The sequence below is a fragment of the Capricornis sumatraensis genome, chromosome 5 (assembly GCF_032405125.1).
Source record: "Capricornis sumatraensis isolate serow.1 chromosome 5, serow.2, whole genome shotgun sequence".
NCBI lineage: Eukaryota > Metazoa > Chordata > Mammalia > Artiodactyla > Bovidae > Capricornis > Capricornis sumatraensis.
The window spans coordinates 45,253,011-45,397,189 of record NC_091073.1 but is presented as its reverse complement, the minus strand read 5'-3'; the positions used below and the strand labels follow the sequence as shown (position 1 = coordinate 45,397,189).

Sequence of the window (144,179 nt, the reverse complement as noted above, 5' to 3'; positions counted from 1 at the left end):
GTTCATGTATTTCTGAAGCCTGGCTTGGAGATTTTTGAGCATTACTTTACTAGCATGTGAGATGAGTACAATTGTGTGGTAGTTTGAGCATTCTTTGGCATTGCCTTTCTTTGGGATTAGAATGAAAACTGACCTTTTCCAGTCCTGTGGCCACTGCCGAGTTTTCCATATTTGCTGGCATATTGAGTGCAGCACTTTCACAGCATCATCTTTCAGGATTTGAAACAGCTCAACTGGAATTCCATCACCTCCACTAGCTTTGTTTGTAGTGAGGCTTTCCAAGGCCCACTTGACTTCACATTCCAGGATGTCTGGCTCTAGATTAGTGATCACACCATCATGATTATCTGGGTCGTGAAGATCTTTTCTGTGCAGTTTTTCTGTGTATTCTTGCCACCTCTTCTAAATATCTTCTGCTTCTCTTAGGTCCACACCATTTCTGTCCTTTATCGAGCCCATCTTTGCATGAAATATTCCTTTGGTATCTCTAATTTTCTTGAAGAGATCTCTAGTCTTTCCCATTCTGTTCTTTTCCTCTATTTCTTTGCACTGATTGCTGAAGAATGCTTTCTTATCTCTTCCTGCTATTCTCTGGAACTCTGCATTCAGATGCTTATATCTTTCCTTTTCTCCTTTGCTTTTTGCCTCTCTTCTTGTCACAGCTATTTGTAAGGCCTCCCCAGACAGCCATTTTGCTTTTTGCATTTCTTTTTCATGGGGATGGTCTTGATCCCTGTCTCCTGTACAGTGTCACGAACCTCATTCCATAGTTCATCAGGCACTCTATCTATCAGATCTAGTCCCTTAAATCTATTTCTCACTTCCACTGTATAATCATAAGGGATTTGATTTAGGTCATACCTGAATGGTCTAGCGGTTTTCCCTACTTTCTTCAATTTGAGTCTGAATTTGCTAATAAGGAGTTCATGATCAGAGCCACAGTCAGCTCCTGGTCTTGCTTTTGTTGACTGTATAGAGCTTCTCCATCTTTGGCTGCAAAGAATATAATCAATCTGATTTTGGTGTTAACCATCTGGTGATGTCCATGTGTAGAGTCTTCTCGTGTGTTGTTGGAAGAGGGTGTTTGCTACGACCAGTGCATTTTCTTGGCAAAAGTCTATTAGTCTTTGCCCTGCTTCATTCTGCATTCCAAGGCCAAATTTGCCTGGTACTCCAGGTGTTTCTTGACTTCGTACTTTTGCATTCCAGTCCCCTATAATGAAAAGGACATCTTTTTTGGGTGTTAGTTCTAAAAGGCCTTGTAGGTCTTCATAGAACCGCTCAACTTCAGTTTCTTCAGTGTTACTGGTTGGGGCATAGACTTGGATAACTGTGATATTGAATGGTTTGCCTTGGAGATGAACAGAGATCATTTTGTCGTTTTTGAGATTGCATCCAAGTACTGAATTTCAGACTCTTTTGTTGACCATGATGGCTACTTCATTTCTTCTGAGGGATTCCTGCCCGCAGTAGTAGATATACTGGTCATCTGAGTTAAATTCACCCATTCCAGTCCATTTTAGTTCGCTGATTCCTAGTATGTCGACATTCACTCTTGCCATCTCTTGTTTGACCACTTCCAATTTGCCTTGATTCATGGACCTGACATTCCAGGTTCCTATGCAATATTGCTCTTTACAGCATCGGACCTTGCTTCTATCACCAGTCACATCCACAGCTGGGTATTGTTTTTGCTTTGGCTCCATCCCTTCATTCTTTCTGGAGTTATTTCTCCACTGATCTCCAGTAGCATATTGGGCACCTTCTGACCTGGGGAGTTCCTCTTTTGGTATCCTATCATTTTGCCTTTTCATACTGTTCTTGGGGTTCTCAAGGCAAGAATACTGAAGTGGTTTGCCATTCCCTTCTCCAGTGGACCACATACTGTCATGGAGAGTAATGGAATGCAAAATTTAGGATAATAATAATAGTAATATCAGGGCATGTAGTACAGATGTCTTGAATAGCATTCTATGTTATTACTATCCTGAGATACTTAAAATTTTCAAAGCAAGTAAGGGGTGTTAAAAATAGCAAAGCAAAACAAACAAACAAAAAAATGGCAAAGCAAAGAGAAATTATGAGACAAGATAAGGCAGAGATTAAATTCTGCTGGCCTATTTCATAAACCTTCCATATCACCACAGTCCCTACTGAATGCATATTTTAATCAAGCATTCAACTATTGATATTTCTGTGATCAGCAAACATACAGGCTTTCTTTTCTTTCTTCCCCATTTAAAAATTATTTCCTATTTGCTGAGTTGGCAGAACTTCAGGCACATTGATTGCCTTTCTATTTCTGTACATATACCACACCTTTAAGGGCCTCAGAATTTTTATTAACATTGTGTACTCTACCTAGAAGCCCTTTTTTCTCTTTTTCCACTTTTTCAAATCCTACTCATTTTTCAAAGCTTAATACCTGCTACCTCTGCATTTCCTCATCTCTCTCTGAGATCTCAAAGCAAATTGTTTATGCATATTTTATTATTTAATAACCAGCCATTACTTCTATAAAGCAGTTTTTCCAACCACTGATTTAAAATATTCAAGGATTAACAACAATAAAAATAGTAAATATGTGTTTAATTTCAACTTTAAAAATCAGTTTGAAATAAAACTGCTTAAAAGATGAAAAAAAATTTGAAGTCTTAAAGGCTGTCAAATGATATGCATTCAATTTATCAAAGATGAACACTGCCAGTTATAGGAAAAGCTTTATTCAGTTGTATACTACCATTATTCTTATTTTTAAAACTATTTTATAAAGCATTGACTAAAGATATTGAGAGAATTAAGGGTATTAAAAACCATAGGTGAAAGTAGAAGTAAAGAAACTTGTATATGTATAAATTTGTACCAACACCATCTTTATCAGATTTGAAAACTGCATTCAGGTATTTCACATTTCAATAAAGAAGAGAGAGTTGTGTCTAGAAATTCAAGGTCAGTATCCAAAAAGAATATATAGTGTCACATATATTAAATTTAATCTTTTGTTTTTTTGGTACAAAAGCAAGTCACATGCAAATAGTGTTATTGATGGAGAAGTGTTTTTAAAAAGTGGCCTCTAACCTTCTTTCTTCTCCCATCATTAAGAAATTAAACATTATAAATATTTGTAAAATGCACAGTTTAAAACTGCGAAATGCAAAATTCAAGTAACAGTGCAGGAAAGGATTTTTTGTCCATGTTTGCTGATAGAAAAATAGTTAAATTTCAAAACACTGTTCACCATGTATTTGGTAATGAAACAACACATTAAAATTTTAATTTACTCATTAACAAATTAAGCTTCTTATTAATTATCTGGAAGTAAAATTTCCTTGTTAGTAGAAAAAAAATCAAATCTATTTTTCTATATGGCTATATTAAAGAATATACAATCCTTAATAATTTCCTAATATAGTAAGAAATCTGACTCTACCTCATATTCTTAAAAATGAATACAATTTTAACATGACAGGCTGTAGGTATATAATTATTAAAATGGGTCACAGGTTTCAAAAGGTTCGGAAATGTTAGTTGATGAAAAACAATTTTATACTGAATATAATAAATTAGTATTTACATTCACTCAGAAATTTGTTGTATAAATAAATCAGTAGATGAATAAAGACATGAATTGAAAGGAGGAGGGGAGAGCAAAATTTGTTAGAAAAGAAACTAATTGTAAAACCAGACGGACCTGGTTTGAATTTTTAAAACTGCCACTTATTAGGTATAGGCCCTTAGGAAAGACATTCCACCAAAAGTCTTTGAGCACAAGTTAATTATAAAAATAATAGGTATGACAGTGTCACTAACATACCTACCTATGCAGCAGTCCTTCTGCAAAGTTTTCATACCATTCTCTACTTGCTCTACTAAGAGTGTAGTTTCAGCCTGCATGTAGTATACATGTGGTTTCAACCTGTGTTGAAATGTTCAGGAGAAAGATACAAATCTTAGAAGTTAGTATTTCTTCCCAGCTTTCTTCTGTGTAATCCTCATATATTCAAATTTAGTTGCATCTTTCACACTGAGTTTGCGAAATGGGATGTCAATATGGTAGGGTTTTTGGATTCTTTTGGTATATTTTTTTGTTCCATTAATTCACATTGTTTCCTATATCAAAGCAAATAACCAGAAAGCTATTTCTTAAAGACTTTTCATTCTCCACAGAAATTATTTCATGGAACTAAGGGTTGAATGTTAAATCTTAAAACACTTTGTTGTTGTTTCAGTCGCTAAATCGTGTCCAACTCTTGCAACCCCCATCTATGGACTGTAGCCAGCCAGGCTCCTCTGTTCATAGGATTTCCCAGGCAAGAATACTGGAACAGGTTGCCATTTCTTTCTCCAGGGGCTCTTCCTCACCATGGATCAAACCTGTGTCTCCTGCTTGGCAGGTGGATTCTCTACCACTGAGCCACCAGGGAAGCTCCCTTAAACATTTTAGTTGCAGGTTAATGCCATAAATAAATATATAAAAATAGTGTATTCAGCTAGCCTGCAAATATTTCTGGCATGCTTTCTGCGTGTTGGGTACTCTTCTAAGTAATGTGGAATACAGAAGTGAACAGGACAGTGAAAATCCCCTGGCCCCAAGGATTTTACATCTTCGTATGGTGTATGTTAAAGATTTTAAAAATACCAAACAAATATATGATAAAATAAGGTAGCATAATAAATGCAGTAGTGTGGAGTTACAAGATAGAATATGAAGAGAGATTGTTTCTTAAATACATTGGGCCCTAGAGAGAATATTTGAGCAGAGAAGCTGAATAAAGAGGGGAGCAGAGCCTGCACAAAAATACCTGGGAGAAGAGGGTTTTAGGTCAAGGGAAGGTCCAGAGGTGGGATGTAGTTTGGTGTGTTCTAGGAGGGCCAGTATGGTATGAACAGAGTGAATGAACTACAACATAGTAAGAGTTAAAGATAGAGGAGAGATTAACTGCTAGCCAGATGAGGTTTTTTAGATCCCCAATATTTGAAGACTATTTTCTACTTCTGAACCAGTTGTTAGAACTCTTTGAAGACACTGTCCATTTTAATGTCTATCTCTTTTAAAGATCCAATAATAAAGTTATCTTAAGCTTTGATTCATGAAGAAATCTGATGCCTGCTGAAGGACTGCTAAGTTTTCATTTATGAGAGTGTTTTAAAACATATCACGGTTCCCTTGTGGCTGCCAGGAGACACCAATCTTGGGCTTGCCTTGAGTGAACCAATGTTCCTCAGCTAAGGTTTTAGGCCAAATTCATCTCCCCTCCTTTATTTTTTCTCTTTGTTTGTTTCACATCTTCACTCATTTTCTGTTGTGTATTGTTGCTTCTAGAAATAGATATAATGAAATAAATCAATAAAACTACCAAATCTGTATATCAGAGATCTTTCTAAAACTATGATTCATATGAAATCCATTTATTAAATGATTGGTTAGTATATAGAAACAGTGGACTAGATTAAATGAATAAGCCCTGAATTCAATCAGAGATTACATATACTAAGTTTGATAAAACAAGATTTAAATTTACAGGGAAGTAAATCATATATAATAATATGGGAGGTCAGTTCAGGAAGAGGTTTTGTTGGCTAAAGGAGAATTGAATAAACCATAGAGAGAAGAGAGATTTGTTCATTGAATCTTAAAGGAAGACCACTGCTGAATATGGTAATACTTGTCCACTAAACAATATGGTAATACTTGTACAATAAACAATGACAATAAATGTTATCATTCACATTGTATATGTGATAATATTATATATAATGTAATATAAAATATATGTAGATATATAATGACAATTTTCTGATAATTTACATCAAAGTATTTTGAACAAGTGGTTCCTTTCATTTGTACAAATTAACCACATAGACCAATAGTAGCACTAACAGTAATTTTTAAACATGAAAGTATTCATTAATTTCAATTAAATAGTCTAGGATGAAGCACGAAAATGTTATATTTTTTAGAGTTTTTAATGTATGGACTATGCTAAGGATCATTTTAAGAGTGGCATTTATATAGACAATTGAAAATTCTAGATAGAGGAAATATTTAAAGCAGTGTAAAATGCAAGATAAAAATGCAGAGACCATTTCATTGAAGAATAGACTTCATGCAGGAACTGAAATAATAGTTAAAAATCTTCAGTGCTGGTCTAAGGAGTTTAAAGTCCATTCTGTCCTGTTAATCAGAGAAGGCAATGGCACCCCACTCCAGTACTCTTGCCTGGAAAATCCTATGGACAGAGGAGCCTGGTAGGCTGCGGTCCATGGGGTTGCGAAGAGTCAGACACACCTGAGTGACTTCACTTTCACTTTTCACTTTCGTGCATTGGAGAAGGAAATGGCAACCCACTCCAGTGTTCTTGCCTGGAGAATCCCAGGGACGGAGGAGCCTGGTGGGCTGCCGTCTATGGGGTCACACAGAGTAGGACACGACTGAAGCGACTTAGCAGCAGCAGTACTGTTAATGGAAATGGGTACTATTCATGTTTTATTTTAAATAAATAAACCATAAAATCAAATTTGTGTTTTAGAAAGATTACCCTAAAATTAGTGGGAAGCATGAATGAGAGGGGAGTAATTCTGCATGCAGGAAAACCAATTAGGGGACCATAGCAATGGTTAAAGGTAGGTGGTGATGGAAATCTGACTTAAGTAGAGGCAGTGAAATGAAAACATGGGAAACAAATGGAAAATCCATGACGAAGTTAGAGCTGTTAGGAATTGGAAGATGATTCAGTATAAGGGGACCAGTTTCAGGCTGGGTGGCAGGAGGTAGAGATGTAGAGATAGGGAAGCGGGGGCTGTGTTAAGGCAGCAGGGTAGAGATGTCCACGGAAGGTTGATGAACAGTTATATCACAGTGAGTCAGTCACAGCACAGTGTTTAAGGCCTTAAGGCCTGGAGTTATCTGAGCCCAAATCTGGCTACTTAGAGCATTGTCACTGTGAATTAAATTACTTAATTTTACTAAACATTCATTTAAACTTGTAAAATGGTAAATGTTAGTTTTATATCCAGAGTTTTAAAACAAATAAATGAGTTAATATATGTTACTAGTGTATAGAGAATTCTCAAAAATGCCAAGTAAATTTATTAGGGTAGAATTTAGGGTAAAAAATAGATTTGGGGATTAACTGTGCAGTAGCGATAAATTGAGCCCAGACAGTAGCATATATTGCCAAGAAAGAGAAGACATAGGAAGAAAAAAGAATGGATAGGACAGGAATATAGAAGACTCCTATATTTAGAATGCAGATAGAGCAAGGGCAACACAAACATGGGCAGGGAAAGGACAATCAAGAACATGGATATTTGATCTTTACATGAAAAATGTATGCACAGAGGAATCCTATTTGAAGTATGATCTAAAGTCTGGACATTTTAGTTCTAGAGCTTTGTTAGAACATTTTGATTAGCCTCAGTATCATCCTGCTTAATCTTCCCCTATCCTAAAGAAAACAGAGCTACAAGACACTAAATACTGTTTTGTACAATCACTCATCAAGAAAGTACATACGAATTGTCTGATTATCAGCTAATTATCATGTGATAACATCAAAACAAAAATTTATAAACAGATAATGCTACAACATGTTAGGTAATAATTATAACAAAGCTGTGTCTGATTTAAAAACCAGTGAGACATCTGCTTGGCTGCTACCATAATTGGCTACAAGCCTGTTGTTTTGTTGTGCTAGAAGGACTTTATGTCCTGTGGATATTATTTGCTCTTGGTCCAGGGGGACTCAAGTTTCCATTAGATTACAAGCTTCTATACACAGAGCCAGATGTGTGCAAGACACTTGAACAATTTCTAAGCCACTGAAAAATTTTTCCCTTTAATACTTTCCTTTTAAGGTTCATTCATTTTCCTTTGGACCTGTCTCCATGAGAATTTGTCATTTCCCTGTACTTCTAGTCTCTTAAGGTATCACTTAGTGTGTTGTGACTCTCCTTGCCACAGCCTTGCGGAAACTTTGTATGATGACCCAAACAAAAGAAGATACATTGCAATAAGCATTCACTCCTATTAACATTCTACCCAATTGCACAGTCACTCATCCATTTATATAATCTTTTATTCAAGAAATTTTCCAGAACCAGCTGAAATATGTCAATCATTGAGCTAGATGTTTTCTCATATGTTATCTGAAGAATAAAATGTTCATGTTAGGGGGTAGAATAATTCCTAGATAGCTTCAGTTTAAATAGTTTCTCAATTATTCTTCTTCCCTTTTCCTCATATACCATCACCACCAAAATCTGTTGATTTTACCTACGCATTTTACAAATCCATGTTTTTTCCTCCATTTATCATCCATTTTAGGATCTTATCATTAAAGTCAGTAATAATTGCTTTGCTGGTTTCCCCACATCTATCCTTACCTCTCTTTAATCCATTAATAATGAAACTATCAGAGAGCTTGTTCTTAAATGTAATTCAGATTCACCCATGTGTCTCTCTTGATTAAAATTTTTCAAAGGCTTCTCATTGTTCTTAGAATAAATCACTACAAATCCTTGTAACATTCCACTCTCCCACAACCCTTCTGTCTTGTCTCATATTACTCTTCCTTAACCTCTCTCAGCCAGTCACAGTGGTCTTCCACTGTGCTCCTTCCTGTCTGTGCCGCTTCCTTATAGTGGTGGATCCTTACCTTTGAATGCTTTCTTAATTTTTTGCCATTTAAAAGCAATTCATTTTTAGATATTTGTGTGCGTGCTCTATATTATATGTGTATATATATACATACATATATGTACACATATATCATATATTTAGGTGTAGTAGAACTAAATGGTAAATAAAGCACTCTCAAGAATCTTATTGTTTAGTGAAGGCAGACAGGTACTATTTAAGACATCTCGATAATATACATATTATATAGGGAAGAGTATATACAAAAATTTTAGGGAAAACTCTCTGACCTCTCACCTTCAGTTCAGTTCAGTTGCTCAGTTGTGTCTGACTCTTTGCAGCCCCATGAACTGCAGCATGCCAGGCCTCCCTGCCTATCACCAACTCCTGGAGTTCACCCAAACCCATGTCCATCGAGTCGTTGATGCCATCCAGCCATCTCATCCTCTGTCATCCCCTTCTCCTCCTGCCCCCAATCCCTCCCAGCATCAGAGTCTTTTCCAATGAGTCAACCCTTCGCATGAGGTGGCCAAAGTACTGGAGTTTCAGAATCAGCATCAGTCCTTCCAAAGAACACCCAGGACTGATCTCATTTAGAATGGACTGGTTGGATCTCCTTGCAGTCCAAGAGACTCTCAAGAGTCTTCTCCAACACCACAGTTCTTCAGTGCTCAGCTCTCTTCCAGTCCAACTCTCACATCCATACATGACCACTGGAAAAACCATAGCCTTGACTAGACGGACCTTTGTTGGCAAAGTAATGTCTCTGCTTTTTAATACACTATCTAGGTTGGTCATAACTTTCCTTCTAAGGAGTAAGCATCTTCTAATTTCATGGCTGCAGTCACCATCTGCAGTGATTTTGGAGCCCAAAAGGATAAAAGTCTGACACTGTTTCTACTGTTTCCCCATCTATTTCCCATGAAGTGATGGGACCTCTTACCTTATCACAGTGTAAATTCCTTCAAAAATTATCCTCTTTGATCACAGTTTATGACAGTACATAAATGGGGCTTTCGTGTTGCTTCAGATGGTAAAGAATCTGCCTGCAGTGCAGGAGACCCAGTTTCAATCCCTGGGTTGGGAAGATCCCTAGGAAAATGCAGTGGCTACCCACTCCAGTACTCTTGCCTGGAGAATTTCAAGGACAGACAAGCCTTGCATTGACTGAATTCCATGGACAGAGGGCTCAGTCTTTGGGGTTGCTAAGAGTCAGATATGACTGAGTGACTAACACTTATATACATACACAACATCCGCATATATCCATTTATACCTACATACACATATAAAGAAATGCATACAATATATAGATGTATACCCATATGCATTTATATATATACATAAATATGTTAATATAAACAAATACATACAATGTGTGTGTGTATATATATGCACACTGTCTATACATTTAAATGTATATGTATATTAGGGAAACGTCTCTGACCTTTCAGCCTAGCTTATCACAATAAAACTTTCCTTCATTATTTATCCTACTTCATTATAATATGATTTATTAAATAGTGCTTATCTCCCTTCACAAAATAAGAAGACATTAAGAGCACAGCTTTGGCCTTTTATTCACCATTTTTCCCACAGGAGTAGGAGAATACCATACACAATACCAAAACACATTTCAGTGTGTTTTGCTATTGGATGGGTAAGTGATTAAACAAAAACCCATCAACCTTAAAAGGAAAGAATATTGCTTTGGAGCTATAATACTTGGTTGCAAATTATCGATAAGGCTTTTACAACTAATGAGGATGACTCTGGAAGGCAGAAAGCAAAATAAATACACAGTCGAGCAATAATTTTAGGCCTCCAAGATTTAAGAGCACTGCTCCATTAGATTATTTTTAGTAGTAGAGATTTCCACCAATCCTCATTACTTTTGAATAACAAACACATAGCCAGCACTCACCTCTGACATCAACTTTGTGAGGAAATGGTGGTAAAATCTTTACCTCAAGCTGATGTTTGGAATAAAGACATTTCACACATGTATAGATTTGAGGAGAGCAAGTTAAGCAGAGAAGATTAATATTGACTTGTCCCCAGCTTTCCTGTAGGAAAATGCTCCTTATGAAGAATGTCTGAGTGAAATTATTTATTCCACGCTAACATGGGAAAACAGACAAAAAAGCCTGGAAAGAAGGGTGTGTTACTGGAATCGATGACAAATTAGTCCCCCAAATGTCTTTCAGGTACTAAATATACACGTTAAGCAAGCTGATAATAATTCAAGGATGTTTTTCAAATGTGCTTTCCCTAAAAATTTAGTAAGGTTCACATGTTTAAGTATCTTGGTGAATATTCTCATTGTTTTTAAGTGTGTACAGGGGTTTAAGCCAACATTTCCTGATAAGGCCACAAACTATTCCTTCCCTGTTATGTTACAGAGTCAAGGATTCAAGAACAGATTACTGTTAACACTTATACAGTGAATAGGAATATAAACAAAGGGGCGAATCTTTGATTTAAAATTTGAATTTTTCTGAAGGGGATTTTTGAAAACGCATCATATTATTATTTGAAAAGGCCTAAACCTATTCAGCAGGACATAGAACTTAGGGGTGAAGCACTAAGAAGGGTGACTTAGTCAGTGCCGCTAATAATACTTGATGAAGCACCTTGGATGGTGCTGGTCAGATAGAGAAGAGGGATCTGAAAAGATGACCCTCTGAGGGCATCAGGAAACCAGATTTTGAGGGGTGGGATAGAAATTGGGAAGGACAGAAATATGAGTGTGACTACTGCTGCCACTGTATCCATGACGCTAATGCATATGGACAGATTAATTTGACTGCTGTTCTGAGAAAAACATTTTCACGTAGAAATTGGACATTTCACAATAATGTCTTGTGAAGAACATGCTACTAACAGCTGGCAACAGCTGCTGTTAGTGGCTGGGTTGTTGGTTCAACTTTAATTCCTTACAGCTTATGGCACTTGTGTGACACAATCCAGGAGAGGTTTTGATTTTGCCTAGTTTAATACTTACAAGGAAACAGTTTGGGGTGCAAAAGACCTAGGTTTAAGTAATATCCTGTGATGAAATATTTAATTCTGGAGATAACTGCTTAAGAATGAAAATTCTCTGGTTGAAGAGGGTCAGAGGTCTTGTCTGAGTTACCCCAGAGCCTAATCATTTTGTACCTCAGTCCATCACTATTTTCCCTCTCCCTCAACACTCACCGTTCAGAAGTCAGTGTCACCAGGGAGTGAAAAGTTCAATGATAATGCAAATATAATTCGTAGCAAGGATATTCCACATTCCCTATTCTTATTTATAAGGCCTAATCCATATTCAAAGATAATGGGTGCTTAGGGTATGGGCATTCTCTGATACTTATTGTGATTCATAGAAGATATATGTGATCCTGAGTTCACTGAATTTGTAGTTTGTCTTCTGACTTCTTTGATAAAACATTTTGTTTAACAGATTCCTAGTTCAAGTAAAAGAAAAACGTTTTATACACATAGAACCTTTTTTCCTATAAAGAAATGTGTCACCTTCTATGACAGATGAGAATCTGACCTTCTCATGCCAGAATCTCTCTGGTATTGACCACCTGACCTTGCCAGGTGACTCTGTGTCACCTGGATGTCACGTCTTTGTGGTAGGTATCCATCTCAGACAGCCAAACATGGTATTAATGGCTGAGAAGTGGCCATCGGACTGGCCCTCCAGGCTTTGGTAGGTCAAATTTCGCTTATGCAAACTGACAAGGACAATTCAAAGAAAAGTTAATGCAAGAGATGAGAGATATCTCTGGCTAGGGTTGTGCTGTACTTACAGATCGTCTATCTTTTCCTTGTATTAAGGACAATGCTTCTGGGGAGACTTTCTAGTGTCATAGCAATACTCCACAGGGACCACTTCTGTACTTTCCCTAACTTTGTTTGCAATAAATTAAAACAGTTTTGGAATTACTTATAGGTTGATTACTTTGACACAGATAATGTGTGGATGAAATATTTTTAACCTGTAACTATATTTTAGGGTGGGAAAGAAACATGCTTTCAGTCAAAATTGGGTGTTAGACTCTCATATGAACCACTTATTAGCCACATGTCCATTGTCAGTATTTATCCTTTTGAGTCAGGTTTCTTTCCTGTAAATATTTGGACCTAAAAATATTAACTTGATTTGAAAGGATGTTTCAGGGTTAACAAAAGAGAATGATATTATACGATATGTACTTAGCAAAGTGCCAAGCATGTAGACAGTGCTCAGTGCACAGCATCTATTAAATAAAATACTAGATATTAAAATACTAGTTTTGGTCATTTGAAAAAAGTCATTCTCCTGCCTGGATTGACAGGTAATACTGGTTATAGTTCAGCTTCATTTAGAAAGTGGTAACTCCAAAAGCCATCGTTTTTCTCTAGTGCCATTCTGTAAAGACTGTATTAACTGAAAATAATTAATACCGCAAAATCTCAGGAAAGCAGCATGACTTTTCTAGTTTCTTTATCCACTTTGTTTTGATATAGTATTATAGATTCTTAATAAATAATATGAATCCCAGGAAGGGACTTATTGTTAGAAATCTTGCAATTATAGCTTCAGAGTCATATCTTTAATCAGATTGAGGGTAGATCCTTATTCTTATGCTTAACAACAGTACTAAGCACAATTCGGTTTAAATCTATCACGTGATACAACTATACCAAAAGATTAACTTAAGCCAAAGTACCTTGGCACTATGACACTTTCCACATCATTAAATGAGGCAAACCAAAAAGGACCAAATTACTACTTAATTTGGAGAAAAACATACTAGAAAGTTTACCAAATACATATTTACATTTCAATGACTCACTTGGAAAACTTCCTGACAAAAGTTTGTAAATAAATATTTAATATTCATTACTGTTTTCTTTCAACTTAAAAGAAATTCAAACCTGTATCTATACTATGACAACAAATGCTAAACATAGACAGAAGCAAATTGATTGTATATGATTGATCTGAATTCCTGTGCTTCATAAGCAAAGGAATTATCTGTTAAGGCGTAACAGGTTTTAACAGGAAAAGGATTAAGGGTTTTATTTTCCTCAATGGAGGGGCAAAATGAGCAAGATTTTTCAAGTTAACATTCACTTCATCTGGCTCAGGTGTCAGGGATCTATATTTATCTCGGTTTAGGCATCTGAAGTGCTGGAAGTCTCAGGATGTCAATGGCTTCACATGTCAGGATAACCTTAACGACAGACGAATGGTCAAGACCCTGAGCCTCATTTCTGAGTTCTCAGCTGTGGAAATCACGTGTTTATTTTCTGCATCTCCTCCTACAACAGTCACTCTGAAGCCAGTTTTAAGATCCTACATCTGGGCAAGCAAGCTTCTCTGAAAGTTGGTGAGCACAGTTATTTTTGTTTAGGGGTGTGGCTATAAATGTCTTTGTAGTTGATGGACTATCATCAAGTAAACATTAACACTTGTTATTTCAAACTCCTTAAGAAGCTAAATACTAACTGGTGTAATAATTTAGTTTATGATATTGTTTAAACAGAGTTATAAGCTTTTAACTAAATGGACAGACTTTTAACACAAAGTTGTCATTTCCACTAGTCTCTCAACTGATCCTATGAAATTTCCATTTATACATTCTCATATCTTTTATTTTCAAAGTATCAGAAAACTTAAACTAAGTATTTTTAAAAGTACAATTTTGGTGGAACTTTTTCTTCCTTAAGATTCTTAAGTTGATCTGTCATGTCCTGTTCTTAAACTGATTTCTTATTTTCTTAACTTTCGTATGCCTTGTTTTAAAAATGTTACTCTTTTGAAAAGGATGCTCTCAAATTCCAAGCAGTTCAATTTTCTGCTTACAAGTTGAAAAAACATGTTTTTAATGAGATTAGAAGTTGAATGACCTTTGTTCATGGGACCTAAAAATGTTTTTTGGTGTTTTGTCAAGACTGACAAGTATATTTAAGAAATAATCTAAAAGACTCAATCCTCTTAACAAACTCTTAGAAGAAAAAAATATTTCCATAAATAAAATTATTGATCACTAGTGATCATAGAAATTATACTGACTGTTGGCACCAGATATCTGATGGAAGGGAATTTTGTTTCATGGCAAAGTTTTTGTTCTATGGTGTGTTTCATACTATGGCTATATAAGACCAGGAAACAACAAAGAATGATAGAGGATGACTTATTCAGACAGGAAACTTAAGGGTATGCTTAGAGACAAATAAGTATATAATGATATACTTCTTTAGAGACAACTGCTGATACCAAAAAAGCAGTTCCATCTGACTATGCTATGTTACAAAGTCTGAGAATGAAATGAACAGGCTTCTTTACCTTTAAAATAAGTCACCTTCCATAATTCTTTGGAGAATGGTCTCTTGGAGCCGTGCTGAATTCAGGGGAAAGCACTCTGGACTAATACGTTTTAAAGTATTAACTTCTGTTCACTTCCTATGCAAGAACTCAGGTAAGATCTGGATCAGATGAAGAGAAACAAGCAATCTGTCCTGTTCTCAGGTATACCTGACTAAGTAAAAGAAGGAGGGTTTGTGGGACAATATATGAGACTTCTGCAATCCTGGCAAGGGGAAAGGAGAAATACTTTCAGAGGATGTACAATACGAACTGTAATTATTTGGAATTTGATCCTTTTGTAAAGGACAATGATGACTTTGCAATGAATTATTCTGAGAGTTACAGAAAGAAAGCAAACACCTGAGAATAATAAAAAGATTTTCACCTGGGGAAAAATGGTAAGCTCCCGAACTCAGAAGAATCATTGTTAGGCAAAAGAGGAAAAACAAAGAAGGAAAAAAGGCTTTAAAATGCTAACAAACGGGTGGCAAAGACCATATAAGACGGCAGAGTGGACCAATCAAATGAAAGAATATGTTTTTCTTGAAATGAAGAAATACATAATAATGTACTGCCCTTGAAGTGATTAGGACTAATTTTGCTTTTAGCATAGATTGTTGGTTGAGATCACTAGCTAAGGAATTTAATATTCTTAGTATTTACAAACTAAACTTCACAGTCGAATTTTTTAAGGAAAAATTCACAACATTTTAAAATGAAAAAGAAATTTTGGATGAGAAGTGTTTTTAATTGGTCAGTTGTTTATACATTGTCGATTGCTCTTTGGATGAAAATTGAAAAGCATGCCTTCACTCTAGTACCACCTAAAAGCAGAGATCTGGAGTGGTGAGCAGGGAGGTGCTGGTGGCGGAGTGATGCTGTTTCCACACCAGGTTCCCGGAATCTGAAATCATGCCTAATCCAAAATGATTCTTTCAATCACAAACAATGAATTGTTTGTCAGGAAAAGGAAATAGTGTAAACTAGGGTAAGTGTGCCGGGAATATAAAAAGAAATGCAGTTTAGTAAATAGTTTTACTGTTTCGTGTGTTGCATGTTGAAGTCTACATATTGACTAAGCCTCTGGAGACTTTCTCTCCATTACTGTGTTCTCATGCGTACTAATATCCCTCCCTTTTGATTTAGGTGAAATGAAATGGGAGAAATTTGGGAAAATTAATTAAAATTAACCCATTACATTTCTCTCTGGCAGGTAATAAGTATGCCATTCGTTCCACGATGCACTTTCTAGTCATTTCTTTGTGGATCAGGGCAAGGTGAATTGAGTTTTGTGTCTACTGACAAATTTCGTCTTCTGGAGAATAAATAACACTATTAAATTGGGGCTTGGTATTACATTGTTAAATAGTTTCAGATGTTCTGAAATATATCCAGAGACCTTTGTCACACACGGCCATCTCAAGGAGGAAATGAGAGAAAATTGGCAAACGTTCTGGAGGTGACATAGCAGACAGCTTGGCTGCCTTCATCGACGACTCCACAGTGAGCACACATAGAAGAGCATTGTGCATCCCTCAGTGCTTGTGAACTTTAACAGTGGAGTGAGGACAGTTTTAAAAGTGATGAGTTTGATCTCAGTGTTGTTTTCTCTTATTAAATCTTCCAAACTTCAATCTTACATTCCTCCCATCTTGATTTTCCCAAATTTCTCCCATTTCATTTCACCTAAATCAAAAGGGAGGGATATTAGTACGCATGAGAACACAGTCTAATTGAAATTCATTTGGAGGTTCACGTCATTCTATGTAGAACTTCATTATTACTCTATTTGAAATGTAACAGATGCTGTTATAAGGGGTCTTTCTTGTATCTCACTCTAGGAAGCTTTGGAAATAAACAAATAAAAGGTTATTCAGTACAGTGGTCCCATCTCATGGACCCTAAATACAGTATTTTCTCAGAGTAGGCATACACTTTAGTAAGTGGCATCTTTCCTACAAGTATTCTAACTTTGCTGCTAAGCCATTTCAATCATGTTCAACTCTGTGTGACCTCATAGACGGCAGCCCACCAGGCTTCCCTGTCCCTGGGATTCTCCAGGCAACAACACTGGAGTGGGTTGCTATTTCCTTCTCCAATGCATGAAAGTGAAAAGTGAAAGTGAAGTCACTCAGTCGTGTCCGACTCTTCGTGACACCATGGACTGCAGCCTACTAGGCTCCTCCATCCATGTGATTTTCCAGGCAAGAGTACTGGAGTGGGGTGCCATTGCCTTCTCTGATTCTTACTTTGATGGGACCCTAACACAACATAAACCTATTTTGGTTGAATACATAATAGAGTCATCTTCTTTCAGATAAACTTATTTCTCGATGCATTTGTTGAAAAATATTTGAGTACTTACTCTATGTCAGACATTGTTGTAAGCTACAGAAAACATTATTAGATACCTTATTGTGCTGAACACTGACAAGGATCCAGGATCTTTTTATTTTCAGGTGGTGGTTCTAAATTTTGTTTCTATGGAATGAAACCTTTTGATGAAAGTGAAAAAAGAAAACCTTAAGTTAGTAAATGATGAAGACACAAGTTGAATTCTGTGGGTACTTTGCCACCACTGCACACAAACAGACCCCGTAAGGGCCTATCCATCTCCTGAAGAAAATAGGCCAAACAAGTGACTTAAAAATAATATGATATTTACAGGAGGAAGAGAAGGAAGATACCAGAGTGAGCATCTTGCTGTTGCCGTTATAAATGCATAATTGACTCTTAAAATTCTAGTAACTAACATATATAACACATGGAAATACCTCCAAAACATAATAACTGTACTGTGTGCTCTAAGGCTTGTTGTTGTTATTGCTCAGTTGCTCAGTTGTGTCTGACTCTTTGTGACCCCACGAACTGTAGCATGCCAGGCTTCCCTGTCCTTCACTATCTCCTGAATTTGCTCAAACTCATATCCATGAGTTTGAGACATTCAACCATGTCATCCTTTGTTGCCTCCTTATCCTCCTGTCCTCAATCTTTCCAAGCATCAGGGTTTTTTGCAATGAGTCGGCTCTTTGTATCAGGTGGCCCAAGTATTGGAGCTTCAGCATCAGCATCAGTCCTTCCAGTGAGTATTCAGGGTTGATAACCTTTAGGACTGACTGGTTTGATCTCCTTGCTATTCAAGAAACTCTCAAGAATCTTCTCCAGCACTACAGTTGAAAAGCATCAATTCTTTGGTGCTCAGCCTTCTTTATGGTCCAACTCTCACATCCATACATGACTACTGGAAAAACCATAGTTTTGACTAAATGGATCTTTGTCAGAAAAGTGACATCTCTGCTTTTTAGTACACTGGCTAGATTTGTCATAGCTTTTCTTCCAAGAAGCAAGCACCTTTTAATTTCATGGTTGCAGTCCACAGTGTTTTTGGAGCCCAAGAAAATAAAGTCTGTCAATGTTTCCATTTTTCCCCATCTATTTGCCATGAAGTGATGGGACTGGACGCTATGATCTTGGCTTTCTGAATGTTGAGTTTTAAGCCAGCTTTTTCTCTCTATTTTGCCTTCATCAAGAGGCACTTTAATTTCTCCTCAGTCCCTGCCATTAGGGTGGTGTCCTCTGCATATCTGAGGATATGATATTGATTATTGATATTGATATGATTATTGATATTTCTCCTGACAATCTTGATTCCAGCTTGTGCTTCATCCGGCCCAACATTTCTCATGATGTACTCTGAATATAAGTTAAATAAGTAGGGTGACGATATACAGTCTTGATGTACTCATTTCCCAATTTGGGACAAGTCCATTGTTCCATGTCTGGTTCTAACTGTTGCTTCTTGACTGACCTACAGGTTTCTCAGGAGGCAAGTAAGACGGTCTAGTATTCCCATCTCTTTCAGAATTTTCCAGTTTGTTGTGACCCACATAGTCAGGGATTTAGTGTAATCAATGAAGCAAATGTAAATGATTTTCTGGAATTCCTTTGCTTTTTCTATGATTCAACAGATGTTGGCAATTTGATCTCTGGTTCCTCTGCATTGTCTAAATACAACTTGTACATTTGGAAGTTCTCGGTTCACATACTGTTGAAGTCTAGCTTGAAGGATTTTGAGCATTACCTTGCTAGCATGTGAAATGAGTACAACTGTGTGGTAGTTTGAACATTCTTTGGCATTGCCTTTCTTTGGGGTTGGAATGAAAACTGACCTTTTCCAGTCCTGTGGCCACTGCTGAGTTTTCCAAATTTGCTGGCATATTGAGTGCAGCACTTTCACAGCATCATCTTTTAGGATTTTTAAATAGTTCAACTAGAATTGCATCACCTCCACTAGTTTTGTTCATAGTGATGCTTCCTAAGGCCCACTTGACTTCACACTGCAGGATGTCTGGCTCTAGGTGAGTGAGCATACCATCATGGTTTTCTGGGTCATTAAGACCTTTTTTGTATAGTTCTTCTGTATATTCTTACCACTTCTTCTTAATCTCTTTTGCTTCTGTTAGGCCCTTCCTGTTTCTTTCCTTTATTATGCCCATCTTTGCATGAAATGTTCCCTTGACATCTCTAATTTTCTGGAAGAGATCTCTAGTCTTTCCTAGTCTATTGTTTTTCTCTATTTATTTTCATTGTTCACTTAAGAAGGCTTTCTTATATCCCCTTTGGAGAGATAATCTTTGAAACATTTGGAGTTCCAAAGCTATTCTTTGGAATTCTCCATCAACTGTGTATATTTTTCCCTTTCTCCTTTACCTCTCACTCCTCTTCTCGTCTCAGCTATTTATCTCAGCTATCTTATTTCAGACAACCTTTTGCTTTCTTGCATTTCTTTTTCTGGGGGAATAGTTTTGGTCACTGCCTCTGTATAGTGTTATGAATCTCTGTCCATAGTTCTTTAGGCACTCCATCTATCAGATCTAATTCCTTGAATCTATTCATCATCTCCACTGTAAAATCATAAGGGATTTGATTTAGGTCATACCCAAATGGCCTAGTGTTTTTTGTTACTTTATTCAATTTAAGCCTGAATTTTGTGATGAGAAACTGATGTTCTGAGTCACAGTCAGCTCCAGGTCTTGTTTTCACTACCTATATAGAACTTTTCCATCTTCAGCTACAAATGATATAATCAGTATGATTTTGGTATTGACCATCTGGTGATGTCTGCATGTAGATTCATCTCTTGTGTTGCTGGAAGAGGTGTTTGCTATGATCAGCGCATTGTCTTGGCAAAACTCTGTTAGCCTTTGTCCTGCCTCTTTTTTGTACTACAAGGCCAGACTTGCCTGTTACTCCAGGTATCTCTTGACTTTCTACTTTTGCATTCCAGTCCCCCATGATGAAAAGGACATCTTTTGTTCGTGTTAGTTCTAGAAGGCCTTGTAGGTCTTTATAGCTTCTTTGGCATCAGTGGTTGGGGCGTAGACTTGGATTACTGTGATGTTGAATGGTTTGCCTTGGAAACAAACGAAGATCATTCTGTCACTTTTGAGTCTGCACCTAATTACTGCATTTCAGACTCTGTTGTTGATGTCTACTCCATTTCTTCTAAGGAATTCTTGCCCACAGTAGATATAATGGTCACCTGAATTAATTTTGCCCATTCCCATTCATTTTAGCTTAGCTTCCTAAATTTACTTCTGATTGAAGTGTTTTTGTCTGCAGTGGGGGACAAATGTAATCTAAATTGTAGTTGGGTCTCTTGGCGGAAAGACTCTAGTTTGCATGGAAACATCTAGTTTTTATGAGCCCAGTCTTTAAGAGCTGCTTGGTCAAAAGTTACATCCAAGCAGACACGTAGACAGGGAATTCCAATGCATTACCTTGAGCTGTGATAAGGCCAGTGCTCAGAGGTACCAGCTCTGTTCTTTGATAAAAGGTGTCTGTTTACAGACCTTTGCTGTTATGTGGAGTCTGCACTTCTTGCTGGGCTGTGAACTCCATGAAGGCTGGGTTTCATTTGCAACTTAGTATCAGCAATATCCAGTGCTAGATACACAGTAGGCACTTAATAAACAGATAGTGCCTATTTATTCAAAAATAGGTGTAAATTTTTTATAACCCAAAAGGTTCACCTTCCAATGAGGTCTAAATTAGGATCTTAAGAATTTTTAGTCATGTAAAACAATTTAAAATCTTTTATCTCCATTTCTTATGCTTAGCACTTTATTTTTATTTATTTATTTTTTAATTTTTATTTTTACTTTATTTTACTTTACAATACTGTATTGGTTTTGCCATACATTGACATGAATCCACCACGGGTGTACATGCGTTCCCAAACATGAACCCCCCTCCCACCTCCCTCCCCATAACATCTCTCTGGGTCATCCACGTGCACCAGCCCCAAGCATGCTGTAGCACTTTAAAAAAAAATATCCAACTTGACATAAATCTCCACCATAAAGTAATACATAGATGTGTGCAGTTTTGTGAGTGAGAAATCCTCAGGAAAGCAGTTTCATGGAATATTACCATCACCAGTACCACCCTCACCTTTCTCAGCACGTCTGTTTTATTTTATTTTTTTAACTCTCTCTCTCTCTCTGTAGGGTGGATCATCTATTAAAATTATAAAATTTAACAGAAATATTCTGTTTCATGCTACGCTAAGTATGCAAATTCATAGACACTGATAATTTCTCAATGAACCAAATCCGTGACGCTCATTCATCTCACCTAATGCCATGAAAACCTTATCATTTTTCCCATTCTACGTGCAGAGCTTAGATATGTTTGCTTCTGCGTTCCGTCACCTAGGTGTCTACAGTATATCTACCAAGTGTTTAGATAAAGCCAGAGAAAAACTCAGTCGTTCCACTCTGGGTCCAATGGGCATTTTTAAGATTTGCTAACAGGGAAAGTACAGGTTTTGATTTCTCCACTTCTTACTTCACGGGAAACCGTAGCATAGTAGATGTTCTTTGTTAGCCTAATCACACATACCTCCAAAACCCTCCCTTGAGGTGGATGTAATGGCCACAGCAAGTGGAGAGACATAGACATCATTCTCTATTTTCTTTCTCAATTCATTGGTCAGAGTTGCATCCTGACCTCATTGAGAGTTTGTCTCCTGTTATCCAAACTTCTTTGTTTCACATACTATAGTTCAGTTATAGCAGTTCAGCAACATTCTATGTTTTACTGGATGAAGTCAGGAAAACCAGGATTAGGCAAGGAAAAAAAGCAAATTCTAATATTAGGGGGCAAACAGAAAGGAAGCTTACCATGATGATTCCCTCCCTCTTCTCTACCTCATTAATATTCCTCCTGTGTGTGAAAGATGCCATTTTGTTTTCTTCCTCACATCTCCCACGCAGAACTCTGTACATAGTGACAGCAGGAGCATTTGTGAAGCCGAAATCCTGTAGAATAAATAAAAGCAATTGAAACCATCTGAATGGGCTTTTGTGAGAAGAAAACTTGTTTAATAATAATTTACCATGGCAGAGCAGCAGCTATGAAGTTTAGCTTTTTCCCTCTGGTTTAAGACTAAAAGTCACCTTTCAGCAGGTCTTCCAATGTTCACATTTGTTCACAACAGAAGCTGCAGACATTGGAAGTGAGAATAGTTCTTGGCACAGTCTTAAAGCATGATTCACTAATTTTTTTTTTTTAACAAGTGAGGACTCTGAGGCCCAAAGAAAGTGAAGTGAGCTTTCGCGTCTGGGCCTAGCCTTTGGATTGCCCTTTCTGCAGTTTTTCTAGGCTCCTCCTTCCATTCAACACCAACATCTATTTTCTTATGGTTTCAAACTATAACCTAGCTATTGAAGAGACCCAAATCTTTTCACCACCCCAATCTCTTCCCTGATTATTAGACTCATCCATTTATGTGCCTACTGCTCAAGTTCTAGACATGGATGCATTACTCGTGAGTAGAAAGTGTCTAATCTCTCAACACATTATCTTGTTACTGTGCTTTGATTCATGAGGTGCATTTTATGCTCAAAATTGTAAACAAATACGATTGAGTTTTGTTTCCTACTCTGCTTGAGTATCTTCTAAAGTTCAGTAAAACATGCATATATATGTACTCTGCAAACACTTTTAAACTAACAGGCTGGATTAAATTATAATAGCTAATTATAACCTACTGGTATGTTCAGGGCACTCATAATAATTATGAAAAATGCCTAGTATTTAATGAGAGGTACTGGGAATCACTGGTTGAGATACTCTCTGTAGCTGGATTGAAAAGATCTGAAACCTGGAATCTGCCACTTTCCAGCTCTGTGAGCTTGGGGAGCATATTAAACCTCTTTGTATCTCTGCTTTGTCTGTTAAATAAGATTAATATAAGTACTGCCTTTATGGACCAGTTGCTCAAAATAAGCAAGTGACTATGTAAAATACGCAAGTGCCTTGCACATAAGTTCTGAAGAAGGGTTAACTACCGTTATTTAATTCTCACAATAGTTTTAAATAGGCAGTGTTACCCTCATATAGGTACGAGTAAACATGCTCATAGAGATTAAGATATTTCCCCGGGTCCTGCAGTTAGTGAGAATGCTAGATAGAGCTATCCTGTCCCACCCCACTCAGTTCAGTCACTCAGTCATGTCCGACTGTTTGCGACCCCATGAATTGCAGCACGCCAAGCCTCCCTGTCCATCACCAACTCCTGGAGTTCACTCAAACTCACGTCCCTCAAGTTAGTGATGCCATCCAGCCATCCCATCCTCTGTCGTCCTCTTCTCCTCCTGCCCCCAACCCTCCCTGCATCAGAGTCTTTTCTAATGAGTCAACTCTTTGCATGAGGTGGCCAAAGTATTGGAGTTTCAGCTTCAGCATCAGTCCTTCCAAAGAACACCCAGGACTGATCTCCTTCAGAATGGACTGGTTGGATCTCCTTGCAGTCCAAGCGACTCTCAAGAGTCTTCTCCAACACCACAGCTCAAAAGCATCAATTCTTTGGTGCTCAGCGTTCTTCACAGTCCAACTCTCACATCCATACATGACTACTGGAAAAACCATAGCCTTGACTAGACGGACCTTTGTTGGCAAAATAATGTCTCTGCTTTTGATTATGCTATCTAGGTTGGTCATAAATTTTCTTCCAAGGAGTAAGCGTCTTTTAATTTCATGGCTGCAGTCACCATCTGCAGTGATTTGGGAGCCCCAGAAAATAAAGTCTGACACTGTTTCCCCATCTATTTCCCATGAAGTGATGGGACCAGATGCCATGATCTTTGTTTTCTGAATGTTGAGCTTTAAGCCAACTTTTTCACTCTCCTCTTTCACTTTCATCAAGAGACTCTTTAGTTCCTCTTCACTTTCTGCCATAAGGGTGGTGTCATCTGCATATCTGAAGTTATTGATATTTCTCCTGGCAATCTTAATTCCAGCTTGTGCTTCTTCCAGCCCAGCGTTTCTTATGATGTACTCTGCATATAAGTTAAATAAGCAGGGTGACAATATACAACCTTGACACACTCCTTTTCCTATTTGAAACCAGTCTGTTGTTCCATGTCGAGTTCTAACTGTTGCTTCCTGACCTACATATAGGTTTCTCAAGAGGCAGGTCAAGTGGTCTGGTATTCCCATCTCTTTCAGAATTTCCACAGTTTATTGTGATCCACACAGTCAAAGGCTTTGGCATAGTCAATAAAGCAGAAATAGATGTTTTTCTGGAACTCTCTTCCTTTTTCCATGATCCAGTGGATGTTGGCAATTTGATCTCTGGTTCCTATGCCTTTTCTAAAACCAGCTTGGACATCTGGAAGTTCACGGTTCACGTACTGCTGAAGTCTGGCTTGGAGAATTTTAAGCATTACTTTACTGGTGTGTGAGATGAGTGCAATTGTGCAGTAGTTTGAGCATTCTTTGGCATTGCCTTTCTTTGGCATTGGAATGAAAACTGACCTTTTCCAGTCCTGTGGCCACTGCTGAGTTTTCCAAATTTGCTGGCATATTGAGTGTAGCACTTTCATAGCATCATCTTTCAGGATTTGAAATAGCTCCACTGGAATTCCATTACTTCCACTAGCTTTGTTTGTAGTGAGGCTTTCTAAGGCCCACTTGACTTCACATTCCAGGATGTCTGGCTCTAGGTGAGTGATCACACCATCATGATTATCTGGGTTATGAAGATCTTTTTTTTACAGTTCTTCTGTGTATTCTTGCCACCTCTTCTTAATACCTTCTGCTTCTGTTAGGTCCAGACCATTTCTGTCTTTTATCGAGCCTATCTTTGCATGAAATCTTCCCTTGGTATCTCTAATTTTCTTGAAGAGATCTCTAGTCTTTCCCATTCTGTTCCTGTACTCTATTTCTTTGCATTGATCACTGAGGAAGGCTTTCTTATCTCCTCTTGCTATTCTTTGGAACTCTGAATTCAGATGCTTATAACTTTCCTTTTCTCCTTTGCTTTTTGCTTCTCCATTCTTTCTTTTTATATTGTTGCTCTGAGTCTAAAACCTAGGAATCATTTTGTTTTTTAACCCCTCTACTTAGCTCATTACTAACCAAGTCTTGGCTGTTTACACTACCTTCTAAAATCCCTGAGTGACTCTATTGCATTCAAGAGAAGTTTCTGAGAGAATGAATTCCTAGGTATTCAGGCAAAACCCTCAGCCTGGTATATTATGCATTACATTAGGGCTTCATGATGTCATTTGTGCCCACCTCTCCAGTGTCCTTTCTTTTCCAAAAGTCGTACATTGTACCAAAGCCTTACCAAAGTGTATTCCCCTGTTGTACAATTTCTTGGGCATCTGCAGTTTAGGGGCATGCCTCTAATCCCTTTGCTGTCTCCCCCTTCCTTTCCTGGACCCTGTGTACTATATGCAGTAAGCTATCACTTCTTCCACCAGCAGTCCTTTCACTTTCTTACATGACCCACCATTTTTCTTCCCATCTAGGTGTAGGAGTCACAGTAAATCAATATTATAATGGTCTGTTTACAAAGCTGTCTTCCTAGGGATGCTGTGGGCTACCTGCATGAAAATACCAGGTTTTTGTTCTGTTGATTCCCTTATTTCATCCCAATTGTTAGTCCAGGCTAAGAATGCTTAAGGAATTTATTTTATTTTACTGTTTCAGTGGCTACAGGTTAATGAAACATTTACTAGTGTAAATGGAAGAATAAAAGCATAAACAGATGAGAAGCAAAGTTCACGATTCAAACTATTATAGAAAAGTAGCTTCAAAAGTAATCTAATATTTTTTAAAAATGCAAAAAGCTTGATAGGGGAAATGATCCAATATGAGAACCAGTAAAAATCATTGCAAAAAGAATGGAGCTAGAATTTGTGTCTCTTTGGGTTGTGATCCAGTAGTGAAGGAGCCAGACTAGAAGAAGTTGGTTCAAGTTGCAGGCGTGACTGCTTGGGAAGTGCTTGCCACGTAGGCAAGAGGTTGAGGACAAGGTAAGATTAGGTGAGGACATATACTATCATGGGTAAGCCAAGTTCAAAGTCTTACGTAGTTTTAAATTCTCCCTTCTTTTGGAAAATAAGGACTACTAAGTGAGTGCTGGAAACTACAGAGTATGAAGTATTATCTCATAGCACTAGGCTCAGTTTTAATAGTTGTTTAAATCAAACGAGATTTCACACACTAGACCTCAAAATATTGGCATGCATGAGAGTAACTAAGAATGCTTGATGCTTAGGCCATGCTTAGGCCATTCTCTTGCTCTCTGAACATCCCTTGCTCAACCACTCCCTGCCCACCTACACCCTACTCACATCCTACCTACCTTCCTTGTTAATCACTCAATCTAATCAATAAATGCCTACAAACTTGTCCCTGGCCCCAACTACGGATTCTTCCAATCTTTCTCTTCCTTTCCTTTGCTGCTTTTTTATTTTTGTTTTTTTGGCTTTACCACATTGTGTTAGTTTCTGCTGTACAAGGAACTGAATCAGTTATATGTATACATATATCCCCTCCCTTTTGGACTGTCCTCTGCCCCACCCCCATCCCACCCATCTAAGTCATCACAGTCCAGGAGCTGAATAAAATAGATAGCTAGTGGGCACTGCTGTCCTAATCTTCTGATCAGAACATCTCCACCAAGACAGCTTATCAAAGGGGAATGAGGGATGCACTCCTCTATTGGTTTCTCTGGTAACTGATGACTCAACCTGATGTCAACTGCTAACTTCCCTCTCCACATCCTCTGGCCCCCTGCCAGCAGACTGCTACCATGTCTTGCCCACTGTCTGCCCCACATGGTGGAGTGTCAATTCAGGAACTTGCTCCTGACATGTAAGATCCCCCATTCATTACACCACTGATGTGTCTGCCACTGACTTTGAGCTCTTTATTCAGTCTTATGGCTGGGCAAGCACAGAGCGTGCAGCCCAAGTGTAGCCGTAATGCCTGCTTCTAAGCAATTCATTGTTATATGTCATATTGTTGTTATAATTTTATAACTGTCTTCATCATCATTGTCATTGTTACTCTTATTTTTTACATTTGTACCCTGATCTTCCCATCTTGCTGATTATCTAACATTTTAATCCCTTCTAAATATACACTTTGTCTTAATCTCTTCTAAATTATGAAAATTCACCTACAACTATCTTGATAACCCTTTACTGGGAGGGTTATTAGTTTCCTAGTGATATTTAGCTTTTCTTGTGTGCTCCTCTTTCCATGGGATTTCCCAGGCAAGAATATTGGAGTAGGGTTGCCATTTCCTTCTCCAGGGGGTCTTCCCAGCCCAGGGATCAAACTCACATCTCCTGCTTGGCAGGCAGGTTTTTACAGCTGAGCTACCAGGGAAGCCATGGTTTTTATAGATATAATACATGTATAAGAAGAGTATATTTTCAACATAGTGGCTAAGACTTGGTATTCAGTCTTAAAATTTTCTTCTCATAACCCTTTCTTCTTTCTAGCTGTGAAACAGGGTTATAAGACTCTTTGGTGTTTCAGGGTTCTTCAGCTCATGATCTGCCTCTCCTGTGCCCTGAATCATGTTCTTCATCTCAGTGGGATATTTCACTCCAAACTTGAAACAGTAGCTTTAGCCTCAGAACCTTTGTCTAGTGTCATTTTGCACACCCCATAATCATCTCTCCTGTTCCTCATCACTGTGTCATCTACTAATGTTCCTTCTGTGAAGTTCTATTTGTTGTTGTTGTTTTAGCTGCTAAGTTGTGTCCAGCTCTTTGCGATCCCATGGACTGTATGCCTGCCAGGCTCCTCTGTCCATTGTATTTCCCAGGCAAGCGTATTGGAGTGGGTTGCCGTTTCCTTTTCCACGGGATCTTCCCTGCTCAGGGACTGAAACCACATCTTCTGCATTGGCAGGTGGACTCTTTACTGTTGAGCCACCAGGGAAGCCTGATGTTCTATTTACTCTTCTCCTAAATTCTGGGAAATTATATAACCAAATGCATCAGAACCACCTGATAACACAGGCATGAGGAGTCAAACTTTTTAGCTGCCTCATTACTGTCCTTGCCCTTAAGCCGGAGACTACCAAGAAGACACCTGTAGTTGAAAAAGTTGAGTTCATTACCTATTGCAAAGAGGAAAAAGTACCATGGGGTCAGAAGGCCTTAAAAAGAACCTCTTATAAAATCTGAACTTTGGTTGAATGATCTGGGGAGAGAGTTTAAGGAAGTAGAGCATTACTCTGAATTGAATGTTGTCAGGAAGCAGGGTAATTTTACAATCTGGTGCCTTAAAAAGTCTTATTTAGGAAGAGGGAAGATAAGCCTGTCTTGGTAATGCAGCAGCAGTGACCCAGATTAGCTGGGAAAGGGGGACATGTGATGCCTGTGGCTTAGACAGGGTTTATAAGAGGTCTGTATTCAGACATAATTACAGAGCATTTTGTTTTGTCTTGATTCTTCATGATCATAGAGTGTCCTTGCCTAAAGCTAATGTTCTGTGAAACTGCATACCACAGCCAGGTGTGAGAGCCAGGGCAGTGTCCAGAAACAACAAGACCTAAGTGATAGCAGCGGCCCAGGTCCTGGATGTCAGGGGCTGTTTTCTCTCTCATGAAAAAATTCTTTGCTACTTCAGTAATTAAACTTGCTTCCATGAAATCCACTTTCCTCTACTTTGGTGATAAGATTCTAACAGTTCTTTGTAATTTCCTCCCTAAGCCCTACGGTATGCTCAACCCATGGTGTGTTTTAATACAAAATTTCATTCCTCTTAAGCTAGCAATATGATGATGATCAATAAGGACCACAAAAGTAGCTAGATTTATGTATAATAACTACAAAGGGCACAGATTGTTTAGGGAACTGATTATTTTTTGTACTTATACCATAAACACTAATTTTTTGTGTAAATATAAACCATTGGCATATAGGAAATAAATGGAATAAAATTTTAATTTTATTTAGTGGAAGTTACTTGTGAGGACTTTAAAGGGTCTTTCCACTTACTATATAGAAAAGAGTTTAATAATCAGAGACTGGAATTTTGGAGTTGGGAATTATGATGAATCAAATTATCTCTGGAGATATATACTTGGCTAAACATATAAATGTGGTTAAAACCTTACTACTTAGACATTCTAGATGCCTACTAAAAAAAGTGAGATAATCTTTTTCTTTTACATAATGGACTGTCATTATCATAAGTTTTACTTAAAGAACACCTAATTAAGTGATTTAAGTTCATGATTGAATAATCTTTAAGTAATGTATGGTTTTAAATGAGTAGAAACTGGCAAATGTCCCATGCTAATAATTTGCTTTGTAACTTGTTACAGATATGTAGAGAAAGTGTTGTGGGTGGAAGGCTCTGAAGAGAGGAGATAAGGTTATATAAATCAGGCCTATTCTATAAGTCACACATGAAAAAATATCTTCCACAATGTAATATTTAATGTATTTGTAATATTGCTAAATATAACAATTTTTTTGACTTATATGATCTTTAAACATGAGTTATTTAATAGGCTCAAGATTACCAATTTCATATGTAAGATAAGTTTCTTTATCTTTGAGTTTTTTGATTGGTTTTAGAATAGAATAAAAGCAATAAAGAAGAAATAGTTACTTATTTTCCAACTCTGCTTTATTTATCATATGGTCTTATTAGTAAGGATAAGATGTTTTGATTGAACTTCATAACATTTGGCCTTTATTTACCCTTGAAGATATGATCTAAACCAAGAAAGATGCTCATTTTTCATTGTCTCTTTATGGTTTACTCTTTTGTATGATTCTATTTCATCTTTCCTGTTTTCAAGTAAAATGTGTAGCTATGTTTTATGTGAACCAGAAATAATAATTTACAACAGGAAATGGAAATTAAAAAGTTAAAATTCAAGTTAAATATTTAACTTTTAATTAGACAATAAGGCTTAAATCATTTTAAAGACTATAGATACTTGTCATGGGCATAGAGCTGGGTCTGTTCACTCTTAGTACAATCGAAGGCAGCACTTTGGATCCTTAAATCTGAATGGTTCAATAATTAAATTACAGAAGATTCCTGATAACTGATTTAAGTCTTTGTTAACAGTAATAAGTGAGAATACAATAAATATCCTTGGCTACTTGGGAATTTAGTCTATTCTTGGAGTCTATTTTATGCGGGGCCAAATTAGTATAATGTGCTTTTGGATATGTGTGTTCTTTAATATTACTGTCTAGAAGTTTACTACAGATGAACTTATCTAACTGCTTTTTGTCAAAAGAAGTATTTTGAGTGCCCATTCAAGCAGTAGGTACATATCTGAAATGAAAAGGATTCAAGCCAATCAATTTTCTTACCTGAAATATTCCTGCACAAGGTGTGCTTCTGCAAACTCTTTAACACATCACAGATGGTCTCAAAACTGTTGTTGTGACTGATGCCAGAATAAAAAGGTAGCTTTCTTATTCTTGTTTACATATATTCCTTTCTTCTTGGAGCATATCAGGCTTGGAGGCAAACAGTGGCAATGGTTTTCAACTGCAAAACCTATCCAGATGATTTCTTCCAGAGTCTCCTTTTTCCCCCACTGTCAGGCTTAGATTCTCCTCTTTTCCATCCTATCCTTTTTGAACTGTCATAATGCATTTACATTTTATACATCTACTGGCCAAACGAGAAAGATTACATGTTCAACAAAAAGCAGGCTCATATAGTCATTTTTTCCCATTGTTTCTTTCCAACAAGGTCCAGTTATTGACTCTAGACTAAGTAAACCAAAGGATCGACGTTTCCTGCTTACTCTCCCATGGCGGTTTGCAGTGGACCTCTCCATCTCGTGATCTTTGTTCCTCACCCTCATCCCCACATCTCTTCCCCAACTCCCATGAGGCTGAGCATGGCCCTAAGTCCAGCACCCTCAGCCTGGAATGTGAAGTGGGGAAAGTGAGAAATGAGGAGATTAAATACTTCCTAATAAAGCTCAACATTCAGAAAACAAAGATCATGGCATCCGGTCCAATCACTTCATGGGAAATAGATGGGGAAACGGTGTCAGACTTTATTTTTGGGGGCTCCAAAATCACTGCAGATGGTGACTGCAGCCATGAAATTAAAAGACGCTTACTTCTTGGAAGGAACGTTATGACCAACCTAGATAGCATATTCAAAAGCAGAGACGTTACTTTGCCAACTTAAGTCCGTCTAGTCAAGGCTATGGTTTTTCCAGTAGTCATATATGGATGTGAGAGTTGGACTGTGAAGAAAGCTGAGCACCAAAGACTTGATGCTTTTGGATTGTGGTGTTGGAGAAGACTCTTGAGAGTCCCTTGGACTGCAAGGAGATCCAACCAGTCCATTCTGAAGGTGATCAGCCCTGGGATTTATTTGGAAGGAATGATGCTAAACCTGAAACTCCAGTACTTTGGCCACCTCATGCGAAGTGTTGACTCATTGGAAAAGACTCTGATGCTGGGAGGGATTGGGGGCAGGAGGAGAAGGGGGTGACACAGTATGAGATGGCTGGATGGCATCACTGACTCGATGGACGTGAGTCTGAGTGAACTCCGGGAGTTGGTGATGGACAGGGAGGCCTGGCGTGCTGCGATTCATGGGGCCGCAAAGAGTCGGACACGACTGAGCAACTGAACTGAACTGAGTATTAATATCAGCTGAAGTCTGTGCAGGCTCTAGTTATCTGCTCTGCTATTTGTAGAGCAAATCGTATGTCACTTCAGCCTGAGCCAATATAAAAGAGTGTCAAGTCCCTCAGTTCCTTTGACCTTCAGTGTATTGTCTCTGCTTTTACCAGGACTGTTACTTCAGTTCTTACCCAGTTTTCATTACTTCTCTTTCTACCCTGCTGTTATGCTCCAGAGCACCATCAAAAAGATAAAAAGATTAACCAGAATCTCTCACCCACTCATGATGATGGCTGTAAGGGCATGCTTTCGTTTTACGACCCTCTTTGCCACAGCTGCTGCCATGAACTGCACCATTTCCCCACTAATCCAAAGTCTGTCGGGAAAAAAGTCCACCTTCTCTTCATTAGACTGAACACAAGTCTTAGTGCAGAGCTATCTATCTTCCCAGTATTTGCTTAATTTTCTATGTGGATTCTCATCCCAACTTACTGCTTTTAACTTGGCCCTTTAAAAGTGAAAACACTTATCCCATCCCTTTCCCTATTTACAGCTACTTAACAGTTCTATTCTGCTTCCAGAAGAACGTTCAATCTCCTTGAAATATTATACAAGGAGCTTCAACATCTGGCCTTCACCCCTTCTTCTCACTTTTTCTCTTCCCTTAAAAATCAATTTTTGTTATTTTACAAATATATCACTCACTCCTATCTTGAATTTGTGCTATACAGCAGCTTCCCACCAGTCATCCACTTTACACATGGTCGTATTACATGTCAATACTACTCTCTCAGTTCTTCCCACTCTCCTCTTCCTCTCCGGTGTCCACGTGCCCATGCTCTATGTCTACTCTTGCCGTGAAGATAGGTTTATCTGTTCCATTTTTCTAACTTCCACATCAGTTCAGTTCAGTTGCTCAGGTGTGTCTGACTCTTTGCGACCCCATGAGTCGCAGCACGCCAGGCCTCCCTGTCCATCACCATATCCCGGAGTTCACTCATATACATGTCCATCGAGTTGGTGATGCCATCCAGCCATCTCATCCTCTGTCGTCCCCTTCTCCTCCTGCCCCCAATCCCTCCCTGCATCAGGGTCTTTTCCAATGAGTCAACTCTTCGCATAAGGTGGCCAAGGTATTGGAGTTTCAGCTTCAGCATCAGTCCTTCCAGTGAACACCCAGGACTGATCTCCTTCAGAATGGACTGGTTGGATCTCCTTGCAGTCCAAGGGACTCTCAAGAGTCTTCTCCAATACCACAGTTCAAAAGCATCAATTCTTCGGCACTCAGCTTTCTTCACAGTCCAACTCTCACATCCATACATGACCACTGGAAAAACCATAGCCTTGACTAGACGGACCTTTGTTGGCAAAGTGATGTCTCTGCTTTTGAATATGCTATCTAGATTGGTCATAACTTTCCTTCTAAGGAGTAAGCATCTTTTAATTTCATGGCTGCAGTCACCATCTGCAGTGATTTTGGAGCCCAAAAAAATAAAGTCTGACACTGTTTCCACTGTTTCCCCATTTATTTCCCATGAAGTGATGGGACCAGATGCCATGATCTTCGTTTTCTGAATGTTGAGTTTTAAGCCAACTTTTCACTCTCCTCTTTCACTTTCATTAAGAGGCTTTTTAGTTCCTCTTCACTTTCTGCCATAAAAGTGGTGTCATCTGCATATCTGAGGTTATTGATATTTCTCCCAGCAATCTTGATTTCAGCTTGTGATTCCTCCAGCCCAGCATTTCTCATGATGTACTCTGCACATAAGTTAAATAGCTGGGTGACAATATACAGGCTTTATGCACTCCTTTTCCTATTTGAAACCAGTCTGTTGTTCCATGTCCAGTTCTAACTGTTGCTTCCTGACCTGCATGTCAGTTTCTCAAGAGGCAGGTCAGGTGGTCTGGTATTCCCATCTCTCTCAGAATTTTCCACAGTTTATTGTGATCCACACAGTTGAAGGCTTTGGCATAGTCAATAAAGCAGAAATAGATGTTTTTCTGGAACTCTTGCTTTTTCCATGATCCAGTGGATGTTGGCAATTTGATCTCTGGTTCCTATGCCTTTTCTAAAACCAGCTTGAACATCTGGAAGTTCACGGTTCACGTATTGCTAAAGCCTGGCTTGGAGAATTTTGAGCATTACTTTACTAATATATGAGATGAGTGCAATGTGCGCTAGTTTGTACATTCTTTGGCAATGCCTTTCTTTGGGATTTGAATGAAAACTGACCATATATATGCACTAATTCCACATATATGCATTAATATACAATATTTGTTTTTCCCTTTCTGACTTACTTCACTCTGAATTACAGTCTCTAGGTCCATCCACATCTCTATAAATGACCCAATTCCATTCTTTTTTACGGCTGAGTAATATTCCATTGTATATCTGTACCACATCTTCTTTATCCATTTCTCTGTTGATGGGCATTTAGGTTGCTTCCATGCCCTGGCTGCTGTAAATAGTGTTGCAATGAATACTGTGGTACATGTGTCTTTTGGAATTATGGTTTTGTTTGGGTATATGTCCAGAAGTGGGATTGCTGGGTCATATGGTAGATTTATTCCTAGTATTTTGAGAAATTTCTCTACTGTTCTCCATAGTGGCTCTATCAATCTACAATCTCATCAACAATGCAAGAGGGGTCCCCTTTTTCCACACCCTCTATAACATTTATCATTTACAAATTTTGCGATGACGGCCAATCTGATTGGTATGAGGTCATACCTCATTGTAGTTTTGATTTGTATTTCTCTAATATTTAGTAATGTTGAGCATCTTTTCATGTGCCTCTTGAGCATCTGTATATCGTCATTGGATAAATATCTGTCTGCTTAGGACTTCTGCCCCCAGCTGTTTTTTTTTTTTTTAGGTTGTTTGTATTTTTTATATTGAGTTGTATGAGCTGCTTTAATGGGAACACGTGTACACCCGTGGCGGATTCATGTTGATGTATGACAAAACCAATACAGTATTGTAAAGTAAAATAAAAAAAAAATTAGGTCCCATCTGCTTATTTTTGTTTTTATTTTCATTTCTCTAGGAGGTGGATCAAAAAGGATCTTGCTGCAATTTGTGGCAAAGAGTATTCTGCCTATGATTTTCTCTAAGAGTTGTATAGTCTGGCCTTACCTTCAGGTCTTTAATCCATCTTGAGTTTATTTTTATGTATTTTTATTTTTATTAATTTATTTATTGTATCATTATTATTTATGTAGTTTATTTTTAGGAAGTGTTCTAATTTCATTATTTTTTCATGTAGCTGTCCAGTTTTCTCAGCATGACATATTGAAGAGGCTGTCTATTCTCCATTCTACCTTCTTGCCTCCTTTGTCAAAGGCAACCACAGGTGTGTGGGTTTATATCTTGGCTTCATATCCAGTTCTGTTGACCTAAAAAGTAATTTCTAACATCACATTTCTGCTTCTTAGCTAAAATGAGGCAGTCGTTCCAGATGATCTATAAGGGATGTTCGAATGTTAAGTTTATTTGATCATCTATTGTGTGAATCTATGCTTCTGTTAACTTCTTCTTTAGTATACTATTGCACTGAAGTTTCCCAAATATTTTTTTAAGTATTGACAAATGACCATAATTGCAACAGGAGAAATTATTCTAGATTTACAGAGTAGGTGACTGCAAGCTAGTAAGCAACTGGCTATAATATCTTGGTCAAATTCTAAACAAAGAATTACAATTTTTGTGTTGATTTTCTGATTGTAGAATTATACAGCAAATGTTTGTAAAGATTTCAATAAAATTTTCAGGCTAGACAGAAATGATACAAGTAGAATGGTTACTGAAATTTCTACACAAATCTCCTACTAGAAAAATGAACTTAACAACTATTCATGCCCAAAAATACCTTCACAGAAGCTCAGAATTCCAAGTAAGGGATGATAGTACCTGGGTCAAGGAGGTACTGTATTTTGAAGAGATTTTAAAAGATACACAATGGATAGCCTCAAACTTTTTAAAGCAGGAAATAAAACTTTATCCTGAGAAGATAGGTTTCCAGGGAAATACTTAGGAAAATGAAGATGCCACAGCAAAAAATCCAAGAGAGCGAAGGCAAGAGTCACAAGATAGGAAAAAAGTAAAGGACTGCTTAACACAGCACAATTCATTTACAGTCTTGTTTTTAAAATGTATATAGATATCAAATGAATGTTTGTTTGTTTTTTAAAAGACCAAATGGTATTTTAAAACTTAAAATAGACAATTGCCTTATTTTCTCCACCCTGTCCCATTCCCCATGTTAAATTTTACAATACTGAACTATTTATAGATGACATACTTAAAGTGTTCTTGATTTAAAAAAAAAAAAACCACAAAAATCTGTTTTTTAAATACAATTTCTTCCTGTAGAAGAGAAGGATCTAACTTTTATGTATTAAATACAATACCGCTCGATCCATCACATCTATATACATACTTCTCATCTTCCACCTAATAATGTAGTTATTTTTCTAATATTATTGACTGTGTAAATCATTATTATAAAATTTCTGAGCAGCAGAGCCAAGAAATAAACAATGAGTGCTTTCTTTCTGGTGCAATTTATGTTTTCCTGGTGATAATTGCATCCTTAAATCCTCTGTCCTCCTGGTCCAATATTAACTGGTTTTTGTTTTTTTCCCCTTGACTTGTGACATAATTCTTACTGTGAAACTTCCCTTCTGCTGTTCCTGGAAATTCCCTATGCCTCTCATTTGTTGTATTAGCTATTTCCTTAATTCCCTGTCTTCTTTTACTTCCTTGTTTCAGTAAAATTTATATTCTGAGATTTCTTGGGCTCCTTAAAAAACAAAAAAAGAGAAGTAAAATTTAGGACTGTGTGTATATTAAAATGTCTATATCCTCTTTCTAATTTTTGGACATTTTTGAAGAGATTGTTATTTGACTTGTAAATCCCCAGTGCTGCTGTCTGTTGTCTCTTTGGTTTGTATGTGACATTACTCTCAAGCCCGCCAGAGGTTTTTAAGAATTTCTCTTTATTCTTGGTACCTGTGATGGGAAAACAGGCAGCTAGGTCATAGCCTGTGGCCCTTTATATCCACTCTGCTGTAGATGGGTGACTTTCTGCACTCGGGGGGTTTAATGTCCTTTGATTCTGGAAAATATTCATCATTCTATCCTATTTCCGCTTGTCTGGTTGTGTTTTCCCTGGAAACCCCACTGTGTGGTTGTTGGCTCTATCCTACAGCTAGCTGCGCTAATGCTGCTCCCGTGGCTCCTCTGTACTCACATATGCCAAACGCTTGCTCCACTGTGTTACTTCTACTATCACGGTTTTCTTTTTTCAGATTGCTGCCTTCTATTTCTGTGGATTTTAGGATTTCATGGTTTTCTTTTTAAAGTGAGTCTTTCCTATTTATTTTTTAAAATTATGATTAGAATTTTTACATGTAACTTTTATATTAATTTTTAAATTTTTGGCTGTGCTGGGTCTTCATTTCTGCGCAGGCTTTTCTCCAGTTGTGGTGAGTGCGGACTACTCTCTCTTTGTGGCCGGTTCTTTTGTTGCCACGCATAGGCTCTAGGTGCGTGGGGTTCAGTAATTAGGGCCCCCAGGCTCTAGAGCACAGGCTTGGTAGTTGTGATGCGCAGGCGTAGTTGCTCCGCGGCATGTGGTTATCTTCCTGGACCAGGCATTGAATCATGTCTTCTGCGTTGGCTGGTGGATTCTTTACCACTGAGTCACCAGGAAAGCCCCATGGTTTTTTGTTTTACTAGTTTCATGATACAAAATTGTCTCTTAGTTGTCTGATGATAGTAATCACAAAAATATTTTGTGTTTTTTATTCCCTTTTCTTGTATTCAACCTTATTGTTTACTGTATTTAACTTTTTTCATGGACGTCAGAAGTATTCCTCAAATGTCTAGTGATTATCCATTTATATTTAAGATTAAGGCAAAATGAATACAGATTTCATTCTAGAGTTGCACTGTCCAATATGGTAGCCACTAGCCCCAAGTGACTATTGAGAACTTGAAACGTAGTTAATCCAGATTGAAATGTGTTCTAAGAGTAAAGTAAAAACCAGGCTTTTAACACTTTGTGCCCCTGCAAAAAAATCTCATTAATAATTTATGTTGATTTAAATGATAGTATTTATGATGTCAGTTCAGTTCAGTTCAGTCGCTCAGTCGTGTCCGACTCTTTGCGACCCCTTGAATCGCAGCACGCCAGGCCTCCCTGTCCATCACCAACTCCTGGAGTTCACTCAGACTCGCGTCCATTGAGTCAGTGATGCCATCCAGCCATCTCATCCTCTGTTGCCCCCTTGTTCTTCTTCCCCCAGTCCCTCCCAAAATCAAAGTCTTTTCCAATGAGTCAACTCTTCACATGAGGTGGCCAAAGTACTGGAGTTTCAGCTTTAGCATCATTCCTTCCAAAGAAATCCCAGGGTTGATCTCCTTCAGAATGGACTGGTTGGATCTCCTTGCAGTCCAAGGGACTCTCAAGAGTCTTCTCCAACACCACAGTTCAAAAGCATCAATTCTTCGGCGCTCAGCCTTCTTCACAGTCCAACTCTCACATCCATACATGACTACTGGAAAAACTATAGCCTTGACTAGACAGACCTTAGTTGGCAAAGTAATGTCTCTGCTTTTCAATATGCTATCTAGGTTGCTCATAACTTTTCTTCCAAGGAATATGATGTTGTAGTAAGTAATATATAATATTAAAAGTAATATTGCCTATTTACTTACATTTTCAGTGTGGCTACTGGATATTTTAAAGGGATATTTAGCATGAGGCTTCTGTCATACTTGCACCAGACAGTACTACTCTGGATTGAGCAGAAGGTCCTGACCATTTCACTTTGCTCCCTGACCACCTCCCCACTTCAGCTAATAAGTAGTGTCAAGTGTTTTCTCTTGTGCCACTTTCCGTAGAAAGGAATCCTATAATATTTTGCTTGATAGAGTTCTGGAATTGGTAGGGGAAGAGAAATCAGTGTGTGGGCTTAAACTTATTTAGACATGGATCTCCCTCATACCCCTAGCTGGGCTTCCTTGTCTTAGGTCCAGAAATCTCTTACTCCATGTCTCAAAATAGGAAACACCTGATCTTCTGACAGATGAAGAGGAGGGAGAGTGAGCAGGCTGTGTAAAGTATATGGAGAGAAGATTTAGGTTTGGGACTTCCTGAGATATTCAATCAAGTCAAGACTCTGCTTTCCATGCACCCCATGGTCCTATGTGGACTTATACAGTAGATTCTTTTTGCTTCTGCTCTAGGTGTACATGTTTAGAATCTGACATGCAGGATGTTTGAACAATTAACATTAGTCCATTATGCTTTCCATATGTTGACTGGTTTCTTGTCTTCACTCATCTAAATCTTTGAGCTGAACATGTGTGTTCCTATTTTTATAAATTCTACCTACAACTTTCATTTTAATGAGATTTCAGATGTAAGTGAAAATGTATTCCACCTGCCATGTTTAACCTGAGGTCATAATTTTAAATCTTAATATCTTGCTATTCCCTTCTATATTTTTTGTCAGATTAGATTCAGGTACTTAAGTCTCCTATAACCTGCTCTAGTATGTCCATTGCTCTGTAGATAGGAACCTTTATGGCAAGCCAGGTTTAGCTTGTGCACATGCCTTTTTCCAACCATACCAATTACATTTCTAAATGATTTATGTGATTTATCTAATTTTATTTTCCATGAATCCCACTTCCTTCTACTTTTTCACATTTAACTCATCTTCTAGGGAAGATTAAGGATGTCAGAGTTCTATGAACATATTCGTAGAAATTCAGTCCCCACTGATCTCTTTCTTAGCTAAACTTCTATCATGTGTGTGTTTCCCACAATTTATAGTTTTTTATACTATGATAAATTATACTTTGAGGTATTAATCCACATGGTTTTATTCTGCCCACTTCATTCTCTTTTCTAACTGCAAGATATTAAGCCGCAAATTGAGGGAGAATTTTTAGTGGACACAAGGAACTGACATTTGGTTACTATTCAGTCTTACTAAAGACTAGGAAAATAGTTGTGCCCTAAGCATGGATAACGGAGAAGGAAATGGCACCCCACTCCAGTACTCTTGCCTGGAAAATCCCATGGACGGAGGAGCCTGATAGGCTGCAGTCCATGGGGTCACTGAGGTGCGGACATGACTGAGAGACTTCACTTTCACTTTTCACTTTCATGCATTGGAGAAGGAAATGGCAACCCACTCCAGTGTTCTTGCCTGGAGAATCCCAGGGACAGCAGAGCCTGGTGGGCTGCTGTCTCTGGGGTCGCACAGAGTCGGACACGACTGAAGTGACTTAGCAGCAGCAAGCACGGATAAAAGGGAAACACAGACTTTAGACATGACCGAATCCCAGAGAGCTGCTGTGATCCGTTCTGCAGCAGACGCACTCCTAAAGGCAAGTTTTCTTCTCCCTTTCAACTCTCAAGATGGAGGACCTCAGAACACACGTGTTGTCAGAGAGAACGAGCCTCAGAAAACACTGCCTCAGAGACTACGGCAGTGGAGTATCCGGGGCTGTGTGTGGTACATAGGCTGCTGTTCAGAAGCAGATTCATGGAGCCCCTTGGACCCTGACACTGAGCTCAAGGCCCCTGAAGGTTAAGCAAGTTAGTTGAGAAAAAGAAAGGTACCACCTGCAAAGTGCTCAAGGCCAGAACAAGGGAAAGTGATAGCCACAAATTTAGAGGGCATGCTCTATGTTCTCATCTCCTTCTCTGAAAATAGCCTGTACTGAGGAAAATGTAACAAGAGTTTTAAAGTTGAAATGACTGAGGGACAGCAAAAATGAAATTTCTTAAAAAGTGACTAAATATGCTGTATCAGACAGAATGGAGGTTTGAGATAAAATGAAATTTAGTGCAACAAAATTTTGTTTTTGCACACCTGAGTCTGTGATTGTAAAACTCATTTCCATTTCAGTAATATACAGTATACAGCCATTCCCAAAGTTTCTTTCTCACAAAAAACAAACGAAAAAGAAAACCTTTTCCAGGTAACCATGATTATTTTTCTTTGTTTTAGATTAATTTTATATTTCACATTCCCTTTGTCAGGTTAAACAGTTTTGTTTCCCAGAGTGATAGAAAGTTGGACTTAATTTTTATTTTGAACTTTGATTTTGAAAACTTAACATGTAATATTTTCTCCCTTTAAAGAATTATACCATCTAGGGGACAGGAGATGGTCTTGATTTTGAGTTGATTGTATATACATACACATGTATATGCAATTTAAGCAAATAATTGTATTATCAAGATGGTATGACAGCCCAATACTTAAAAATGGCTGCTTTAGAGAAGAGCTAGAATTTTGGAAGCTGATGGTTATTTCCTAATATTTATTGTTTGACAAGTAAAGTTCCCCCCGTATTCTGACCTACTTTTCTTGGAGCATTCTGTTACTTGCAGACAAAAGTGTCCTAAGTTATACAACCATAGCTTGGCATTCTTTGACCTTGAGCAGTTTACTTGACCTCTCAAATCCTTTTGCCTCTCAGTCCTTTGGTACTTTTCAGTTCAGTTCAGTCACTCAGTCATGTCCGACTCTTTGAGACCCCATGGACTGCATGGTACTTGTCATGTCAGGAAACGAACAATTCTTACTTCAAATTATGGTTATGAAGATTAATTTAGATAATACATATAGAGTCCTTAGAAAGGTGTTTGCCTATAGTAAGTGTCCTCGATGTTAGCCATTTGTATTACATGACACACTTTGGGCTTTTCAAAAAAATGTGCTTCTGATAAGTTTTATTGCCGGGGTCCAGCCCCGGTGGATCCAGGGTAATTTGAAGGTGGGGACGGAATCGGCGTCCTGGAAAAAACTTATTTAATTACAGATATATAGAGAGATTAGAAACAGATAGTGTAGTAGGAGAATTAGTGGAGAAAAGAGGCTGAATAACTGGTTTACATGGAATACCAATCACCACCTACGTAGGCCACAGGCGTCTTTCCATTCTCCCAAAGGACAGGAGGCACTGAGGCCTCCCTGGTCCGATCTCAGAAGCTCAGGCAGAATTAGCAGGCTTGGTGAGTACCCACATTTCAGATGGGAATTCAGCCAGGAAAGCAGGGAGCAAGAAAGAAATGACATGGGGGAATCAGTCTTTCCAGAAACTGATCCGATTTCTTTATTTTTCAGGTTTGTTTATATACCTTTTTGTTATACATAGGGATGAATACAGAGTCACGCGGGGGTCAGCAGACCTGACCCTTGTCACAATCAGGTGCTTCATATAAAATTATACAAAGGTCTTATGAGTTTCATCATCTTCTGGCCATGAGGTCTGCTGACATTTTATGGCCCTTTCTGGTACCAGTCAGTTAACCAGAAAACTTATTTTTTCAGGGGTGATTTTTTCTTAAATCAGGCACCACCCTCCAAATAAAGTTGCATTCCTATAGGGTGAGGGTGTAGTGAGTTACAACCAAGAAAGGAATTTACTTAACCTAAGGTTTAACATGATTAATCTTAAAGGTTAATACTTATTTCTCCTATATGCTAGTTATATTCATTATAAGGGCAGGAATATGGAGATTTAGCAGCAAATATTGGCTCAACAAATGTAAACCCTTCACTAATGTTCCCCTTAAGATCTATTTTGTCTTAAGATAGTGATAAAGTTACATTTTTGCATAGCAAGGACACAGTGATTTATAACAAAGTACAGTGGTCTATTACAAAAGAGAAAATTCATTAACTCAGAAAGTCTTGTATTGCTAACATCAAAAAACTACTATATTTCCTTTTCTATATTCCAAATACATTGATTAATATATTCCCAGGTGCCTAAGGATATGGAGGCCTGATGGCAATCATTGACTCATCAATGAAAAAAGCCCTATGCTAATATTCCAAACTCTCTGTGCTGTTTATGGTTGAGAGGTTGTCACACAAGCTAGTCTGTCAGCAGAGAGGTTTGACCTGAGACATCCTTGTCACACCCAGGGCAGGGAATTAGCAGTAATTATTGGCAGGACAAATGAAGAAAAAACCCTTCACCAATATAATTCCTAATCAACCCACTAATACTATACTAATGATTTTCTAACTTCTCAAAAGAGTCTGTATTTAGAAAGTTTTAAAACATCCCATGCCTCTCACAGTTGGGAGGCTGTAAACAATCACACGCGGCTGGAGGAGCCTGATCAGGCAGGCCAGAGAGTCACGCCCAGGAATTTTTATTAACTTGGAGCTGCAAGTTAACTCCTTCTCCGAGAGAAATGGTTATGCGGGAGAGCTCCCCGTAAAGTACTCTGGTTTGGGGGGTAGATGCTCGGGAACAGGGGGTTTCCTGAGGCTTGATCACGCCTTTGCGTATGCCAAGCTTCCTTCCTCATGACCTTTGCCATGGGCGGAGTTCCTCACGCTGGCCCCCAACATTTTATCAATTCACATATTAAACACCAAGTGGTTTTCCAAGGAATAAAACATGGTGATGTGATTATTTTAAAAGTTAGTCAACACACAACAAGAATTTGTCTGCTGCCCTCCATAAGATTCTAGAGATCAGTTCAGTGCAGTCGCTCAGTCGTGTCCGACTCTTTGCGACCCCATGAATCGCAGCACGCCAAGTTCAATGACTTTTAAAAGCACTCACCGTAGGTATACATATATCCCCTCTCTTTTTTGATATCCTTCCCATTTAGGTCACCACAGAAAACTGAGTATAGAGTTCCCTGTGCTGTACAGTAGGGCCTCATTACTTATCTATTTTATACATGATATTTGGAGCTCCTTTCTATCTGCTAGATTGGATGCTGCCAGATTCAAAATGATTTTTGCTCAAATAAGCTCAATATTTAAAAAATATAAAAGTACTCATCAAAAATAGCTTTGGTCACAGATAGTTAGTCTAAAGGAGGACAGGACATTAGACACCATTTAGGTGGTATTTTCAATTAGACCTAAATAATTATTTGGCCTGTAATCTCATTTTACAAGGTTTCCCATATACCTGAATGTTTATTCGTGGTTTTAAACATGGAAGCTCTGTGAATTTTAGGGCAAGAAGAGTCCAATCCCTGTCTCCAAGGACTTTGGGAGTTACCTATTGGATAGAGGAGAGCAAGACTCTGCTTTTCAATTTTATTTTCTCAACACCAAAAACATTTTGTAATGGGGTATAGCCAATTAACAATGTTGTGAAATTTCAGGTGAGCAGTGAAGGGACTCGGCCATATATATTCATGTATCCATTCTCCCTGGAGAAGGAAATGGCAACCCACTCCAGTGTTTTTACCTGGAGAATCCCATGGATAGAGGAGCCTGACAGGCTACAGTCCATGGGGTCACAAAGAGTCAAACACAACTAAATGACTGAGCACATCCATTCTTCCCCAAACCCCACTCCCATCCAGGCTAGCACATAACATTGAACACAAGCTTCATGCGCTATGCAATAGGTTTTTGTTGGTTATCCATTTTAAACACAGCAGTGTGTACATGACCTTCTCAAAGTCCTTAACTATCCCTTCCCCCCAGCAACTGCAAATTCATTTTCTAAGTCTGTGAAGAATCTGCTTCTTATTACTTAAATTCAGTTGAGCAACAGAGAAGAGGGAAGGAGTCCAGGACACACTGCCAGACAGAGGCCAGAGGGAGGGTTACACAGAGAAAGAACGTGCTGCCCTTATACTGCCTCTGGGTCTGGTAAGGTTAGTACAGCTTAGAATTGAATATGATCAGAAAGCATTATAACTGGCTGGCACCAGTAGAGTAGATTTTAAAATGAAAGACCTGAGATTGTGAAGAAGAAAAACTTTTTTCACAGAGATAGCATCTTTATTACCATTATCAATGATACCAGTAATTACAACTAGTTGTTTTAATGAGTGCATATATTTAATCTTATTTGATCACCATGGCATTACAAGATAAATATTGTTATCATCCTCATCTTTTAGAGGAGGAAACTGAAAAACAGAGAAGTCAAGCAACAGGTCCAAGACTATTCAGGATACTCACTATCAACCCAACCACTTGTCTCCACAATCTGCAATCTTACCACTCACTTTCTGTCCCAAAGTTCCTCTGCAGAACCCAGACTATCAATGTGTGTCCCAGAGCACATGAAAAAAAGAAAAGACCCAACCAACCCTCAAGGATCCTGTCCCGTCTGGCCAGAGCCAATTGATCAACAGACATCAAGTCAAGCAAGCTTTTACAAGAGAAACCGCCTTTGTGGACAATTGCTATATTGGGGCTTCACAAGAAGTCAATAGTTATCAACTTATTTGCTTGCCAGACCCAGAGCAGTCTGAATTCCCTTTTTTCCTGCAGCCCAAAGGACTACCCCTTTCCCCATCTCCAGTCTCTCTCTCTTTCTTTCCTGTACTCTATCCTTCATTTTTCCTGTTTACAAAGATAAAAAATACAGGTCACAAAAGGTTATGTGTGTGTGCTAAGTCGCTTCACTAGTGTCTGACTCTGTGCAGCCCCATGAACTGTAGCCTGCCAGGCTCCTCTGTCCATGGGATTCTCCGGGCAAGAGTACTGGAGTGGGTTGCCATTTTCTACTCCAGGGAATCTTTCCAACCCAGGAATTGAACCCCTGTCTCTTATGTCTCCTGCATTGACAGGCAGGTTCTTTACCACCAGTGCCACTTGGGAAGCCCTACCAAAGATTGTAAGATAATTTAAGTTGTAGGCTTAACCTTTCAAGTCAGATATACCACCTATATACTCCCTTTTGCCTTTTCTTAGAAATTTTTACTTGTCCTTCTAATTTAATTCAGCACTTCCCCAACTGTCTTTATGAAACACTGTCTCAGTAGATGTTAATAAAGATATCCTAGGGTGACACATGGTCAAATAAGTTTGGGAAATAAGGCATACCAGGACCTTTTGTTGGAGCTGTGTTATGAGAATAGTAAGACTGAGAAATCATGAAGTAAGGAAACTGTTGAATATGACTTTTAATTTAAATATTCTGGGTCCTCTTATGTACTAGGCTCAGTTTTGTTTTTTTGTTTTTTTGTATTGGAGTATGAAAAATCTTTTAAAGTGAGAGGAACAAAAGAGATGAGAGGAAAATCCATATTTCTAAAAAGTCAACTTCTATGACATAGTACTATAATATAGACTATTCATATTTTAAGAATGCTTTATGGTAAAAATAATTGAACCAAGAAAGTTTTATTTCAAAATATTTTTCCTCTGTGCTTTCAAATGGAAATAAATTCTCCCCATGTTTATTACTTTTTAAAAATACAACTGCATTATTGTGTCTGTCTTATTATGAGTTAGCATTTATACAACCTTAGGTTTCTTATTTCCTTAGCCTTGAATATAAGTGTTTGCTTTCTCTATCCCCTAACATTCCCGTTAAGATGATATGCTTTACCTGTAGTAAGAGACATTTGTTGTTGTTCAGTTGCTAAGTCATGTCTAACTCTGAAACCCCATGAACTGCAGCATGCCAGGCCTTTCTGTCCTTCACTATCTACCTGAGTTTGCCTAAACTCGTCTATTGAATCAGTGATGCCATCCAACCATCTTATCCTCTGTCATCCCCTTCTCCTCCTGCCCTCAATCTTTCCCAGAATCAGGGTTTTTTACAGTGAATTGGCTCTTTGTATCAGGTGGCCAAAGCACTGGAGCTTCAGTTTTAGCATCAGTCCTTCCAATTAATATTCAGGGTTGATACCCTTTATGATTGACTAGGTTGATCTCTTTGCTGTCCAAGGGACTCTCAAGAGTCTTCTCTAACACCACAGTTTGAAAGCATCAGTTCATTGGCACTCAGCCTTCTTTATGGTCCAACTCTCACATCCATACCTGACTACTGAAAAAACTATAACTTTGACTACACGGACCTATGTTGGTAAAGCAATATTCCTGCATTTTAATACACTGTCTAGGTTTGTCACAGGTTTTTAATCCAAGGAGCAAGCATCTTTTAATTTCACGGCTGCAGTCACCATCTGGAGTGATTTTGGAGTCCAAGAAAATAAAATCTATCACTGTTTCCACTTTTTCCTCATCAATTTGATGTGATGTGACCAAATGCCATGATCTTAGTTTTTAAAAAGTTGAGTTTTAAGCCAGCTTTTTCACTCACCTTTTCCACATTCATCAAGAGGCTCTTTAGTTCCTCTTCACTTTCTGCCATTAGAGTGGTATCATCTGCATATCTGAGGTTGTTGATATTCTCCTGGCAGTCTTGATTCGAGCTTGTGATTTATCCAGCCCAGCATTTCTCATGATGTACTGTGCATGTATGTTAAATAAGCAGGGTGACAATATACAGCCTTGACGTACTCCTTTCCCAATTTTGAACCAGTTCATTGTTCCATGTCCAGTACTAACTGTTGTTTCTTGTCCTGCATACAGGTTTCTCAGGAGGCAGGTAGGGTGGTCAGGTATTCCCATCCTTTTAAGAATTTTCCACACTTCGTTGTCATCCACACAGTCAAAGACTTTAGTCATAATGAAGCTGATGTTTTTTTTGAATTCCCTTACTTTTTCTGTGATTCATCAGATGTTTGCAATTTGATCTCTGGTTCCTCTGCCTCTTCTAAACCCAGCTTGTACATCTGGAAGTTCTTTTTTCATACTGCTGAAGCCAAGCTTGAAGGATTTTGAGCATAATCTTGCTAGCATGTGAAAAGATGCAATTATACAGTAATTTGAACATTCTTTGGCATTGCCTTTCTTTGGAACTGGAGTAAAAACTGAACTTTTCCAGTCCTGTGGTCACTGCTGAGTTCTGCAGATTTGCTGGTATATTGAGTGCAGCACTTTAATAGCATCATCCTTTAGGATTTGAAATAGTTCAGCTGGAATGCTATCACCTTCTCTAGCTTTGTTTGTAGTGATTCTTCTTAAGGCCCACTCAACTTCACACTCTAGGATGTATGTATGGCTCTAGGTGAGTGACCACACCATTGTGATTATCTGGTTCATTAGAAACGTTTTTGTACAGTTCTTCTGTATATTCTTACCACCTCTTCTTAATCTCTTCTGCTTCTGTTAGGTCCTTGCTGTTTCTATCCTTTGTGCCCATCTGTTCATGAAATGTTCCCTTGGATCTGGTAAGAGACACAGAAATATACTAATATATTTTTAAAATTTATATTCCTTATGCAGCAGGAAATCTGTATCTTAAAAACTTGCCCCTTGATACTTAGTCTAATATTCATTTTAAAAATCATTGAAATCCTTCCAAAGATATATATATACACATATATATCTTATAAACTTAAATAAATTTAAATGAGCTTTCTAAAATCTATACAGGCACCAAATAGTAACATAACAAAACACTTGTAAAAGGCATCCAGTATGGTTTTCTTTTCTCAATATTAAGTAAAAATTTTTGTGCTTTGAAGCAGAATTTTTAGTTCTTGTGCAATAGAAGTTGTAACTTTTGGCAGTTTAAATAAAAATTATTTTAAATTCTAAGGTGAAACTACATATTGTTCCCTAACAGTGCCTAGAAAAAGTGGACACTCAATTAATTTGAAATCAATTTCTTTAATCTTATATGTTTTTTGCCACAGCAGCTTTTCATATTTTCTTCATTGAAGCCACTATCTTCTGGCAGAAACTGCCATATCTTATGAAAGATGGAGAAATATTCTCTGCCTTTATGTTAGACAACATGTTCTTTGTGTTAGTCAGTACTTGGTAACTGGTCTCTGACTCATGCTTGAGGAAGAAGCTACAAGGTTAGGTTCTCTGTGAAGTTTCCCCTTCTAAAAGCTACCCTGTCTGTAGGTTTCCCACGGTACCATAAACCTTTCATTAGACCATCTATTGTATGATTTCATAATAATTTTTCTATGTGTCTGCCATTCCATGAAGCTAGAGTTTTATTTTCATAATTTCTGGACCCAGGAATATCTGGTGGCAAGAAGGAATAGTTTCTTAAGTAATTCTGTGAACCAATGAGTTTTTAACTATAATTTGTATATGAAAACGAATAATTCTGAAACATCAGAGTAGCATAGCACAATGCATCTGCTGAGAGATTTATACTGACACAAGGTTAGGATTTAGATAAGGGCAAAAACTGCCTTTCATGATCATGCATCCTTATGTCTTCTGACTAATCTTTGATATTACTTGTCACCTGGATGCATAAACCTCAGGTGATACATTTCATACAAATGCTGGAAATGTTAGCATTTATCTAATTTTTCTAATTTTCTCTGTCAGTTGTCTCCTCTGTAGGAATGTAGGCTAACCATACCTAATTACAGAATTTTCTATAGATTTAAATAATAACATGGAAGTATTCAGCCTGACAACTGATCCATAATAATATGTCAACACATACTTGTCCTCCCCCTTATCCTGTCCCAGAACTTTTCAAGTTGTCTTTATAAGGAGGAATAAATAGTATTGTTTTTATATTTAATAATTTTATTTAGATAATTTTAAAAGCATATTTAAAATAAAATTTAAAAAGGCAAGAGCACTGGAACCAGAATAATTTAGAAAAAACTAACCTCACTCTAGTAACGGGGTACAGTATATGGGAATCAAAGAGGTATAAACTTTTCCAATTACCCAGGAAATTAATATTAAATTGACTAGCACTTCTGAAAGTATAAGGACATACAAACAATATTAAAGTAATACACTAGCAAATATCAGGCCAGATCCTGGGAGAAGATATGTGAAAAGAGGTGAAATATACAAAATAAAAATAAACAAAAAGAAACATCAGGAGAAAAAGAGAGCGATATTTTAGCTGAGAGGCTTTGTTTTTTTAACTACTCTTAGGGCAATGTAAGACGAGCATTTCCTCAGATCCCTGAAACTTTCTGTTAAATGATCAAGATTAGATGATTCTTAAAATTTTTTCACATTTTGTAAGATAAAGTCACAAGCAAGAGAGAAAAAATGTGTCATACATGGAAGTGGGTGAAAGGTCTTTGAACTAAGAGTCACAGCTATTTATAACTGAGTAAATGTGGATGTCTCGTGAGCCCAGAGCCTTGTGGTTGTCTACTCTAGAATCTTCATGTGTAACTGTCCCCTGTGTCTAAGCTACATCTCTGGAAGATGAGCTCCTTAAGGTAAGTGCTGCTAAACTATCCAAGCCAATTTGGGCACACACTGTTACTGGGTTATCTTGGTAAATATTGGTAGTTTTCAATAAATAACAGTGGGGAGAGCTACAGATCTTTCTCAAAACAGGTACAAAGAAAGCCCTCGCAGTACTGGCTTCTAACAGAAGCAGGGAAGTAGCAGTTAAGTAGCAAGGTTCCCCAACCTGTTCCATGGGATTTGTGAAGTACCCACTCTCTGTCCTTTTAAGTGTCCCAGTAGTTCTTGCCTGGAAGTTTCATCAGGGGCACACACAACATGCTAACTATAGAATTCAGCTAACTATCCAATCCCAGTCAGGCCGCCAGGAATGCCCTGAAATCAAGAGCTAGACAATGAACTTGGTGGGTTTTTATAGCCTGTGATATAAGGATAGTTAGCCAGTAATTTTTCTGGTCAGTTCATAAATCTCTGAAGCCATTAATTTCACCAGTGAAAACCTCTCTGTTATATTTATTGTGAAAATTTCCAGAGTTTAGGAGAAAAGACAACTAAAATACATATTTTGATTATATGCTAAGTAAACAGTTCTAGAATGCATATTTTCAACTAGGTTAGCTGTCCACTTAGATTAAAAGTATTCAATACTTCATAATTGCATTTTATTTGCAAAGTTTTAAAGTACATTACAAAAAATCTCACTGGAAGGATCAGGCTTTCTTCTTCTTGATGACAGGATTCTAAGAACACAGTAGACACGTAACAGATTTTCATTAAGTATGTGTGTGGGTGTGTATATGAGGATATATGTCATTAACTTTAATCCTTAGAGAATTAATGCCTTAAGTACTATCAAGAAAATCATATATTTTTATCTAATTTAGCATATACTGTAATGGCTTGATTTGCTTTTAGAATATATTTATCTTAGTTTCTTCATTCTTATGAGTTGCATATATAATAGCATAGTCACCAAACATTGCTAATCTTACATGAAAAAAGAATGTCATAACTAGCATAAACTTGAGCTTGTCCATTTTGCAAAGCCCTGCCCAAGGCTGCTATCATCTCCAGCTTTCCACAAACTAGAATATTCACTGATGCCTTGTTTCTTATCCTGAAGGCCAGTGTGCAATGTTGTTATGTGGTTCCTGTGAAGACTATAAAGTCCTAAACAGAGACAAAGGATGAAGACAGTCAAGGGAATTGCTATAAGCAAATAAGTAGGGATATCTCTGGAGAGGGAGTTGCTTCTGTGTTCCTTTAAGCATCACAGAGTAATTGTTTCTTTTTTAAGGAAAGAACCAGGAGAAGAGAAGCTTATTTTCAAGCTAGAGAGCTTGGCAAACACAAGCTGCAGGGTTTACTTTGGTTTAGGAATCCCACTGCCTCACTGGAGTGTCAATCAAAATCCCACAGCCATTCTTGGATACTTGGAGGTGGGGCTGAGTGATGTACAGCAGTGATTTGACCCAGCACTTGAGGCAGACACGACAAGAGTCATCAGTGTTAATTTCGTTGTCCTCCAACCAGCATTCTGAAAGTGCGTTGACACTGGTGGCCTTGCACTTTTTCATCGGACTTCCAACTGGTAATTACACCTATATTATCACTGTGAAGTTATCTAACCTAACAAAGTAGGACTCAAAACCAGTGCCTGTAATACTAAAGTCTCTTACTTTGATCTGATTTTTGCATTGTTCTTGTCCAGTTTAAGTTGTATGTGCATTTTTCCTCTTGTCCTAATGAATAGAGTATTCGAGATAGTATAGATATTAAGGAAGCCTGTCCCAAGCTTTTAGATAAGACATTGTGTCTAAAAGAAAACAGAAGGAGTTGGTCAGGTTTTGTAATTTTGCTATGATGTTATCAGTAATAACTAAATATTAGATAAGAGGACATTCAAAAATATTTGAAATTGTCTAAACCTTCCAACACATCTATGCTTGTATACATGCTGCAATATTGCTAGTAGAGCAATATATTAAAAGATCAAAAGCTATCTTTTATTCTAAAGAAAATACATGCCCAGGAAGACTTAAATTATAGATGACCACTTTTACCTGAAGAGGCATTTATAATGAATATTATTGTATAGGTTTGGGACTCTCATATTAAGATTGTAAGGCAGAGCAGTTGTTCTTTTCAGTCTTGGAGAAAGAATCTATCCTCCCCCGTGGACAGGGAAGCCTGGTGTGCTGCAGTCCATGGGGGTAGCAAAGAGTCGGACATGACTTGGACACTGAACACCACCAACCAGCAGAGGTCACAGGCACTTTGTACTGGGACATTCCTGGAATGGATCTAGTCTACTAAGGTTTACTGTGACTTGCTAGACAGGTGACTTTGGAATTTTATTTTATACTCAAGTTAGGGAAACTCAGTCATCATACTGTACACCTGACTTGGGCTACTGAATCTTTAATGCAATAGCTAACAGGATATAAGCAGTAACATTTTAAAATTTGCCATTAAATTAAAGCCAATTTTCTCTTTGCAAATAATTGTCACGATGTTTTTCATGGCAAGAACAAGCTACATAAAATGACAACGGGAGGCAGAGAAAACCAGGTATAAGAATTAGGTAAAATTTTCTAGATTCCAGACTTAATCATTTTATTGGTCACATGTAATCATTTCTATTAATGACATTTTATTTCAGCCTATATTATGATACAGTGTTTTGTAAGGACAGACAGCATTGGCCTAACTTAATTTTATTTCATTGTGATTATCTTAAATAGCTGGAAACTGTAAATTAAAATTGGATGCAACGGTTTGCCTCAGAGTACTGTGTCAAGACAGCAGACTCAAGGAAGTGTTTAACATAGAAAAGGACAGGAAATGTTAATAAAAGATTATTCAAGGGACAATTCACAACTCAGCTTGCATCTTAGATGGATACAATTCTAATTGACATTTTGGTAGTTAATATTGTTACATAAGTATTCCAGACAACCCATAATTAAATATTTTGAATTAAACTCACAAATAACTGCAGACTTACAATTATGTATGTTACCTAAATATAAATGATTACAAAATAAAAAAACTGAGATGCATGCTTTATAGTAATGCTACTAAACAGATATATTTAATATATATATAAAGTTAAGGACTTTATGAATGCCAGCATTATGTAAATCACTTTGGAGGGTTGGATTATGTGTTGAATCTTGTTTATTCACTCAACACACATTTGTTTGCCCACAACAAACTAGGTATTGATCATTTCCCGTTCCCAATTTCATCTACTTAACACTTTGGGTAATCAATTAATTCTCTAGTATGAACATCATTATTTAATAAATTAAATCTATCAATACAGGGGACGTTGTATAAAGGTCACTGCTCTACTGGATAATTGGGGAAACTTCCACTGAGATTGGTACCACAGTTTCTCAGATTTTTCCCTTAAGGATGATGAAAGATCAGTGGACTCCTAAGTATCTCAAGTCTGTGGAGTCTTAGGTTGCTTAGAAACCCAGTGACTACGGGCTTGCTATAGCAACCCAACTTATCAGGGAATGCAAAACTAACTTACCTGGCATTTTGCCAAATCTCCATATTTTTCTAGTATGAATATTCCAATCACATGACTGTTTATTATTCACACAATCAAGCTAAATAATACTACAGTTTACCAAATTTTGAAAAGAATAACTTACAATAGCTAGCAAATATAAGAACATTAAGCGTAAGCTCACTATGTAATTTTAGTTACTTGAAATTTGTTATGTCACCTAGTTATTATCCCATTGCCTACATTTGATTATATATATGTAAGATTTGCACTAAATTAGAAGCATGGGAAAGTTAGGCTAGTACAGTGTATAATCTATGTGATAATAAAAAGGCTCTATAAATGACTTCTTTAATATTTATAAATCCATAAATTTATCCATACATTTATATGAAGTGCATTTTAATGATATTCTTATTTTGCATTATAAACCCCCTTTTCACATATAAATATATTTCTTTAAAATTATTTACCACATTCTCTTTAAAATCTTAAGCCTTAAGTAATATGCTGTGTAATTTGTATACACAAATGTATTAGAAAATTAATTTATTTGAAAAGCACATTTTTCCAATAATGGAAAAGATGGGAATGTAATCTCATCGTCAGTCTAAATATTTGCTCTTTGTAGTATATTTTTAACTATTTGCCCCCTTTGATTTAAGGCATGTTTTGTGATTTTAATAGTATCTGCAGTTTACCAGTTTTTTACATTGTTGTTCAGCAACAGCGATCTTCTCTGTACCTCTTCATATGTAGGAACTGTATTTTTCTTATCTCCTGTTGATTTCAACTCTCATGTTTATCACAGCCAATAGCACAGGTAGACCCAGCAGCCTCTCCTGAGACTAGAGTCCTATAAGGTTTTAGTTACTGTCCTTTTCTCCTGGGTTTTGGCATTTATGCATTTTGTTGATATTTAATAAGAGTTTGTCATATTAAAAATTCTCTTGAGGAGAATAAAAGAGTCAGTGTGACTTAGGTTTTTATGGGATAAGGATGCATTTGCTGCTATTTTCAATTTTTCTTTACACTTTATTTCTACAGAATTGTGCAACTGATAAAATTTTTGACCCCTCTAGTATATCAGTTTAACTGGGTAGTGCCGATGTTAATGATGATATATCTCATCTCACAGATGGAAACAAGTAGGAAGACAAAAATTGGGCTATTTTAGTTAAATTAATTGTCATCAGAACAGAAAAGCCAGTTCTCAGAGGTCCTTGTTTAAGGGTCCAATGATTGGGCTACCCTGGCACCCTCAACAGAGGTGCATTTGTGCAATCGGATATTTTTTAACAAAATAAGTGAACAGTCCAGTACAAATGGACTAAATAACCCAAAGGGATCAAACTATTAGCAAGGGATCACACGTTAGCTTATAAATAGATAGTAGATTGGCATGTAAAATTAGATGGTAGAGTATAATACTCAGGAGACTTAGAATTTTTGATTGGCAAAAAACCTAATACAAGGAATGATCTATATTTAATCATTATTTTTGGCCTATGATTGAATTATTTTCATAAATTTTTGAAATCTTCACTTTAATCAATATGTCTGTTCCTGGCAGTGAAGATATAAACATAATTGGCACATTTGACCATTTAAAATATTTGAGAAAAGCTTATCGTGTAGTGGTATATTGTTTGTCCTTGTACTGCAGTTACTCAATACATATCTGTGGAACAATAGAAGTAAGCCCTCCTTGAGAATAAATATTTTTCAGTGTGGAAGAACCTGACTGTTTAATAATTCAGATAACTAGTCCTTTTAAATTCTATGTTGGATATCTTGGAAAAGTAAATATATTCTGCCAAAGTATTTAACATACCCATGTCTCTTTAATGTATGTTGTGACACTTGTAGTATAGGTTTTTCAGTATTTATTTGATGAGTATCTGAATACCTATTATGTGTAAGCAACTATTTTAAAATCTGGCATATAAAAGTAAATGTTCCCAACACAGTTCTCAGTGAATATATTATAGAGAGTTCCACTGTGACCTCTCCCTTGGAAGTCATAAATGAGTATATAATGAACTGAGCTTTTTTGTTATACTTTGTATGAGTAGGACACTAAAGCATTCTGGAGATATAAAGATGAATAAATATAGTCACGTGGCTTTTTGTATGTGCTTAATATTAAGATCTCTGCTTGTTGCACATGGTATACAAAACCATGTTGTAGGGACTGTTTATTTCCTTTTTTTTAGGGACCTATTGATTAAACCACATTTCTTGATGATAGTTAATGAGGAGAAATTTGGTTAGATGTTTAGTTATTTAAAATGTTTGTGATCTACAGTTCACAATTTACATAGAATCTCAGGATATAAGTTTGAGTGTTTTCAACTCAAACCATTGTATCAATTCAGGGATTTAGGGTACAGCTTAACTAAAAAACTTCAGAGTTAGCACTCTGTAGGCACAGTTAGATCAAACTGTTGGTTCTTTTGAACTTATTTGCTCTTGCCTGTTATTTGGGTGTTGGCTTTCAAGCTAGTTTCCTTGAAGTTCTAAGATGGTTCCTGGCAGCATTCGTACATGTTTCCTTATTACAAATAAATAGGAAGATGGGGAGAGATAATAGTGAAAAGATCATTCCCACCCATACTGAACAAAAGAGCAAAGCTTTTGTGAGTCCTGAGATGTATGTTTTTATAACACTGAAGTGCTTATAACGCTTTCAGTTCAGTTCAGTTCAGTCGCTCAGTCGTGTCCGACCCTGCAACCCCATGAATCACAGCACGCCAGGCCTCCCTGTCCATCACCATCTCCCGGAGTTCACTCAGACTAACGTCCATCGAGTCAGTGATGCCATCCAGCCATCTCATCCTCTGTTGTCCCCTTCTCCTCCTGTCCCCAAACCCTCCCAGCATCAGAGTATAATGCTTTAACTTACAACAATTAAATAGGGATTTAATAAAAAATATTAAATAGAACATTGACATTTTTAGAGGCAATATCATGTTCAGTTCAGTCACTCAGTCATGTCCAACTCTTTGTGACCACATGGAAATATCATGTTAGTACCATGACAATACATGTTTTATAAAACAAAATATGGAGGAAACTTTTGAATCTTTTCTTCTGTATTCAGTGTTGTGAGTCATCTCCGAAAACAAAGTCAGTTGCTCATGGTTTCTAGAACATCAGTTACTTCTAACTACGTAGGATATACTAATGATATGCAGAGTACATCATGAGAAACGCTGGACTGGAGGAATCACAAGCTGGAATCAAGATTGCCGGGAGAAATATCAATCACCTCAGATATGCAGATGACACCACCCTTATGGCAGAAAGTGAAGAGGAACTGAAAAGTCTCTTGATGAAAGTAAAAGAAGAGAGTGAAAAAGTTGGCTTAAAGCTCAACATTCAGAAAACGAAGATCATGGCATCTGGTCCCATCACTTCATGGGAAATAGACGGGGAAACAGTGGAAACAGTGTCAGACTTTATTTTTTTGGGCTCCAAAATCACTGCAGATGGTGATTGCAGCCATGAAATTAAAAGACACTTACTCCTTGGAAGAAAAGTTATGACCAACCTAGATAGCATATTCAAAAGCAGAGACATTACTTTGCCGACTAAGGTCCGTCTAGTCAAGGCTATGGTTTTTCCAGTGGTCATGTATGGATGTGAGAGTTGGACTGTGAAGAAGGCTGAGCACCGAAGAATTGATGCTTTTGAACTGTGGTGTTGGAGAAGACTCTTGAGAGTCCCTTGGACTGCAAGGAGATCCAACCAGTTCATTCTGACGGAGATCAACCCTGGGCTTTCTTTGGAAGGAATAATGCTAGAGCTGAAACTCCAGTACTTTGGCCACCTCATGCAAAGAGTTGTCTCATTGGAAAAGACTTTGATTTTGGGAGGGATTGGGGCAGGAGGAGAAGGGGACAACCGAGGATGAGATGGCTGGATGGCATCACTGACTCGATGGACGCGAGTCTGAGTGAATTCCAGGAGATGGTGATGGACAGGGAGGCCTGGAGTGCTGCGATTCAGTGTCGCAAAGAGTGTCACAAAGAGTCAGACACGACTGAGTGACTGAACTGAACTGAATGATCTGTTAGGCTAGGATAAGTTCTTGAAGAAACATTATGATCTTCCTTTCCTCTGGGAAATTCTTAAACATGTGGAAATATCCCTTAAAGGTTATGATTTAATCAAAAGGCTGAATTTAGTTATATTTAATCATTATGTTTCATCTTTACAACTGAAGCCAGTTCCCTAAAACATATCTCAACACATATGCATTGGAATTTTTAAAAAACTATGTTGTCTATTTTCAATTTTAATTTTAATCACTTGATATTGGATGAAGATTGTCTGAAAGGATGATATTTTCAATGGTGGAATCGTTTATCACAAAAAGAAAAGGTTTCCCTGTAATTAGTTTGCACCAAAACACTTACAAAGAAAATCACTACAGTATTTTTTTCCCTAACCTACGTGACATGGCAAACGAGCCAGAGAAATTTCAGTAAATAGCACAAATTTAGTTTGATCTTCTATTTTGTTTTAATCTTTATTTTGTTTCAGAGCTTAAAGAATTTAAATGTTTTCTACTATACAGGATGGTAAGGTGTGTGTGCACAATCAGGTCTGACTCTTTGCGACCCCATGGACTGTAGCCTGCCAGGCTCCTCTGTCCATGGAATTTCCCAGGCAGGAAAACTGGAGTGGGTTGCCATTTCCTACTCCAACAGGATGGTAATATGAGATTAAAAGAATAAATGGCAGAATATGGTTCAGTCATAACCAAAATATTTTTGGTAATATATGGAAATCTGTGATTGTGTACTGAACTACCACTGGAGGGTGGATGTTTTTCACAGCAAAACTACCAGTTAAGTGGGTAATGTGAACATATCAATAAAAGGTGTGAAGGGCCAAATGAATTTATGGTTTCTGGTAATTTAGGAATAGCTGTGATTTTATAATTGTAGTAAGTTAATTTGCATGCAATTCCAAATTTACATACCTAAAACCACACTGAATTTTGAAAAACTATTGGATAAAAAATGAGATGTCAAATAAAAATCAACTAGGATAGATAAACGCAAGGTAACCAAGGAAGAAAAAAAGGAAAACAATGAAAACTGGGAAGCTTGTGGAGGAGAGAAATCTATCCTGAAACATAAAAATAGTATTGGGGGACAGGCTTCTTTATAACATGGGAAATATTTAGTGGCTTTTAATTTTGAGTTGCATGAAATGGTATGGTTTCCATGGGCTTATTTCACCTCCAAATATTACTTTAATGTAATCCTCTTTTCTACAACCTACTGTGATTATCCAGTTTTCCCTGAGGGGTTGCAGAAAATGAGAGGAAAAACAGGCCTGCAGCAGTCTTGGAACCTGTCCAGAAAATGTTTTTAGTCCTTGGACTACTTGAAGGACTGTGTTCCAAACCTTGTATACACAGATTGGAAAACAATGATATTCAGAGTGAATACACTGGGATTAGGAATTTTCTGTGTGTCATTAACAAAAGGAATATTACAGAATACACTGAAACACATTGGGATACCATAGGATCTTGATTAACATTTTTACCTTTATCCATGAACAGGAGGTATTGTGGAGTAGCAGAGTTTGCTTACTAAATACCACGACTGAATGTCCTGAAAGCCAAGAAAACAGTTGTTAGAACAATCTCTGAGGCTACATGTACCAAGCAGTGCAGAACTAGCAGGGCCAGTAGAGTCATTTGAGGGTGACATTCCACAGCAATTCAGATTCCGTAACTTGCTGTTTACTTAAATCACAACCTCCTAACAAAGTGAAGTTCGGGGATCTGTTAAGAGGATGCACAATTTGAGTCCTTGGTTGCCTTTTGGAGAACACTGAGGATGACAGACCCTTTCATAAAGACAAGGCTGATGTTACCTAAACCTACTTAAGAATTGGAAGATTTCTTTCTACTTAACCTAAGGTAAATTCCTTTATCCAAGCCATTGTCAATGCCCCCTAATGTGAAGCAAACTTTAATGTGGTTACTAACATGTGAGTGCTAAAATGAAGTTTAATAGGTAAGTTGAACTTCTCTTTTCCTTAAAATTTACTAAATTTTGTGCAGATACTAAAGAGAAAGTGTTACTATACTCCTGAGTACTTGTCATTTGCTTCATTTAAGCAGCTAACCAAATGTGTCACGGAGAAACATGCAGGACAATTGCAGGGTTCTGCTAATTTAGAATTCTGAATTTTTATGAAATCTACCTTATGCATTAAACAGTACTAGTCTTCCATTTTTATTCTGTTTAGGTTTTCATGTTTATGATTTACAGAACACAGTCATGAAAATAAGATATATAGAAAGAATTTTAAAGATTTATAACATTTCCAGGAAAACATTTGCTTCCAGAAGTTTTACTACATAGATAGATATACACTCTATATTTGGGTGTGCATATATGTTACAAGAATTGGTTTGTTTCTACAAGCTATTATATGAGGCTTTGTTCAAAATGAAAAATACAATTAGAGTAAGATGTTCCAACTTTGAATACTTATGGATTCTTCGAAATCTTAATACATTTCAAGTTCTCCGAAGAAGTTTATTTGAGAAGTAGCACTCTAATCCAAACTCCTTGGCCTCTTGAAAGACAGAAAACTCAGGCTTGACCACAAGCAGATCTGCTCCTTAAGTCTCTGAGAACAAATCTGGGGAAATGATGATTTGATTTGACTGTGATGGCCTTCCCTGGTGGCTCAGATGGTAAAGAATCTGCCTGCAATTCTGGAGACCTGGGTTGGGGAGATCCTCTGGAGAAGGGAATGGCCACCCACTTCAGTATTCTTGCCTGGAGAATCCCATGGTGGAGGAGTCTGGCAGGCTACAGTCTAGGGGTCACAAAGAGTTAGACATGACTGAGCGACTAACATTTTCACTTTAGGGTTTGATAGACTGTTTTTTTGTTTTTGTTTTTGTTTTTTTACCTTGACCATTTTATTTTATTTTTTTAAATTTTTTTAAATTTTAAAGTCTTTAATTCTTACATGTGTTTCCAAACATGAACCCCCCTCCCACCTCCCTCCCCATAACATCTCAGTGGGTCATCCCCATGCACCAGCCCCAAGCATGCTGTATCCTGCGTCAGACATAGACTGGCGATTCAATTCTTACATGATAGTATACATGATAGAATGATAGACTGTTTCATACTGCTGTGCCCCTCGAATGCAAGGTTTGTACCAAATGTTTTTTAAAAGTGTCAGGGGAGAAGGATCAAACTTTTCCATTTCAAGCAAACAGAAAAAGAAAGGCATTAGGAATGTACTATTTCCTATGTGGTGATTTCTAAAATTATTATTATATGACATGCTTCTTAGAAAGTATTTTCTCAGCTTTAAAAAGGAATTTGATTATGCTTCCCTGTCCCTGGAAAATGTGTGTGTGCGTGTGCGCGCATGTGTGTATGCATGTATATGAGTTTAACTCTTTCAGGAATCTGACACCCAAGTGTTGTATATCTCCAAATTTAACAGATTATCAGTTGGCACAGACAACAAAATTGTGAAAAAGATGGACTAGAGTATGGTTGTCTCGTTTTTAGTAAATGGAACAGAATTATTGTTCTCATTATCCATCTGATTTCTTTCCTGGTTTTAAACATTCATCATGCTCTTTAAGTTTTTTTTTTTTTCTGCTGGTAGTTAAAAAGAGTGAAAAACATCCTTTAGCATTTTAAAGCATATCATTTTGATCAAGCCATCAACCAATGTGAATGTGTAAATTGATTCTCTAACTCTTCTTAAAATTATTTTATTTCCTTTTTAAGACCCTACAGGGACCATTTATAACGTAGATGACATGTCTCAAAAGAAAACTTTGTTGTACCCTCAATTCAAAGAATTAAGTATTTCTGCCCCTTGAAATTACAAATTAATTGCTCACATAACTTTTTCAATCTTTTTTGACATTGTTTAACTAACTAAATCCTATATTTTGTTATTGATTATTGATTTTCCCCCTACTGTTTCATAACACCAAGCTTTGAAGCCAAGCTATCCTCTTACTTGAAGATTTCTGTTGTTCCCTCCTAATTATTTCCCTTCCACTGTATGAACACAAATTGTACTGACAACTATGCAAATCTTAACACTTTCTTAAGTTTCTTAGTATTGTTTAAATGTTGACATTTCTCCACCTCCTCAGAGAGTTAAGTCAGCTTTGCAAACAGTTCAGATAAAGATTAGATCTGCCAACATTTTTAGGCCTGTGGAATTTACATATTTATATGGCCCTGCCCATATAAGATCTATCCAGATATAGAGAGGTGTTCTCTCTTTATACACGGCTCCTACCATGGCTTCTAGGAAACACAGGGGAAAGTTTGCATCATGAATGCAGTAGGTTTGTCAATACTTTGATCGTGTGCTTTGATTCATTAGATGATGTAGCTTAAGGCTAAACTTTAATGACCCAGATATTCTGCATTATCCTTAATGTAGTCCTTTGAAATTTTCCTTTAAAAGCGGTATTAAAAACTTCCATTTTAATCTCTTAAGCTTTCACTGGCATTATCATGTCTATGTCTTATGCATGTACTAGTCTCTTTAAATTATGTACATATGTATTTCATTCCGGTATGTGAAGCCCCACCTCATCATATAAAACAGATAGAACCTGTCATTGGTTTAATACTTCCATAATGACCAGGGCAGCATTTGGAAAAATAGATATCTATTTATGTAGCACACATAATCATGTGTGCTATACATGTACATAAATATGTGTGTGTGTAAATCTCCATGGTTAGTTAGCACACATAATCATGTGTGCTATACATGTACATAAATATGTGTGTGTGTAAATCTCCATGATTAGTTATCCCAAGGATTAAAGTGATAAATCAAATTTTGCCTTATGGTTTTACACTGGTAACTAAAGTTTTAAGATACTTTACAGTGTATCTGTGCAGTATTATGTGTTATAGGTCTTCAGAATGAATTTTATTTTTTGAGTTAATTTCAAAATAATTCTGTTAACTGTTAATTACAGAATACTTTCACTGTTCATTCCTTGTTTATTGTACTTAATATCATTTTCTTATATTAGGCTATTTAAAATTGTTATTCAGCTTGAACAAATGTGCTAAAAAGGATATGTAAATTAGGTATTGATCAAGAACTCATATATATATATATATATATATATATATATATACACACATACACATTTTTCTTTCGGAAAGACTATAGACTCTTAGTCAGTCTATATGGGTTTTTATTATTATGGCACATAGTAGCTGTGTGACCTCAACTAGTTGTCTAAAAACATAGCAAGGTTGTATGACAGGTCAATAAGATAACTTATATGAGACACTTATTTCAACAACTGGCAGATAAGCCCTCAATACATGTTAACTCTGTTATTGCATCATCATCATAATTTATAGGTCTTTGCTTAACCATACAATCTAGAATTTTAATGCACATGATACTAAAATTCTTTTCATTTGCTGAAGTGTTAAAAATAAAAGAGGGTCAATTAAAAGTTTTTATCTACTACATAGAATCTCTAGAAAGCTTTACAAATCTGTCGTGTGGCTTGTCAGCTTGAGGCTGTAGGTAGGTTCTGTAGTTACTCTCTTTGACAAGACAGGAAATGAGAACTATGACTGTGGGCTGCTCATTCACAAAACCTATGATTGTTATTATTATTAATAGGGCTGTGGTCAGAACTTGGGCCATGCCATGCAATTCCTCTTCTACTATGCTTCCATTGTATGCTTCTCAGATATGTTGCAATATTTATAATTACTCAATGTACTTCACTCTTTTACTTCACAAGTGTTATATGCCGTGAATTAGCTAATCTAGAAACATATTCTAAAGGATTTTTGAAACCATAGAAATGCTAGAATAAAGTTTATTATTTTTCCTATTTTTGGAGAAAGCATTTCAAAGCATGACATAATACTTAAAAGGGAATTACTGTGAAAGTTAATGGCATAAAAATGGAAATTTTCAGTAACTTAAAAATTCAATAAAGTTTAGTCAAAAAACTTTTTTAAAAAAATTGTCAAATGTCAGAAGACTGGTTATTTCCTTATTAGCTAATAAGGAAAAGATATCACAAATGTTTAAAAATAGAAATGCTAATATGCTTTAGACAATTGGTGAAACTTCACTCAAATATTTAACAATAAAATAAGTACTTATAAACGGAGTTTAGTATGAGCCAGTGTGACCAATGTATGAAGATGGGCCTTTTCACACGTTGCTGTATACATGCATGAACAGAAATCGGGTAAAACTCCCCTTGCCAAAACAAGTACATACTTCTCACCCAGAAATTTCACTTTCTGCCATTTACTAGTGTCCTAGCACAGTAAACAAAATTAGATATGTACATAAATTTTTAGCATTGCTTTTGTAAGCTCAAAGAACAAATTGGTTAGCCAAAAATCTGTTCAGGTTTTTCCATTATGTGTGTATGTTCAGTCATGTCCAACTCTTTGCAACCCCATGGACTGTAGCCTGCCAGGCGCCTCTGTCCATGGGATTCTCCACGCAAGAACACCGGAGTGGGTTGCTATTTCCTCCTCCAGGGGACCTTTCTGACACAGGGATTGAATCCATGTCTCCGATGTCTCCTATAGTGGCAGGCAGATTCTTTACTCTGAGCCACCAGGGAAGAAAGGTGTAACAGAATGGAAAAAGAAAAATCAAAAGTTCTATTACATATGATATTGGTCATTTAAAAGAAAATGGTACATTTTTAGGACTATTTTTTCCAATAATTGAGAAAGAAAAAAGAGAGTTAACACTATCAATTATATGAAAATATCTCCAAGTCCCTTGATATTAAAGAGACATGTTGTAGAAAGTGTGATTCAGCATATGGTTTAGTCCATATATGTATGTATGTATGTGTGTGTGTGTGTGTGTGTGCGTGTGCGTGTGTGTATGTTTTAAACTTTTAAGTTTTTACTTAGGAAATAAGTAAAATGATGACTGTATGCTGTATGTTTATACTTATAAGTTTATAACATACATAAGTATATACATATAAGTTTATATATATATAAGTACATTTAAAATTTATAAAATTCCTAGGTGGTAGTGACATACCTAACATTGGGCACTTCTGAGGAATAAAATTGATGCTTGAATGAGACTTCTCATTTTACACCTTTTTATAATATTCAATATTTTTTACTTGTCCATATTACCTTAATGAATTCCCTAAAATAAAAATTTGCTTAATAGAAAACGATCACCATACCAATTATTTATTAAACAAATACTATATATGTCAAGAACTGCACTGAGTTCGTCACATTACTACTCTCACCTTTGCAACAATTCTGAGAGGGGGCTATTTCCACTATGACTTACAGAGGCAAGGTAGTAGCAACAAGTCACACACTCTAGCAAGGGATGAACTCCAAATTCTGAGTTAGGTCCATTTACTTCCATAGCATATGCCCTTCATCTCAAAGCACTGTATATCTGTGGTATGAACAAACAGTATAATAACCTCTTATTTCTGGCCATTCTCATTTCTTTCAAAAATATTATTGTGGTTATGACAATCATGTGCATCCAGTCATTCAACTGATTACCAGCTATGAGCCTGCTCTGTGCTCCTGGGGCTTCAGCAGTGCAATAAACAGACAAGGGTCTCATTCCATGGAGTCAACATTCTAGCAAATGCAGAGAAAGAACCAAAAAAAAAAAAAAAAGAAGCCAAATGCTTGTCTGATGGTGCTGTGTGATCTCCAGTAATCAAAGCAGAAGGGAGAAAGGGACAATGACTTGAGGGGAAGGGAAGCACTTCGTTGCCTCACAGTCAGGCCCCTGTCAAGTGCTGCACACAATCCACCTCAGTTAGTCCTTATTATGATCTCTTAGTTTTCTCCATTTTTTGATTAAGAAAGTAAGAATAAATTGTTAGTTAACTCCTAATCCCCAGTCAATATAGCTAGTGGTAGTACACTGCAAGTCACTGTAGTCTGTTTGATTCCAAATTCTAAGTGATCTTCCAGGTAAAAAGTTTGCAAAGCACTGTGCCTAAGCTTACTTAGCATACTGACAGTTTGAGCTTTCATTCTGCTACATCTGTTCTAGTGGACTTACAGAAGGTAATGTATATGCTCATATAAAAATATCCCTTAAAAATACTGCATATACATAATCTTTTAAAAATGAAAACCCCAACATGCATTACTGAGAAATGGGTGCAGCAGTTTCCTGCCTTGTTGTTCAAGGTGAACATTTTGCTCAAAATACAGACATATGATTGCAGCTTTTACTTGGCTCTGGGTTTCCTGTGTTTTCCTGTATCAGGAACTGTTGTGCACAGTATTAAAACAGTTAACAGCTGCCTCTGGGAATGCAAATTTGATTCTTTGGGCTGCTCATGGGAAAGTGTGACATTTTCCTCTCCAAAGACAAAGAATTTAGATGTCATTAGACTACTGATGAAATAGTAATCCAAGTAAATTCAGTGTCAGCTTAAGTATCAATTTTACAGGTATTTCTTCTGAAATATCTTACTCTAACAATGTTCATTTTTTATATAATTTAATTATCCTTTCAGTGCATTTACGATAGGCTGTTTAAAATAGCATCTGAACTTCTGTGTTGGTGGGCTATTTCTGAATTGTCACACTGGAGGGTATTTGTGTACGTGTGTACTTGTGTATATTTGTGAGAATTAAGGCTGAGAAGGAAATGTTATCAAAGCAGCTTAAATACAATAAAATAGATATTCAATATCAAAATAATTATTAAACTAGCCTTTATATTACCTTTTTATTAGTATAACAAAGATAAAATGTCACAGTGATAAGGGAATCATCTTTTTAAATTATCTAAAATCTTTAAATTATTCTTTCTAAAAAGCATAAATCATAGTGAGATTACACAAGGCCATTTCTACTTTATCCTAATTAAGTGATATTTGGAAAAACAATCCCAATATAACTAAAGACTTCTATAACATTAATTATTAAATAAATTTGTCTATAAAAATATCCTGGAAAAAGAAAGCAATGCTCAAGGTAAAATATTGCTTTGGGTTCCTTTCCAGTTGTATTGCACAGCTAGCAAATGAGAGAATACAACACATGCCTAGAAGCAATAGCACAAACAGCCCAGTGAGGACTGGTTTAAATATGATCTAATGAAGTAAATGTATTTCTGCCTGTTATTGTTATGCTGTTGTCTTTCAAGGCTGAGTTAGAGGCATTTATTCATCTGGTCTGACAGATAACAGTTTAACCTGAAGATTTTTATTTTCCCTGTAGGATTCTGAGAATTTCTTTCTAAGAGTGGGATTTTAACATGTGGGTCTTTTCTCCCCAAAAGCTTAAGGTCTTCTTTTTTGATGAAATTTTAAAATAATGCCTTTCTTTTAAAAGTAACTTCATTATATACTTTTACTATTTAGGATGGCTTTTGATATGAAATTTTATTTAAATATTATTTAAAATTGTCTTTTTATCTAAAGAGATCTAAGAGAAATATAACTTCTTGGTTTTCATAGAGGATTTTGCTCTGCTCATGAAATTTCTGTAAGACTAACAGAAAATAATAAATAGTGAAGAGCTTCCAGTTAGAAGAGTAGGCTATTTCCTTTTTTAAAGTCTTTTTGTCATCCCTGTTGATTGACGAAGTCCAACTGTTTTTAAAATCATTAGACTTGACACACTTTGAATAAATGAAGCATAGAAAGTACATTTTATTTAAACTTCATGAAGTAGGTTTTTCAAGCAGGAAAGTGAAAGAAGCAGGTAATTCTTCCCAATTTACATTTTCCACCCCCAGGCCCGGTTTATCATCTGGAATAATGACTGTATATGAAAGGCCGCTCAGCAAGCTAGCTCCTTTTGTCTCTCTGGCCTCTGACTTACTTGGATGGGAAAATGGCCAAAAGAAGGAAAAAAAAAAAAAGACAGCAGAAGATCTCAGATATAGGTAATAGGTCTGCGCTACAATATAAAAACAGACCCTCAAGACCTATCACACCCCTCCCACACACTCTAAGTGGGAAGTGTGGGGTTTCCTTTTTTTTTTTTCAAACTCCTTTTAGAACAAACACTCATTGGGATCTGACTGACGTTGCCTTTCTCTCTCTTTTTTTTTTTAAAGTATATTTAAACTCACATACTTTTTATAATGAGGATTTCAGTGTAGGGTTTTCTGCAGGATACCATTTGGTCCTACTAAGAACTGACTGTTCAAATGTTGGAACATTTGATCGGAAAATACTTCTTAGTCTTTTTAAAGGTAAGTCATACTGATTTTTTTTTAAATTTCTGTCTCGTAAATGACAGGAGATGACACTATTATATACACACCCTTAAAGTTAAAGAACAGCAGCAGTAAGCAGGAACTGTTTTTTGAAATCATTAGGCTTTTCCTAAAAGCTAGGTTTGTGTTGTTTCCAAAGTTATCAACCTTACCTATTATGTTTAAGAAATATTAAAACTTTGTCTAATAATCAGTGTCATGTTGCTTCTTGGTGTTTAAAACCTTATGTTTATGCATAAACAGTTTTTGTTAAAATGATGTACTATCCAATTTTGTTACTTTAGAACTTTTATTGTCTTCTCAGGGTAATTGTGCATGGTTTTATGAATGAAAATCAACATAAATAAAAATCAGTAGGATTAGTTCTTAAAAGTCACTTGACACACTTATGCCAACATGCTTTCTAATATGCAATTCTTCAGTACTTATTATTTTAGAGAGTCTTTGGTTTATTTAATCTTCTATTTTTTAATGTCACAATTTTTTGGTGAACCTGACTTTGTCTACATGAACAGCAGTGTATATTTTGGATATATTCCTCTTCAGCATTTAAAAAAAAATTCATTCTCACTGAATTTTACTTGCTGCTGGGAATGGTAAATTATATTAATTCCAAATCATTTTGATTTATATAACTGTATAAATTATATAAAACTTGGTAATAGAATTTTTTAAAAATTGAAGTTTTTGTGATTTTAGAAAACTTATAAGTTAGGAAACTAATAAGTTAGGAAACTAATAAGTTAGGAAACTAATAAGTTTAGGAAACTTATTACAAATAGCAGCAAATTATTTTCTTGAATGATAATACTAATAAATGACAAATCATTCTGGAGAAATTAAAAGCTATAAATTAATTATAGTAAGTGAACTCATACATAACTGTAAATGGCATAAATTCACTATAGTAAATTTCAAACAGTTTCTAGAATTGTCAAGTAACATATTGAAAAATGTTTTTAAAATCTATGCATGTACTTCAGTTCTTTAGTGTGTAGTTTTAAAGCAGTTTAAAAAAATGCTCTTAATATTCAGTCAAAAAATAACCAAAATAATATTTTTCAAAAATTTTGTTATATAGAAGAGTCCAGTGGTCCACTGGATTTCATGAGAGAAAAAAAATACACAGAAATTTGTTTCATTTACCAGAATCACTACAAGAACAGAACAATAAATTTAATACACAAACATCAGATAGAAGTTAAACTGAGAGGAATAAAACTATAATTAGAGAGGTACTAGACAGAATGCACTGAAAATTTTGGAATTTATCTTGGGAGTTATAGTTGCTACACTATAGGCAAAAAATCTTGTGGATTCTTTCTTCCTGAAAGAACTGATTCTGTAACTATTTTCTGATTTAATTACAAGGCATTTTTTAATTCAGTGGCCCAAGTCATGGTTGAAAGTTTTGAGAAATTATTCTAACCTAGGAGTTGATTTTTCATTTGCATAATATTCTAAACCCCTGTATACCTAAGAATAAGCCATCTCATCAGATTTTATTGTAATCTAAGAGTTTTGGAAATGATCATTTATTATTTATGAAAAAGACACATTTACTAGAATTTTAAAAAATACTTGGCCAATTCACAATAATATTTTACTGTTGTTACAGTTCAATATATTTCATAATATTGCAAATAAAATAACAGGTGCTATGATAGGAAATTTTATTCCTTCTCACTGAATTTTACTTGACATTTATAACCATATATAAGATTCTGATGCTGGGAGGGATTGGGGGCAGGAGGAGAAGGGGACAACAGAGGATGAGACGGCTGGATGGCATCACGGACTCGATGGACGTGAGTCTGAGTGAACTCTGGGAGATGGTGATGGACAGGGAGGCTGGCACGCTGTGATTCATGGGGTCGCCAAGAGTCAGACATGACTGAGCAACTGAACTGAACTGAGAGATGTATATATACCCATTTGAGAGAAAACTGAGCCACAGAGAAACTATGTTAGCCTGCAAAGCAAACCTAAATTACTTGAATTCAAAGCCCAGAATAATAACTATTGAAAATCTTATAGTATCTTCCCATTCATAGGAAGAGTTGGGTTGGGGAAAAAGAAACAATAGTGTTTCTATCAGGATTCAAAAATCAAGAATGGTTCTAGATAATTCTATTTAAACTGATAAGACTCTGAGAGAATCATTTCAAATCTATAGTAATCTCTATAATCAAGTACTCTATTTTTTTAAATTTCTTTTTTTTTTAATTTTAAAATCTTTAATTCTTACATGTGTTCCCAAACATGAACCCCCCTCCCACCTCCCTTCCCATAACATCTCTGTGGGTCATATCAAGTACTCTAAAACCTACTCCAAAAGATTGGTGTGTTTCTAGAAGAACATTTAATGTGATAATGAAGTCAATGTAATTATTGTTTTAATTATTTTAAGATTACCACAAAAGTAAAAGTTGTTATATTTGAAAGGCATAATTTAGTGAAGTGTGTTATATTATGATATCTATACATTTTCTATTGTATATATTTACCTCCATATATTCTGATAGGATGGAAATGCCCATATACATTAAAAAAGATTATGGTAACTTCAATAAGAGAAGATGATGAGGATTTCTGAATCTAATTTAAACATTTACCACAGAGCCCTAGGGTTCTGCGGGGATGACTCAGAGCCCAAATGAGATGTGACTAGAAGGGGAAAGGGCCACAGTTGCTGCCCACTTTGATCAGAATAGATATTCTTTTAACTACCTTCAAATGTTGGGATTGCATTAAAATAAGTACGATTTAATCTAGTGACCTTAGGTATTCACTTGATGAAACACAACCAGATTTAAATAACTGATTTAACCAGCTTGATATGAATCTGCATCTTACTCATGTCTAGGGAATCATGGCTTTGAAAACACACTTAGATATCATGTAAGGTAAGAGTGTGAAAAGGAAGTTAATTTGGAAAGCTAATTTTCATATTCAACCTGTCATTGAATTAATCGCCCACAAACTCCAAACCTGGGTTTTGTGGGCAAATACTGTATTCAGTGAGGAAAAGGCCATGTATTAAAAGAATTACTTGTGTGTCCAGTAGAAAACAGAGATGTGATCTGGTTTCCTATTCTGAAGACAAGCAGAAGGAAGGCTTATGGATAGAATAGGAAATTTGGGATATTCACTCATGAGTCAGAAAATGTCATCTAGGTCCTGCATTCATTCATAGCCCAAGTATGTAATATGAAACTGTTTTAAAGTTTCATAGTTCATATCCCAGGAAACCATACCTCTTGGCCATGCCTTTTTCTGGGTGGAGTTTCCAAGGAAACACAGCTCTATACACACATGAAAATAATCACAAATTCTCTAGGAAGTTTCTCTATTATTCTGACCTACTTCTGGGGACACTTCTTAAAGCTCAGTCTCAGTTCCGACCACCAGGTTTCCAACATAATGGAAAGGCATAACACTCATAAGTTCATCTAGAAACACACTGTTGACTTGACAGCAAGAAAATAAACAGCCCACATGTAGTTACGTTCACAAACTCCACAAAAAGAGTAGGATTTATGGTCTGTGAACTGACAGGACACAGTGAAGAAAGGTATGGGATTAGTGGGATCTTACAATGTCTTTATTTTCTCGTCTTTCTTCTTGTAAGTCTCAAAAATAAGTTTTCTTTCCTGTATATGTGAATTTTTTGTTTTCTAAATTGAAGTACTTTAAGCAAGCAGCTTACTCCTTGGAAGGAAAGCTATGACCAACCTAGATAGCATATTGAAAAGCAGAGACATTACTTTGCCAATAAAGGTCCACCTAGTCAAGGCTATGATTATCCAGTGGTCATGTATGGATGTGAGAGTTGGACTGTGAAGAAAGCTGAACGCCGAAGAATTGATGCTTTTGGACTGTGGTGTTGGAGAAGACTCTTGAGAGTCCCTTGGACTGCAAGGAGATCCAACCAGTCCATTCTAAAGGAGATCAGTCCTGGGTGTTCATTGGAAAGACTGATGCTAAAGCTGAAACTCTAATACTTTGGCCATCTCATGCAAAGAGTTGACTCATTGGAAAAGACTCTGATGCTGGGAGGGATTGGGGGCAGGAGGAGAACGGGATGACAGAGGATGAGATGGCTGGATGGCATCACTGACTTGATGGACATGGGTTTGGGTGAACTCTGGGATTTGGTGATGGACAGGGAGACCTGGCATGCTGCAGTTCATGGGGTCACAAAGAGTCGGACATGACTGAGTAACTGAACTGAATTGGACTGAAGCAAGCAGTACATTATTTCTAATAAAGAAATAAGGGTAAAGAATAAAATTTAACCTAAAATTAGCAAAAAAAAAAAATTATTATGAAAGAATCTGTATGATTAAGAAAACCAAGTGTGCAAAATGCAAATCTTATCTGCTCTAAATAGCTACATTTGAGAGAATAGTGGAGACAAACTACACTTTATACAGCTGTTGTTGAGTGCAGCATGCTGGGTAACCTGAACTTTTCTCATGTATTCAGTGCATGTCCTATTTAATTTGTTGGTTCCTCCTTTGCTTCAGGTGAATAAAACTACAGTGGCGTGTATGCTCGGTCGCTAAGTCCTGTCTGACTCTTTGCAACAACCCCATGTACTTACTGTAGCCCGCTAGGCTCCTCTGTCCAATGGGATTTTCCAGGCAAGAATATTGGAGTAGGTTGCCATTTCCTTCTCCATGGAATCTTCATGACCCTGGGATTAAATCCACACCTCCTGCATTGGCAGGCAGATTCTTTACTACTGCGCCTCCTGGGGAAGCACAAATTACAGCTGACCCTTGGACACAACAGGTTTGAACTTTGTCAGTGCACTTTTATGGAGTATCTTTTCAATAAATACTACAGTACAACCTGATCCCATATATGCAGTTGGTTGGATACCATAGGTAAGCTGATGGTGTAGTTATATGTGGATTTTCCACTGCCTGCATTGTCCATAACCCCTCTGTGTTCAAGGGTCAGCCTGTATTTGTAATTTTGTAGTATGAAGCATAAGCTTGAAGTATGATTATAATAACAACACTTATGGTAACAAGGCACAGAAGCATGATAAACCCAAGACCCTCAGTGGGTGCCTGAACCTAGAGATAGCACCAAACCCCAAGTAGTCCCCTTCATCCAAGATTTTACTTTCTACAGATTCAGTTAGCTTCAGTTGACCACTTTTGACTGTGGATAAGTGAAACCATGGAAAGCAAAGCCATTGATAAAGAAGGATTACATTTATATAAAATATCTTGCCTATTTTTAGAGAAAAAAAATCTTGCATCAAGATAACGAAATAAGCTGGGCAAAAAGTTCATAAAGTCAATCTCTTTCTGTCAAAAATATCAGTATATGTATGCAGAATGTGAGTCACACTACTATCTTTGCTTAGATATCATCCAGACCAGTGTTATACTAGTAACTGTCCAAGCATGCAATTTAGCAGAATAAATCATTGACACTTCTGTTTTCTGATGAAGACTCAACAGCGCTGGGCTGTGTGCACTATCTCACTTCAGTTTTAAGTTCAAAACAGACAGAGTCTAGGCAGTACCCAGGTCTGCCAATAACTTGACATCTCTGGGCGCAGGGTCCTTGGATGGTATAATAATGCACTTTCATGTTTAGAGAGGAAGGTGCTAAAGAACACATTGGTTCATCCAGCAGATTTTTGGGGACTTTTTGCCCCTTGGGACTCTTCACTATAGCCCATGGGACTGCTTAAATAAAGGATAATGATTCTGGGAAAGGTCAGACAGATTCTCAACTAGGTGAAGGTATGGAATCTGGGAACAGACAAATAATACACACCTATATCCATTTCAGAAATAAAAGATTTGTAATTTTAAAATCATTTTATATTCCATGTGACAGAACTGCAAAGGACATTAATATTGAATAATTTTGTGGCATTTATGTAGACAATATCTTTCCAAAGAGATGATTTGAGTTGTATTCCTGATGTTATATAAACAAAACTAGAATTTGACCCTTGGGGTTTCCTATCCAATTTTTTAATAAACTGCAATCCACAGGTTCTACAGAGATGCTCCTCAAGCATCCTAAACATGGGACAAGATAGTGCTAGGTGGGACACAGGCGACCTAGTTAGGAATCAGGGTCTCGGTGGTCCCACAAATGCTGTAATCTAAGTCACTTGGCTTGGTCTTCCATGTAAGGATTTGAGTGAAGAATCAGTCCAGCTGCTTAAATGAAAAAATGGGGGTCTCATCTTATAATCTTACTTTACACATGAAGAAATTGAGGAACAGAGCAATTAAATAGCTTGCCCATGGTCATCTGGCAAGAAAGTGGCCAATCGCACTTTGGTTTCATCTCGAGTCTCCCACCCTTAATTACAGCAGTTTGGAACCCTGCATTTTGATGTCTACCTCAAATATAACTTACAGATGAGAACTGGGGAATGGCCTATAAGATGGGCATTCAGTAAAATAGTACTTGATAAGCTCCCCTGAATATGGTCACTTACATACAGTACAGCACACTTGAATGCTATTCACAAGTAGAAGAGAGATTCTACTTGAGAATATCTAGTCATTATTATCAAGTTTAAATAATTTATTCCACTGTATTATGACAATCCTAGCCAAAGCCATAGGAGGGAGCATGTTATTCCTCATCCTCTGTGTTAAATCATTTCAGTCATGACCAATGTGACCCTATGGACTGTAGCCTGCCAGGCTCCTCTGTCCATGGAATTCTCCAGTCTAGAATACTGGAGTGGGTGGCCATTCCCTTTTCTAGGGGATCTTCCTGACCCAGGAAACTAACCTGTGTCTCTTACATCTCCTGCACTGGCAGGCGAATTCTACCCCCAAGCAATTAATAAAGGAAGGAAAGCTATGCCAAACTTAGTGTACTGAAAAGCAAAGACATCACTTTTCCTACAAAGGTCTGTATAGCCAAAGCTATGGTTTTTATAGTAGTCATGTACAGATGTGACAGTTGAACCATAAAGAAGGTCGAATGCCAACAAATTGATGCTTTCAAACTAGGGGGCTGGGGAAGACTCTTGAGAGTCTCTTGGACTACAAGGAGATCAAACCAGTCAATCCCAAAGGAAATCCACCCTGAATATTCATTGGAAGGACTGGTTTAAGCTCCAATACTTTGGCCACCTGATGTGACGAGCTGACTAATTAGAAAAGACGTTGATGCTGGGAAAGACTGAAGGCAACAGGAGAAAGGGGTAGCAGAGGATTAGATAGTTTGATAGCATCATGGACTCAATGGATATGAATTTGAGCAAACTCCAGGAGATAGTGGAGGATAGTGGAGCCTGGCGTGCTGCAGCCTATGGGTTGCTAAGAGTTGCTAATGACTTAGCAACTAAACAACAACAACTCAACTTGCTCAGAGACATAAAATTCCACGGGAAAAGTAAACCACTTGTTTAGGCTTGTGTGTTCTGTTTACATTGGGAAAAAAATGTGACATTAATGACTATTCAAACTTCTTAGCCACCAGGACCTCAGTGTGAATCAGTTTGTTCACCCTGATTTACAGTGGATCAACCTAGGTATTTGGTATAAGAGAATGGAAATTCTGAAGAATGAAAAAAGTTTATAAGATTTGCCTTTTTCCATTTTGAGGGAAAGTCTTATTCCTTTATTTTAATAACATTATTCTTAACATTTTCTTAGCTATGCAATTAATAATTTTAAAAAATTAAATGCTTACTCAAGTGGAAAGAAATACTAATAAAACCATCAGAATGGTACTGTAACCACAACCAAGCTACAGAGGGAAAAATCTGAAACCATAACGAAGTATGATTTTTACTATTATCCTTACAAGACTGACAAAAATATTGTGTGTCCCTCCAATCTGTTGCAATTTTTGTCTTCCTTGGGCAAGGGCATTCTGAATTAGGGAGTATTTGTTTACAAGCTACAAAGCACATTCTGTTTATCAATGTCAGGTCAACTCTAGTACAGATTTCCTACTGCAATCAAAACTGCTTAAATAGTATGTTTTAGGTATTTGAATAATAAAGTCTTGTTACCATAGGATCTGCTTATTATGCTAGGAATTTTTTTCCAAAGATAAGACTAAGTGAAATACATATTGACACGATCGAGTTGATTTTAACAGGATTTTTAAGAATCAGTTTATTGTTGTTGTTTAGTCTCTAAGTGTGTCTGATTCTTTTGCAACCTCATGAACTGTAGCCCACCAGGCTCCTCTGTCCATGGGATTTCCCAGGCAAAAATACCAGAGTGGATTGCCACTTGCTTCTCCAAGGGATCATCCCAACCCAGGGATTCAACCCACATCTCCTGTATTGGCAGCCAGATTCTTTACCACTGAGTCACCAGGGAAGCCCTATGAATCAGCTCCCTACAACGAAAGGAACACTATTGCTCTTGAATATGTTAAAATATATGTATTTGAGGCTAGTAAGAAAGCAATACCTATTACAGAATCTAGATATACTCTACCTTACATATTTTCTTCAAGTTCTGTTTACCTTTAGACGATATAAAAATCAGTTATTAAAAAGAAGTGAAAATATTATGTAAAATATTTCAACGTTTTCAACACAGTTGATAAGAAAGAATTCAAGCATGAACTCAATATCCATGAGAATGGAAATTTCTTTTAACAGTGATTATAATTTTGGTGATATTAGAGAGTAGTGTAGTGTTAATTTTCTGACAATGTATTTCCCTAATTTACTCATGTTTTTTGTTTTAACAGATAGGCTACCAGTGATTAGAAGAACTGACTCCTAAGACTCATCAGATCATTTCCTGTAAAAACTGTATCTTTCTAATTGTGAAAAAGGTAAAGAAGACATTTGTTATCATTCTTGTTTAGAATTTAGATGGAATAGACTCCAGTCAACCCACATTCAGTTTGCAGAACACCAGGATCAGTTCAGTTCAGTCACATCCGACTCTTTGTGACTCCATGAACCACAGCATGCCAGGCCTCCCTATCCATCATCAACTCCCGGAGTCTACCCAAACTCACATCCATTGAATCAGTGATGCCATCCAACCATCCCATCCTCTGTCATCCCCTTCTCCTGTCCTCAATCTTTCCCAGCATTAGGGTCTTTTCAAATGAGCCAGCTCTTCCACATCAGGTGGCCAAAGTATTGGAGTTTCAGCTTCAGAATTACTCCTTCCAATGAACACCCAGGACTGATCTCCTTTAGGATAGACTGGTTGGATCTCCTGGCAGTCCAAGGGACTCTAAAGAGTCTTCTCCAACACCACAGTTCAAAAGCATCAATTCTTCAGTGCTCAGCTTTCTCTATAGTCCAACTCTCACATCCATACATAACCACTGGTAAAACCATAGCCTTGACTAGATGGACCTTTGTTAACAAAGTAATGTCTCTGCTTTTTAATATGCTGTCTAGGTTGGTCATAACTTTCCTTCCAAGGAGTAAGTGTCTTTTAATTTCATGACTGCAATCACCATCTGCAGTGGTTTTGAAGTCCAAAAAATTAAGTCAGTCACTGTTTCCACTGTTTCTCCACCTATTTCCCATGAAGTGATGGGACCAAATGCCATGATCTTTTCCGAATATTGAGCTATAAGCCAACTTTTTCACTCTCCTCTTTCACTTTCATCAAGAGGCTTTTTAGTTCTTCACTTTCTGCTATAAGGGTGGTGTTATCTGCATATCTGAGGTTACTGATATTTCTCCTGGAAATCTTGATTCTAGCTTGTACTTCTTCCAGCCCAGTGTTTCTCATGATGTACTCTGCATAGAAGTTAAATAAGCAGGGGGACAATATACAGCCTTGATGTACTCCTTTTCCTATTTGGAACCAGTCTGTTGTTCCCCAGGTAGTACTGTATAAATGGCTGTGTTTAGGTGGAAAAGCCAGATAGAGGGCAAAAATGTCCATAAGTGTCCCAGGCTGACAGGTAGGCAGAGGGCAAGAGTACATATACACATTCTCCATAGATAAGATTTCAGTATGTTAATTATCCACAGGAAAAAAAAAAGAGGAGGATTTTGAGGAATTGCTCTATGTGATGATATTTATTGTTTCTACCACTGGTAGGTAGTCAAATTAAAAAAAAAAAATACAAGACCTAGAAAGTTTTCTAAAAAAAAAAGTCTGTTTATACCTGGCAAAATGATCTGTTTCAGTTGCATGTTCTCCTTGTACTTTGATCTTTTTGTACTGATATTTATGCTTCTGTTTTATGGTCTCCTTCTAACGAAAGAAGCAGACCTCTTGGCAACCACCTTCATCAGACCTGGGAGTTTGAAAGAAGCAGGTGCTGAACGTCAGTTTTTCCTTGAACAAGAAAAATGGGGTGCAATAGAAACTGTGGGCTCATCGCTGGTGCTGTCATTGGTGCAGTCCTGGCTGTGTTTGGAGGGATTCTAATGCCAGTTGGAGACATGCTCATTGAGAAGACAATTAAAAAGGTACGTGGTATCGAGAATATTTCTTTTCATCCTGATTCAGTCTACCTTGATTTGTGTTTGGCTTAGGGTTTCTGTTTTATATTTCATTATAACCAGCAATTTAACACGAAGGTGATTTTGAGCAACTGAAACTCTACATGATAGAGAAATAATCAAAGTATGATGTATACTCTATATGAATGTGCTGTCATCTTAAGTCTAAATATTTTAATTTCTGATAAAAACTATTATAGGTATGCACATAAGTATAAATAATTCCATTTAATTATGTCCAAAGAGTATGCTGATATGCTTTTCATATGCTTTTGAATGAGAAATGAGTGTTATTTTGTGAGGGTACATTTATAAAAGTAGTTGCACTTTGGTTACAGTTGATTAAAGTAAAATTATATATAACTTAATACTGTGTTTAATATTGATTTAGGAATATTTGGTAAAACTGGTAAAATTTATTTTTGTTTGGTAAACTGTTCTATATGTGTGTAATATTAATAATATGATTCTTATAAACATTTCCTACCGATGAAGGTTGATAAGGGATTTTTACAAAATACTTTCAGAAATGTTATGCAGAACATATCCTAGTACATACATGTATGTATATGTGTGTGTGCCTATATATATATGTATACAAACAAGTTCACTGTAGATTAACTAAAAATAAAGTGACTTAATACACAGGCTTTGTACAACAAACTAGAATCTGTCTCTCATCGTAGTTCCTTCTAATTCAGCTTTATACGCACCAACTTTAATTGATAAAGAAAAGGAAGACTAGGGTAAGGAGATGTAGGTCTTCTGGAACCCTAAACCAGGGGTAGCAAATTCAAATAACTTCAGGGTTTGGAGACAAGGCTTAAAAAAAGCTACCAAGAACAATATATAAACAAGACAATGACTACTGTGAAGTTAAAAGTGTCTGGCCTACTGAGAGGCATGTATGTTTATTTTTAAAATACAATGCTGGCCAAATAAACTTATCTGAGTGCTAGCCTCAGCTGTCATCCTGGTTCAGATGCCAGTGGTCTGGATGTCAGTAAGCACACTGTACAGAGGAGATCAACAAGAACTGAATCATAAAATGGGCTAGACTACCAACTCATACGGGGGTTTCTGTTCCTGTCAAGACCTTTATCTGTCTCATCCATTCACCCATGTTTGACATCCTGCTCTTACTAGGAGTTTAAATAATTACAATTATTTTTCACTAAAGCACTGCCTGACTTAATATGAAGATTTAATTTCAAATCTAGTTACCCAGGACAAGAAGTTACTATTTTCCAAAGCTTTTTTGGTTTGTTTTTGTTCAGCTAAATGCTTAGTCTGTAAATTTAAGAATTTTTCTGACTGTACTATTATAGCTATTGTCGTAGCACAACAGATTAAGAAATAGGACATTTTTGGTACAGTTTCTGTACTTGTATGCTATATTTGCTTAATAACCACACAGGCATTTCTATCTTTTCTCTTGCTAACTGACAGCAAAAAGTTTAACTTCATGAATTTAACTGGAAATATTATACATTAAATACCATCTCCTTCCTTGGAATTCCCAGTTTTCTTGATATTATTTTAATATAGCTCAATAGAGACAGACAGGAGATGGTGAGGTATAGAGTGTCTAATGTGTTAGAGAGAACTGCTATTGTCCTGTATCCTTTCTGCTCTATAAACTCACTTCCCTTCTGTATCTGTGGAGTGAGAACAGGATAAATTTTGACACACAGACTATAACTTTTCTTTTTTAATCTTAAGAAGAGAAAAGCCACAATAATCTTCCAGTATACAGCATCTTAGACGAAGATTCTTAGACTAAGATTTTTTTAATTCATACTTGATAATCAGTAGCAAACAGTGATCATCTATTGTTTCTTATTATTCAACAATATTATACATACAGAGTCTCTGTGTCATGAGAGGCACTAACATCTATTTTAATTTTTAATATTTATCTCTAAGTTCATATGGCTAATCTTGAGGAAATAAGAGTTTTGAGACATCAAAAATTTGTATAGAGGCTAAGAGAGAATCAATATTTATCTCAAGAAATATAAATTTTAACTGGGAAAAACCATATTGTAAAAAAACTAGAGACTTGTGAAACTGTGTAATTGAATTCTAAAGCATACACTATTTAGAAAGAGAACTTTCGTAGAGTATTCAATAAATTCAGGAAGAAGGTGAGACTTGAGTTGGATTTTGAAGTATAAAATTTTGATAGCCCAAAGAGAGTTCCAATAAAAGTGTCAAGGGACTGCTTAATGCTATGGAAAAAAGTTGTGGAAATGCAACTAAATATTGTGACAATAGAAGGAAAAATATATTTTTTTTAATGTGTCAAAACAAAGAAATAACAGCAAAGATGATTGGAAAGATAATAACATGGGGTAAAATTTAGGAAACTTTTGAGCATCAGGCAGAAGACTATTTAAGTAGTGACATGACAGGCAATAGTAGTGTATATTTACCTGTAGTTGTTAGATATAACAGAATCTGCATTTAGAGACTGGTAGCAAATATATGAAGAAAGAAATGGCAATACTATATACTAGTAAGTTATATGCCACACATACTAATATATTATACTATATACTAAATAAATAAGGCATTTTTTAGTCCTACTAAGAGCTTCATATATACTAATTCATTTAATCTTCACAAATATCAATGAGAAGGTACTACCATCACAAGACCTTAAATCAACCTGACAACTTACCCAGCCAAAAGGAACATGAGTTAGTTTCTAAACCTAGGCAATCTTAAGGCAGAGATGAGATGATTATTCATTTTGCACTCTCTAATTCTACAATAGAAAGTGTTGGATAGTGAGGAGACCAAAAACAGGAAATGTTATGTAAGACATGACCACTCTCAAGGAGAATTTAGCACTCACTTTTAAACAGATCTTCGCACAGTTTGCACATAACAAAAGGCTCTCTGGTCTAGTGTGATGTAGTATGTAGGACCGATGGGTGATGGAATGCAATGGACAGAGGAACTAAATAAATAGGGGGAGAGAGGAGTAAAAGTTTCAAACCACAAGATGTCCAGTTGTGTTCTTGATACAAATATGTATACCTTAGACGAATAAAGCACAGAGGTTTTATAAGTGATTTGAAAAGAACATCAGTGTATATTTCAAAGGGAAGGTTCAGAGATTTGTTCATTATTATAGAGAATACAGATAAAACTAAACAATAGATATGTTTAAGGAGAGTTTGAATATAGAGACAAAAGCGCAGAGAAATTACTACGGGATTTATGCATTCAGAGGTAAGTAGGAAGACAACAGAAAACAGAAAAATTATTTTATATGAAGCAATGAAAACAATAGACTGTAATTTTTTTTAGAAGTTATTATGAAGTCAGTTTTTAAGGAAAAAGTAAAATTATCTCAAGCAGATGAAAATTAAGGAAATAGTAGTTAGAACATAGTCACTAATAACTTTAAAATTCTATTTTCAGTAGTGCCAAGTAATAAAGTGGGATAAAATAAAGAAATAGAGTGTTTTCCCTTCTTATTTTTGAAATGAGGGTTACCTGCAATCTTTGGGTCATACTGTAACCCAGCTCAATATTCACAGACTAAGACATCATCTCTAAAACATCACTTTTCAGTCTTTTGGCTAAGATTAAGTGGCTTAGATGGTAAAGCATCTGCCTGCAATGCAGGAGACCTGGGTTCAATCCCTGGGTCAGGAAGATCCCCTGGAGAAGGAAATGGCAACCCACTCCAGTACTCTTGCCTGGAAAATCCCATGGTCAGAGGAACATGATAAGTTACAGTCCATGGGTCACAAAGAGGTGGACACAACTAAACAACTTCACTTTTCAAGACATCATCAGAAGCCCTTCAGTGGTCAGGAGCTGTGTAGTATAGTTAAGACAGCCTACTTTTGTGCTCAGATTTTCATATAGTGGTGTTGACCTTGCTTGTTTTAATTATGTAAAGCTGTTGTGACTTTTTCTTCATTTAAATAAAACTGTTTCTTTTAAATTTAGTTTACAAAATTATTTTAGATATGAGATTAGCATATGTATCTGTTTGGCATACGTGTAGATGTCAAATCTTTGAACTATGTGTAAGCACAGACAGTTAAGTGTCTCGCCCCTGCCTCAAGACCACTTAGGTTAATACTGCTATTTTACAAACACACATATATATATGTTGTACTACCAGACAGTTTTTCTCTACAATTAAAACTCATTGCATGTAACTTGCATTATTTAATGGACTAACAGCAAATTGGCAAAGTTATTACCTATATATAATCACCATTAAAAAAATAAAGTGCTTAATTTAAAAAGATAAGAAAACCATCTCATCATGTTCTCTAGAGTTGGGACTCTGATACTTTCTGGTTCTCAAAGATGACACCTGATACCAATATCTGAAATGGCGTAAAATAGTCAATACATTTTACCATTATATTTCTTTATTCACTATTTCCAAAGGAAATTTTGTAGGGTTTTTATGCATTATAGATAATTATGCATTATGTAGGGTTGTATGCATTATAGCTGAATGCTTTTATACCAGTGTTTCAGATCATGATTCCTAGTAGAACTGAGTGGGACCTGCAGATTTACGCAATCTCGCTAGATAGACTAAAAGTCAATGGCATGAGCTGCCATGAATGTGGAAAGCAGAAATTATCAAAGGACTTCAGAAAAAGGTCAAAGTTCTGGCACCACTCACAAAGGATAATTTATCACCTGACACTATAAAATACCACTTGATTAATATTGCTGAATATTATATAATAATAACCATGGAACATCAAGACAGAAAATCAAGATATCTTTTTCAATTAAAAGACTAATGTTCAATCATACCATCATTCAATTACACAATTTCCTTTCCCTATTCTTGAAAAGAATGATCTTCTTGTAGCCAAAAAATGCTTCCAGATAAAATAAACATAAATGATGATTATTTTGACTTATTAAAATGACTATAATTTCAATATTTGATAGTAAATTTTATACACATATATATTAATTTCATGGTATATGCTTAGACTATTTCTAGATATGATAAAATAATTTTTACCTTATTATAGTATCTAAAAGCTCAAAAAAGTACCAGAGGTATATAGGTTATTAAAGATAGTAGAACTTGCTTTAATTTAATAATAATTATGAGAACACGAAATAATCTAAAATAAACTCTAAATTTAAATAGTAGTAAAACATGGATTAAACATGTATTTGCATATTAACTCCAATAATAAAATCACTTTAAAATGTTTTAAGAAACAGCTGGTCAGTGTAATTTTCTTCCTCCAGCCCAATTTAATATCAACATAGTATACTTTTCATGCCAAAGAAAAACTCTCCCATTTTAGGTTCTTATATAAACACTTGGAGGCTGATTTCCTGAGTTTCAGAAACATATTACATCTAATCAATTTCACCACTTGTTATTCTGAGGTTTAAGTGATGACTTGATAATAACCTGAGACCAAAATCACTTTTTGATTATTAGCACAACTGGCACTGATATTCTAATCCTCTCTTTCTCTCAGCATGTATACACATAGGAGGAAATGTTTTGATCATAGGAAGACTGCTTGTAACTGGTTCTAAACAGAACAAATTGTGGTAGTGAGTGAAGAAGAAAAAGACTCTTTTCAGTATGTTTCTGCTGTTTAGGAAAGTTTTGATTTCACTGGATGGAGAATAAATATAGAAATGATCAAATAGCAGAAGTGTCACAGGATTTTACATGAGCTATTGCCACATGACTGGTTCAGACAGGAATGCTATGAATGAAATAATTAATATAATTATACCATATTCCACCTATATTGACTTTCAGAAATATTAATTTCATATCATTCAACCTCATATTATTTCCAATATTATTATTATCCCTATTTTACAAATAAGGAAGCTGAGGTACAAGAAATCAAATAGCCTGCCCAAGTTTAAATGGTTAGCATATGATCAAACTGGGAATCAAACTCATAGCATCTATTTCATTGTTAACCACTTCACTCTAGGCTTCCCAGGAGGCTCAAACAGTAAAGAATCTGCCTGCAATGCATGAGACCCAGGATCAGGAAGACCCCCTAATCAGACCCTGATCAGGATCCTGACCCCTAGATCAGGAAGATCCCCTGAAGAAGGGAATGGCAACCCACTCTTATATTCTTCCCTGGAGAATTCCATAGACAAAAGCTCCTGATGGGCTACAATCCATCCAGTCACAAAGAGTCAGACATGACTGAGCGATTAACACTTTCACTTTTCACTCTAGGCTTTGAGTAAAGAAGCCAATATACTTAGGTTGGCAGTAGGGTAAGGAAATCTACTCATAGATTAAAATCTGCTTTATATGATTCCATCTTTCAGTACTCTGTAAGAACTTTGAGAAATGGGACAATATTATTTTCTGCGAATGTATTCTATATAGTTCATTCACAGGAACATATTTAGACTAAAGTTGCCCATCATGTGGATGAATATTGCTTTCCCATAACAGCAATAATCAAGTGACCACAGGACTAGATTACAGTCCCAGATATCTGCCTTCAAATTAATGTAGCAAAACAGAACTTTCAAAGTAAATAGCTTTCAACTCAGCTGAAGACTGTGCCACACTAGAGTCATTAAGCTGAAATCCAGGGCTAAATAGTCTGAATGCTTAAAGTCAGGGATAGATACTGATGTATGTATCAGCCAAGGGAGAGATCTTCAATTATATTACTTTTTTTTTTGTACATATAATTTCATCTTTCTATTTCAAATTTACTGAAAGGTCCACAAAATAGGCCAGACAGTCCAAAGTCAATTTAAAATCATGGCCTTTTAAAGTCACAAAGAACTTAAGCTTCTTTTTAAGAGGACCTTATGATATATTTAGTCTTGATAGTCAAAGAGGTCTATACAAATTTCTAGTACCTAGGTAGTCTTAGGATCAGAAGAAATTCATTCCTATTCTGACTGATTCAATATTTTTCTCTGTCTCTGTACAAATTGTGGTTTTATAAAAACCAAACAAGATTGGCGTGAAATGCCGGATTCACCATTATCTACTACCAAATTATTGTGCCACATTGAATCAGACATCTGTTTTTCTAGGACCCACTTCCACTACTAAAAAAAAATGGATGGTGTTAGATGACCCTAACTCTAAAGCTAGAAGTTCAATGCACTCATTTCAATTCTTTGTGTTTCAACTTCCCAATTTTAAAAAAGTTATCTCCAGATTGACAAGTAAGACAAAGTAACTCATGGCCCTTAGAAGAAAGACACGATATAGTTACAATGTTTTTTTATATAAAATGCACAAGCGTTAGAGTCAGGGAGATTTCTGTCCCACCAAGTACATTATTGAAATATGTGTCTGGAGAGGTAATGATAAACAATTGATATTATACTAGTCCTTAAGAGTCTGCAGTGTAAAAGTAATAATGTTCATGTGTATATGTTCATGTGTGTTCTCCTCTCATATGTCTCTTGAAATGGGTAAATGAAAATAGTTTACAACTTCCGTGTAGACTTCAGCTTCAAAACCCTCATCATTTACAGTAAACACCTTTACATTTAGAATAGCCATAATACTTATCTATACATAATTTTGTCTTGATTTGGGTTCGCTATGGAATTAAGATTTTTTAGGAGTAATAAAACAATCTTCAAGGACAATTTCTTGTTAAAAGTACTAAGGTCTCACACTGCTTTAACAGTTGCGATGTACCCAGTGTAAAAGGATTGTGACAGCACAGGATTTTGTAATGACATTTTAGTTGATGCCCTGTTCTCCTCTAAGGAATTCTCTTTTTCTTTCCATTAAGCAATAAGTCAAGTATCCTGAAGACTGCTAATTCACTTTGACTTCTACCAACTAAGTGCAGAGGTGACAGGAACAAAAAATAGTAACACGGTGTGAAAGAGGACTAGCATAAGGGTCAGAGATTAGGATCTTCATCGTGATTCTGCCACTAGGCATTTGGCTCAGTGACCCTTGGGCCAGATACCTGGTTTCTCAGAGTGTCAGCATGCTCTCCTAGTAAATGTTCACTGTCCTTTTCTGATCCATCATTCTATGAATTGATGCTTCCTGTTGAACTAAACAAACAGGTGAGATTGTTCTTGTGGTTTTTTTCAGGCTTATTTTCTGTGAAATGCTTTCCTTCCTCTTCCTCTAACAGTAAAAGGGTAAACTGGAGCTTTCCACCTGAGTATGTATTCTTTCCAAGGTAGTTAATTGGAAACATTGCCTGCCACAAAGTCACCTTTGTCTCCATTACCTCCATAGTCTTCTTGTTCAGAGAGTAAAAGCCTTGGAAGGAACCTGGGAGAGCATCTATGATAACTCCCTCACATTACAGATAATAAAATTGACCTTAAAGGGTTTGGTGACTCTCTATTCTGTCTCAGCTCCTAAACTATTAATAGATACTTATGTATCCATACTAATAATACCTAAACTAGTAGATACTTCTAATGTTGGATTTTCTGATTTCACAAAAAAAAGAAAAAAAAACTTCCATATTTCTTCTTTTATTTTAAAGTATTAACATAATAATAATGAATTAGACTACTGTAATCTTGAAAACAGGTACTAATAGGTTTCTGCAAATGTACTGAGAGGAAAGCCTCATTGATCAGGGTTTTGAATGGGAGAAATCAAAGCTGTGTTTTTTTTAACAAATGTTAACCGATTTTCACCTGAAGTATCCAAATTCTGAAGAAAATGAGAAAACTTCTAATTCCACTAGATTTTTCTGTTTTTCCGTTTTGCCTCTTCAGTCTGACTCATTGAGGGTACATTAGAAATTAATATTCAACCTGATAAGAACTTTTTTGAAATGCTTTAATCTTGCTTAATAAATTGTTACAAATTGTTGCAATATTGAAATAGGGTCACTCTAAAGCTTGCCAATGGTTGGCCTTACAATCACCAGACATGTTTGCAATATTACACACTGATTTTCCTTGTAAGAGGCTGACTGAAAGAGATTGCTACCATAATGTGTTGAAAACATTTCTGTTGCAAGCATGTGGCAGGTTGCAAAGGTTTTCATGAGCAGGATACTTGAGCTTGATCTTTCACTGACTAACGAAAAAGTTTCAGCTCCCAACAGGTGCCCATATTGGCTACAAAAAAATAACCCAAACATTTTCTTTTTCATAGGAAGTTGTCCTTGAAGATGGCACAATTGCTTTTACAAACTGGGTTAAAACAGGCACAGATGTTTACAGACAGTTTTGGATATTTGATGTGCAGAATCCAGACGAAGTGGCACTTAATAGCAGCAAAATTAAAGTTAAGCAAAGAGGTCCTTACACGTACAGGTGAGTCCCCAAAATACGTGGCACTCTTTCCTTGAACACAGGTATTTCTGAAAAAGCTTCCACTTGACAAATGTCACTGTATTGAAATGTACTTATTATTTTCTTACCATTTATATGGAAATATTTTGTTTCTGCCCACATAAAATCCTAATATAAGGATTTAATGATTATTAAAGAACAAGTTTATTATGAATTTACCAGCATCAGTTAACTACCCTACATTTAACAAGTCACCTGTGTTTTACACTTGTGGCATATATGTTTCAAAAACTCTGAAATATGCATCTAAATAGAAAAAATATATCAAAATTTTAAAAAATGAGTATTTCAAAATCTTAAAATTGAAAAGTGTAGGTACATGAGTAGTTCTCAAAGTATGGCTCCTGGACCAGCAACATCAGCATCACCTGGGAACTAGGCAGAAATGCAAATTCTCAAGCCCTACCCCTAGACCAAGTGAATCAGAGACCCTTGGTTTGAGCCTGGTAAGAGATTTATAGCTCAGCTGGTAAAGAATCTGCCTGCAATGCGGGAGACCTGGGTTCGATCCCTGGGTTGGGAAGATCCCCTGGAGAAGGGAAAGGCTACCCACTCCAGTATTCTGGCCTGGAGAATTCCATGGACTGTATAGTCTACAGGGTCGCAGAGAGTTGGACATGACTGAGCGACTTTCACTCACTCGAATGAGTTTTACAAATACTCTGGGTGATTGCAGTACATAGTCAGTTTTGCTAAACTTCTATGTAAGTAAAATACCTGCTTAGGATTTCTATTCAAACTGTTTTCCAGGTCTTAAGAGTGTATTTATGCAGCAGCTTCATTCTTATATTTACTCCAGTACAAAGACTGAATAAAAAATACTTTTATCTACATGCCTTAACAGTTTAACACATTTTGAATAGAATCTAAGATCCATCAGATGTAGGGGGAAATAATTAGCCAGAACTTTTCATTTTGTAAATTTAAAAATCAGACTGACGCCAGGTAAGTGAAATAGTTTGTCCATGATGCTAAAATCCTGGAAACTGATAACTCCTAGTTATTGGTGTACATTTTCCCCCTATCAAAATTATAGATTGAAGTGCTAAAAACACTAACCTTAGCTAGGTATTAGGACATTTATAGACCCCATATGGGAACAGAATTAAGTCCTATTGTATCATTTGTTATATAAATATGATTTTTCAAGGATAATTACAACTAGTTATAGACAATAATCAAGTATTACCACAAAACCTCGTTTGTAAAGATTTCTAATTCATAGTTTTACTTTCTTACTTGTTTTAGGTAGTCTATAATCATGTAATTTCTTTCCTCTCCATGCATTAATTTATTTCTATGTCAGCCACTCATGCTCAAAGATAATGAAGTAAAAGTAGCTGGGAGGGTGATGCCTGCTGCTGTAACATAATATATAAGCTGTAGAGCACCATGGTACTATTCCAGCCTAGCAATTATCCCCATTTCCATTTCCTGTCTTCAGACATATGTCTATGACTATTCACAACTTGGTCATAGAAGTCTTGGTTTTCATTGTTACAGAAAATAATCTTACTTTCAGAAATATTAAAAAAATTTTTTTTCAGAGTCTGATACTTCTTATATCACTATCAAAAGCCAGATATAATAAGATATCTGAATATCTTATTCCAAAAAAACGTGTACTCTGAAAGTCTAGAACTCGCGTATGACCTAATACAATCTAAGTATAACTGACTAAACTTGTGTCATACCTCAGTTGTTGAAGAATCCGCCTGCAGTGCCAGAGTCCGCCTGCAGTGCAGGAGACCTGGGTTCGATTCCTGAGTTGGGAAGATCCCCTGGAGAAGGAAATGGCAACCCACTCTAGTATTCTTGCCTGGGAAACCCCATGGACAGAGGAGCCTGGTGGGCTACAGTCCATGAGTTCTCAAGAGCCAGACATGACTTCGTGACTAAGCCACCAAACCATAACTGATTAAAAATCATACCCTGAGAGAACGGAATGCATGTGATAAGAGACAATAGGTGGCATTTAAGATCTGTCTCATCACAGGTTTTGCTTAATTTTTTTGCTTGCTTGGGGGCGGGGTATGTTTTTACTTTTAAGGGTATTCATTGTGGAATGTAAAAAACAAACGTAATATAGAATCCTGTCCCAGTCCTGCTCTGATAGGTGATAAGATATATATATTATTCTCGGAGGCTAAAACCTTCATTCTCTAAGGGATAAAAATGGAGTGGATTAGATATAATTCGTTTACTTGGAGAAGCAATGAGGTGAGGGTTGGAGAAGTTGGATTTTCAGCTAAAGTATGTAAACAAACTCGAATTTATATAACAATTCTAAAGGAATCTCATGATGTTTTATGATTTTGACAAAGGAATCCTTACTGTCTACCTAGATGCCTTAAATAATGGGAAAAACAATGGTTACCTTTCAGAAAAAGTTAATAGTTTGAGAGTCTTCCATGTGTTGAGGTGAATTTACTTCCTATCAATTACACCCTGAATTCAGTTGAAATTGGAAGTGGAAGAGGATGTCCCTCCTCAACAGAATCACACAGGTTTATTTGCCTTTTAGCTGCTGAAGTGAGCTTGATGAAACTTTGACAGGGTGGGACATGAGTCAAAGCATGAAACTTCCTGGATTGAGATGTTAATTATGTATACCATCTCTATGAAGACCTGGTAACTCCTTCAGAATATTCTCAGATCGAACATGAAAGTCAAGTCGCTCAGTCGTGTCCGACTCTTTGAGACCCCGTGGACTGTAGCCCACCAGGCTCCTCCGTCCATGGGATTCTCCAGGCAAGAATACTGGAGTGGGTTGCCATTTCCTTATCCAGGGGAATCTTCCCAACCCAGGGATCGAACCCAGGTCTCCCGCATTGCAGGCAGACGCTTTAACCTCTGAGCTACCAAATTTTTTAATTACTTCGCTTTGGCAGGAGTACATGGAAAACAAAATATGAAGCAATTACCTCCCTTTGACCTTATTAACCAATACTCTGTAAAGCATGTATACATTCTAATTTTTAAACAAAAACTTGAGTACTTATAATCTCTTTTTAAAAGTATATTCTAAACACAGACCTTAAAAGTATATTCTAAACACAGACCTCAGTTTGAAGGATTTTTTTTCTGTTAGTGAGTGCCATCTGCTGGTATAATGTAAGTACAACTAAGTAAACTACAATTTGGGTCACAATTATGGCTCAGCTGGTAAAGAAGCCACCTGCAATGTGCGAGACCTGGGTTCGATCCCTGGGTTGGGAAGATACCCTGGAGAAGGGAAAGGGTACCCACTCCAGTATTCTGGCCTGGAGAATTCCATGGACTATATAGTCCATGGAGTCGCAAAGAGTCAGACACCAATAAGTGACTTTCAGTTACTTTCACTTATTTATATTGCTATTATTTCAAGTATATAAATATAAATGTTCCTGAAAATTAAAGTATTTTAATTTAAATATGAATATGTAATATAATTTTAACATATAATTATCTAATATAAAAGAGTAACTGACTAGTAATAGATTCTCCAGGATGATGTCTCAGATATTTATATTCTTTGTATGTCTACAGTATTCCAAGGAGAATAAACAATAAAAAGCTTAATGAAGTTGTATTAGAAATAATATATATTTCCATATTTTTGTAAATTCTCTTTTTAAAGAATGTAAAAAATAACTTCTTCATTCAAAACTATTTACCAAGAACTTACCCATGTACCAGACACTGCTTGAGGATACAAAATACTCATAATACCTATGGCATAGGAACCTACATTTTTATTATACTTGATTGAAATCAGGTCAGGTTTTTCTGGTTGGTTTTGTTTTTTCCATTTCAGTCCCATGTTGTTTCAATCTTTATCTTAGATAACAACAGATAACTATTAGAAGCTCATATGATAGAGACATTTGGATATATGATAGAGCAGTGAATAATGTACACCTTTTTCCATCTCAGTAAATATCTTGTATGTATAAAATATTTTTTTCCCATGATATTACCCTTCACTACATTCCTAAAAAGTAGTTGGTACTCTGCCTAGAGATTAGAGCCAGGAGCTCAGAACTAGTAACTATTCCATACATGGGGTAGGGTTGGAGAGGAATTGATCTGTGATGAGGAAATATATTGTTAGTTATCTTTAACTTTCATTAAAATAATGAAAATTATAGCCAAGCCACTGATGGAAAGGCTATCTACTTTGAACAGTCCTTCTAATATAAGAAAATGGGCTCACAATATTCCCCTGCTTCAACTTCTGTATTTCCCCCTCACCCTCAAGATAAAAGGTGAACATCTGAATGTAGAATGCAACCCTTTAGTCTTTGAAGTCTTGCTCATTTCAGTGGCTTTGTTTTCTAGCACTCCCCTTACTCAGACACTGTAAACCAACCACATTGAAACGTGTTATTTCTAAGAGTACACCATGTTCTCACTTATCCTATATGTTCTACCATATTTTACCAAACTAAATTTTTATCTGTCACTCAAACCACTTATATGAAATTGTATCCTGTCCATTATCCCCACCATAACCATTCTAAGCCTGGGTTTGTACCTACTCTGTCTTCTCACAGAATCTGTATAACCTCCTATAATAACATGTATTCCTTCTCCTCTGGTATGTTCATCTAAGACCTTCCTTCTCTAATCTGCTACAGACTCAGCATCAGCTTGCTTATCCTTTTGGTCTACTTGTTTAGCATAATATCTGACACAGTCTATGTACTTAAAATTATTTGTTGCATGAATGAATGACATTCATTTGAAACAACGGTTTTGAGTTTTAGTTCCTCCTGTTTTTCAGAGTTCGTTATCTAGCCAAGGAAAATATAACCCAGGACCCTGAGACCCACACGGTCTCTTTCCTGCAGCCCAATGGCGCCATCTTTGAACCCTCGCTATCAGTTGGAACTGAGGATGACACGTTCACCATTCTCAACCTGGCTGTAGCAGTGAGTAGACAAACCGCAAAATTACTGGTTTTGAAATCTTCTAGAATCCAACTGTAAATAACCTCACAATTAAAACTACAATTAGATATTTTTTTCATTTTTATGAAAATGCTTTCTTAAGCTAATATTTTGAATTACGATCATTTGGAAAGATGACAAGATCATAGAATGATCAACTGAAGACTGATTAGAAGACCATTTAGAGTGTATCATTTTAAAAAGGATTTATGGGGCTTCCCTCGTGGCTCAGTGATAAAGAATCCGCCTGATAATGCAGGAGACATGAGTTCAATCCCTGGTCCAGGAAGATCCCACATGCCTCAGAGCAGCTAAGCCTGCGCACTGCAACTATTGAGTATGTGTTCTAGAGCTGGGGAGCGCAACTACTGAGCCCACATGCCTCAGCTACTGAAGTCTGCACACCCCAGAGCCCATGCTCTGCACTGAGAGAAGCCACCACCACGAGAAGCCCATGCACCACAATCAGAGACTGGCCCTGCTCAAGGCAACTAGAGAGAAGTGTGCCCAGCAGTGAAGACTCAGCACAGCCAAAATAAATCACTCATGAAAAAAATAAGTAAAATTTGTCAAAAAGTAGGACTCAACTTGAAACTCTTCTTCCTGTGGCCCACACAACCACAGAGAAATGTAATCATTAAGAGATGAAATAATATACTTTTAGTCCTGGCTAGATTCGGCAGTCATTTTAAAAATAGCTGGAAATTGTTTTATTCAGTTTAATTCTTGTATTTACATTTATTTGTTAAGTTATATTGCACTTGGTGTCTTAAAGCATGATTTTTTTTATTTTTTTGCAGGCTGCACCACATCTCTATCCAAATTCATTTATTCAAGGAATACTCAATTCACTTATCAAAAAGTCCAAATCTTCCATGTTTCAAAACAGAACTTTGAAAGAACTATTGTGGGGCTATACGGATCCATTCTTGAATTTGGTTCCATATCCTGTTACCACTACAGTTGGTGTGTTTTATCCTGTGAGTAACAATTATAAATGTTGATACTGTTAGACTTTAACTGGATATATATAATCAATCACACTGGCAATTCATAAGTTTATCATTCAGTGTGTTAAACCCTATTTTGGATCTCGGAATACATACCCTAAGTTTTTAAAAATCTCTACCTCACATGGATTTAGCTTTCCTAGTTGGGAAAATTTACTTATCTGAATTTAACAATTAAGTTTAAGATTAAGAAGTGGCCATTTAATCAAGTTTCCACTCCTAGATAAAGATGCATTTGTCTAAAATTAGGTTGTAAGGTGCTGAGAGTTTGAATACTGTTTTTGGTTTTGGTTTCCTGTCTGAAAAAACAAGTTTAAGCTGTATTTTATTTTTGTTAATTGTATTCATCATATCATTCTTAAAAAATTGTTTCAGTGTAAATTTAAAAGTCACCTTACTTTGTACACAAGACTGATACATCAGCATGTTGTATTCTCTCAGATTTAGTTGGTAAGAACTTCTGTGAGTGAGTGCAATGCTCAGAGCTGATAAGAACTTCTATCTACAAACTCATGAAATGGCAGTTTGGAGATAAAAAGTGAATTTGGTGATGTACTTAGTTATGGCAGAATGTTCTGAATTACAAATAGGACAAGGTGACTATTGCATGGAAAATTTTACTGTGATTCCATTTGGCACTATATGAGATATTAATTTTATTTTGCAGTTCATTGTTATTTTACTTTAGGTGGTTTTTAGGGTTGCAAGTTCATATATCAACCAAATATGAATACAGAAAGCCTTAAGAGAGATAAATTCAGTTACTATTATTTCATTCACATATTCTTATTTCTTTCCTTGGTTAATTCTGTTTTTAATTTTGTACACTTCATCTTAGTAACTACTTAAGAGATCATAACATTGAGACAATGTCTAGAAATTGGTCATTTTTCTCATAGGTTTTGTTCACTCTCCCCTCACCTCAATATACCAGGAGTAGTGATCAAAATGGCCTTTCTGGATTGAATAAAACAAAGAGTGCTAGAATTTGATCATGACAGCTTTGGCATTTGTTACCTTACTTTGTCTTGGCATCTAGCACTCATTTTTAGTAACCTTTTGTATTCTGTCTTTTTAAAATATGAAAGACCAGTAATTTTGAAACGATTGCATGTATATTTAAAATCATATAAAATAATTATGAACAACCACTGAAAATGTGAGATAATTACATATTTAATAACTTGGAAATTATGGTTTGTTGTAAAAGTAATTTTTTCTTGTATCTCTTCAGTACAATAATACTGCGGATGGAATTTACAAAGTTTTCAATGGAAAGGACGACATCAGCAAAGTCGCCATAATTGACACATACAAAGGCAGAAAGTAAGTATCCAGGCAAAGTGTGTGTCACTAGGATACTCTAAGGCAGGCAAGAAACTTATTTACCGGCTGGTAAGGCACAGGTACAACCTGTGGGACAGAGCTGTTTATATCTCAGCCCTAGAAACTCCCTAGGTCTACCAGGCATTAATCCTTCAGTTGTGATGACTGGTCACACTAGTGCATTTTTGCTGAGTATCAGCCCCAATGGAGGGTTCACCTTCATGAACAAGTTCTCTTACATAAAGAAATCTAAAGGGACTACTTCTATCTCTGCTGAATAACTGGTATTATCATACACACAACAATGCCATAAATGCAAATGACAATGAGGAAAATCAATATATCAACTCATCATCTAGCACGTAGAAATACAGACATCTTACTGTTTCTTTTTTAACTGAGCATGTCAAAAAACATCATTCATTCCAGGGAGATGATTAAATGCTGGGGTCCACCCCCCTATCCCCCCCCTCCAACCCCCCCCCCCACAGGATCCAGGGGAACCTGAAGGAAAAATGGCGTCGGTGATTGATTTAGAGAGAGATAAGGAAAGAATGTTGAAGATAAGAAAATAGAGGAAAGAAAGAGGCTGATATTCCTTGGTTTACATAGAAAGCCAATAAAACTCCCAGACAAGAAGTTTGTCCTGTTCACTGAGGCCACAGGTGCCCTCCTGGTCTCCTGAGGGAGTGAAGACGCAGAACGTCTTCTCGTTCAGGTCTTAGAAACCCAAGCAGATAAATGAATGCAGGGAGCCTCTATGCTCCAAGGGATCAGCCTGAAAAAGAGAGGGAGCGAGAGGGAGAGAATGATTGACGTGGGGAGACCAAGCTGCTTTGGTGAGCGAGGCCCAATAGCTTTATTTTTAAAAGGTACTTTTATACCTTGTCTTATACATAGAGGGAAATGAAAGATGCAAAGTCATACAGAGTCAGCCCAAACATTACATCTGTTTTGTCTTTATCGAAACCAGGATTTTTTCTGCAAACCTTTCCCATAAACAATATTGTGTACATTATCTTCTGGCCTTGGAGGCCTGTGGATATTTTATGGCCCTCTTTTGATAAAGGCTGCTCAACCAGAAAACTTCTTTTCCCTTGAAATGTTTTTTCTTTATATTTCTAATCTATGTCAGCCTCAGAAAGTATTAAACAAGTTACATTTCTCATGGAGCAAAGTGCAGTGAGCTACAAGAAAGAACCAATTAGCTCAAATGTCTGATGTGGTTAATTTCAAGGCTACACTTGTTTTTCTTACTTTCCAACTATGTTAACTAATGCACCCCCAGGTGCACAATGGATAAGAGATATGGGAACTTAGCAACAAGTATTGGCCCAATAATGAAATCCTATACCAGCACTACTCTAGTAACTTTTAACTCTAAAAGGCTCTATGTTTTAGGCTTTCTGTGCCTCTCACAGTTGGGAGGCTGTAAATAATCATATGTATAGCTGCAAGAGTCTGGATATACCTGTCAAGCAAGCTAGAATGCTAACAGAGGGGGTTTGATTTGAAATATTCCTATCATGTCCAAGAGACTTATTAGCTATAGCCCTAAGTTGATTTTCTCTAGAGAAAGGTGGTCAGGGATAGCCCCCTTGTTAATGTCAGAGGAGTTGGTGAAAGTCATGAAATAGTAAAACAGACAGATTGTAATTTTGGGGTAGATGCTCGAGAAAGCCTAGGGAGCCCATTGAGTCCTGAAGCCTTGCTTAACAGTTCTCTTCCACATGACCTTGTCATGGGTGGGATCTCCCATGGTGGCTCCCGGCAATTAAATGAATCTATAAAGATGAATGTTCAATGAATCCATGTGAACATTTTCATGTCTTGTCCCTTAAAAATTTTCCTGAAATAATTTTCCATATTAATAATTCAGCTTTTTAAACCATTATCAATGCAAAAAATGGAATTATTATTTCCTGTTCCAAAACTGACATATTAAAGCCTGAAAATAAAGTGTACACCTTCTATGAAGTAGCAGTAGAGTGAGATGTTCACATACCCATGATTTCCTACTTCTCCCAAGTTCCTGCCTGTTTATGTGCAGTCCTAATCTGTCATATATCTAAAATACAAAGAAGCCCAATAAATATCGGGGGGGGGGAACTTTTCTCCTCAAACTTGAAATTAGAGTTTTAAGATCAGTAGTTCCTGACAAAGAATAAAGTGATCAAAATCAAAAGAGATGAAATATTTTTATGATTAAGTAACCATTACTTCACACTGAGTTTGTCCCTAAAAATTGCCTAAAACAGTTAAATACTCACTCACGTAGACTTTTCATCTACAGAGTTCATGGTCCTTTATTGTTTTGAAAATTCTAATGGAGGAAAACAAACACTTCTAAATGTTCACTGTAGGGAAATCACATCTCTGTATATTGAGGAAAGTGATAATTTCTTCCATTTCAATATTACCAGAGTTTTTGAGGAGTTACTAAATGTTTCAAATTGGAGTAAGAATTTCATTTAAGATTATGATAAGGTTAACTTAACTGTCTGAGCATGACTGACAGCTTATTCTGTTTAAAAAAGAATAGCTTGCCTTGACATCTTACTGGATGGTATGTTAGACTAACAAACCCATTTTTCCATCACCAAAAAGTTGGTTGAGTATACAGAGAAACTATCACTACTGTTGTTTTCATTATTTCCATATATAAATATACACACACATATATATTTTATGTAGATACCAGAATATAAATTAATAAACTTCATCCTACTTTAATGCCAGCTCATGCAAGAGTTGAGAGGAAAAGTGTATATTGATTTTCTACATGTTTCTAAATCTCTATTAATGAAACATCTCTTTCCTCTTCCACATTCTACTCTTTTCTCTCATAATGAGTTTATATCAGTTAACCGTTTAGTATCTTCCTCCTACTCAGCTGGACACTTCAACATAGTATGAAATACTCCACTTCTCCCATTGGAACAACAACAAAAAAAACCTTTCCTGAAGTAGACATCTAAATGTCTGATATGTGTTTTTCAATGTTCTTTTTGTAGAATTTTATCTTTTCCAAGTTGTTCCTAACTACCAAATTTTGGCAGCTTTTATTTTATAATCCAGCTACTTAGTGTTATCAAGCACTTCCTTTATCTCAACAAGATGCCAGCTTCAAACAATACATAAACCAAATGACTTAGAACATTTCTTAACTTAGCATCTGTCACATCTACTCTAATCAATTATTATTTCTGCAGAAATACTGACTCATAACAGACAATGTAATGTTGAGAAGGTGCTCCTGAAATGAGACTGATCATTTTCTTTTTCTTTTTTTAATTCCTAAGGAATCTCTCCTATTGGTCAAGTTATTGTGACCTGATTAATGGTACAGGTAAGGACATCTGTTTTGTGGTAATATCACAGTGAAACCACCTTCTTTCTCCCACAAATCCTCCATCATATCTACAATGTTCTGGAGGCTGAGGATATGCATTTACTTATCTTTGTATCCCTACAACATAATTCAGAGTCTCTATACTTATGCTGCTGCTGCTGCTAAGTCGCTTCAATCGTGTCTGACTCTGTGCGACCCCATAGATGGCAGCCCACCAGGCTCCCCCATCCCTGGGATTCTCCAGGCAAGAACACTGCAGTGGGTTGCCATTTCCTTCTCCAATGGGTGAAAGTGAAAAGTGAAAGTGAAGTCACTCAGTCGTGTCCGACTCTTAGAGACCCCAGGGACTGCAGCCCACCAGGCTCCTGCATCCATGGGATTCTCCAGGCAAGAGCACTGGAGTGGAGTGCCACCACCCTCTCCACTATATATATAGGCTTATTAAATATAAGTCTAATGTGATGGTATTTCTGAAGATTAACCATTGAAGATAAGCCTTTACTACATTCCTTGGGGAATGTTTGCTTCATAAAAGCTTTACTCAAGTGAACTCCCTTCCTGGCCACAGAAGTAAGGGGGTAGAATATTTTAGAGTAGTGGTCACTGTTTGCATGTTTTGGGAATACTATATAAGCTGTGACCAACCGAGACAGCATATTAAAAAGCAGAGACATGACTTTGCTGACAAAGGTCCATCTAGTCAAACCTATGGTTTTTCCATTAGTCATGTATGAGTGTGAGAGTTGGACCATAAAGAAAGCTGAGCACAGAACTGATAATTTTGAACTGTGGTGTCGGAGTAGACTCTTTTTGAGAGTCCCATGGACTGCAAGGAGATCAAACCAGTCAATCCTAAAGGAAATCAGTCCTGAATATTCATTGGAAGGACTGATGCTGGAGATGAAACTCCAATACTTTGACCACCTGATGCAAAGAATTGCCTCCTTAGAAAAGATCCTGATGCTGGGAAAGTTTGAAGGGAAGAGGAGAAGCGGACGGCTGGGGATGAGATGGTTGGATGGCATCACCAACTCGATGGACACAAGTTTGAGCAAGCTCTGGGAGTTGGTGATGGACAGGGAAGTCTGGGAGGCTGCAGTCCATGGGATCACAAAGAGTCGGACAAAACTGAACTGAATGGTTTAAAACTTAAAAGAATTAAAAAATCAAGATAAATACAAAAGTAAACCTTGTGTTCAAGTGGAGGTTTCAATATGAGGCAGAATCAGAGAAGTTCAAGGCTGAACACAGATTTTGAATGAAATTATTAAAATGAGAAAGAAAACAACAATAAAACACAGTTGCATCTGTACTAACCATGAGAAGTATATGCAAAAATAACATTGTGAATTAGAGCTGGGAAGAAAGAAGCTACTAGGACTTTAGATTCAGAGAGTGATAGATCCAGTTTATTATTCTCCTTAAAGAAAAGCAAAGTACACATATGCCTATTAGTTTAAGTATTAAAATTTTTTAAAGTAATAGGAATAAAATATTTAAAATCAAAGGTGATCTTTCAGCTACTATGAAGCAGAAGCAGAATATTATGTGTGTAAAGTTGATAAGGCAACACTTTAGAAGAATGTAACACAATGAAGAAAAAATGTTATACATAAAGTGCATAAAAGAAAATAAGAAGGAAACATAGAGAAGGTTCATTTTCACAAAGGTATTGCTGAGTTTCACAGGTTTAATTTTGTTTACTCTCTGTTAAAAAAACACAAACAGTAAAACCACTGCTGAATTTGCTTTGCAACACTTTGAGTCATGGTGATGGGTGAAGAAATCCTTTCTAAGTAGTTCATTTCTGCAAATAGTCAACTGTCCCAATACCACTAACTTTAATTTCATAAGCATACACTTCAGTCCTTAAAACAGAAATATACTGTGCTTCTCCTAAATAGTAAACTATTGTTTATGGGCTTAAAATACATTTAAATCTTAGTCTAAAACAAAAAATAGAGCAGTTTTAAAACAGTAATAAGAGGATCCATTAATGACAGTAACAGATACATAGAATCAGGCATGAAATTCAAAGTATCTAAGAAGAAAATCACAGTAAAACAAACTAGGAGCAAAGGTTGATTGGATAGACTAGGGACTCTGATGGGAGATTCTCTTGGTCACAGTACTAGAAAAAGAGACTGCTGCTGCTGCTGCTGCTGCTAAGTCACTTCAGTCGTGTCCAACTCTGTGCGACCCCATAGAGGGCAGCCCACCAGGCTCCTGTCCCTGGGATTCTCCAGGCTAGAACACTGGAGTGGGTTGCCATTTCCTTCTCCAATGCATGAAAGTGAAAAGTGAAAGTGAAGTCACTCGGTTGTGTCCGACTCTCAGTGACCCCATGGACTGCAGCCTACCAGGCTCCTCTGTCCATGGGATTTTCCAGGCAAGAGTACTGGAGTGGGGTGCCACTGCCTTCTCCGAGAAAAAGAGACTAATGAAATGTAAATGGATCCAAGGTGATTTTTAAATCATGATTTAGAAGTACTTCCTCTACCATCTTCATTAAGTTTAAAGACATAGAATGAAAATATTTATTTGAATTTATTTAAAAAAGGGAGCCCTGCTGGCATCAGCTATGTTACGGTCATGGCTCTTGGTAGTCACTGGTGTCATTCCGACATAATCTTCGATGATATTTCTGATGGTTTTTAAAGACTGTCAATGTACTCTTTTCCTTTGATGGCTAAGGTGTTGGGATACCAGTTGTCGGCAAGGCCCATTCGGGGACCTATTTGGGGAATTTAATCTTTACTATCCCATTCTCTCAATGTCTCTATCAGGTTCACAGAGATCCTCTGTTATAGTTCACCTATCACAAGAATGTATGTGAAATGTAATAAAATCACAAGGTCAGAGCAGTTACCAGAAAAAGAGTGTGGTATTCAGAACTGAAGGATAGGTCTTACTGTTTTGAACAAACATGTTCAGTGGTGGCTCATGTTTGGTGATATTCATTTGTGGAGCAAATGGAGGAATTATCTAGCTATTTTTTCTTACATCCAGTGTGTACTATGGAGCACAACCATAGTAAAGATTTGCTAAGCTCAAAAAATGCCCGTTTTAGTTTGATGTGTACACTTTCCAACCATTTGTGTGATATTGTTTAGCGATTTGAAAAATATTGATCAGCCATAAGGGTAGGTGAATGGATCACTATTAAAAGTACAAATAACATTTACAAAAATGAGTTTTAAAGAAATCTCAAGATTAAAAAATTGCTACTCTATTGATAGATGGAAGATTTAAAAACATAAAATCGCAGTTTTAACAACGTGATTTTGACATTTTAAAAAACTTTTATGGAGTGGGAAAATTTAATATGAAACAGAATGCCAATGACTATGTATAGTATACAGACTTATTAGATATGACAGCTGCTGGCCACATGTCACAATTCAGCAGCGCTTGAAATGCAGCTAGTACAAACTGAAATACTGTAATTATAAACACTGGATTTTCAGATTTTTGTTAATTTTTATATGTTAAAATGATGGTATTTTTGATATATGGGGTTAAACAACATATACTTGATACATTTTTTTTCTCATCTTTAAAATGTAGTTACTGGAGAAATTTAATTTTATATATACAGTTTGCATTACATTTCTCTTAACCATGCTGGAATCAAGGTTTCTAGATTTGTCTAAGACGCACTCTTTCCATCTAATCCCTTGCCACTGATTTGGTTTTTAAACAGATGCAGCCTCATTTCCACCTTTTGTTGAGAAGACAAGGACATTGCAATTTTTCTCCTCTGATATTTGCAGGTAAGAGAAAGACAATGATTTATTTCTCCAAGTCAGAATTCTTTCTCTAAGTGATAAAACACAGACCAAGAAACTCATGCTTATTAATCATGTTATTTGATAAAAATAAAATACTTTTAGGGACTTTTTCCTGATTAAGAATAAATACAATGTGAAATTCATGATGTATTTATGCCCTGGAGAAGGTAATGGCAAACCACTCCAGTATTCTTGCCTAGAGAATACCATGGACAGAGGACCATGGTGAGCTACAGTCCATGGGGTTGCAAAGAGTTGGACACAACTGAGCCACCAATATACACACACATACACACAATGTATTTATGAGTCTTTAAAATTTGATGTAGAAGGATGTTGTGTATAATGCAAATCAGTTTCTTTTTGTTATTTTTAAGTAAGAACTACTTTTCTCATTCTTTTACTAAATTAGCAGTAAGAGTGATAACAGTCAAGTCTAGAAAAGCATGCCCAGTCTTTGTAAAGAAGAGGATACCACAATCACAAAACTATGTTCATGTGCCCCACTGACAATACAGCATCTTTTCAAATTGATGGGGGCCCAGTAGGTATCACACAAGCGTTGGCGCCTACACCTGTGTCCTTGAACGCTCACCTGGTTTCTTAACACTGTTTGGGAAAGCAAGCATAATATCTCTGAATCTTTTTCCTTATCTGTATAATTGAAAAGAACAGCATTTCTTCAAATAGTCATCTGGGGACTAGAAAATATTTAATCTATAAAGGAAACTAACTTGTGAGGAATGCCTTAATTGTAAATACTCCACAGTAATTCACAAGCAAAAATTATTCTCAGAAGTGTTTGAAAACAAAGATAAGAATAGCTCATACTCAAGTATCAAGTTCTAGTGTGTCTTAAAATTTTGCAAGTTTTTTTTTTCCTAAAAGGTAAGGATTCTAATAAGATTATATCTAATTTTTCTAATTTAAGGCAGCAATAGTATAAATTTAAATATAAGAGAAAACGAATCTCCACAACGAAGTTCAGGTTCCCAGAATGAAGCTCCTTCTTATCTGTGTTCAGGTCTATCTATGCTGTGTTCGGAGCTGAAATGAATCTGAAAGGAATCCCTGTGTACAGATTTATTCTTCCATCCTTGGCTTTTGCATCTCCACTTCAAAATCCAGACAACCACTGTTTCTGCACAGAAAAAATCATCTCAAAAAATTGTACCTTATATGGTGTGCTAGACATTAGCAAATGCAAAGAAGGTGAGTACAAGTTCTCAGTGTCACAATCCTTGGCATAATTTGCATTATCCTTTAAAATGTAAACTTCACCCAGGATTCCTTTCCACCAGAAATATAAAGTGAGAAAGCAATAAGGGCAGAAAGTAAGAGTGATGGTAGGATATTTTTGTTTTGATGTTTGTCTTGCTTTCAAGGTCTCAGTTGTTTTCATGTTGCAAAACTTAGTTTTTATTAGGTATAATCATGGTTATTGATACTTCCTGTGCTACTTGGAAAATTTCTCCTTAGGTCTTTTGCTCATTTTCAAATTGGTTTATTATTTTTTTGAGTTGTATAAATTCTTGTATATTTTGGATGTTAATCACTTTTGGGATATGTGTTTTGGAAGCATTTTCTCCCACCCACAGGTAACATTTTCATTTCTGACCATTTCTTTTGCTGTGTAGAATGGCTGTGCTCCTTTTAGATGTAGGGTAAAATGAAAATAGTCTGCAGACTACTTTGAGCATCCCAACTTGTCCATCTGACATTTTTCTTCTTCTACCCTAGAATCTGTAAATAAGTATTTCAGGATGTCTCTGAAACAAAAATTGATTCAAACATGGCATCTGGAGTCTATCTTATTTTGCTTACCTTCTTCATGTTAGAGTGGGTGAGAATAAAGAAAGAAAAGCCTCTTTAAATGAATTCTCAATCCAAAGACATTTTACAGCCTGAAACATGAAGGCATATGGTTGTAACTTTGTGTCCAGTAGCTAAGCTTTACATACTGAAAACACCTAAGGTGAAAATAAACACCTAAGGGATGAACAACAGACATTAACTAAATAGTCAGTAGGATGATGTAGAAGTTTACATTTTATTTTTGTTCAAAAGTGATCAGATACAATAATTTTCCCTCACTCTCATCCCCTGATAAGATTTCAAAGCCAAATTTGTGTTTCTTTTTTTAAATTAAAAAGCTTTGTTTTCAAGGAAATCTTTCCTAAGTGGTATATGAAATGAGGAAAATGATTTACCCCAACTGTCTCTTAAAACTTGCTTTCAGGAAAACCTGTGTACATTTCACTTCCTCATTTTCTACATGGAAGTCCTGAACTTGCAGAACCTATTGAAGGCTTACGTCCAAATGAAGAGGAACACAGCACGTACTTAGATGTTGAACCTGTAAGCAAATACTTTATTGATCAGATTTGTTTTTTAAAAATGAAGAAAAAATTAAATTATCTCCTTTCTATCAATCACATTTAGTCACATTTATTGTACTACATTCGTAATAAATTACTTATTTTTACTTCAAGGAAAATTACAGTGATTTCTTCCTGTTGTTGCTTATGAAATGTCAAGATAATTTTAGTTTTTCAGCAAAGGTTAGGAATAATGAAAATCATTCTATTTGGATTAAAATGATTTTACGTGTTACTCTTTCAAATGTACTTTATACTTAACTGCAAATATTGCTTATATGAAGGGACCCTGTAGATTATGAGGGATTAAAATTTTTTATGGGTATACATACATTTGAGGTAAGATCAAATATATTTCTTAGTGTCAAGAAAAATCTATTAAGTCACTATAGTTTAACAGTTTCAATTTTTCATTTATATTAATATTCCCCTTTTCAACAGATAAATGAAATATCAGGACTTTAGTAGTCATATTTTAGTTTAAATGATGACAGAAGTAACATTATAATTATACTGATGATGCATGGATTCTGACTGAGTACATATTTAAATTCCAGGATATATGTTGTCAAATGAGTTTTAGATTTCACTACTGTTGATGTCGTTACTAATTCCCCAAAATCAATTCAAGTAAATGTCACAAATCTAACTAAACCTTGACATTAGGTTGGGCAAGGATATATCTGCATACACACATGCATATACTGATAAAATATAATTACGGAAAGATACATGTGTAATATTTAATATGTCTGATTAAGTCCAAATAATAAATAACAAATTTCACAGGTTCAAGTAGTACACTTTCACCTTTTAGGCTCTACATAACAAAAATAAGGTCTGGATATTATAAAAGAATGTTTTTCAAATAAGTTGGTTATTAGTTTGTTCTCCTTTTAGATAACTGGATTTACTTTACGATTTGCAAAACGGCTCCAGATCAACATACTGGTCAAGCCAGCAAGAAAAATTGAGTGAGTTTTTTAAACAAGTTTCATTTCGATTTTTCAAATTTTCTTGTAAGATGCAGGGTATATCTATCAAAGGAGATGGAAATAAAATTTCAACTTCTGTTTGGCTTAATGTCATTAAATAATTATTAAATACTTATAACTGTCATTTGCAATTTAGAATTACATCGAATGTGTAGTGAAATGGTACTTACCCATATTTTGGAATGAGTATTTCTGGTATTTCTCTCTTTGCTAACTGTCCAAATATTTTTATGACAGTAGTTTCAGCATTCATATTTTAGTTTCCTGGGTATAATTTGTTGAAAGGGAAAATACATACATAGACTTAGAAAAACTCTAATGAAAAAACCTGTATCAGATGGTTTTCCTATGGTTCAGTGCTTGAGAGTCCACCTTGCACTGCAAGGGACACTGGTTTGATACCTGGTACGGGAAGATCCCACATGCCTCTGGGAAACTAACTCCGGGCACCACAACTGAGCCTGTGCTCTGGAGCTCTCGAGTCGCAACTACTGAGCCCAAATGCAGCAGCTACTGAAGCCTGCGCTCCTGGAGCCCCTGCTCCACAACAAGAGAAGCCTCTCCAATGAGAAGCCCATGCCCAGCAACTAGAGTAGCCGCTGCTTGCCGCAACTAGAGAAGGCCCATGTACGGCAACGAAGACCCAGTGCAGCCAAAAATAATAAATGTTTTAAAAAATCTGTATTAAACAGATGTGTATGTAGAAAAGATATCTGAGAAACAGCAATATTAAAATTTAAATGCTTCATTACAGGGAAAACAAAGCAAGTGACTTACCCAGGTTGTAAAAGCAACTAATTTCTGAACATTTATTTTCACTAGTAATTACTAATATCTGTCATATGTGTATAGCATATTAGTATATATTTTCATACTTATTTTCAATGTTTATTACAGTGCATTAAAGAATCTGAAGCACAACTATATTGTCCCTATTCTTTGGCTTAATGAGGTTAGTATTTTTATCTATTAGTCACTAAAAACAGTAAGCTTCTTAATATACAGAAAAAGTTTTTGATGTTTGAAAATTAAAAATATATATATATACACACACACACAGTATTTGAACTTGTCTTTCCATTGTATCTATGGGGTGAATTTATGTATTATTAATTATATAATTAATTATTTTTTAAAGCAAGTCATACAGAAGTATCAGGATTATGTTAGACTTAAGTCTAACTTTTATGAAAATAAAAATACTTCATAATGCATTTATTAGATAATTTTTCTTGTCATAGTGCATGTGTTAGGAAAGAGTCATGAAAATATTAAATTCCAAATAACTCAATATGAGCCTTGTAGTGCTAATAAAATCACCCAAGCTTATAATGGGCAAATTAGAGTAGATGTAGGCAGTCTATCTAGTGCCTGACAAGATATTTTTAATATAAATCATGGAACCGACAAACCACAGAATTAGGAAATGCAGTGCATAAGCCTTTAGAGGATAGAAACGGTTGAGCTTTGCCATTTCCCTCTGTCACTAAGAAGCAACCTTTGGGAAACTGGAGTCTTACTGAAAGACTCCAGTAAGACTGCTATACTGATCAATGAAATCAGTATATACAATAGCACTAGATAACATGTTTAAAGGGAGGAATATTATCTTTTTCTCTCTAAATATTCTACCTGGGCATTTACTGTCTTCTTTGACATGCAAAGAGAATTCCAACAGGCTTGTCTTGCAGATAAAGATGACTGACATCTGTGTGCTGTTTTGATAAAAGTGATACACATAAGTGGAGAGTTTTGAGTATTCTGCTCTCAAATCTATTCAAATAACACTATTTATTAACTTGATTACAGACTGGTACCATTGGTGATGAGAAGGCGGAAATGTTCAGAAAGCAAGTGACGGGGAAAATAAACCTTCTTGGCCTGGTGGAAATGGTCTTGCTCAGTGTTGGTGTGGTGATGTTTATTGCTTTTATGATTTCATACTGTGCATGCAGATCAAAGAGAGTAAATTAAGTAAGTATATAACAGAAACCATATATGACTTCAGTAACATTAAATATTACTTGTTTTCATTTTATCAAAACAGTTATAAACTAGGCTTCAAATATTAATGAACATGTCTAGTCAGCTATCATTTTTACTATATCCTTGAAACTTTGAGACACTTAATATAAGTTAAAATGAAGACTGAATGGGTACTTAGGCTTATCAGTATTAAACAGATCACTATATTTCATCTTTATTCTGGGAGGAAATGGGCTAAGCTGTGAAGGTGTCACCTTTGAAAAGTTAGAATGCTGCACAAAAGCTATACATGTACTCAATTTTTATTTCTTAATTATTTCTAGATAGTTATTTTTAAAATCACAAATAATATATCTGACTAGGAAACATTATGTGAAACTGAAAAAGGCAGCTATCTGGGGAGACTGAAATTTATAAAGGAAAAGAAAATAAAAACTAAAATTAGATAAGCTATAAAATAATGAGAATTAAAGAGTCAATAAATGGTAGAGATAAAATCAGATAAAAATATGCTATTTTTAAATGCAAATAGTGTATTAAATGGGCTTCCCTGGTGGCTCAGAGGTTAAAGCATCTGCCTGGAATGTGGGAGACCGAGGTTCGATCCCTGGGTAGGGAAGATCCCCTGGAGAAAGAAATGGCAACCCACTCTAGTATTCTTGCCTGGAGAATCCCATGGAAGGAGGAGCCTGGTAGGCTACAGTCCACGGGATCGCAAAGAGTCAGACACGACTGAGAGACTTCACTCACTTAAGTGTATTAATATAAAAACAGAGCTGCTGCATATGGACATGCTGTCCAAAATCATGACATGTACCCTAGATGTTCCATGTGGAAGCCCTGATGAATGATTATAATTCAGGAGCTAGAATTAAGTGAGTACAAGAAAAATAGAATAAAGATAATGTTGAACTCACTAAAACCAAATAATTAGAGTGTAATGGAAAAATCAGATAAATATGGATGGATGAGTTTTAGCAAAACTGAAGAGGTGGTTCAGGCCTCTGTGTTTTAAATATTAGTACCTGTGTCCCCTTGTACATAAAAGAGTGTATGCCAGACCCTCTTTTGTCTAAATGGAAGCCTTTCTTTAATAATCATAGGTGGCATTGGTATGGCCTGAGGGGAGTGAATTCTCCACTAACCCATAGGTTCTATCCGCCCTTCCTTCCCTGGGATATGAAAGAAAAAAAATGAAGTGAAAATCAATTCGTAGCTTCCTACTATTTTCTACCTCATAAACTGTAGCTCACCAGGCTCCTCTGTCTATGGAATTCTCCAGGCAAGAATACTGGAATGGGCTGCCATTCGCTACTCCAAAGGACCTTCCTGGCCCAGGGATTGAACCTGGGTCTCCTGCATTGCAGGCAGATTCTTTACCATCTAAGCCACCAGGGAAACCCAGAAGAAGAAGAAGAAAAAAAAAAATATATATATATATGTATATATGAAATCTAAATTAAAGCAAGGACTGATGCTGAAGCTCCTATACTTTGGGCCACCTGATGTGAAGAGCCGACTCACTGGAAAAGACTGAGGGAATGAAGAAAAGAGGGTGATAGAGGATGAGATGGCTGGATGGCATCACTGATTCAATAGACATGAGTTTGAGCAAACTCAGGGAGATAGTGAAACACTGGGTAGCCTGGCATGCTCCAGTTCATAGGATTGCAAAGAGTTGGACATAATTTATCAAGTGAATAATGACAGCAGCAAATTGCTCTGAAGAAAACAATTCACAATTTTAAAACAAGTCTTCTTATTCCACTTTCAATCAGACTGCTGACAGTAAAATGCCCTGCATAGAAATTCTGGAGCTGCCACTGACAATTATTGACCTCAATATGCTCAAATCATGCTATTTTACATGAATTTCACAGCTAATCCCTAATAAAAATTTATGATTTTCCAGTAGCCATGGATCTATCAGCATCCATTCTGTTTTTTGAAGACATTACAGAAAACTAAATTTTAACAGCATAAAACTGTCTATTTTCAAAGTGTGAATCAGTTAAATTGAAGATTTAAAAAACAAACTGGCCTTTTTGGACCAATTTTTGTGTGTGTGTTCATGAGATTGAAAACTTAGACTGAGGAAGGCAACTCGATCTTTTGTTTTGATGCTTTCTGCCTATATATATTTCCTTAAAAGGAGACTGAACATTTCTGGCTACAGTCTACTTGGACACAATATATTCAAAATTCTAATACATTCATGTTATAATAAAGGAAATTTGGCATCACCTTTAAAACCTGTCATCAATCCAGTAACCAGTTATGTTTAAACACAGTAATTCATATGACCATTTATATAACAGACCAAAATATCACCTATTGAAAAGCCACGTTTAAACAAAAACTTGTTCTAGTGGGAAAATAAGCCTTTCAAAATGAACTATAGTAGTTGTAAATTTTGGGGTATTATTCTCTGTTAAAATTATATAACCTATTTCATCAATGCTTAATGAGCCCTGAATATCCGACATCTTGGGTCTCTGTGTAGCTTGGGCTTCCCTGGTAGCTCAGCAGGTAAAGAATCCGCCTGCAATGCAGGAGACCCTGGTTTGATTCCTGGGTCAGGAAGGTCCCCTGGAGGAGGACATGGCAGTCCACTTCAGTATTCTTGCCTGGAGAATCCCCATGGATAGAGGAGCCTGGAGGGCTAGAGTCTATGTGGTCACAATGAGTGGGACACAGCTGAGCCATTCAGCAGAGCTATGCAGCTGTAAGTGAAAGACTGAAAACTTTCCAGAGTGTCTTCATCAACAAGTACATTGGTTTGGCTTAAACTTCTGACTGTTACAAGGAAAGTAACTGCTCTTTTTACAACAGTATGTCTTTTTTCTTTATAAATAGAGAAGAAAAATTTTCTAGGTTGATTACTTGATTTACTAGATTTAGAAGAATCACAGATGTAGATTTCCTTAAACAGGCCTCATGTCGAATATTGTAATTAATTATACCTTTGGGAAGATTTATAAACAACTGAAAAATAAGGAGACGCTGTGCAGAGGAAATAAAGACGGGAGAGTGAAGGTGTGGATTTATTCAATAGATCACAAAGAGAATGAGCCAACAGTCTTTTCAAAAGTAGCAGGACATACACCACTAAACGGAGGATGGTCTGAAGGGACAGCAAGGAGTGGAAATGCTCATGCAGAGCAGATTTAATTAGTGACCCTCCTTATTTGACTGCGTGCAGCTCTTGAGAGCTGGGAAGGAGCCTTCCATGAACCCTGGAATGGGAAAATAACTGCCTTATCCGTGAAGTACATCAGAGAAATTTTCTCTACAGCTGGAGAAACTGGGCTGATTTCTAGAAAATATAACATCTTTAATATATAAAATTTGAGTCTTAACTATTTTTCCATGAATTTCTGATATGTACCTTATCTTTCTTCTTTCCAGGGAGCAAAAGAGTCTCTACATTTATGCACCAGCTATGTCAGGATCTTTCTCATTATCACCTTACAAAAGTCAAGATTTTCATGCTTTATTTTTGCAAAACACACCTTATCTTACAGTTCAAGTACTGGTGACACTCCCTCCCACCCGCCACCCATACGCAGCAGCACATTTCAAAAGGATTATTAAGACATCATTAAAATCCACACTTCGAACAAAAAACCAGCACTTTAAAAAATTCAACAGGTTCACAATGGAATGGACTTCAGTTTCTACAGATGTGGCTTGAGCGTGACCCACTTATTTTCACTTGGTACTGATTCACCGATTTATTCCCAGTGCTAAATTCAGCAGTGAGATGGTCATTCTACACAGATCCTGGCCCCTGAACTAGCCTTCCTCATCAAAAGGAAAACATCACTACCCTCATTACTGTCCCTGCAAAACACAGACCCAGTACTATCAGTACATTGCCTCTGAAGAGCAAATATTTTGAAAGATATTTGAAAACATAAACTAAATGACTGGCCTATGAACCATTTATTATACATCTCTCAAGTTTTTTTCTCTATGGAATCCTTTGTACAGCATCAGCAAGGCACTATAACCATGGTATTTATAACAATATGTGCTTATATTTTTGTCAATGGTTATGCATTTGGACATGTTTGAGAACTTTGCTATCTTCCATGTTCTACAGCTCTTCTGGAAATCTGAGCAAATTTTCATCTTTCTACTCAGTTGCATACAACTTATGCTTGGCACCTTCAGAATTCTGTGCTAGTACTGAGAGATGTAAATGATAATACAGAAATTATTGTGTGGAAGATTACTAGCTGTAGAACGTGCATTCATAGTTATTTGTTGTAAAATTTCTTGCTTTCATTGTCACCAGAAAGACTGGTTTTGAACATTAAAAGACGTTCCTTAAAATCTTGTACTTTGTCTAGCTCCTGATGTATCACAAAACATTTACCCTAGTTTTCTAATTGTTCTATCTGAATTTTTGTTTCTGTATGAATCTAATATGTCCTTTTGAAATACTATTTCTAAATTCAATCTTTACAACTTATTCCTTAACCAATTTTTGAGCCAGTTGGGGGATAAGGAAATAAAAAGATAGTTGATCATGCTTTAAAGGTGCAGAACTTAAATTCTAGATGATGAAAGACCTTTCCTTTTTACCAGAAGATGTATCGCTAGGTAGTCCTGCTTTCTTAAGCTGAAGTTCACTTATGGTAGAGACCAGGAGTCCTCCTAAAAAGGCTCCCCATAGAACGGGACGATGGACCACATTCTGCCTTGTGTTTTATAGGATAAATTATTAGTAACTGGTTTGTTTAGACACTAAAATCAGGAATAATCTTGTCATGTCAGTTGCCAGGGTAAATAAATACCAAAAACTGCAAACCGAGATAACACCAGTTTGGAAGGATCTTTGGAAAAATCTTGAAGATATTCAAAACATACTGATGCAATATCCTTTCATTTCCTGGGAATAGAAAAAGTATCCTCCTAAAATGTGGGGATGTGTTAGAGAAATTAAAATGAACAAAGTGTAGTTCATGCTTCAGGAGCAGGAGAGCAGGTTTCTGACCTGCCTGGACACTGAATGGACAATGAATTCCGTGCGTGCCTGTAAGCCCTGCCAGTCAGACAGTATTTTATATGAGAAAGAGAGTGGATCTTGGAATCTACTAAACCCCTGAAGGCCTTAGGAGCCCCCTAGGGGTTCTAAGAAATATTGATGAGTCACGAGGTGAAACAAACTGCATTGTAAAAGTTAAAAACCAAAACTGCAATTTTGCAAGCAAACTGATGATGCTATCAGTTTGTATGCAGCAGCCTGGCATTATAAATGGGAGACCCCAAAACTTCAATCTGAAGTCTTGCCCATGGGGTGGATGTACTTTCCAGGACCCTTTCCCTGTTGGGGCTCCAGATTGAGGAGGGACTTCTCAGTGCTGCTCAAGTCTGGATATATATAGGCCCAATTTGGTGATGTGTAACCTGTGACTACTTCATTGCTTGTATTTCTTTTTTATTAATGACTGTATATTGAAATTAACTCAAATAATTATCCATAAAAATCGAAATTGTTTATTTGTGAGCAAGGAGTGGTTTCTTTTGTTAACGAATTCATCAAATCTAAAGGAAAGTAAAACTTTTGGCAAAACAACATGCGAGATCCTAGCCATCTGTCTTCTGATACTGAGTCTGCTTTCACGACATTAGGATACCTGTGGGCACGTTGATTTAGGAAGAATATAAAGGGTACTTCTTTAAGTTTTAAACGAAATAGGGTTGAATGATGTAAATAAAGCAGAAACAGTTCAGAAGAACTGAATAAAAAATTACATACCCACCTAAGGGTAGACAGAACTGTATAACCAATCAATGCCTCAGATTTTAAATCTTCAAACAGAAATGCACCCCATATTATTTGTGTGCTAAGTCGCGTCAGTCATTTCTGACTCTACAACCCTATGGACTGTAGCTCACCAGGCTCCTCTGTCCATGGGATTCTCCAGGCAAGAATACTGCAGTGGGTTGCCATGCCCTTCTCCAGAGGGTCTTCCTGACCCAGGGATGGAACTTGCCCCTCTTATGTCTTCTGAATTGGTAGGTGGGGAAAAGGTTTTGACTTATGAGCCCACAGTACTCTCTATATTCTAATTTTTACCATTACTTACCATATTTTCTTTAAATTCTTTAAATTTACAAAAGGAAAAACAATCCATACATAAAGATAAATCAAATGCATCAAAAATACCCAGTAGAAAGTATAATACTTTGTTTTAAAAACGGGAGACAGTTATTTTTATATGGCAAGTGAGTTTGGATGTGTGTACGTGTGCTTCCACATGCATGTGCTGAGGCGGGAGTTCGGCACTTTAGGGAGTATGTTTCATGTTGACTTAATTGCCCCAGAGCAAGTATAATTGCACACATGGATGGATTAGTCTGCTTTTTTTCATTGAAAAATTGCCCCATATTTTAGAAAGGCACGTTTTTATTCAACATTGTTAAATCACCCCAAAAAACCAGGTGTTTAAAACTTAAAGTTTGAAAATCTGTATCATGTGCAAAGGGGTTAACATAAACTGGAGAATCTGTAGCATCTTAAAATGGGTTGAGGCTTACTGTTGCTGACGAGCACATGAAGAAAATGTGTAGATCTTTCAGTACTCAGAAAAACAGGTTAAAGCGAGTGTCCTCTTAGGGGACACATAGCTGTATGTTAGCTTTTTACATATGTGATAATCTGTTGATCTTATTAACCCAGTATCAATGTCTGGTCTGAATTACAGAGTATCTTTCTAGCGGGAGTTTGTTGCAGGTGTGTTCTGTCAGTTCAGTGTTTCTGGTTGAAGTTCAATGTATTAGAGACACTGTGGCTGCTTTCTCTCTGTCTGCCTCTTCATGGTCACCAACAACTATAAATAACCACTCCACTTAATTAATCACTATTCATTATGATTTTCTGCATATAGTAACAGAATTACCTATATTTGTTTTCCTGAGTTATTTACAGCTAGTTTAGTTAAGGAACTAAAGATGAATTAGTGCCAAATACTGGTATCAAAAAAATACATCCATACTCTGCTTTTCCCTTTCTTGGCTCAAAGGTAGCTGTATTATTAAATATTTGTGATAATAAAAACTTCCCTTAGTAGAAAAGTGATTTGCTTTTCATTTATTTAGTTTTGAATATGTATAATTTGAATGATATTTGATATTACTACTATAATTATATATTAGCTATGATTGACCCTATTTGAGTTTTTTTTTACATATTAACTCCTATTCTCTTTTCCCAACTGTTCTCAGACGCTAGTAAGCTTATGTGCACATATTTCCAAAATGCTCCATTCTATACACTCATGAAGGAACTAGCGCTTCATGAGTGACATAGCTAAGGACAAACGGTTTAAACTCTTGTTTATTTCATTGTGTGAAATCTGAGTCAGGTGCCTCAGCATCACCTGTGAACTTAAAAATGCAGAATCTCAGGTTCTACCCTAGACCTACTGAATCAGAATCTGTAGTTTGATAGGATACCAAAGTGTTTTCTAGTCACAAGGAAGTAAACATGCCCACATTTAAATCACAGTGAAATTAGACTACCTGTGTAACAGCTTTATTTGTCTTGTTCTTGGTATTAGGTAGATTTATTACAGAATGATTAAGAGAATGAAGGTATACAAGCATACTGCTATGAGAGGAAAGTTCATCATGCTTGACAATTTGCTACTATAAATATTTCACTTAGAAGAAGGAAATGGCAACCCACTCCAGTATTCTTGCCTAGAGAATCCTGTGGACAGAGAAGCCTGGTGGGCTGCTGTCCACAGGGTCACACAGAGTCGGACACGACTAAAGCAACTTGGTATGCATGCATGCATTGGAGAAGGACATGGCAACCCACTCCAGTATTCTTGCCTGGAGAATCCCAGGGATGGAGGAGCCTGGTGGGCTGCCATCTATGGGTTCACACAGAGTCAGACGTGACTGAAACAACTTAGCAGCGGCAGCAGCATTTCACTTAGCTTTGTCATTTGCTCTGTGAAATCTGAAAATGCTATTGTCAGATGGTCATAGAGCTAATCAGCTTGGCAGGGTAGAGGGTGAAGCACTAGTAACTTGACTCTAAATCTTATGGAAGGAGTTCTTTGATCTGTTTGACAGTATTCATGACAAATATTCATATTTACTGCATGTAAAGATTTCTTTCCTGGAGGATGTCTTGAGAGGGATAAGCAGGAGCAAGGGAGGAGAATACAAAGACAAGGGCTTATTTCTGGAAAAGAATGAGTGTCTAAACAGTAATAGAAGCATAAATGAGGCCAGTGTGGAGGAGAGAACTGAACTTGGACCGACCTAGAGTCCAGGAGTAAGGCTACAGCTACTGTTCTGCCCTAACACTACATTCAGTCTACACAGGTGAGGACTATGGTCATTATGGAAAGATGACAGGATAGGTAATTAGTGGAAGATAGTTTTACAAACCCCACTTTCTAAGCATTAAAGAAGATAATTTAGTTATTGGAGACATCTAACGAAACATCTTTAGATGGTTTTGCCAAGAATACGCACTAGTCATAGCAAACACACTCTTCCAACAACACAAGACATGACTCCACACATTGACATCACCAGATGGTCAATATTATAATCAGACTGATTATATTCTTTGAAGCCAAAGATGGAGAAGCTCTATATTGTCAGAGCTTATTGTCTTATAGCTTATCTATAAGACAAGACTGGGAGCTGACTGTGGCTCTGATCATAAACTCTTTATTACAAAATTCAGACTTAAATTGAAGAAACTAGAGGAAACCACTAGAACATTCACGTATGGCCAAATACAGTAGAAGTGACAAACAGATTCAAAGGATTAGACCTGATAGACAGAGTACCTGAAGAACTACGGATGGAGGTTCATGACATTGTACAGGAGGTGGTAATCAAAATCATTCACCAAAACAGAAATGCAAAAAGTCAAAATGGTTTTCTGAGGAAGCCTTACAGATAGCTGAGAAAAGAAAAGAAGTGAAGTTCAAAGAAGAGAAGGAATGATACATCCATCTGAATGCAGAGCTCCAAAGAATACCAATGAGAGATAAGAAAGCCTTCCTCAGTGATCAATGCAAAGAAATAGAGGCAAACAAACTAGTATGAAAGACTAGAGATCTCAAGAAAATTAGAGAAACCAAGGGAACATTTCATGCAAAGATGGGTACAACAAAGGACAGAAACTGTATGGACCTAACAGAAGCAGAAGATATTAAGAAGAGGTGGAAAGAATACACAGAAGAACTATACAAAAAAGATCTTCAGGGCCCAGATAACCATGATACTGTGATAACTCATCTAGAGTCAGATATCATGGAATGTGAAGTCAAGTGGGCCTTAGGAGGCATCACTATGAACAAAGCTAGTTGAAGAGATGGATTTCCAGCTGAGGTATTTCAGATCCTAAAAGATGATGCTGTGAAAGTGCTGCACTCAATATGCCCACAAATTTGGAAAACTCAGCAGTGGCCACAGGCCTGGAAAAGGTCAGTTTTCATTCCAATCCCAAAGAAGGACAATGCAAAAAAAATGTTCAAATTATCACACAATTGCACTTATCTCATACTCTAGCAAGGTAATGCTCAAATTCTTCAAATTAGACATCAACACCACGTGAACTAAGAACTTCTAGATGTTCAAGCTGGATTTATAAAAGGCAGAGGCACAAGAGATCAAATTGCCACCATCCTCTGGATCACAGAGAAAGCGAGCCAATTCCAGAAAAACATCTACTTCTGCTTTATTGACTATACCAAAGCCTTTGACTCTATGGTTCACAACAATCTGTGAATAATAAACAGATGGGAATACCAGACCATCTTACCAGCCTCCTGAGAAATGTGTATGCAGGTCAAGAAAGAGCAGTTAGAATTGGACATGAATAATCAACTGATTCCAAATTCAGAAAGAAGTATGTCAAGGCTATATATTGTCACCCTGCTTATTTAACTTATATGCAGAGTACATCATTTGAAATGCTGGACTGGATGAAGCACAAGCTGGAGTCTAGATTGCAGGGATAAATATCAATAATCTCAGATATGCAGATGACAACTGCCTTATGAAAGAAACTGAAGATGAATTAAAGAGCCTTTGATGAAAGTGAAAGAGGAGAGTGAAAATGTAGGCTTAAAATTCAACATCCATAAAACTAAGATCATGGCATCCAGTCCCATAACTTCATTGCAAATAGATAGGGACAGTGACAGACTTTATTTCCTTGGGTTTCAAAATCACTGCCAATGGTGACTGCAGCCATGAAATTAAAACACACTTGCTCCTTGGAAAAAAAGTTATGACCAACCTAGATAGCATATTAAAAAGCAGCGTCATTACTTTGCCCACAAAGTTCCATCTAGTCCAAGCTATGGTTTTTTCAGTAGTCATGTATGGGTGTGAGAGTTGGATCATAAAGAAAGCTGAGAGACGAAGAATTAATGCTTTTGAACTGTGGTATTGGAGAAGACCCTTGAGAGTCTCTTAGATTGCATGGTGATCAAATCAGTCAATCCTAAAGGAAATCAGTCCTGAATATTCACTGGAAAGACTAATGCTGAAGCTCCCATAGACTGGCCACCTGATGTGAAGAACTGACTCTTTGGAAAAGACCCTGACACTGGGAAAGATTGAAGGCAGGAGGAGAACGGGATGACAGAGGAGGAGTTGGTTGGATGGCATCACCAATTCAATGAATATGACTTTGTGCAAGCTCTGGGTGTTGGTGATTGACAGGGAAACCCGGTGTGCTGCATTCTATGGGTTTGTAAAGAGTCGGACACCACTATATGACTGAAATGAACTATAGGAAGCATCTTAAAATAAGTATGGTTAATGAGAAAGTGTTAAGTATCTGCAGCTTTTGATACAGACTACAGAGCAAGATTCTAAAAATTTTCCCTTTTCTGGAACTTTCTTGTTTAAAATATCAACATATATTAATGTTGCATATTTCCACTAAGATATCTGAATAATCATTTAAAATTAAAGGTCTGATAAGAATGTGAGAGGTATATGTATTAAGTAGCAACCTTTCATTTCAGTTCAGTTCAGCTCAGTCACTCAGTCGTGTCTGACTCTCTGCGACCCCATGAACTGCAGCACACCAGGCCTCCCTGTCCATCACCAACTCCCGGAGTTCACTCAAACTCATGTGCATCTAGTCGGTGATGCCATCCGGCCATCTCATCCTCTGTCGTCCCCTTCTCCTCCTGGCCCCAATCCCTCCCAGCATCAGAGTCTTTTCCAATGAGTCAACTCTTCGCATGAGGTAGCCAAAGTATTGGAGTTTCGGCTTTAGCATCAGTACTTCCAAAGAACACCCAGGACTGATCTACCATAGAATGGACTGGTTGGATCTCCTTGCAGTCCAAGGGACTCTCAAGAGTCCTCTCCAACACCACAGTTCAAAAGCATCAATTCTTTGATGCTCAGCTTTCTTCACAGTCCAACTCTCACATCCATACATGACCACTGGAAAAACCATAGCCTTGACTAGGCAGACCTTAGTCGGCAAAGTAATGTCTCTGCTTTTTAATATGCTATCTAGGTTGGTCATAACTTTCCTTCCAAGGAGTAAGTGTCTTTTAATTTCATGGCTGCAGTCACCATCTGCAGTGATTTGGGAGCCCCAGAAAATAAAGTCTGACACTGTTTCCACTGTTTCCCCATCTATTTCCCATGAAGTGATGGGACAGGGTGTCATGATCTTCGTTTTCTGAATGTTGAGCTTGAAGCCAACTTTTTCACTCTCCTCTTTCACTTTCATCAAGAGGCTTTTGAGTTCCTCTTCACTTTCTGCCATAAGGGTGGTGTCATCTGCATACTGAGGTTATTGATATTTCTCCTGGCAATCTTGATTCCAGCTTGTGCTTCTTCTAGCCCAGCGTTTCTCATGATGTACTCTGCATAGAAGTTAAATAAGCAGGGTGACAATATACAGCCTTGATGTACTCCTTCTCCTATTTGGAAGCAGTCTGTTATTTCATACCCAGTTCTAATGTTGCTTCCTGACTTGCATATAGGTTTCTCAAGAGGCAGGTCAGGTGGTCTGGTATTCCCATCTCTTTCAGATTTTCTACCATCTATTGTGATCCACACAGTCAAAGGCTTTGGCATAGTCCCTCCTTCATTGTCTTCCCATTGCAGTCTTGAAACCATCATACAGGTAGTATGCTTATATAAGTATAAGTAGGGGCTATGAGTGGAGTAACCAACTGATGAACAGCTGAGTCACTATGATTAAGAAATTTCTCCAACAAATAATTTCTTGCTGAAATGTGTTATTTTGCTATATTGTTTATATTTGCTGTTTTAATAATATTTATCTCTGGTTCCAGGTAAAGATGGCAACATAGGAAGATTCTGAAATCACTTTCTCTCCAACATGCCATATCTACAGCTACATATGGAGCAATTTCCTCTTAAAACAAAACACCTAAAAACTAGCTATGGAGTTCCTGTACCTAGAGCAATGCAGACAGTGACTGACTTTTTCACAGGAAACTAATCAAACTGATCACATGGACCACAGCCTTGTCTAACTCAATGAAAATATGAGCCATGACATGTAGGGCCACCCAAGACAGACAGGTCATGGTGGAGAGTTCTGACAAAATGTGATCAACTGGAAAAGGGAATGGCAAACCACTTCAGTATTCATGCCTTGAGAATTCCATGAACAGTATGAAAAGGCAAAAAGATAGGACACTGAAAGATGAACTTTCCAGGCTGGTCAGTGCCCAATATCCTACTGGAGAAGAGTGGAGAAATAACTTCAGAAAGAATGAAGAGACGGAACAAAACAAAAACAAGTCCCAGTTGTGGATGTGACTGGTGACAGAGGTAAAGTCTGATGCTGTAAAAAGCAATATTGCATAGGAACCTGGAATGTTAGGTTCATGAATCAAGGCAAACTGGAAGAGGTCAAACAAGAGAAGACAAGAGTGAAAATCAAGATTTTAGGAATCAGTAAATTAAAATGGACTGGAAAGGGCAAATTTAATTCAGATAACCATTATATACTGTGGGCAAGAATCCCTTAAAGAAATGGAGTAATTGGGTGCAGTCTCAAAAACGGCAGAATGATCTCTGTTCATTACCAAGGCAAGCTATTCAATATCTCAGTAATCCAAGTATATATCTCAACTGTAATGCTGAAGAAATTGAAGTTCAATGGTTCTGTGAAGACCTACAAGACCTCCTAGAACTAACACCCCAAAAAGATCTCCTTTTCATCATAGGGGACTGGAAAGCAAATGGAGGAAGTCAAGAGTTACCTGGAGTAACAGACAAGTTAGGCCTTGGAGTACAAAACGAAGCAGGGCAAAGGCTAACAGTTATGCCAAGAGAATGCACTGGTCACACCAAACACACTCTTCTAACAACACAAGAGAAGACTCTACACATGGACATCACCAGATGGTCAGTACTTAAATCAGATTGATTATATTCTTTGCAGCCAAAGATGGAGAAGCTCTATACAGTCAGTAAAAACAAGACAGGGAGCTGACTGTGGATCACATCATAAACTCCTTATTGCAAAATTCAGACTTATAGAGGAAAGAAGGGAAAACCACTAGACCATTTAGGTATGACCTAAATCAATTCCCTTATAAATATATAGTGGAAGTGACAAACAGATTCAAGGGATTGGATCTGATAGAGTTGCTGAGGAACTATGGATGGAGTTCATGACATTGTACAGGAGACAGGGATCAAGACCATACCCAAGAAAAAGAAATGCAAAAAGGCAAAATGGTTGTCTAAGGAGGACTTACAAATAGCTGAGAAACGAAGAGAAGCTAAAGACAAAGAAGAAAAGGATACATATACCAATTTGATTGCAGAATTCCAAAGAATAGCAAAAGAGATAAGGCAGCCTTCCTACGGGATCTGTGCAAAGAAACAGAGGAAAACAATAGAATGGGAAAGATCAGAGATCTCTTAGAGAAAATTACCAAGGGAAATTTTCATGCAAAGATGGGCTCAAAAAAGAGCAGAAATGGTATGGACCTAACAGAAGTAGAACAGATAAAGAAGAGGTGGCAAGAATACACAGAAGAACTACACAAAAGATACCTTAATGACCCAGATAATCACGATGGTATGATCATGCACTAGAGCCAGACCTCCTGGAATGTGAAGTCAAGTGGGCTTTAGGAAGCATAACTACAAACAAAGCTAGTGGAGGTGATGGAATTTCCAGTTGAGCTATTTCAAACCCTAAAGATGACACTGTGAAAGTGTTGCACTCAATATGCCCACAAATTTAGAAAACTCAGCAGTGGCCACAGGCCTGGAAAAGGTCAGTTTTCATTCCAATCCCAAAGAAAGGCAATGCCAAAGAATGCTCAAACTACTGCACAGTTGCACTCATCTCACATGCTAGTAAAGTAATGCTCAAAATTCTCCAAGCCAGGCTTCAACAGTACATGAACCGTGAACTTCCAGGTGTTCAATTTGGATTTAGAAAAGGCAGAGGAACCAGAGATCAAATTGCCAACATCCACTGGATCATCAAAAAGCAAGAGAATACCAGAAAAACATATACTTCTGATTTGTTGACTACACTGAAGTTTTGACCATGAGGATTACAACAGGCTGTGGAAAATTCTTCAATTGATGGGAATACCAGATCACCTTACTTTCCTCCTGTGAAATCTGTATGCAAGTCAAGAAGCAACAGTTAGAATAGGACATGGAACAACAAACTGTTTCCAAAATGGGAAAGGAGTACGTCAAGGGTATATATTGTCACCCTGCTTATTTAACTTATATGCAGAATACATCATGTGAAATGCCAAGCTGGATGAAGCAAAAGCTGGAATCAAGTTTGCTGGGAAAGATACTAATAATCTTAGATACGCAGATGACACCACCCTTATGACAGAAAACAAAGAGGAAATAAAGAGCCTCTTGATGAAAGTGAAAGAAGAGAGTGAAAAAGCTGGCTTAAAACTCAGCATTCGAAACATGAAGATCATGGCATCTGGTCCCATCACTTCATGGCAAATAGATGGGGAAACAATGGAAATAGTGAGAGATTTTATTTTGCGGGGGGTGGGGGGAGGCTCCAAAGTCACTTCAGATGGTGACTGCAGCCATGAAATTTAAAAGATGTTTGTTCCTTGGAAGAAAAGTTATGATCAACCTAGACAGCACATTAAAAGCCAGAGAAAAGGTCCGTCTAGTCAAAGCTATGGTTTTTCCAGGAGTTATATATATGAATGTGAGAGTTGGACCATAAAGCTGAGTGCTGAAGAATTGATGCTTTTGAACTGTGGTGTTGGAAAAGCCTCTTGAGAGTCCCTTGAACTGCAAGGAGATCCAACCAGTCCATTCTAAAGAAGGCCAGTCCTGGGTGTTCATTGGAAGGACTGATGCTGAAGCTGAAACTCCAATACTTTGGCCACCTCATGCAAAGAGTTGACTCATTGGAAAAGACCCTGATGCAGGGAGGGATTGGGGGCAGGAGGAGAAGGGGACGACAGAGGATGAGATGGCTGGATGGCATCACCAACTTGATGGACATTAGTTTGAGTGAACTCCAGGAGTTGGTGATGGTAGGAAGGCCTGGTGTGCTGTGATTCATGGTGTCGCAAAGAGTAGGACACGACTGAGCAACTGAACTGAACTGAACTGAGAGGCCTATGGAACATAACCTGGCAAATTCCATCTCTGTGCTCTCATTCTGCCTCACTATACCTCACCAGTATCCTTCAGAAAAGAACTATTTTCATTTTCTGGAGCCCTGATTTTTGCAAGTGCCACCCAAGGCACACCTCTAGAACACTTGGCTTTGCCCCAAAAGGGCATAAAACTATGGTCACACTAGATAATATAAATGTGCACAATTTATACCAGAATATATAATCAGGCATACAAAAAGAATGAAATAATTCCATTTGCAGCCACATGGATGGACCTAGAGATTATCATACCAAGAGAAGTAAGGCAGAGAAAGAGAACTGTAATATAGACTCACAGAAAAAACAAACTCATGGTTACCAAAGGAGAAAAAGAGGAGGAATAAATTGGGAATCTGGGATTAACAGATACATGATGGTATACATAAAATTAACACAAAGGACCTACTGTATAGCACAGGAAACTATATTCAATATCTTATAATAACCTACAATGGTGATGAATCTGAAAAATAATATGTGTATGTGTTTAAAACTTTTGCTGTATACCTGAAATATTGTAACTTCTGTTGAACCATAAAAATTCTGAATTTTGAGCAATTTTTTTTAATTTTTATTTTTATTTATTTTGCTTTACAATACTGTATTGGTTTTGCCATACATTGACATGAATCAGCCATGGGTGTACATGAGTTCCCAATCCTGAACCCCCCTCCCACCTCCACCCCATATCATCTCTCTGGATCATCCCCGTGCACCAGCCCCAAGTATCCTGTATCCTGCATCAAACATAGACTGGCAATTCATTTCTTACCTGATAGTATACATGTTTCAATGCCATTCTCCCAAATCATTCCACCCTCTCCCTCTCCCACAGAGTCTAAAAGTCAGTTCTATACATCTGTGTCTCTTTTGCTGTCTCCAATACAGGGTTAACATTACCATCTTTCTAAATTCCATATATATGTGTTAGTATACTGTATTGGTTTTTCTTTCTGGCTTACTTCACTCAGTATAATAGGCTCCAGTTTCATCCACCTCATTAGAACTGATTCAAATGTATTCTTTTTAATGGCTGAGTAATACTCCATTGTGTATATGTACCACAGCTTTCTTATCCATTCGTCTGCTGATGGACATCTAGGTTGTTTCCATGTCCTGGCTATTATAAACAGTGCTGCGATGAACACTGGGGTACACGTGTCTCTTTCAATTCTGGTTTCCTTGGTATGTATGCCCAGCAGTGGGATTGCTGGGTCATAAGGCAGTTCTATTCGCAATTTTTTAAGGAATCTCCACACTGTTCTCCATAGTGGCTGTACTAGTTTGCATTCCCACCAACAGTGTAAGAGTGTTCCCTTTTCTCCACACCCTCTCCGGCATTTATTGCTAGTAGACTTTTGGATTGCTGCTATTCTGACTGGTGTGAAATGGTACCACATTGTGGTTTAGATTTGCATTTCTCTGATAATGAGTGACGTTGAGCATCTTTTCATGTGTTTGTTAGCCATCCGTATGTCTTCTTTGGAGAAATGTCTATTTAGTTCTTTGGCCCATTTTTTGATTGAGTCGTTTATTTTTCTGGAGTTGAGCTGCATAAGTTGCTTGTATATTTTTGAGATTAGTTGTTTTCTCCCATTCAGAAGGCTGTCTTTTCACCTTGCTTATAGTTTCCTTTGTTGTGCAGAAGCTTTTAATTTTAATTAGATACCATTTGTTTATTTTTGTTTTTTTTCCAGTATTCTGGGAGGCGGAACATAGAGGATCCTGCTGTGATTTATGTCGGAGAGTGTTTTGCCTATGTTCTCCTCTAGGAGTTTTATAGTTTCTGGTCTTACGTTTAGATCTTTAATCCATTTTGAGTTTATTTTTTTGTATGGTGTTAGAAAGTGATCTAGTTTCATTCTTTTACAAGTGGTTGACCAGTTTTCCCAGCACCACTTGTTAAAGAGATTGTCTTTAATCTATTGTATATTCTTGCCTCCTTTGTCGAAGATAAGGTGTCTATAGGTGTGTGGATTTATCTCTGGGCTTTCTATTTTGTTCCATTGATCTATATTTCTGTCTTTGTGCCAGTACTATACTGTCTTGATGACTGTGGCTTTGTAGTAGAGCCTGAAGTCAGGCAGGTTGATTCCTCCAGTTCCATTCTTCTTTCTCAAGATTGCTTTGGCTATTCAAGGTTTTTTGTATTTCCATACAAATTGTGAAATTATTTGTTCTAGCCCTGTGAAAAATACCGCTGGTAGCTTGATAGGGATTGCATCAAATCTGTAGATTGCTTTGGGTAGTATACTCATTTTCACTATATTGATTCTTCTGATCCATGAACATGGTATATTTCTCCATCTATTAGTGTCCTCTTTGATTTCTTTCATCAGTGTTTTATAGTTTTCTATACATAGGTCTTTAGTTTCTTTAGGTAGGGCCCTAAGTATTTTATTCTTTTCATTGCAATGGTGAATGGAATTGTTTTCTTAATTTCGTTTTCTACTTTCTCATTATTAGTGTATAGGAACTCAAGGAATTTCTCTGTGTTGATTTTATATCCTGCAACTTTACTATATTCATTGATTAGCTCTAGTAATTTTCTGGTGGAGTCTTTAGGCTTTTCTATGTAGAGGATCATATCATCTGCAAACAGTGAGAGTTTTACTTCTTCTTTTCCAATTTGGATTCCTTTTATTTCTTTTTCTGCTCTGATTGCTATGGCCAAAACTTCCAGAACTATGTTGAATAGTAGCAGTGAAAGTGGGCACCCTTGTCTTGTTCCTGACTTAAGGGGAAATGCTTTCAATTTTTCACCATTGAGGATAATGTTTGCTGTGGGTTTGTCATATATAGTTTTTATTATGTTGAGGTATGTTCCTTGTATTCCTGCTTTCTGGAGAGTTTTTATCATAAATGAATGTTGAATTTTGTCAAAGGCTTTCTCTACATCTATTGAGATAATCATATGGGTTTTATTTTTCAATTTGTTAATGTGGTGAATTACATTGATTGATTTGCGGATAATGAAGAATCCTTGCATCCCTGGGATAAAGCCTACTTAGTCATGGTGTATAATCTTTTTAATGTGTTGTTGGATTCTGATTGCTAGAATTTTGTTAAGGATTTTTGCATCTATGTTCATCAGTGATATTGGCCTGTAGTTTTCTTTTTTTGTGGCATCTTTGTCAGGTTTTGGTATTAGGGTGATGGTGGCCTCATAGAATGAGTTTGGAAGTTTACCTTCCTCTGCAATTTTCTGGAAGAGTTTGAGTAGATAGGTGTTAGCTCTTCTCGAAATTTTTCGTAGAATTCAGCTGTGAAGCCATCTGGACCTGGGCTTTTGTTTGCTGGAAGATTTCTGATTACAGTTTCAATTTCCATGCTTGTGATGGGTCTGTTAAGATTTTCTATTTCTTCCTGGTTCAGTTTTGGAAATTTGTACTTTTCTAAGAATTTGTCCATTTCTTCCACATTGTCCATGTTATTGGCATATAATTGCTGATAGTAGTCTCTTATGATCCGTTGTATTTCTGTGTTGTCTGTTGTGATCTCTCCATTTTCATTTCTAATTTTATTGATTTGATTTTTCTCCCTTTGTTTCTTGATGAGTCTGGCTAATGGTTTGGCAATTTTATTTATCCTTTCAAAGAACCAGCATTTGGCTTTGTTGATTTTTGCTATGGTCTCTTTTGTTTCTTTTGCATTTATTTCTGCCCTATTTTTTAAGATTTCTTTCCTTCTACTAACTCTGGGGTTCTCCATTTCTTCCTTTTCTAGTTGCTTTACATGTAGAGTTAGGTTATTTGACTTTTTTCTTATTTCTTAAGGTATGCCTGTATTGCTATGAACGTTCCTCTTAGCACTGCTTTTATAGTGTCCCACAGGTTTTGGGTTGTTGTGTTTTCATTTTCATTCTTTTCTATGCATATTTTGATTTCTTTTTTTATTTCTTCTGTTATTTGTTGGTTATTCAGAAGCGTGTTGTTCAGCCTCCACATTTTGGAATTTTTAATAGTTTTTCTCCTATAATTGAGATCTAATCTTACTGCATTTTGGTCAGAAAAGATGCTTAGAATGATTTCAATTTTTTTGAATTTATCAAGGTTAGATTTATGGCCCAGGATGTGATCTATCCTGGAGAAGGTTCCGTGAGCACTTGAGAAAAAGGTGAAATTCATTGTTTTGGGGTGAAATGTCCTACAGATATCAATTAGGTCTAACGGTCTATTGTATCATTTAAAGTTTGCGTTTCTTTGTTAATTTTCTGTTTAATTGATCTGTCCATAGATGTGAGTGGGGTATTAAAGTCTCCCACTATTATTGTGTTATTGTTAATTTCCCCTTTCATACCTGTTAGCATTTGTCTTACATATTGTGGTGCTCCTATGTTGGGTGCATATATAATTGTTATATCTTCTTCTTGGATTGATCCTTTAATCATTATGTAGTGGCCTTCTTTGTCTCTTTTCACAGCCTTTGTTTTAAAGTCTATTTTATTGGATATGAGTATTGCTACTCCTGCTTTCTTTTGGTCTCTATTTGCGTGGAATATCTTTTTCCAGCCCTTCACTTTCAGTATGTATGTGTCCCTTGTTTTGAGGTGGGTCTCTTGTAGGCAGCATATATAGGGGTCTTGTTTTTGTATCCATTCAGCCAGTCTTTGCCTTTTGGTTGGGGCATTCAACCCATTTACGTTTAAGGTAATTATTGATAAGTATGATCCCGTTGCCATTTACTTTATTGTTTTGGGTTCAGGTTTATACACCCTTTTTGTGTTTCCTGTCTAGAGAATATCCTTTAGCATTTGTTGGAGAGCTGGTTTGGTGGTGCTGGATTCTCTCAGCTTTTGCTTGTCTGTAAAGCTTTTGATTTCTCTTTCATATTTGAAAGAGATCCTTCCTGGGTACAGTAATATGGCCTCTAGGTTATTTTCTTTCATCACTCTAAGTATGTCTTGCCATTCCCTCCTGGCCTGAAGCGTTTCTATTGAAAGATCTGCAGTTATCCTTATGGGAATCCCCATGTGTGTTATTTCTTGTTTTTCCCTTGCTGCTTTTAATATTTGTTCTTTGTGTTTGATCTCTTTTAATTTGATTAATACGTGTCTTGGGGTGTTTTGCCTTGGGTTTATCCTGTTTGGGACTCTCTGGGTTTCTTGGACTTGGGTGATTATTTCCTTCCCCATTTTAGGGAAGTTTTCAACTATTACCTCCTCAAGTATTTTCTCATGGTCTTTCTTTTTGTCTTCTTCTGCTGGGACTCGTATAATTCGAATGTTGGAGCATTTCATATTGTCCTGGAGGTCTCTGAGATTGTCCTCATTTCTTTTAATTTGTTTTTCTTTTTTTCCTCTCTGATTCATTTATTTCTACCATTCTATCTTCTATTTCACTAATCCTATCTTCTGCCTCAGATATTCTACTATTTGTTGCCTCCAGGGTGTTTCTGATCTCATTTATTGCATTATTCATTATATATTGACTCTTTTTTATTTCTTCTAGGTCCTTGTTAAACCTTTCTTGCATCTTCTCAATCCTTGTCTCCAGGCTATTTATCTATGATTCCATTTTGATTTCAAGATTTTGGATTATTTTCACTATCATTATTCGGAATTCTTTCTCAGGTAGATTCCCTATCTCTTCCTCTTTTGTTTGGTTTGGTAGGCATTTCTCCTGTTCCTGTACCTGCTGGGTATTCCTCTGTCCTTTCATCCTGTTTATATTGCTGCGTTTGGGGTGGCCTTTCCGTATTCTGGGAATTTGTGGAGTTCTCTTTATTATGGAGTTTCCTCACTGTGGGTGGGGTTGTATCAGTGGCTTGTCAAGGTTTCTTGGTTAGGGAAGCTTGTGTCGGAGTTCTGGTGGGTAGAGCTGGATTTCTTCTCTCTGGAGCGCAATGAAGTGTCCAGTAATGAGTTATGAGACATCTATGGCTTTGGAGTGACTTTGGGCAGCCTGTATATTGAAGCTCAGGGGTGTGTTCCTGTGTTGCTGGAGAATTTGCGTGGTATGTCTTGCTCTGGAACTTATTGGCCCTTGGGTGGTGCTTTGTTTCAGTGTAGGTATGGAGGTGTTTGATAAGCTTCTATCGATTAATGTTCCCTAGATTCAGGAGTTCTCTGATGTTCTCAGGATTTGGACTTAAGCCTCCTGCTTCTGGTTTTCAGTTTTATTTTTACAGTAGCCTCAAGACTTCTCCATTTATACAGCACTGATAATAAAACATCTAGGTTAAAGATGAAAAGTTTCTCCACATTGAGGGACACCCAGAGAGGTTCAGTGTTTTTCAAGACAATGATCTGCTTTTCTGGGTGCCTGACGTCCTCTGCCAGCATTCAGAAGTTGTTTTGTAGAATTTACTCAGTGTTGAAATGTTTTTTTGATGAATTTGTCAGGGAGAAAGTGGTCTCCCCATCCTATTTCTCCGCCATCTTAGCTAACCTCCAATTTTGAGCAATTTTGAGAAAGAAGAACAAAGCTGGAGGCATCATACACACTGATTCCAAACTATATTACAAAGCAAAACAGGATGTTATTAATGTAAAAACAGACACATATTAATGGAACAGACCAGAGACTGCAGCAATAAACCTACGCATATATGGTCTAAACCTATGCAATAATTTACAACAAAGTAGTTCAGAATATATAACAGGGAAAGAATAATCTCTTCAGTAAATGTTGGTGCAAAAACAGAACAGCCACATTAAATAACTGACACTCAATTCAGTTCAGTCACTCAGTCGTGTCCAACTCTTGGCGACCCCATGAATCGCAGCACACCAGGCCTCCCTGTCTATCACCAACTCCTGGAGTTCACTCAGACTCACGTCCATCGAGTCAGTGATGCCATCCAAACATCTCATCCTCGGTCATCCCCTTCTCCTCCTGCCCCCGATCCCTCCCAGCATCAGAGTCTTTTCCAATGAGGCAACTCTTTGCATGAGGTGGCCAAAGTACTGGAGTTTCAGCTTTAGCATCATTCCTTCTAAAGAAATCCCAGGGTTGATCGCCTTCAGAATGGACTGGTTGGATCTCCTTGCAGTCCAAGGGATTCTCAAGAGTCTTCTCCAACACCACAGTTCAAACGCATCAATTCTTTGGCACTCAGCCTTCTTCACAGTCCAACTCTCACATCCATACATGACCACTGGAAAAACTATAGCCTTGACTAGATGGACCTTTGTTGGCAAAGTAATGTCTCTGCTTTTGAATATGCTATCTAGGTTGGTCATAACTTTTCTTCCAAGGAGTAAGTGTCTTTTAATTTCATAGCTGCAGTCACCATCTGCAGTGATTTTGGAGCCCCCAAAAATAAAGTCTGACACTGTTTCCCCATCTATTTCCTATGAAGTGATGGGACCGGGTGCCATGATCTTCATTTTCTGAATGTTGAGCATTAAGGCAACTTTTTCACTCTCCTCTTTCACTTTCATCAAGAGGCATTTGAGTTCCTCTTCACTTTCTGCCATAAGGGTGGTGTCATCTGCATATCTGAAGTTATTGATATTTCTCCTGGCAATCTTGATTCCAGCTTGTGCTTCTTCCAGTCCAGCGTTTCTCATGATGTACTCTGCATAGAAGTTAAATAAGCAGGGTGACAATATAACAGCTTTGACACACTCCTTTTCCTATTTGGAACCAGTCTGTTGTTCCATGTCCAGTTCTAACTATTGCTTCCTGACCTGCATACAGATTTCTCAAGAGGCAGGTCAGGTGGTCTGGTATTCCCATCTCTCTCAGAATTTTCCACATTTTATTGTGATCCACACAGTCAAAGGCTTTGGCATAGTCAATAAGGCAGAAATAGATGCTTTTCTGGAACTCTCTTGCTTTTCCCATGATCCAGCAGATGTTAGCAATTTGATCTGGTTCCTCTGCCTTTTCTAAAACCAGCTTGAACATCAGGGAATTCACGGTTCACGTATTGCTGAAGCCTGGCTTGGAGAATTTTGAGCATTACTTTACTAGCATGTGAGATGAGTGCAATTGTGTGGTAGTTAGAGCATTCTTTGGCATTGCCTTTCTTTGGGATTGGAATGAAAACTGACCTTTTCCAGTCCTGTGGCCACTGCTGAGTTTTCCAAATTTGCTGGCATATTGAGTGTAGCACTTTCACAGCATCATCTTTCAGGATTTGAAATAGCTCAACTGGAATTCCATCACCTCCACTAGCTCTGTTCGTAGTGATGCTTTCTAAGGCCCAGTGACTTCACATTCCAGGATGTCTGGCTCTAGGTGAGTGATCACTCCATCGTTATTATCTGGGTCTTGAAGATCTTTTTTGTACAGTTCTTCTTTGTATTCTTGCCACCTCTTCTTAATATCTTCTGTGTCTGTTAGGTCACCCAGACCATTTCTGTCCTTTATCGAGCCCATCTTTGCGTGAAATGTTCCCTTGGTAGCTCTAATTTTCTTGAAGAGTTCTCTAGTCTTTCCCATTCTGTTCTTTTCCTCTATTTCTTTGCACTGATTGCTGAAGAAGGCTTTCTTATCTCTCCTTGCTATTCTCTGGAACTCTGCATTCAGATGCTTATATCTTTCCTTTTCTCCTTTGCCTTATGCTTCTCTTCTTTTCACAGCTATTTGTAAGGCCTCCCCAGACAGCCATTTTGCTTTTTTGCATTTCTTTTCCATGGGGATGGTCTTGATCCCTGTCTCCTGTACAGTGTCAGGAACCTCCGTCCAGAGTTCATGAGGCACTCTATCTATCAGATCTAGGCCCTTAAATCTATTTCTCACTTCCACTGTATAATCATAAGGTATTTGATTTAGGTCATACCTGAATGGTCTAGCGGTTTTCCCTCCTTTCTTCAATTTGAGTCTGAATTTGCTAATAAGGAGTTCATGATCTGAGCCACAGTTAGCTCCTGGTCTTGTTTTTGTTGACGGTATAGAGCTTCTCCATCTTTGGCTGCAAAGAATATAATCAATCTGAATTCGGTGTTGACCATCTGGTGATGTCCATGTGTAGAGTCTTCTCGTATGTTGTTGGAAGAGGGTGTTTGCTATGACCAGTGCATTTTCTTGGCAAAAGTCTATTAGTCTTTGCCCTGCTTCATTCTGCATTCCAAGGCCAAATTTGCCTGTTACTCCAGGTGTTTTTTGACTTCCTCCGTTTGCAGTCCCCTATAATGAAAAGGACATCTTTTTTGGGTGTTAATTCTAAAAGGTCTTGTAGGTCTTCAGAGAACCGTTCAACTTCAGCTTCTTCAGCGTTACTGGTTGGGGCATAGACTTGGATTACCGTGATAGATAGGATACTGAAAGAGGAACTCCCCAGGTCAGTAGGTGCCCAATATGCTACTGGAGATCAGTGGGGAAATAACTCCAGAAAGAATGAAGGGATGGAGCCAAAGCAAAAACAATACCCAGCTGTGGATGTGACTGGTGACAGAAGCAAAGTCTGATGCTGTAAAGAGCAATATTTCATAGGAATCTGGAATGTCAGGTCCATGAATCAAGGCAAATTGGAAATGGTCAAACAGGAGATGGCAAGGGTGAACGTCGACATTCTAGGAATCAGCGAACTAAAATGGACTGGAATGGGTGAATTTAACTCATATGACCATTACATCTACTACTGTGGGCAGGAATCCCTCAGAAGAAATGGAGTAGCCTTCATGGTCAACAAGAGAGTCCGAAATGCAGTACTTGGATGCAATCTCAAAAACGACAGGACGAGCTCTGTTCGTTTCCAAGGCAAACCATTCAATAACTGACACTAGACCATCTTATACCATACACAAAAATTAACTCAAAATGCACTGAAGACTTGAATGTTAGGCCTGAAACCATACAACTCTTGGAAGAAAACATAGCTCTTTGACAATAATCTTGACTTTTTTTTTTCAAATTTTGCAACAAAAGGAAAACAAATAGGTCTACATCAAATTCAAAAATTTCAGCAGAGTAAAGGAAACCAATAAAATAAAAAGACAAACTATGGAATAGGAGAAAATATTTGCAAATCATGTATTTGATGAGGCTAATATATGAAATACATAAAGAATAAAAAATCTTACTGAATAGAAAAAGAAATCTGATTAAACAATTGGAAGAAGATCTGAATAGATATTTTTCAAATGAATATATACAAATGGCCTAACAGGTAGTTGAACTGAAAATCACAACCACTATGAGATACCACTGCACACTTATTAGAATGGCTGTCATTAAAAAGACAAAAAATAGCAAGTGTTGGAAAAGATATGGAGAAAAGGAAACCCTTGTGCACTGTTGCTGGGAATGTAAATTGGAACACACAACATGGGAAAACAGTGGAAGTTCCTCAAAAAATTAAAAATATCATAAGATTCAGGAATTCAACTTCTGGGCATTTTTTGAAGAAAACAAAGACACTAATTTTGAAAGATATATGCATTCCCCATATTGTTGCAGCATTACTGATGAAAGCCAAGATCTGGAAACAACATAAGTGTTCCCCGAGGAATGGAAGGACAGAGAAATTGTGATAGATAGACAAACACAATGGAATATTCTTCAGCCATTAAAAGTGACATATTGCCATTTGTGATGACATGAATAAATCCTCAGGGCATTGTGCTAAGTGAAATAAGTCAAAGAGAGAAAGACAAACATGGTATGATCTCATTCATATACAGAACCTAAAAGAAAAAAAAAATAAAACTCATAAATACAGAAAATACATTGGTGATTGCCAGAGGCAAGGGGTGGGCATAGGTGAAGTCAGGAAAGGAAGTCAAAAAGTAAAACCTTAAGTTATAAAATAAGCCTTGAACATGTTCAGCATGATGACTCTAGTTAGCAATAATGTATTGCACATTTGAAAGCTGCTAAGATAATCAATCTTAAGAGTCTTTATCATAGGAAAAAACTGTAACTATTTACAGTGATAGTCGTTAACGAGACTTATAGTCGGGTCTTTTTTGGTAGCTCAAATGGTAAAGAATCTGCCTGTAATGCAGGAGACCTGGGTTTTATCCCTGGCTTGGGAAGATCCCCTGAAGGGCATGGAAACCCACTCTAGTATTCTTGCCGAGATAATCCCATGGACAGAGGAGCCGGGGGTTACAAAGGGTTGGACATGACTGAGCAACTTTCACTTCACTTCAGACTTATTGTGGTGTGATCACCACACTGTATAACTATGTTGTACACCTGAAACCAAGATAATGTTATACAGTCATCCCTAGGTATTTTGCAGGGGATTTGCCCAGACCTCCATGAATACCAAAACCCAAGGATGCTCGAGGCCCTTACATAAAATGGCATAGTACAATTGGATCTCTATGTCTACCCTCTGCATCCCAAGATTCAGCAAGTACACACTGAACCCCAAACATAGCTTAATCTGTAGATGGAGAACCCATGGATATGGAGAGACAACTGTGTGTAAATTGTACAATTTTTTTAAAAAGGGTATTCAGTTCTGCTAACCAAAGAACAAATAACAAGGACAGATGAAACTGAGGGTAGAAGCCAGTATGACTCATCAGATGCAGAGTATTTGTTGAAAACAGAAGGGATGGAAACACCAAATAAACATGAGTCAGTAAACATTTAAGATTCTACATTTATAGGAGGCAAAGAGGTATCCTGGGCTTCCCCAGTGATTCAGCAGTAAAGAACCTGCCTGCAATGCAGGAGACCCAGGTTCAATCCTTGGGTCAGGAAGATCCCCTGGGGAGGACATGGCAACCACTCCAGTATTCTTGCCTGAAGAGAGGAGCATGGCAGGCTACAGTCCATAGGGTTGCAAAGAATCAGACACGACTGAAGCAACTTAGCATGCATGCACACAAAGAGGTGTCCCATTTGTCTGCTGTCAGTAACAAGTAAAAAAAAAAAAAAAAACTATGCTGTCCATCAGGTCACTAGTTGTCTACAGCTGTGGCCATACTTGTTCCTGTGTCTCTCCAATACAACAATAAAAGGGTAGAATTTGACCCCAAGCACTTCCAGTATTTTAGACTCACTTGGTCCTTGATCTTGTGCCTCAGGATTCATGTACAGTGAGGCTTTCATCCTACATGCATCCTTTCTTGTTTGTAAACCTAGCACATCTCTCTCCTCTAATTTCTCACTGTGTACTTTTATATTGATTTAAAAATTATACTACTCAACCATCTAAAGTTTGGGGATTTTTTGGTTTGAAGACCACTGGGAGAGTGCCTAGACATGTGCTTGGAAGACACTGTTGCATCAAGGTAATTTTTTACACAACTTTATGTTATGATAAAAAAAAAAGTGTCTGTTTATCTGAAATAATTTAGCATGCAAAATATGAAGAAAATATTCAACAGATTTATCAAATTAAAAATAAAAAACAAACTATAAGTACCATATGCCACACAAGGCCAAGATGGCAAATATGTTTCTTTCAACATTTATTTGATAGTAGTTGCCTAAAATCAATTGGTTGAGAAAGACTTAAACTGGTTGAGAAAAATATACAGATAGTTCAAGATCTGTGTAGACCAAAGGCCGTGAACAGTTAGTAAAAGTATATCATGAGAAAAGATAAGTGAGAAAATTCATGTAAACCTAGGGGAAGAAAAAAATCCCTAAACATAACTATAAATGAGCAACTTGATCTCTGCCTTTAACCACGGACATCATTAAATGGAATAAACATTTATGGTCAATTAGTTGAAAATGTCACACTGTAGAAATGAAAAAAAAAAAGTTCAGTATAGTAATAATAGAGTTCAGTTCAGTTTAGTCGCTCAGTCGTGTCCAACTCTTTGCAACCCCATGAACCGCAGCACGCCAGGCCTCCCTGTCCATCACCAACTCCCAGAGTCCACCCAAACCAATGTCTATCGAGTTGGTGATGCAATCCAGCCATCTCATCCTCTGTCATCCCCTTGTCCCCCTGCCCGCAATCCCTCCCAGCATCAGGGTCTTTTCCAATGAGTCAGCTCTTCGCATCAGGTAGCCAACATATTGGAGTTTCAGCTTCAACATCAGTTCTTCCAATGAACACCCAGGACTGATCTCCTTTAGGATGGACTGGTTGGATCTCCTTGCAGTCCAAGGGACTCTCAAGAGTCTTCTCCAACACCATATTTCAAAAGCATCAATTCTTCAGCGCTCAGCTTTCTTTATAGTCCCAACTCTCACATCCATACATGACCACTGGAAAAACCATAGCCTTGACTAGCCAGACCTTTGTTGGCAAAGTAATGTCTCTGCTTTTTAATATGCTGTCTAGGTTGGTCATAACTTTCCTTCCAAGGAGTAAGTGTCTTTTAATTTCATTGCTGCACACCATCTGCAGTGATTTTGGAGCCTAGAAAAATAAAGTCAGCCACTGTTTCCACTGTTTTTCCATCTATTTGCCATGAAGTGATGGAACAGGGTGCCATGATCTTAGTTTTTTGAACGTTGACCTTTAAGCCAACATTTTTACTCTCCTCTTTCACTTTCATCAAGAGGCTCTTTAGTTCCTCTTCACTTTCTGCCATAAGGGTGGTGTCATTTGCATGTCTGAGGTTATTGATATTTCTCCCAGCAATCTTGATTCCAGCTTGTGCTTTCTCCAGCCCAGCATTTCTCTTGATGTACTCTGCATGTAAGTTAAATAAGCAGGGTGACAATATACGGCCTTGATGTACTCCTTTTCCTATTTGTAACCAGTCTGTTGTTCCATGTCCAGTTCTAACTGTTGCTTCCTGACCTGCATATAGGTTTCTCAAGAGACAGGTCAGGTGGTCTGGTATGCTTATCTCTTTCAGAATTTTCCACAGTTTATTGTGATTCACACAGTCGAAGGCTTTGGCATAGTCAATAAAGAAGAAACAGATGTTTTTCTGGAACTCTCTTGCTTTTTTGATGATCTAGTGGATGTCTGCAATTTGATCTCTGGTTCCTCTGCCTTTTCTAAAACCAGCTTGAACATCAGGAAGTTCACGGTTCCCGTATTGCTGAAGCCTGGCTTGGAGAATTTTGAGCATTACTTTACCAGCGTGTGAGATGAGTGCAATTGTGCAGTAGTTTGAGCATTCTTTTGCATTGCCTTTCTTTGGCATTGGAATGAAAACTGACCTTTTCCAGTCCTGTGGCCACTGCTGAGTTTTCCATATTTGCTGGCATATTGAGTGCAGCAGTTTCATAGCATCATCTTTCAGGATTTGAAATAGCTCCACTGGAATTCCATCACCTCCACTAGCTTTGTTCATAGTGATGCTTTCTAAGGCCCACTTGACTTCACATTCCAGGATGTCTGGCTCTAGGTGAGTGATCACACCATCGTGATTATCTGGGTCATGAAGATGTCTTTTGTACAGTTCTTCTGTGTATTCTTGCCACCTTTTCTTAATATCATCTGCTTCTGTTTGGACCATACCATTTCTGCCCTTTATTGAGCCCATCTTTGCATGAAATGTTCCCTTGGTATCTCTAATTTTCTTGAAGAGATCTCTAGTCTTTCTCATTCTATTGTTTTCCTCTATTTCTTTGCATTGATCATTGAGGAAGGCTTTCTTATCTCTTCTTGCTATTCTTTGGAACTCTGCATTCAAATGGGTGTATCTTTCCTTTTCTTCTTTGCTTTTCACTTCCCTCCTTTTCACAGCTATTGTAAGGCCTCTTTAGATAGCTATTTTGCTTTTTTGCATTTCTTTTTCTTGGCGGTGGTCTTGAACCCTGTCTCCTATACAATGTCACGAACCTCCATCCATAGTTTATCAGGCACTCTATCAGATCTAGTCCCTTAAATCTATTTCTCACTTACACTGTATAGTCATAAGGAATTTGATTTAGGTCATACCTGAATGGTCTAGTGGTTTTCTCCACTTTCTTCAATTTCAGTATGAATCTAGCAATAAGGAGTTCACTTCTAAACATAAAGAAGCATGTTTCACTCACTTTTATATACCTGCTGAATAAGATATTCAAATAACATATGATATTGTTAATATGTGGATTTAGAAAACGGTACCAATGAACTTATTAATATCTACAGAAAACACAAACAAGAGTTACATGTGAAGATAACAAACTTATGGTTACCAAGGGGGAAGTCGGCAGAGGGATAAATTGGGAGACTGGGATTGACATATACACACTACTATATATAAAACAGATAACCAATAAGGACCTACTGTATAGCAGAGAATTCTACTCAATATTTTATAATGTCCCATATGGGAAAAGAATCTAAAAAAGAGTGGGTATATATATAACTGATTCACTTTGTTGTACAGCAGAAACTAACATAACATTCTACTACATTCCAATAAACACTAAAAATGAAACATATTTGTCATTGATGAAAATGTGTTTAAGGCAGCGAAATAGGAATTTAAAAACTTTTTCTGTAAAGGCCCAGACAGGAAATACTGCAGGCTTTGCAGGTCATACAGCCTCTGTGGCAGTAACCCCTACTCAGTTCTGTCACTGGAGCACAAAAGCAATTATAGACAATACTCAACAATTGGGTATGGCTGTGTTCCAAGAAACAATTGTTTATAAAACAGAGAGTGCAGTAGTACTGGCCTGTGTTTCATGGTTTGGTGATCCCTGCAGCAGAAGGTCGTTAAGTTTTACAGATCTTTGTATCGTGAGTAATCATTTTTAGTAGCTTGGTTAACCTGATAGTTTCCGGGAACACTACAATTACACTAACACATTACTTCCCTGGTGGCTCAGATGGCAAAGAATCTGCCTGCAATGTGGGAGACCTGGGTTTGATCCCTGCATTGGGAAGATCCCCTGGCAGAAGGCATGGCTACCCACTCCAGTATTCTTGCCTGGAGAACCCCATGGATGGAGAAGCCTGGTTGGAGAAGCATGGCAGTCCAAGGGGTTGCAAACAGTCTCACATTTCTGAGTGACTAGCACACACATTACAGCTATGTAAAGTATATATCATACAAAACTGAGGCTACACAAAAGAGATTCTCTTCAACTGACTGAACTGCTTTGCCACACAAACAAGAACCCTGACTTTGCGGGTTAGAGATCCATGTTAACATCTGAATGGGACTGCTCTGCTATCTGAATGATTAAATAAGGAGTATTAACCATATCTTGAACTGGTGGGGCCCAAAATCATTTATTTACTCTCTTCCCAGGTTTTACTTATACTTGTTGGACAATGACGTTCAGATTTGCTTTTCTTTTTATGGGTAGACATTTGCAAACTCAGGTTCTTAATATTTAAAAAATCCTTCTTCAATTTGGTTTTTATGTTTTGTGACAGCTGTTGTTATTTCTATTATGAATAAATTTAAAATTCCTTTATCTTCTTTCTTTAAATATCATAGATGGAAAATTGCTTCTGGTGCCTGGGGTTTGAATTCCAGGCCCACCACTTACTGTGTGACCTTATAAAAATTAATTAACCCCTTCATTTCTTAGTTTCCTCATCTGTAAAATGAAGGTACTCATATTACCATCATAGAGTGATTTTGAGGATTAAATAAGGTAATGCATTAGACAACTTAAAGAACTTTACTTCTTTCCACAGTGAATATACAGAGTAAGCCCTCAAATGTTAATTAAGACCTTGTAACTTTGATAGGTTATAATATCTGTGAGTTGATTGTCTTGTAACTCATACTTCTCCTCTGTCAAAATTAGTAGCCCTGGAAAGATTATTCAAATTAATATGGAAAGCACTGAAAGTTCATTATTACCACATTGTAACTGTTTTACCCTGGATTTAAATTTACCCTAGTCACAAAATAGAAAATTAATTTAAACTGTACATGGATGCTGGCAAAAGACACATGATACTCCTGGATCAAAGACAAAAGATTCTATTATAGTTCAGTAAAAAGCACAAGTCAGTTCCCCTAGACCTCAAGTCTCACACGGAGATCCAACAAGCTCAAATGGATGTTGGGCACATAGTGAGATTATACTGTAGCTCAGGAAGACTGAGTCTCAGGGAGCCATCACTTTCACAGCAAGCAGTAAACAACACCTCTTATGGTTTAGAGGCAAGAGAGAGATGTTATATCATTCCTCCAGGTTCACCACTGCAAACAAAAGCCCAAGAAAAGGCCCACATAACAAGCAGCTAGGAGATTTCTTTCTTAGCACACTCAGCAAGACATGTAGAAAAACAAGAAGAATCTAGAAAAATGGCACTGATGAATCTATCTGCAGGGAGGGAATGGAGACAGAGATGTACAGAATGGACTTAAGGACAAAGTGGGGAAGGAAGAGAATGGGATGAATGAGAAAGTACCATTGACAAATATATACTATCAGGTGTCAGACGGATGGCTGGTGGAAGTCGCTGTGCAGCACAGGAAGCCTGGTCTGGTGTCTGTGATGACCTGCAGGAGCGGGACAGAGGAAGGCAAGGTAAGGATAAATATGACTGATTCATGTTGTTGTACGGCAGAAACCAACACAATATTGTAAAAATTAAAAAGCAATGTTTTAAAGGAAATTTAAAAAATAATGATTACAAATACAAAGTGAATTTTTCAAAAATACTGTTGGATGTTGCTATTTTTCTTGCTTCACACAATTTATTTCCTGGTCTTAAAAAATCATTGTAATACCCTTAATCTGTAAAGGAATATAAAGTGCCGAGGGAAGAATGGAAAGAGGAAAGATACATACATCTGAATGCAGAGTTCCAAAGAATAGCAAGGAGAGATAAGAAAGCCTTCCTAAGGGATCAATGCATGAAATAGAGGAAAACAACAGAATATGAAGGACTAGAGATCTCTTCAAGAAAATTAGAGAAACCAAGGGAACACTTAATGCAAAGATGGGCACAACAAAGGAAATAAATGGTAGGGACCTAACAGAAGCAGAAGATACTAAGAAGAGGTGGCAGGAATACACAGAAGAACTATACAAAAAAGATCCTTATGACCCAGATAACCATGATGGTGTGATCATGTACACAGAGCCAACATCCTGGAATGCGAAGTCAAGTGGGCCCTAGGAAGCATCATTACAAACAAAGCTAGTGGAGGTGATGGAGTTCCACTCAAGCTATTTCAAATCCTGAAAGATGATGCTGTGAAAGTGCTGCACTCAATATGCCAGCAAATGTGGAAAACTCAGCAGTGGCCACAGAACTGGAAAAGGGCAGTTTTCATTCCAATCCCAAAGAAAGGCAATGCCAAAGAATGTTCAATCTAACGTGCAGTTGCACTCATTTCACATGCTAACAAAGTAATGCTCAAAATTCTCCAAGCTAGGCTTCAGTGGTGCATGAACCAAGAACTACCAGATGTTCAAGCTAGATTTAGAAAAGACCGAGGCACCAGAGTCAAATTGACAATATCTGCTGGATCATAGAAAAAGCAAGACAATTCCAGAAAAACATCTATTTCTGCTTCATTGACTATGCTAAAGCTGTTGAACAACAAACTGGAAAATTCTTAAAGAGAATGAGAATAGCAGACCACTTTCTGTGCCTCCTGAGAAATCTATATGCATGTCAAGAAGCAACAGTTAGAACCAGAGATAGAAAAATAGACTGATTCCAAATTGGGAAAGGAGTATGTCAAGGCTGCATACTGTCACCCTGCTTATTTAACTTCTATGCAGGGTACATCATGTGAAGACAGGCTTGAAGAAGCACAAGCTGGAATCAAGATTGCCAGAAGAAATATCAATAACCTCAGATATGCAGATGACACTGCCTTTATGGCAGAAAGCAAAGAGAAACTAAAGAGGCTCTTGATGAAGATGAAAGAGGAGAGCAAAAAAAGCTGGCTTGAAACTCAGCATTCAAAAAATGAAGATGATGGTACCTGGTTCCATCACTTCATGGCTAAGAGATGGGAAACAATGGAAAACCATGACAGACTTTATTTTCTTGGGCTCCAAAATCACTGCAGATGGTGACTGCAGCCATGAAATTAAAAGACACTTGCTCCTTGGAAGAATAGCTATGACCAACCTACACAGCACATTAAAAAGCAGGGACATTACTTTGCCAACAAAGGTCTATGATTTTTCCAGTAGTTATATACAGATGTGAGAGTTGGACCATAAAGAAGGGTGGGTGCTGAAGACTTAATGCTTTTGAACTGTGGTGTTGGAGAGGACTCTTGAGAGTCCCTTGGACAACAAGGAGATCAAACCAGTCAGTCTGAAGCTGAAGCTGCAATACTTTGGCCACCTGATGAGAAGAGCCAACTCATTACAAAATACCCTGATGCTGTGAAAGATTGAACTCAGGAGTAGAAGGGGATGACAGAGGATGAGATGGCTGGATGGCATCACTGACTTAATGGACATGAGTTTGAGCAAGCTCCAGGAGTTGGTTAAGGAAAGGGAAGCCTGCTGTGCTGCAGTCCATGGGGCTTCAAGGAGTTAGACACGACTGAGTGGCTGAATAACACAAGAGCAGAGTAAGGTACACAAAATGTTCTCAGTATTTGAAATGGTTGTTTTCTCTGTTCTTTGCTTGCACTGACATGCTAACTGTTATCATCTGATTATAGTAGTAACAGCACTATTTTATTAACTTTTTGTACCACATGACACTTTCCTGTAACTACATAGCTACTATTTAAGTGAATTCTAAACATGACTTCAATTTCCTTCTGTAACTTTCTGAAACGTTCCTTAAATGTGAAATATCTTTCTAATGATTTAATCTTCCTTTACACTGAATGCATCCTCATTCTGTGGGAAACTCTATTCACCATTGTACAATATCTAGATTATTATGAAATTCAGAAGATATCAATCTGTTAATGCCGTGGCAATTTTCTTCATAAAGGAGATAAGGAGTATTGTCAGCTGTGGCAGAGACAGAGGTGGCCCCAAATATTTTGTCCACCCTCCTACATCTCTCAGACCCCTACAATTAGGAGCAGTTATGCAGTAAATTCTGGCTGAGTCTATGGATGGAAGTTCCATGCAATGCTTCCTAGCAAGTGCCACACAATGCTCTCTAGGAGGCACTGCAGAGCACTCAGGTTCTTATCACCTGCTGCTACACCTGACAATATGCAGAGATTCCCATCAGCATGGCTTCCTGGGTGATGGTGTGGAGCACTGCCTCACCAGCAAGTGTTATGAGAAAGAAATAAATTACTGTCATGTTAAGCCACGGAGAGTTTGCTAAGTTATATTACCATTTAAAAAAAAATACTTTAAATAATAAAAAGCCTTCCCCAAAGCAAAGTTTTTAGGGTCCTCTTTGAAGTCATCAACAGCCTATATATTACCTGTGTAATAATCTGGAAACCTTGAAGAACCTTATATTTAAGGACTAAAATATCCCGTAGTAACATTTACTAAATGGTATAACTTAGAACACTAGTTCTGGGGTATGATAACAGATACTATATGGGAAAATTTGGTCCTCTGGGTAAATATTTGGGAAAAATTGCAAACTAAATAGCCCTTCTGAGGAGTCACCAAACATATGAGCATGACATATGTTCCACCAATATTCCTTTAATCCAGTTTTCTAAACATAAGCATGGAACACAGTTTTTCCATTCAATATTTAAGGTAGCAACTTACAGAATTCTACTTTTGGAAAGCTAACATGGGGAAAAGTTTAGTACTTCTTTTCAACAGGGCTGCTAAGTGATAGAGGGATTATGTGTATTTCATATACTTCAAGAGCTTCAGATAAATGGGCACAATATAAGGAAGATAAAGAGGTTATCTGTTGGCTCAAAAAAGAAGCCTCTTTACTCCTAATGAAGTGCTTGGATGGACACAAACAAGGACAACCCTCAATTTCAGCTGGCAGCATTCAAGCTCCAAATTGGAATCATTTATTTGAGTGGGTACCTAAAGCATTTGAACCTTAACTTCTCAGTCCTGACAAAAATTTTCTGTTGCAGAGAGGATGTGGAGACAAGGGAGCCCTCCTATACTTTGGTGGGAATGTAAATTGGTACAGGCACTATAGAGAATAGTAGGGAGGTTCCTTAAAAACCAAAAATAATAGATGTACCATATAACCCTGCAATCCCACTCCTGGGCATATATCCAGAGAAAAATATGATCTGAAAGGATACAGGCACCTCCATGTTTATTGCAGCACTGTTTGCAAGAGCCAAGTCATGGAAGTAACCTAGATGTCCATCAGCAGAGGAATGGACAAAGAAGAAATGGTACATATATGCAGTGGAATACTACTCAGCCATTAAAAAGAGTGAGATAATGTCATTTTAAGCAACATGGATGGACCTAAAGATTGTCATAATAGGTGAAGTAAGTCAGACAGAGAGGGAGAAATATCATATGACATTCCTTATATGTGGAACATAAAAATAAATTATACAAATGAATGTACTTACAAAACAGAAAGAGATCAACAGAGAAACTGGGGGAAGGATGGGGGAAGGGATAGTTAGGGAGTTTGGGATGGACATGTA

At 37.1% G+C, this 144,179-nt stretch overlaps 1 protein-coding gene across 6 annotated transcripts; it reads left to right on the top strand.

Annotated features, from left to right (window-relative positions):
- The first annotated feature begins 49,835 nt into the window (after nt 1–49,835).
- Nucleotides 49,836–112,897, top strand: LOC138080052 (platelet glycoprotein 4). 6 transcript variants are annotated; one of them, XM_068972938.1, is made up of 15 exons: nt 49,836–49,959; nt 76,443–76,529; nt 77,937–78,141; nt 87,287–87,447; nt 92,252–92,399; nt 93,218–93,397; nt 94,662–94,753; nt 98,056–98,102; nt 101,809–101,878; nt 102,921–103,108; nt 104,136–104,254; nt 105,175–105,248; nt 106,167–106,221; nt 107,079–107,243; nt 110,664–112,897. In XM_068972938.1, the coding sequence occupies exons 3-14, from the start codon at nt 78,022–78,024 to the stop codon at nt 107,241–107,243; spliced, it is 1,419 nt and encodes a 472-aa protein (XP_068829039.1). In that variant the 5' UTR covers nt 49,836–49,959; nt 76,443–76,529; nt 77,937–78,021; the 3' UTR covers nt 110,664–112,897. The 6 variants fall into 6 exon arrangements, with proteins under 6 accessions (XP_068829039.1, XP_068829034.1, XP_068829040.1 ...); XM_068972933.1 differs by having other exon boundaries at nt 77,934–78,141; XM_068972939.1 differs by lacking the exon at nt 49,836–49,959 and adding an exon at nt 51,432–51,521.
- Nucleotides 112,898–144,179: the final 31,282 nt, after the last annotated feature.

Bases quoted from the DNA above. Each gene is read 5' to 3' on its own strand.
- LOC138080052 (XM_068972938.1), top strand. From the start codon at position 78,022: ATGGGGTGCAATAGAAACTGTGGGCTCATCGCTGGTGCTGTCATTGGT. The intron at 94,754-98,055 runs GTAAGTATCCAG...TTAATTCCTAAG, and splicing joins GACACATACAAAGGCAGAAA to GAATCTCTCCTATTGGTCAA. The intron at 104,255-105,174 runs GTAAGCAAATAC...TTCTCCTTTTAG, and splicing joins CGTACTTAGATGTTGAACCT to ATAACTGGATTTACTTTACG.